This window comes from Haliotis asinina, chromosome 1 (assembly GCF_037392515.1).
Source record: "Haliotis asinina isolate JCU_RB_2024 chromosome 1, JCU_Hal_asi_v2, whole genome shotgun sequence".
Lineage (NCBI taxonomy): Eukaryota > Metazoa > Mollusca > Gastropoda > Lepetellida > Haliotidae > Haliotis > Haliotis asinina.
Window position 1 is genome coordinate 28217856 of NC_090280.1, and position 144179 is coordinate 28362034.

At 40.4% G+C, this 144179-nt stretch overlaps 5 protein-coding genes across 16 annotated transcripts; 2 read left to right on the plus strand and 3 right to left on the minus strand.

Annotated features, from left to right (window-relative positions):
* Positions 1-1608: 1608 nt before the first annotated feature.
* On the plus strand, positions 1609-23535 carry LOC137278110 (trehalase-like). Of its 8 annotated transcripts, none has more exons than XM_067810264.1 (14): positions 1609-1654; positions 7217-7324; positions 9646-9746; positions 10361-10499; positions 10955-11042; positions 11497-11597; positions 12683-12775; positions 13768-14007; positions 15187-15236; positions 16040-16237; positions 16818-17050; positions 20362-20586; positions 21686-21739; positions 22764-23535. In XM_067810264.1, the coding sequence occupies exons 2-14, from the start codon at positions 7218-7220 to the stop codon at positions 22929-22931; spliced, it is 1797 nt and encodes a 598-aa protein (XP_067666365.1). In that variant the 5' UTR covers positions 1609-1654; position 7217; the 3' UTR covers positions 22932-23535. The 8 variants fall into 8 exon arrangements, with proteins under 8 accessions (XP_067666365.1, XP_067666393.1, XP_067666382.1 ...); XM_067810292.1 differs by lacking the exon at positions 1609-1654 and adding an exon at positions 2770-2900; XM_067810281.1 differs by lacking the exon at positions 1609-1654 and adding an exon at positions 2934-3021.
* A 1558-nt stretch (positions 23536-25093) lies between these two features.
* On the minus strand, positions 25094-44395 carry LOC137289938 (epsin-like). 5 transcript variants are annotated; one of them, XM_067820892.1, is made up of 5 exons: positions 44313-44392; positions 34197-34220; positions 27835-28713; positions 27472-27756; positions 25094-25390 (listed from the first exon to the last, which is right to left on the minus strand). In XM_067820892.1, exons 1-5 carry the CDS (start codon positions 44362-44364, stop codon positions 25341-25343), a joined length of 1290 nt encoding a protein of 429 aa, XP_067676993.1. In that variant the 5' UTR covers positions 44365-44392; the 3' UTR covers positions 25094-25340. The 5 variants fall into 5 exon arrangements, with proteins under 5 accessions (XP_067676993.1, XP_067676991.1, XP_067676990.1 ...); XM_067820890.1 differs by having other exon boundaries at positions 27472-27744; positions 27802-28713; XM_067820889.1 differs by having other exon boundaries at positions 27472-27744; positions 27781-28713.
* A 5911-nt stretch (positions 44396-50306) lies between these two features.
* On the minus strand, positions 50307-61871 carry LOC137271239 (putative ankyrin repeat protein RF_0381). The gene is made up of 3 exons (XM_067803984.1): positions 61664-61871; positions 59851-60612; positions 50307-51358 (listed from the first exon to the last, which is right to left on the minus strand). Exons 1-3 carry the CDS (start codon positions 61869-61871, stop codon positions 50307-50309), a joined length of 2022 nt encoding a protein of 673 aa, XP_067660085.1.
* A 6952-nt stretch (positions 61872-68823) lies between these two features.
* On the plus strand, positions 68824-77329 carry LOC137290184 (tetraspanin-18-like). The gene is made up of 7 exons (XM_067820908.1): positions 68824-69003; positions 72402-72644; positions 73219-73293; positions 74348-74455; positions 75326-75523; positions 75960-76043; positions 76433-77329. The coding sequence occupies exons 1-7, from the start codon at positions 68830-68832 to the stop codon at positions 76496-76498; spliced, it is 948 nt and encodes a 315-aa protein (XP_067677009.1). The 5' UTR covers positions 68824-68829; the 3' UTR covers positions 76499-77329.
* Positions 77330-78281: 952 nt separating this feature from the next.
* Positions 78282-109102, minus strand: LOC137290031 (ATP-binding cassette sub-family C member 2-like). The gene is made up of 30 exons (XM_067820896.1): positions 108993-109102; positions 106368-106541; positions 106117-106242; positions 104525-104653; positions 104151-104273; positions 103834-103895; positions 103199-103330; positions 102206-102475; positions 101171-101351; positions 100443-100763; positions 99501-99638; positions 99241-99387; positions 98713-98797; positions 98089-98155; positions 97582-97708; positions 96710-96886; positions 95849-96016; positions 94865-95051; positions 94464-94635; positions 93463-93580; positions 92359-92659; positions 90352-90662; positions 85328-85527; positions 83872-83995; positions 83629-83730; positions 82393-82539; positions 81625-81783; positions 80829-80995; positions 80507-80701; positions 78282-79654 (listed from the first exon to the last, which is right to left on the minus strand). The coding sequence occupies exons 1-30, from the start codon at positions 109023-109025 to the stop codon at positions 79543-79545; spliced, it is 4755 nt and encodes a 1584-aa protein (XP_067676997.1). The 5' UTR covers positions 109026-109102; the 3' UTR covers positions 78282-79542.
* Between the last annotated feature and the right edge of the window lie 35077 nt (positions 109103-144179).

Here is a 144179-nt window from a genome sequence, read left to right on the forward strand (position 1 = left end):
TGTACCACATCTATAATCCAGGTACGTTTTCACCCTACTGGCTGTAGGGTAGCCTAGTGGATAAAGGGTTCTCTTTTCGTGTGTGACAACCTGGATTGGATTTCCCTCATGGTTACAATTTGTGAAGCACATTTCTTGTGTCCCAAACTGAGATATTGCCGGAATATTGATAAAAGTGTCATAAAACCTCACTCAGTCTCTCATCCTTCCCGTACCCTACCTTGCGGTGCATCTAAACTCACCTAAAAATGTTTAAAGACACCGATGCCACAACTATAAAGAACAGCTTTACCACAAGAATACAGTGCCCCAGCACTCCATAAATGTAACATGAAAAACAAAATTAATGTTTTTCAACGGTTACGCCAGATGTAAACTTTAGTTATAGAAGAGTCATACTCAGGATGAATCTGACAATGCAATTACATTCTCAAAATCGATCATTTTGAAAATCGAAAATATTTCAGATTTCTTTCAGGTATAAAATTGCTGTTTGCAAGAAAACGGAAGTTGTTCGTCAGCATCAAAGTTACGATTGAGAGGAGAGAAATGATTATTGTGTTTAATTCTCAAACACAGAAAAAGGTGTGGGTGCTTTGTCATCAAACTTACTCAAGATGTGATGTGTACTGTCGACTTAACTTTATATCTGTGTTTGAGAATTAAACCATGAAAGTCTGTGTAATGTTTTTGTTGTTTTTTCTAAATGTTGTAACCGCAAAATTGAAAAATGGAGTGCAGGATTTGCTTAAATTTGCCGAGGAATTCTGAAAACTTTGCCGCGGAATGTATAAGGCATTGCCTAACCACAGGTATCTACAGAACAGGTATATACCATCTGTAAGAAGTGCTGTATACATCGGTCAAGCGAAGATTTGTTTGCGAGCATGGTTCCAGAGCACAAGAAACAAACAGGGATATGGTCGCTAGCTTGGTTCAGGAGTATAAACTCCGCATATTCTTCCGACAAACATGGGGTGATCTCTCCTTTGGTTTAAGAGTATAAACACTTTACACTACAGACACTCTTAGCTGTATATTTGCTCTCGAATTTAAAACTGTGTACTGTCATCTAGGGCGATAACGAGAGAACTATTTGGTTTCAACTCTTAACACAGACCGTGTATAAATAGTGCGTTATCGTCAGGCAGAGCATCGCACAATGATTAAAGCATAGTTAACACGTCATGTATTGGTAACTGCAATGCTCGTTATAATGGGGAGCGTTGGAGCAGCTTAGAGGTCAATACGCAAGTTCACTCGCCACGCGGAAGGCCCGGGTTCAATTCCTCACATGGGTACAATGTGTGAAGTTTATATTTTCTGTCTCTTGCTTTGACATTGCTGGAATTTTGCTACAAACGGCGTAAAACTAAGCTCACTCACTCACTCATTCTATAACGCTCGGATGCTCTTTCACTCATACTGAGTATTGTACAGAAATGTTTGACATTTAGACTGGACAGGAAATAACATGCAGAGTTCATATTACGTACAGACGCAGTATGTACACTGGGTACGCATTCGTAATTACAGCAGGTTAAAATAAGGCTGACTGTGTCATCACATGGGTTTTGTAACTGCTCATAAATCTGTGATCATGATAGTTAGCGCATTATTCTGCTCTGTGCGATGAGATTGAGTCATTACAAAGGTGGGTGTATCGCTTTTTAACACACACGAGAGGCTGAGTCGAACTTGTTTACCTTCCTACATCAATTCATAACCAATTCTACGTTTCAGACTAAATAACCTTAAGTTGCACCTAACAACACAGCGAGGGGAGATTAAGTCATTTCATAGGTGAGTGTAGCGTTTGTTCACTCCTGGCAGCACAACGGAGGCAAATAGAATCATTACACAGGTGAGTGTAGCCCTTGTTAACCCCCAGCAACACAACGAGGGCAGATAGAATCATTACCCAGGTGAGTGTAGCCTTTGTTCACACACAGCAACACAACGAGGGCAGATAGAATCATTACCCAGGTGAGTGTAGCCTTTGTTCACACCCAGCAACACAACGAGGGCAGATAGAATCATTACCCAGGTGAGTGTAGCGTTTGTTCACACCCAGCAACACAACGAGGGCAGATAGAATCATCACACAGGTGAGTGTAGCCTTTGTTCACCCCCAGCAACACAACGAGGGCAGATAGAATCATTACCCAGGTGAGTGTAGCCTTTGTTCACACCCAGCAACAAAACGAGGGCAGATAGAATCATCACACAGGTGAGTGTAGCGTTTGTTGACACCCAGCAACACAACGAGGGCAGACAGAATCATTACATAGGCGAGTGTAGCGTTGTTCACATCCAGGAACATAGTGAGGGCAGATAGAATCATTACACAGGTGAGTGTAGCCCTTGTTCACCCCCAGCAACACAACGAGGGCAGATAGAATCATTACCCAGGTGAGTGTAGCCTTTGTTCACCCCCAGCAACACAACGAGGGCAGATAGAATCATCACACAGGTGAGTGTAGCCTTTGTTCACACACAGCAACACAACGAGGGCAGATAGAATCATCACACAGGTGAGTGTAGCCTATGTTCACCCCCAGCAACACAACGAGGGCAGATAGAATCATTACACAGGTGAGTGTAGTCCTTGTTGACACTCAGCAACACAACGAGGGCAGATAGAATCATCACACAGGTGAGTGTAGCCTTTGTTCACCCCCAGCAACACAACGAGGGCAGATAGAATCGTTACCCAGGTGAGTGTATCGTTTGTTCACACCCAGCAACACAACGAGGGCAGATAGAATCATTACACAGGTGAGTGTAGCGTTTGTTGACACCCAGCAACACAACGAGGGCAGATAGAATCATTACATAGGCGAGTGTAGCCCTTGTTGACACTCAGCAACACAACGAGGGCAGATAGAATCATCACACAGGTGAGTGTAGCGTTTGTTCACACCCAGCAACACAACGAGGGCAGATAGAATCATTACATAGGCGAGTGTAGCGTTGTTCACATCCAGGAACATAGCGAGGGCAGATAGAATCATTACACAGGTGAGTGTAGCCCTTGTTGACACTCAGCAACACAACAAGGGCAGATAGAATCATCACACAGGTGAGTGTAGCCTTTGTTCACACCCAGCAACACAACGAGAGCAGATAGAATCATTACACAGGTGAGTGTAGCCTTTGTTCACCCCCAGCAACACAACGAGGGCAGATAGATTCATTACACGGGTGAGTGTAGCGTTTGTTGACACCCAGCAACACAACGAGGACAGATAGAATCATTACACAGGTGAGTGTAGCCTTTGTTCACACCCAGCAGCGCTGCGAAGGGAGTCAGAATCACCACACAGGTGAGTGTATCGCTTGTTCACACCCAGCACAGCGAGGGAACAGAATCATTACACAGGTGAACGCTGTGATATGCCAGGTCAACATGCATTTCATAAAACTGCTACATACATATATTGTAGCTATATGTGTATATTTATCTTGTACATATTGTGTATATTGCATTTCCAGTATTTGGATCAGTCAGTTAATTTAACGCGGTCACTGTATTATTAAAGAAGAATGATTGTGTTTCATGAGAGAAAAAAGCGCACAATAGAGTTTGTGGGTCAGTGTCACATACATTGTCGGTCAGTCTTTGACCCACATGTGGTGTCGATTTACTGTCCACACCCAGATTCTACCCCCCACCCCCCCCCCCCCCCACCCCCCAGTACCCCAGTACTGTCTATAGTCAGTAACGTGCGCTGGGCGAAGATAATTCATTTGAAAACAAAATAGACAAGATAATCAAATTACGTCTGTTACTTTGTGAAAGCTCCTTGTGGAACGAGAAAACACTACTGTGATATTGTTGCGAATATGCTGAAAGTGGTGTAAAACCTGCCCTACTTGTATTTTCATCTTTTATGAATATGTTCTCCTTTGTGAATGCACCGTCCTACCGGATAGTGGAAGGTCGTTAGTAAAGGATGTCAAACGTCGACACAGGTGCACCTTGTGCACCGCACTCAGCAATATTCCGGCTATATTGCAGCGGTCTGTAAATACTCGAGTCTGGACCCGACAATCCAGTGATCCACATCATAAGCATCGATGTAAACACTTGGGATGCGATGACATGTGTCACTACAATGTTATGCTGATGAAGACCAGTTTTTATTTAGATCTTCATAGATGTCGCTCCATACAAAGTAGGAAGTCCTAGTTTTCGTTGACATACTGTTAACGCGATAACGCTATGCATATATTGACCAGCGTTGACATAGAATTGAAGTCAACAGATGGACGATTGTAGAATATATATCGCACGACCTATGGCTTAATGCGACTTAACATTATGCGTTGGCGCACTCCTACGATATTACCAGGGTCCCCTGAACTTATCTGTGCAGGTAAAAGCAAACAGATGATGTGGTTATGTCAACATGAGTCATGGTATTTCTTTACACGTTATCCCAAATAATAACATTGCGATGGTCGTGTTTCCCCGCGCTTGAGTCAGTGTATATAGTCTTGACCGAGATTACACATTTTGCCTGGCACAAACTACACAGAGAATTTGCCTCAACACTTGGATTTATATAACGGATATTTTTGCTAACTACTTTTCGTTACTTCTTCTTATGTTGTCCGAGCTGGAGTTAAATGAAACAAAAACATTAAATTTCATGTAAAACGTTGCTTGATTCGGTCTCCTTGATTCCGGGTCTGCGATTCTCGGTGTGGATTTGCTTTTCACGGGCACACTAGAAAGCTGCGACAGTGCGTGGTTCGAATCCTGGTCCGTCACCACAATGAATGATAAAAGCCCAGTACTGTTTAATTATAATACTGAAAATATTAATTACAAGATATCATGCTGAAAGCGCACAATGTGCTCATAATTACCCCGGATAACCCATGTATCTGTTAAGCGCTAGAAGGTTAACAGTCTCACACTTACACTATTTCACCTGGTACCCATTTTCTGCTGGATGAACAGAGGCAGTTTTGATCAAACTGACTTGCCTAAGGTGAGACCACGTGCAATACACGTGCTTCGTTGTGGGACAGAACTGAAGTCCTGGAAACTCTCAGGAGTCAAGCTGCCACACACGGTCACCCACCCAAAGACTCTCCCCGCCCAACTTTGCTTACCCTCAATCGCTTGTGACATGAGCTCTATGCACAGGGCCATGCGCCGTCATATGAATGCACTAACCCTGTTTCAGAAAACGTATTGAATATGTCAAGCAATATCAATATAGTAAGTCCGTATTCTGGTGCAGAAATTCTGCAAATTAATACAAGATGAAGTTCCTAATGTATCCACGTAGACGATACTATCACTCCGTAGAACCCTTGAAGATCCAGGTTAGAACTGATCTTCAGTAATACATGCTTGTCACAGGAGGCGATTGACGGGATCGGGTGGTCAGACTCGCTGAACTGACACGTAACATCATATCACAATTACGTCATTTGATGCCTATGTTGTTGATCACTGGAATGTTTTTTTCCAAATTACAGACCGCCGCCATATAGCTGGAATACTGCTGAGTGCGGCGTAAAACTAAACTCTTTTTTGCATTTTGCATTTCTGAAAGGATTGAAAAGTTGTTTAACTGAAGATGACCAAATTTGCATATCATCAATATCAAAGTTTATTGAACTGATTTATTGAACCGATAGTTTATGCATAAGACTCCGTTAATAAGGATGAGATCTATGGTCAAACAGGTATTAGGCTAACTGCCCCCCGGACAACTGCCCCCCGGACAACTGCCCCCCGGACAGCTGCCCCCGGGATTAATTGCCCCCGGACAACTGCAACACCCCTTCTCCCACCCACCCATCATAACAAAACACACACATAAACTAAATGTTAAATGTTATGATGTTATTTTTATTTATAGCACTATACAATACCACAACACATCATCTTTAGATTCAATACGAGTATCAATTCATTTAAAAGGACAGATTGTGGAATATGGCTCTTAAAAATTCCAAAATATGCATGAAGTCATATACCTCAACATCAAGACAACAAGCTGGGAGGAGGAAGCTTCATCTATGGCTGTTACGCTCTGTGTGAGAATCTGTTGGGGTGTTTCTTAAGTGTCAGTTGTCTTACGTTTAATGTCATTTCTCACTTTAGTCACTACTGCTTCTCTCAAGTCTGGTATATGTGTGTGATCATGCAGACGACCAACTACTTCCCCGTCTTTAACTTTAACCTTAGCCTTACGTGTATAGGGCTATCAATTACATGTATTAGTTGGTGTGTTGTTATTATGGGGGGCACTTGACCCAGGGGGCAATTAGCCTAGGGGGCAGTTGTCCAGGGGGCACAATGGACGGGGGGCAGACAGCCGGGGGGCATTTGGCGGGGTTACTTGTCCGGGGGGGCAGTTAGCCTAGACCCGTCAAACACATTCACCAACTGAATTTAAACGTAGTATGAACCAAATTAGACCCAATATGTATAACAGTGTACAATATATGTAACATTGTACAATAGTATAACACTCTACCATATGTATTACACTGCATATTATGTATAACATTGTACCTTATGTACAGTACAGTAGTATAACACTGTAAAATATGTATAACACTGTACAATATGTATATCACTACAAAATATGTATAACACTGTAAAATAGGTGTAACACTGTACAATACGTATAACACTGTACCTTATGTAGAACAGTACATTAGTATAACACTGTACAATATATAACACAATGTACAGTATGTATAACATTCGTACTCATGCTCAAGTTTCATGCTCTTCCTGTCAGTGACTTTAAATTCAGCGACAAATAACAAAATATAACACATAGTGAGCAGAGTGTAACTATAGGTGTTAGATGTGTTAGGGGTCTGACTTTTTTTATACGTCAGTATGAATGGTATGTTGACATAGTGCGCTGACAATCAATACCTCTGTACAAGGTAGCCCGGAATATTATACCGTCAGTCCCAACGATTTCTGAATAGCATGTGAATGGCGTACTGTCAGTGCTAGTCGCACGCATTTCATTCCGGATTTTAAAGTTTGAATAGAAACGCCTATAGCTTGGGTGTACTTCTCATCTCTTTCAGACTCAAGTAGTGAAAGTGTCCCTCAAAGTGGCTCGTATGTATCGTTGTTCTGCATATCCCAGCCAGGCAGTGAATAAATAGCGATATAACATTACAGTGTAGTCAGTTTATGGGACACTGTGGATGCTACTTCTTCCAGAATGATGACGAGGATGTGGACGTTCCTGACGGTGCCCTCAGTCGTAGCAGTCTTATGCTTGATGCAGCCATCGGCCGGTGATGTCGTCGGCATTCATCCTTGTAACAGGTAATTGATTATCAAACGATGGTAACATAGAAAACAGAACTACTACTACTACTACTACTACTACTACTACTACTACTACTACTACTACTACTACTACTACTACTGCTGCTGCTGCTGCTGCTATACCTACTATTGCTACTACTACTAGTGTTGTTACTGCCACAACCACGTCAATATTGCTACTACTAGTACTTCTACCGATAGAAAATCGGCTACTACAACTGCAACAACAACTACTGCTGCTGCTACGACAATCAACACTTGCTAATACTCCAACTTTGCTGCAGGGTTTACTGAACACAAATCAGCAGCCATTGAAATGCCTGTTTAGAAACTGTTGATTCCTGTTAAGATGATACCTGTTTAGATATTGGTGATTCCTGTGTTTAGATACTGGTGATTCATGTGTTTAGATACTTGTGATTCCTGTGTTTAGATACTGGTGATTCCTGTGTAGATACTGGTGATTCCTGTGTAGATACTGGTGATTCATGTGTAGATACTTGTGATTCCTGTGTTTAGATACTTGTGATTCCTGTGTTTAGATACTGGTGATTCCTGTGTTTAGATACTTGTGATTCCTGTGTTTAGATACTTGTGATTCCTGTTTAGATACTGGTGATTCCTGTGTTTAGATACTGGTGATTCCTGTGTTTAAATACTTGTGATTCCTGTGTTTAGATACTGGTGATTCCTGTGTTTAGATACTGGTGATTCCTGTGTAGATACTGGTGATTCATGTGTAGATACTTGTGATTCCTGTGTTTAGATACTTGTGATTCCTGTGTTTAGATACTTGTGATTCCTGTGTTTAGATACTTGTGAGTCCTGTTTAGATACTTGTGATTCCTGTGTTTAGATACTGGTGATTCCTGTGTAGATACTAGTGATTCCTGTGTAGATACTGGTGATTCCTGTTTAGATACTTGTGATTCCTGTGTTTAGATACTTGTGATTCCTGTGTTTAGATACTGGTGATTCCTGTGTAGATACTGGTGATTCCTGTGTTTAGATACTTGTGATTCCTGTATTTAGATACTGGTGATTCCTGTGTAGATACTAGTGATTCCTGTGTAGATACTGGTGATTCCTGTTTAGATACTGGTGATTCCTGTGTTTAGATACTGGTGATTCCTGTGTTTAGATACTGGTGATTCCTGTGTAGATACTAGTGATTCCTGTGTAGATACTGGTGATTCCTGTTTAGATACTGGTGATTCCTGTGTTTAGATACTGGTGATTCCTGTGTTTAGATACTGGTGATTCCTGTGTTTAGATACTGGTGATTCCTGTGTTTAGATACTGGTGATTCCTGTGTAGATACTTGTGATTCCTGTGTTTAGATACTTGTGATTCCTGTGTTTAGATACTTGTGATTCCTGTGTTTAGATACTTGTGAGTCCTGTGTAGATACTTGTGATTCCTGTGTTTAGATACTGGTGATTCCTGTGTAGATACTAGTGATTCCTGTGTAGATACTGGTGATTCCTGTGTAGATACTTGTGATTCCTGTGTTTAGATACTTGTGATTCCTGTGTTTAGATACTTGTGAGTCCTGTGTTTAGATACTTGTGATTCCTGTGTTTAGATACTTGTGATTCCTGCGTATAGATACTGGTGATTCCTGCGTATAGATACTGGTGATTCCTGTGTTTAGATACTTGTGATTCCTGTAAAGATATTTGTGAGTCCTGTGTTTAGATACTTGTGATTCCTGTGTTTAGATACTGGTGATTCCTGTGTTTAGATACTTGTGATTCCTGTAAAGATATTTGTGAGTCCTGTGTTTAGATACTTGTGATTCCTGTGTTTAGATACTGGTGATTCCTGTGTTTAGATACTTGTGATTCCTGTAAAGATATTTGTGAGTCCTGTGTTTAGATACTTGTGATTCCTGTGTTTAGATACTTGTGATTCCTGTGTAGATACTGGTGATTTCTGTGTAGATGCTGGTGATTCCTGTTTAGATACTGGTGCTTCCTGTGTTTAGATACTTGTGATTCCTGTGTTTAGATACTGGTGATTCCTGTGTTTAGATACTTGTGATTCCTGTAAAGATACTGGTGAGTCCTGCGTATAGATATTGGTGCTTCCTGTGTTTAGATACTTGTGATTCCTGTGTTTAGATACTGGTGATCCCTGTGTTTAGATACTTGTGATTCCTGTATTTAGATACTGGTGATCCCTGTGTTTAGATACTTGTGATTCCTGTATTTAGATACTAGTGATTCCTGCGTATAGATACTGGTGATTCCTGTGTTTAGATACTTGTGATTCCTGTGTTTAGATACTGGTAAGTCCTGCAACTGTTTTTCTTGCAGTCAAATCTACTGCCAGGGCCCACTATTGGACAAGATACAGATGGCACGGATCTACAGAGACTCCAAAACATTCGTGGACATGAACCTGAAAGAAGATCCAGGTATTATGGGTGACGGGATACAATTTAAATGAGAGCATGAGTCTTTGGATTGAGTTGTATTTGGGGCACAGAATGATACGTTAATTCTAATCACTGATATGTAGTAATAATGTATATCTCCGAACCAGTTCAGTATATCTTTTATCTCTCAACCAGTTCAGTAAATCTACTGCCTACCACCTAGTTCAATTTATCTATTACCTCCCAGTTCAGTTGATCTATTACCTCTCAACCAGTTCAGTACATCTATTGTATCCCATGTATACAGCTAGTTCGATACATCTATTATCTCCTAACCAGTTCTGTGTATCTCTTATCTCCAATCTAGGTTAGTATATAGCTAAAATCTCCAAACTTATTTTGGGGGTGGGTGTAGCCTAGTGGTTAAAGCGTTTGTCACGCCGTATCCTCTCACGGGTACAATGTGTGAAGCTCATTTCTGCCGCCTTAGTATTGTTTACAAATTGTTAAATCTGAACTCACACACCCCGAACTTATTGACTTTAATTATTATCTACCAAACGATTCATTGTAACGGTTACCTTTCTGCCTGTTCAGTATGACTACTGTCTCTTGCCGATTTGCAACACTGACCAACATCATTGTTCTTGCAGTTACAGTCTTGCAAGCCTTCGATTCTACGCTGGCAAACGTCCCGTCCAACAAGTCCCAGATCCAGGCGTTTGTAGATCAGTACTTCGAGGGGCCAGGGACAGAATTCGAGGAGTGGACACCCGGGGACTATGTCGAGAAGTACGTGGATATGTTACTGTGTTGAACATGTTGGCGAGCATGGTTTTGTATACATCTGACTATATAGGAGCATGCACCGTGAGGGCTGGTCGATTGAATCAAGGTGGTACTGATTTCTGGTAACAGTGTCTGCTGTATTGGGATTCATACCAAGCAATTCCCAACAACAACACTGCTCTGTAAGCAACAGGCCCGGTTTGGGCGGGGTGAGTTTACTCAAGATAACTGTGGCACTACTTTGCGCCTTTCATAATTATGCCTAGCAGCGACTAGCAGATTGTGAGTGGGGTAGCCTAATGTTGAAAGCATTCACTTGCAGCGCCACAGACCCAGGTTTCCCCGCATGAGTGCAATGTCTTGTCTGGAAAACCATCCTCACCCTCTCACAGATTACAATACATATGCCATCAATACAACATGATACACTCACCTGTATTTCTATTTCCACTCTCTAGCCCTGCCTTCCTGGCGAAAGTTAAAGACAACAACTTGAAGCAGTTCGGCAAGTCCCTGTGTGAGATATGGGAACAGCTGGGCAGGAAGGTAATACCTCACACTCAACAATGCCATCCTGTGATTGGTCACTCATCTAACTTACTTAGATTATTCACGCTTATTCAAAGTTGACCCAGTGTTTTCATGTTCGTTTTCAATTTGTCAAGTCTTTCATGAATACGCCAACAGACTCATCACAGACTGAACAAAGGGGAAGGTTCTAAGGATATGCATCTTCTTTATTGTAATGTAACGTTCGGGTATTGATACCCATAGAACTTTCCTTAGTCTGTGAAGAGTTTGATGGCGTATTCATCACACCAACTTGAAAATGCCATTTAGAGAAGAATTCACAAGTTGTTCAACCAAATCTAATAGGTACGCTGAAACGAACCCCCAAAGTTGAGACGTTAATGCTTTTGTTCACCACAATACAGAACCCTCCCCGTTCTGTTACCGAACAATCAGGGGTTCTGAACATATCCACGCTGTGCCGTTGCAGATCAAGAACGACGTCAGGGACAACCAGGAACGTTACTCTCTGCTGTATGTGGAGAACCCTTTCATCGTCCCCGGTGGCCGCTTCAGGGAGACGTACTACTGGTAGGATGTATGCGTGTGTGTGTGAGTGTGTGCGTGCGCACGTGCGCGTGCGCGTACGTGTGAGTGCACGAGCGCGCGTCTGTTTGTATAGGCGTGCTTGAGGGTGTTTGTGTGTGATCGTCTGTGACAAGGATGTGTGTGTCTGTGTGTGTACATCTGTGAACTGTAAGTGAACGTGTACATATAGTGTGTGAATGTATGAAATGTCAGTGTATGCATGCATGTGTGTATGTGAGTGTGTATGTGTATTTGTATGAATGTGCGTGTGCTAGTAGGTTTGATGATATATTTCGAAGGAGTGTGTATGACCATGTGTACGTATGAGCTTGTGTATGTATCTATGTATGTATGTATGTATGTATGTATGTATGTATGTATGTATGTATGTATGTATGTATGTATGTATGTATGTATGTATGTATGTATGTATGTATGTATGTATGTATGTATGTATGTCATATTGTGTAAATGTGTGTGTGTTATTTTATTTGTTTAATTATTATCACCATTATTTTATTTTATCTATTTTATTGGGTGATGGGGGTACTGGAATTGAGTCCATGTGAAAGAAATGTGTGTTTCATTTATCACGTCAGTGTCATTTTTAGTCATGAATCGTTCTTTCGTTATAAACCTGCTTAACATATAAGCATGTTTCAAATAACGTGTTCTTTTTACCCTTGGCAAACACAGAAAACAATCCTGTGTCTGGTGCCTTGAGTTCTTTGTTATATATAACATCCAGATCATCGGATCAACTTTGTAACTTAGATGTCATTAAAATGCAAACCCATAAACACACCAGAGGATACAAAACACCAGTTTCTGTTTTTGTTGAAAGCCTTGAATATCTAGTACTGTGGTGGGTCGTGTTGTAGGGTACTGTGACCTGGTGATGTCGTGTTAAAGACGACGTGGCACGCTGCTCATCATATTAATCACTGGTATGTCTGAACCAGATACGATTAATCACACCCCGCCGTCACATGACTTGAATATGTCTGAGCTGGTGATAGCAACAGAAGTTAACTGTAGCTTTGAATATGAACAAATTTACATATAATTTACGTGCGTACTGTCACCAGGGACTCGTTGTGGGTGGTGCACGGACTTCTCCGCTGTGAGATGACTCAGACAGTCAGGGGCATGCTGGAGAACTTCTTCTTCATCATTGAAAGGTAGGGATTGCCACGGCAGCTTTGTTGTATACTTCCCATTGAGTTGAGAATAAATATCTACAGCACACTGACCCAGTGACCGTAGCAATAATGGTACTGTTAGCGCATCACCACGATTATCGTGGTCATCATGTTCATCATCACCAGCAACCATCACCCCTATCATCATCATCATCATCGTCAAGTGTATGGGGGTAAATCTTATTAACAGATGGGCAGTTCTGGATTCGATCCTGAAACCTTTTTTGATATGTATAGGAGAAAACACGCTTCCGAGGTTTTGGTAGACAATGTTTTTCTCTGGCATATACACCGACAATGATGGGTAATTACAATGTAAGTGATCGTTTAATAAAGCGTCATAACAATAACTGAAGCACCCCCTATTTCCTTCGTCGCCTAGGTGGACTTGTGGTACAACGTCTGCCTTCTAATCTGAGAATTGCAGTCTCAACCTTCCTAGGGGAAACTTTTGCACTCCGTGCTTAATCTTAAACGATATTTTTCAATTTATTTCAGTTACTCATATGTCAGTTAGGAAGAGATAATTACAAAAAGTAAAACCTGGGAAGAGGTCTTGCTAACGAAAAGTAAAACCTGGGAAGAGGTATTACTAACGAAAAGTAAAACTTGCGAGGAGGTCTTACTTGCAAAACAAAAACCTCAAATGCGATTATTCTGGGAATACAAGAGATGACCTAATACATAGTGAGACGTACACTTCAGGTTCATATTGACAGTCCTGAGTCTATCCAAACATGAATAAATACCCGTTTCACCAGTCAGTGACATGCCTAGTCTTCCCATATCAATTTAAAGCAAGACATGATGAAACTAGTCCACAAATAAGAAAAAATGTTTAGGACCAACCATAGTTAGACCGTCTAGCATAAGCGGCCACTTAACATGTGAGTGTTTTGGCATGAACCTTCCGTCCACATGCTAAACTCACGTGACGAGGAGAGTTGAACATTTACCTTTGCATTCTTCAGACACAGCTTTATTCCCAACGGTTTCCGGGTGTACTACCAGAAGCGGTCCCAGCCGCCCTTGCTGGCGTGGATGGTAGAGAGCTACTATGATGTGAGCAGGGATATGGACGCCCTGGTTCGATCACTGGCTCCCTTGGAGAGGGAGTACCAGTTCTGGATGACCAACAGGAGTGTGGAGGTGCAAGTGAACGGCAAGACTCACACGCTGAACCAATATAACACCGTCACCAACACTCCCAGGTATAGTGAGTGCGTGAGTGCGTGAGTGCGTGAGTGTGATTTTATCCCACTTTTAGTATAATTCCAGCAATTTCACGGCGGGGGACACAGACATGATCGTACACATGTGCATGTGGGCAATCGAACCGGCTTTACAAGCGAACGCTTTACCCACAAACCCACATCGACTATTCAGTATCGAGTCCCAAACTACGTCCAATATTCAGATGTACCTCTGCATCGATGATACGCTAACCTTCAAGTGTTTACATTAGCCTACGTAGAGTTGAACAAATATATGTTAACCCTCTGTTTCTTCCATTAGTCCGCGGGGCGGTAGGGTAGCCTAGTGGTTAAAGCGTTCACTCGTCACGCCGAAGACCCGGGTTCGATTCCACACATGGGTACAATGTGTGAGGCCCATTTTCTGGTGTCCCCCGCCGTGATATCGCTGGAATATTACTAAAAGCGGCGTTAAAACCAAACTCACTCACTCACTTCATTAGTCCTCGAATGTTGAATAAGTGTGCACGAAGCTCGTGTTGTTTTAAACGTGAGTGGTTCTAAACCTTGTTGCAAAGACTCCATCCAGTCTTTATAAAGCATGAATTTCTTGCATCACACAAATGTCGAGTTGCTGTAAATTTGAATGTGTCGTTAGCATGTTCCGTTACTTGTGATAGAGCGTCATAAAACATTTACTATCCTAAAGGCAGTTTCCCAGAAGTGCCTAGGTAGACGAATTTCAAATATTCATAACGTTGTTGATGAGCGGTACAGCATACCAGGCCGAGATTTTAAGATGTTTATACTAGGAAGAAACAAGTCATAGCAGACAAGTACTTATCTGACTTGTGATATACTTTCCCGTGTTTAATAATCTAAAAATTTACATGTACTTATCTTTACATGCCATGTATTTGTGACTTGGGTTTCTGTGAGAGACATGATGCGCTCACTTATTTCCTGATGTAGTGAGTGAGTTTAGTTTCACACCGGGAGACAACAGAAATGGGCTTACCATATTGTGCCCATGTGGGAATCGAACCTGGGTCTTCGGCATGACGAGCGAACACTTTAACCACCAGGCTACACCACGACGTTGTCAGAATCGTAAAATGGATTCTGCTTAAAGTATTCGTTCATTGGTTTGTCGTTCAAATAGTCCAATGTTTCACTTACATTTCCTCCTTTGTTCAGACCAGAGTCCTACGCAGAGGACGTGGAAACAGCAGGGGAGACAACTGAAGGTATGGAAGAGAGACAACTGAATAATAGAACATTCTTTGTTGAGTGCTGATAACGTAAGCAGTTTGGTTGTTAGTTACCTTCTGGCGTATACAACTCCCTTGTTGTACATGGAGTGACAAATAATGGTTTTTCACTCACCGAGACCGCCAAAAGAAAGCAGTTGTTGATAGCCATCACGGCACATAAGTTGTAATGATGGCAAATATTGAAATGAAACGGATGAAATATATATTTGAAATGTGCCCCGGTGGATTTTCCAAATTAAACAAAAGACATTCACCTTTATTTACTTACAGGAAATGACTTAAAGTTCAGCAACTGAAATGACTCGAAAACTATTTTTGCACCCGTCAAACTGTTTATCGGTAGCCAGTAGGCTAAACAACACACGACATTGTGGATGGTATTTGTGGGTTAGTTTATTGATCCTGGACAAGGAAGCTGAACCACTGGCAGCAATTTAGGAAATCAAGCCGTCAAGTTTACAGGTTTACATTATGTTTAAGGATTTATTAAACAAGAAGTTGAAGTGACATAATTGTTCTGATGTTTTACATTTCATTTGATCAGTAAAAGGTATGGACACACGGATTCTCACAAAGGCACACCCAAATTATCTGTCTGATGCCCTAAGACATCCATGAAAAGATGCATTTCTATTCCTGTAATCCGTGGGTGTAGACAGGTGCTTGTAATCACCTGATTATCTGATCCGAGCTCGAAGTTATACAGACAACCATGCTATAGTTAGAATATTGTTGAATTATGAACCAACACTCAGCACCCCGGTTCTGTGTTTCAGAGCAAGCATCCCGTATATACTCGAACATAGCATCAGCTGCTGAGAGTGGCTGGGATTTTAGTAGCCGCTGGTTCTCGCGTGAAGACGAGAGTAACATGAGACTTAACACTACTGTTATCACAGACATTATTCCTGTAGATCTCAATAGCATCCTCTGTCGGAATGAGAAACTGCTGGCGCGCTTCTATAACATTACAGGTAACTTGCTGTCAGTATACCAGATACTCCTGCCTGCCTGTATATTGCATGCTTACTGGGGCGATTGGAATGTACGAAAACCTAATGCTACCACTTTTGAAACATACATGTTTTTCTCTCTCGCTACTTTCAGTATTTTGATGATTAAAATTTTGATATTTTCTCATTACTTCAAATTTCTTTAAAACATTAAATTTGAGTATTTTCTCGTTGCTTGGAATATATTCTACCTACTTTAAGGTAACTTCGCGTTTTTGAAAGAGCTTATTTTTAGCATTTTGAGTGAAATTATTCAAAGCAACGACAAACTAACTGACGAAACGAGAAAATAATCGAAACACCAAGAAAAAGTATTTTAGGCTTTCGCAGAGATGAAATCTTCGAAAGAATTTTTTTTGCAAACGCTTCTTTCTCAAAAGTGACCAGAAGATAAATCAAATATTGATTCTGCTATTGACAGATGTTGTGTATCAAGGATGCTTTGAGAAACTGTCTAGAGTCATCCTGAGCAAGATTCAGAAATGTTTTGTTACTTAGTCTAGTAACCGATTCTAGTCTAATCAACTCTTTACCTGTCCAGGTGACGAAGTGAAATCACGGTACTATTCTGAAAGATATGAACAGCGGAAGGATGCCATTAAAGAAGTGATGTGGAATCAGGAAAAGGGCGTGTGGCAGGATTACTACATTCCTGACCAATCTCTGAGGGACTACTTTTTCCCGTCCAATGTATTTCCCATGTATGCTGATTGCTATGGCACCACCGATGCAGAGCGCGAGATGATGGAGGAGAAAGTCGTGAGTTACCTGCAGGTAGAATTCCGATATCTTAACAATTCGTAGTAATGTCAAGTGAGTGAGTGAGTAAAACTTTAATGTCGCATCCGTAATGTTGCAGCTAAATGAGAACGTGATGCTTATATCTAAATGTCTACAAAGGTAAAACAGAGATCACAGTTCAGCTATACAACAAACCAATTCCACATTAAAATATTATTTTGACTAGCAAATATTAAAACTAGGCTGTAGTCCACTAGTGACCAAAGTTGGGAGCACCTTCCTTGGGAACAATGGGACTTATGCTTCCTACAGGATTCCCAGGAGGATTTACGTCATCTCTGTGGCCCCACTGTGACTGTATGCAAGTCATGCCAGTATTAATTAAAAGATCCAAACTAAACACAAAGAACGTAATCAGACACCCACTGTATTTTGCAATGATAGGTTTTCAACAGTTACATAAAACATGAGTTTTTCGGACCCAAATGATCCCTTGATACATAAAAACGACACAATGATGGCAATCCAAGTTGATCGTGTGCCTATAATTGGTCATTTAAAAGAAAGAAAAACCCACACATACATACAAAACCATGTCTGTACAAGTAAGGCCCTGGAATGTTTAATGTAGGTGAATGGGAACATTTAAAAATGTCAAGAACAATAACTTCCATGTGACTGTATATGAAAGCCAGCACTCTCCTCCTCATACTCATGTGAGACTCCTGATCCTCTGAAGGGTCAGTCTACGACATCCTCGTGTAAAGCAGCTTCCAATTGTCCCTGGTTCTGCACAAGAGCATTCCTTAGCAGCACACGACGACCAAACATGTCCCAGATATGCTCCAAAGGGTTAGGATCGGGATTCATTCAGTTGTGACATATGCCAGAGGGTCCTAACTAGGTTTTTGTGTGTATACAACCGAGGAATTGAATTACAAGTCGATGCAAAACTGCTAAGGATTTCTTTCCATCTCGTCACGTTACAATTATTGAAAACGTCAGTGTCTTCAGTTCGTGCACCATGATGTCATCCGGGGTGAATTACTGAAAGTGTATTTTTTCTTATAGAGGCAACATGACATATAATTCCAGCATTCACAATACATATATAAGCACAATACTCCTCCTCCTCCTATTAAGTTTTTTTAAGCGCTGAGTTAGTCGAAAGTTTATGTTAATGTGGAACTTACAACTATCTCCTCGCTAAGAGAGCTTCGGAAATCTAGGTCCAGTACAATATCTGATCTTCACGGTCCACGGAACTGGGATACAATGACATGTGTGAACCACGTCAGCAAGTCTGATCACCCGATCTCGTTTCTCGCCTCTTACGACAAGCATGGGTTACTGAAGATCAGTTCTAACCTGGATCTTCACTTGGATTTACACGGGTTTGATCAGCTAACGTTTTCAGCAATGTTAGCTGTAGCTTTACTAATGTTTGGTGTTTCTGTGAATAAATGTGGCATAAATACCTTGAGTGAGTGAACTTATGTTCACTCCGCCTTTATACGAGTTTTGAGCCTTGAGCGTTTCTTATACCCAGGTGTCATAGCCTATGGTACGACATTGAACCTTAGGGTGTAGCTGATGTGATATATAAGTTTTGGTATCCCGCTCTCAGAAGTTATTAAACGGGTCACATTGACAGAAAGAGACCCCCCTCACGGCAGTGAAAATGAATAAATTTGAGTATAGAGCAGTAATTAAGTTTTTAGTTCTTGAAGGAAACTCGGCGAAGAACATTGAAGAAAGGCTTTCAGCAGTTTATGGGAAGTATTCCCCTTTATCTGCTACCATCAAACGATGGGTCAATGAATTTAAGCATGTTAGAGAGAGTCTTGAAGATGACCCCCGTCCAGGTTGCCCAACTAGTACTAGTCAGGAAACCATTCACAGAGTGCATAGACTTGTGCTGGAAAATCGTCGAATCACACTCCACGAGTTAGAGGAGACCCCAGGCATTTCACACGGATCCATCGAGACAATTCTTTCTTCATGAACATCTCGCCATGTCTAAGGTGTGCGCCAGATGGGTGCCAAGAATGCTTACATGTGAAATGAAGCAAACAAGGGTCACCATAAGCAACTCCATGCTAACCAGATACAACAAGAATCCAGAAGATTTTCACTTTAGGCTAGTAACCTGTGATGAAACCTGGATCCACCACTATGATCCTGAGAGCAAACAAGAATCCATGGAATGGAAACATGTAACTTATCCCAGGACCAGAAAGTTCAAAGCCTCCAGATCAGTGCAGAAGGTAATGGCGACAGTCTTCTGGGATAGCAAAGGCGTCATCCACATAGATTACTTACCAAAAGGAAGAACAATGAATGGGGAATATTACGCTAAATTGTTGAGGCAAGTGCGACAGTCGGTCAAGGAGAAGCGCCGGGGCAAGATCAGATGTGGTATTCTTCTGCATCAAGACTATGCTCCAGTACACACCTCTCGCGTTGCAGCCGTTGCCGTCCAGGAATGCGGGTACGAAATCTTGCCGCATCCCCCCTACTCTCTAGACCTGGCACCAAGTGATTACCATCTGTTCCCAAATCTTTAGAAACACTTGCGTGGTCGTAGATTTCAGGATGATAATGAGCTTATTGCTGTTACTTGGTTTGAGGACCAAAATGGCGCCTTCTACAGAGATATCATCAGCGACTGGCAGAAAAGATCACAAGGGGACTATGTTGAAAAGTATATGTGGTTCATAGCAATATTTTGTGTTTTTGTATGCAAGGCTCAAAACTTATTGACATCCCCTCGTATTTTTTCTTGCACTATCACGGTAGGTGAAATTAGAAATGGGCTTCACACATTATACCCATATGGGAGAATCGAACCCATGTCTTCGGTGTGACGAGTGAATGCGTTAACCACTAGGCTACCCCATCGCATCCGAAGATACTATGACGAATGGACCGTTTCGCTCATAATTCTGATACAAGTTCTCTGAGCCACATTACGTCATAGACATTAATTGTTATGACGTATAACATGACATATGATAGTATGATAATGAGAAATTTACTCTTACGTGGTTCCATACAGTATATGTCATATATTAAGGATGCTAGTAAAACGTTTGGATTGTTGTTGCCAAAGTCTCTACAATGCAATAATGATTCCTGACATACTAAGGGAAACCAATAAGGGAACAGCATTTCATGGCAGTGTCCTTTTATATATTCCCAGATTTCCTCCCACAGAGCTATTCAAAACTTGTGATGAAAACTGGAATATGTTAAATGAGCACTCACATTGTCAAGTATTTGTTTGTGTCAGCATGTGATAATTATGATAAGGAACATTCTGTTGATAATATTTATCTTTTCAGGCACAAAACGTACTGCGATACGACGGAGGAGTTCCCACCTCTCTATCAAACACAGGCCAACAGTGGGATCTGCCCAATGCGTGGCCGCCATTGCAACATGTGATCATTACATCATTAGCTGAAGGCAGACGCAACCAATCAAAAGCTTTGGCCCTGGAACTCGCCCAGCGTTGGGTTTACACAAACTGGCTTGGCTGGAAAAATACTCAACACATGTTTGAGAAGGTATGAATGTTTTTATCTATAAACAACAAGTTGTCCTTGATTTTGCGATTCAGTATGGAAAGACAAACATTCAACCTTTGGATTCTGTCCCTATACATGATATCTGTAGAGATGGACTGTTAATGACAAGTATATCCTTTATTGAACAGACATTATGTTCACATTGTGACAAGCGGATGGTTCGTGTAGTTTTTAACTAGAACGAACCCCACACACATACACAGAGAGACATACGGACACCCAAGAACCACATAGACAGCCATTTTCCCAATAATGATACTGTCGTTACCTAACCTCAACTTCGACCTCATAGCAGTATGAAATACTCCAAGATACCTCCCTTCTCGCATTACTGGGGAGGCATCACTTTCTCTGTAAAGTTCTTTGAGGATCCAAATGAAGAAGGGGAAAGTACACATTAACAACCAACCAACCAACCAACCAACCAACCAACCAACCAACCAACCAACCAACCAACCAACCAACCAACCAACCAACCAGCAACCAACAATAACCACCAACCATAACAAACCAAAAAGTAACAACAACCAACCGGCAACCAACAACAACAATCATAAAATCATTGCGAATATGCTTCACACGTTGTATCATTGTGGGGAATCAAATCCGGGTCTTCCACGTGTCGAGTACTGGGTTAGCCTACTGCCCCTGGGAGGTGAAGAATACCCCACATATGCTGTACTGAGTACATACCAGGATGCCGCGCTAGCCAAATATCCACATGCCTGTCCGTCAGAAGAAACCGTTATTGACCCTGGCATGATACCAAGCTGCTAAATACCAAGCTGCTAAATACCAAGCTGCTAAATACCAAGCTGCTAAATACCAAGCTGCTAAATACCAAGCTGCTAAATGTTTGTCTAAAGACCTAGCGATGGGAACATCGGAACAGCAGGAAAAAGTAATTGGCTAACAGTGTCTCTCTCTCTCTCTATCTCCTCTCTATCTCTCTCACTCTCTCACAACCACAAAACTACGCGATCACCCTATCAAGCGTTTGAGTTTTGCCCTTACTTTACGGACAATTTACATGTGGTAAGATATCTTAAATAATGAAAAATCTTTCCTCCCTCTACAGTACGACGTGGACAACGTCGGGAGACGCGGAGGGGGAGGTGAATACGACAGTCAGGTACGGCTTTGGTTTTATTCCTTCTGTCGCGACTGGGTATCAGGTAGGATGAGATGTAACTGGGCCTGTGAATGAATGCTCACCAGCCCGGTAACTTGATTAACGGTTGTGCGCACATGAGAACATGAGTGTTCAGTTAATGCTGTACAAAATGGCAAAGTTGTTCTTGTGATGCTGATACTGGATCAGTAACAATGCTGTGGGTTTTAGTTTCCCGTGGCTAATACCGGGGTGATCGTTGACCACTAGGACATAGAAAACATGACCCTGTTTCACAAAGTGGTTTAAGAGCCAAGAAGATTGTAACTCCCATCCTTTAACATAAGCTTACGGTAAGGAACAGGGGCCATGTGGAACAGCTTTGTGGAACAGGGGCCATGTGGAACAGCTTTGTGGAACAGGGGCCAAGCAGCTTTGTGGATTAGGGGCCATATGTATACACATACATATGCAAGTGGACAATATAACCTATATCCCTAGTTTAAATTACTTTCTGTATTTATCTATTTTTGTGCAAAAATGCAATAACTACATACATACAATACGAAACTCTTAAATGGGAATTGACACAGATTGACTGCCAGGTGTTGCATAATATAATTCTGATGATGAATTTAAATGTGTATTAGTATCTTATCATTAATAATAGTCAAATTGTTCTAGACATATTCAGTTACGGCTTCTTGGTAACTCAGAATTAATGTTATCTTGCCAAGGTCGCTTTGACAGTGACGCTTGTTTGAATTTACATTACTGAGTACCTGTGTATATTGAGTAACATACACCCCATGACTGCAGTTGTTTGTGCGTCAGCTATAAACCTCAACGAAGAAGAATATGAATTGTGAAGGACCTAAAATACAGCCCTGTCTTACACCACTGGATGTTTAAAAAACAGCATTTTCGTTCATTATTTCCCTTGCTACATGCATTCACAGAGGCATACATCATTTCTAAGGCAGTGACAGTTTGTGTTAACATTCACTCTACGTGTGTGTATTCCGCATCATCTTCTTTCTTTCAGACCGGGTTTGGTTGGACAAATGGAGTCGTGTTGGACTTACTCAGTCGCCATGGAGATACCTTGACAACAGACACTTCGACGTCTGAAGCTCCAGCAAATATGCCGTCCATGTTCATTTGTGTTTTCCTGTTTGTCCACACAATGTTTGCCGTGGTCTTGTACCGTTGAGTAATTATGGTCTATGTCCAGTGTCACTGTAACCAGAGTATTGATAATCAGTGATCTTGTAGTGATTTAAACCAGCCCCCAATTCTGAATAGATGCATACACTACCCAGGCAGCTTTTACTTCCTCCAAACATACGTGTAATTACATGAATAGCAGCGTGTCAACATCCCCAGTTTGGAATGAGTGAGTGAGTTTGGTGGAGTTTTTGAGCCCCAGTGGATCCCAATGTGTCATCTTGATGTGGAACATCAGATGTTAAAGACACTGTGTAGAAGCTCATGAAGACGACTAAGGTATGAACACCCGGAAACGTGATAAGACGTGAAAGAAGTCTTTCGAGTTTTGATAATGTGTGACGAGATGGAAAGAACAATATTCTGTCACAAGTGTAAGTCGGCATATATGACTCGAAAAATGCAAGTGGGTTTTACGTTTGTACGTTTGTGAGTACTAGTAAGAAACATTTGTGAAGCACACTGATGACCACGTTGTGAATATTTACAAGTGTAACATTACTTTTGTGACATAAGGTAGAGTTGACTGTATCTAAATACCGGCGAATAAAGCAATAAAAAGGTCAGTATTTGTTGCTGACCTGTATATCCATTGTTGTTTCATGAGTGAATGAGTGAGTGAGAGAGTGAGTTGGGTTTTGCGCCGCTTTTAACAATATTCCAGCAATATCACGACGGGAACACTGGAAATGGTCTTCATGAGGAATAGAACCGGACCTTTCGGCGTGACGAGCGAACGCTTTAACCGCTAGGCTACGCCACCGTTCCCATACTCATACTGATTACACTGTAGGTGTTTAGACGAGGAGGAACTATTGGTTCTAACACTGTAACACATACTGAATGACTGAGTGTTTTTGCAACACTATAGAAAAAAACCCCAGCAGGTTCGATGTCCATGGGCAACCATACTTACAATGACACAATCTAATATATATCATAACAGCTATACTGTCGAGACTTGAGAGGGCATCTTACCGCACACGAAGAGAAAGCTACTGAATGCGACGAAGAAAGCCACAATGCAGTAAGAAGCTTGGGAGTTTCTTGGAGTTTCCAGCCCCACAACAAAGCCCATATGAGTTTGTTCAAAAGCATCTCAGTTCACCCAGCAGAAAATGTGGTTTGAAATGAGGTATTTAAAGTCAACCAGAGATGCCATGGGAAGCCAATGTAGTGATTTGAAAATAAACTATCCAAAGATATTTTTATACTTTTAGTTAACGGAGACGTTGAGCGCGATTGTGACGACGAGGCACGACCCCGGCGTCGGGTTTCCTGGCTCTCAGACCAGTCTCTTTCAACTTGACCGGATATCCTCTGAGGTCCAGGCACCCTGGCAGCTGGGCGCTCACTCGTGGCAGTGCGGTCTATGTCCACAACACTTCATGTCGAAAATTCACTGTTCAGACCACACAACAACAAATCAGGATTGTTTGCAGAAACATAGTGTGTAAAAGGCTAAATTGTAATGAAAATGTATGAATTCAGTGGCGACACTTTGTGGGCACAGATACATACCAGTCTACCATGACTGATGACCATGAGTGGTTAATCATTCAGAGGCATACAATCACGTTATATACCTCTTATATTCCAACACAGTATGCATTTTTTTAAAATCTCGACTGGTTTCGTGACCAACTGCACACGTCATTCACTTCGCAAGCCATTACAGTGAGGGCCAGTGAATATGATAGGTGAGGTGAAAGGAGGTTTAACTTCGTACTTGAGAATATTTCGTCCATATGACGACGTGTATGAGTGTATGAGTGGCTGCTTGTAGTATCCCAGGCTTCAGCTGTTTTTAGAGTGCAAGCTCATTGAGATAACATGCCGCAGCATGAATGCCCAGCTCACATGATACAAGTCCATGTTGTACCTCGAATTGATGCCGAGCGCCATGCAGCCAACAAGTACAATATTTTAACATCTTTTGGTATGGCACGGTAGGGGCAGTGAGCATTATGAGAAGATCATGATCATACAGCACTATACACGCTGGCTTTGGGGTTCCTCAGACTTAATATTTAATTGTTTGAAGTACAAGGTTAATGACCATTGAAACTCTTCTGAAGTATGCACTCCTGCTTTGTCCCCCACCCTATCTTAAAAATCTGTATCCACCGCTGATATTTAAGACGCAAAGCCATTTCAAAATTTATTGTTCAGGTAAATCGTACAATTGTACGCGCGGCAAGAACACCGAGTGCTATTTTCCACATCCGGCACCGACATCTGCCTAAAGAGAAAAAATGTCTCCCTGTCTCTCCATCTGCACAGCGCTTCAAGTGCATCTGCTGCTGACTCCACAAGCTCCGCTATTACACCAGGACGAACCCTCGTAATCTCTCACTGAATCTCGTTTACTGAGAGACTTGGAAGAGGCAGATGTCTACTGAGCTACAACGTTCAGACTAGCCTGTGCCGATTGGGAGATCTCCACTGAAAGTCAGAAACACACATGACATAAGACATTCATGACGAACATGAGATTAGCCTTCACACGTTGTACCCATGCGGGTCTTCAGCGTGACGAGCGAACGCTTTAAGTACTACATGCGTATTTTGTAACCTAACACTCCCCCCACTCCCCCCCTCCCCCCCTCTCGTACACACACACACACACACACACACACACACACACACACACACACACACACACACACACACACCACCACCACCACCACCACAATGGCGGAATTGTAAAGAATACCGGAAGATGGTTGTATTTTGGAGCTGAATTAAAATGTGTTACACATTCTAAGGATGTTGGAGCTTCTCCCAGATTAGTTTGATAATAGGCATGTGAGACTTTAGCTATTCCACCTCGAAAAGCAAACTTTTCAGTTCACTGGCTACTGAAGTTGTTTTCAACGCTACCTTTTCATATTGTCCAAACTATTTTCACTCTAAAATAATACCTGTTTAATTATATGGTTCTAAAGATGTTATAAAAGATATAAAGTGATCTTTTCAAGAGCTATCTTTGTGTTTCCAGGCATATTTCTAGTAATGCCATTTTAGGCGATCTAGGCAGAAGTTTTTTATATGTACCTTGCTACAGTCGTTTCATAAGCTATGACTTCATGTGTACAGTTCGAGATATCGTTAGGCCTGTTATGAAATGTTGAAACAGTTGAACAAGGTAAACTTTGTTGTGTTTCACATATTCGTAAGTTATTCTTTGAAACGGGTTTTGTTTATGAATGTGGTATTGTCAAGATGTCCCCATCCATGTTTGCATTGCGATATAAAGATAATGAGTATCAAAATTGCCACTCAAAGATTTCAACGTCATCCATTTTGGATAATTAGAATTCTTTCATAACTCTCGTTGGAGTTTAGAGGTATGTATTAGGGCAGATCCAGTCAAAGGATCTCTTAAGAGGATACTGTAAAGTTTGTTGTGTAATGCGTGAATTCAATGTTCAGTTACTACGTTTTGAACGTTGAAAGACTATAACCAATCGTTATACTCGATGTGTAATTTAGGACGTGTTGAAGATGGATGTCTGTTTACACTCCCACATTAATATAACAATCCCCATGATACATTCACTCAGTAAAGTCAACAGCTATCCATCCATCCACCCATCCATCCATCCATCCATCCATCCATCTATATCGCTGTGCATAGCATAAACAAAACTTTGTTGTGCATCGCATAAATTGAATGTTTAGTTTGTTTAGAAGATCATAACTAATTGTTATGCCCGAGGTGTAGTGCTACATCTGATGAAGATGAATTTCATTTCCCTTATATTATGCCCTTATCATAACACATGCAGAGAACCTTTTGTACAATCAAACTATAACAATCTACCCCATGATACATTTGTCTCGTTAATGTCAACAACATATTGTGTTCACATGAAGAAGATATCACTGTTTCTCAAAAGAAGTGTTTCGTTTTTAGTAGTCTTGCATTGCATACCAGTATATCCTGCGCACTGTATGATGGTGTTTGTATCTTAGCACTAGGGGCCATAAGACCTCAGATGTAAATATACTTGTAACGTGTCACTTGTAGCGTGTCCCTGCCATGATATTGCTGGATTATTGCTAAAACGGCGTAAAACTCAACTCATTCACTGTCTCAATTTAAGTTCCTAAGGCTAAATAGACAAAGTGAAATGTTTCTCGGACATCGGCGCGTCACTTTTATTTGTGAGTGTAACAATTCTTAATTGACATTTAAAAAATGTAATCTTGACTTTGCCACGTCCAGATCATCCATTGTCCACTATAAGAATGAGTGTGTAAGAACGAGTATGACCGAATCTGCAACTCATTAACACGTGCTAAACTTCCCAAGATGTATTTCTATCATAAATTAAAACTACCACCCTCCTCAATGTGCCCGAGAAACATTCATTTTTTTGTATGCAGCCTCATCAGTATGAGGCCACATCAGTATGAGGCCACATCAGTATGAGGCCACATCAGTATGAGGCCACATCAGTATGACCAGTATGATCAGTATGACCTGATTGTGTTGGTTTCAATGACTACAGCAAACTCACCTGGTCCGGGACAGCACATACCAAGCGTCATGGCGGGTGAAACGCCCACTTCCTGGCACTGGAAGGGAAGTAACTGCTCTCTCAAGTCAGATAGCTCTGCTCCAGCCATTTCACTCATCATCATTCCCCTTCCCATCCGACCCATTCTTCCACCACGTCCTCCCATCATTCCCATAAAACCTGCCATTGGATTCGGTGGGCTTCTCATAAACATACCGCCTCCCATACCAAACATTCCACCCATACCACCTCCCATGCCGCCTCCCATACCACCTCCCATGCCGCCTCCCATACCACCTGTCATAACACCTCCCATACCACCCATAGCACCTCCCATACCAGCCATAGCCCCTCCCATACCACCCATAGCACCGCCCATACCACCGATAGCACCACCCATACCACCCATACCACCCATTCCCCCCATTTGACTGTTCATACCACCCATATTTCCACCCATTCCAGCGTTGGGACCCATGTTCTGCGACATGGCGGTGAATGGATTAAGATTGTTGAGGAACTGCAGAATCTGCTGCTGACTCTGTCCCATGAAGCGATTGACGATGAGAGTGTTGGGATGCTTCTTCATATTGACCATTCGACAGGTGTCATTTGCTGCAGCGGTGCATCCACTGGAGAACTGGGCTGCTGCTGCTAGCTTCATCATGCTGGGGGTGTGTTTCATGGCCTCAACGCAGCCGAAGTTGCTCTTGTAGTAGTTCATGAGGTTAGACATAAGTTTCTCCTTTCCTTGGAGTTCCATCTGAGCGAGCGCTGGGTTGACCGTGGGCGCTGGTTGCTGTCGTTGTTGCCTTTGCTGTATTTGATTATACTGCTCGAGTGGTCCCCCAAAACCATTATTGAAATTCATAGGCGTGGAATAAGGATTGAATTGCTGAGGGAATCGACTCGGTTGTCGAGGTTGCATCCTGTTGTATCGCGGCATATTTTGAGGCCATTGACGTTGTTGGAAGGTACCGAAAGGACTTCCACTGGCTCCATTAGAACCTGAAAAGGTACCAGTGGGATTCGATCTGGCCCCAAAAGGACTTGAATTAGGACCGACGGGTCCCGATGGAGGAAACCGGTTGACTAATTGTTGGAAAGCGTTTTTCATCGTTTGAGCATAAGGGATCGGGAGTGTAAAGGGGGTCTGAGAAAATATTTGCTTGTTTGGTTGGGGTCCATTCCTCGAGGACACGGTTCCCTGGGCACCAGCTGCAGGTACTGCTGGAGGGGCTCCTGAAGGGGAAGAATGGTATAACTGGTTATAGGGCCTGTCTCCGTTTGGTTTCAAGGGTGCGATCTGTTTCTTTAATAATACTAAACTATAGGCTGATTGTCTCCGATTGCCTCAAGTATCGTAGTACTATACGTTCACTGAGGTATCATGATAATCACTGATGTATGAGTTCCAATGATTGGCTCCATTGCTACAGAACTGTACGTTTACAAATACATGATTATAATGACTTTTATAGGAGTTTCCTTTGGTAGCCTCAGGGGTCTTAGAACTATAACTTTAGAGCACTGAAATAACCGACACGGTAAACAAGTGAATGATACGGTAACGTCATTCGTCATTCATCTCCAGTGTATGGTTACTCCAGACAAACTTGTTGCAATTGACACCTGTACATCACGGGGTTTTAGTCCACATAGTCAGTGAAATAGTGGTATTAGGATATTCATCATTAATATATGTCGCCACATTTTTAAAACATTATTTGTATTAACACACGTTCTCTATATGTGATCTGACAGTTGTCTAAATTTATCGTTTCATAGTCACCTAACGGCAAAGTCATGAAGACAAAACTCATTCTGTTCTAAGGACACGATGTGGTGTGTTAGGTATCTGTGCCAAACAGCAAGAAATATACTGAGTGGCAAAAGAAGGTATGCTCAGATTTTTTGTGGAACTGAAAAATGGAAACGGCATGATGTTTTGTGTAAGATGTCTGAAAGACTGACAGTGGCAAAGGAACGTCAGACTACACTGATATATTAAAAGAACATTTTGTTAAATTCGAATTTGTTTAACCATCACTCATTCTTGGAAAAGTGTGTAAAAGGTCTCGCTGACTGGTATGTAAAAATATGTTAGGTCAATGACGTCTTGAGTAAGAATTTCATTTGAAACCTCCAAATCCCTACAATATTGAAATGTTAAATGCAAATGTGTTTCACTCGCTGACATTGCCCTCCGGCTGACCGAATTTAAAATATTTGTGGAGATAATGGTAGAACCAGTGACAACTTCAAGAGCAGTAGATCTCGTCATGTAGATGAAATTTGTCCTTTTCTAAGACATTTACTGCCCATGTCTCACATTAGATTGGTCAAGCATTAATTTGCCTTTTTGACAAACACTAACCTTCAGAAAAGCAATTCATTGTCAAGCGGTTAAATAAAGAGTATAAAAGCTGTGGTTATTGAAAACCCTTTAGCATGAACAGTCGATTTCAGACGACACTAAGTCTAGTTCGTTAAGAAAAACAGAAAGGGGCTTATGAGACAACCTTATGACACCAGCATGGCAATCCAATACACAAAATACACACAAAGGCTTTTCATAAACATTTATCCATGTTCACATGCCTATTAATTATTTACTAATGACAACATGCTGTGTAACCCTATTGTGCATGCTAGAATAGCTGTTGCTGCTCAAAAAGGCATCATCCGCCACTCACATTTTATAATCATTAAATGTTGTTACCCGATGTCGCTTCCATTCAGAATCAGAATTATCAGTTTTGACTATCGCTTTTCAGAACCGATAGTAACATGAATGTGTCAGGGATGTTTATTATGCAGCTACAATGTACATAAACGTTTAGGACGTATAAGTGCATCCTGATACAGCTAAGGGATGTAACTCTGTGGTAAGGGATGTAACTCTGCAACTGATGGATGCAACTCTCTAAATAAGGAATGTACCTCTGCAAATGTGTGAGTTTGTTGCTGTTGGAAATATGTATCTGTTCCCATCATCTGTTTACTATCTACTCAATTTGCTTGTGGTAAGGACGAAAATGACGACACTAGAACAACCCTTTTCGTGACCAACTTGTTCTGTCCCGTTAGTTATTCTATTCAGCATTGGTATGTTGTGTTAATTATTGTGTGGATGAGTGTCTTTGTGAATAACATTATCAGGATCTACGGTTCACGTACCCACGACGTCTGGCGTTAATGAACCTTTCCCGTCTGTGGTCGTGTCTCGGAACACAAACAGTCACGTTCGTGATTGGTGATTATTCATGTGCTCGTAAATGTGCGCGTATATGCGCGTGTGTGTGTGGATAAGTGTGCGAATATGTGTGTGTGTGTGCATGCTTGCGTGTATTTCTTCAGTTTTGATAAAAGAAGACACACTTCTCACAAATACATATTAGCTTAATGTTTCACACATTTTATTCACAAAAAATCTCAATAAAGAAATCAAACATTCTTTCTAAACATGACGTTTAGGTGACTCTTGAGTAGAACTTTAATCTGAGTTGTAGCCTGCATATCATCGGGTTGTACTAGTGTTTCCCGTACTGGCTCTTGAAGACCTCTAGTGAATCTATCACACACGCACACACATATCACAAAATAACGTATACGTACATTTTTCATTGCTGCATACACTACACGCTCTTTGGTTTATCAGATGAACTTAGGAAAAGCCACCAGCATTATAGGGAAAACAAATTGTGTTGGACATGATTGCATTAATACCAAACAAACATTTTAGACCATATGGATTCAAAGGGTGTGGTTGAAGGTTATTAATTTATCAAACCAAGCAAGACTTTTCTTGAGCTCTGTTCACATGTGCGCAGTTAAAATGCCCACAGTGCCGATATATAATATATACAAACAGGTTGTAGATGTCCCTGGAAATGTCCCCTGGTTCCGGTGGCGTTCCTGTCAGCGTCAATGGTCATGTTGACCCCTCTACGTATGAACGAGGTCTGATAATACCATCATCTCAAGCTGGGGGTCAAATGACACTGAAACAGAACATAATTCAGGATAAACAGTGAGCCGATCAATCGGAAACTATCAATATACTGCAACAGAATACAACAGAAATAGGCTTCACTCACTGTGTTATCCCTCGCCACGATTTTGCTACAAGGCGTCGTCACTAAACTCACTCACGGCACATATATTGAAATGCACTATATATATTGATATGCGGACAACTGAAATGCTTTCTCCTACATATATTTTGGCTTCAGCTTAAGCGTGAAATATGGAAGGCCCACCACTCTGGAGTATCAACCCCTCACCCCCCTTTAAAAGATGAAGCTCACCTGGTCCGGGGCAGCAGATGCCCATCTGTAGGTTTCCGACTCCGATGTCCTGACACTGGTAGGGAAGGAGCCTCACCCTTGTGTTCTTGATCATATCCAGACGCTCCCCGCTAAACGCTGGACCAGTTCCAAGTCCCTCCGGCCCATTGACCATCCGGAAGATCGCCGGATTCATCTGACCACGAGGGCGCCTTCCGACGAGATAGTCATTAAACATGTTGTAGGGACTAAGCCCTTGAAGTCGAGCTACGTACACTCTCTGCTGCATAGCCGGCATTGCACTCTGGGCAAGAACATTCGTCGCACCTAGCTTGTTGACTGCATAGCGGGAACAAGTGAAATTTGCAACAGGACTGTTAGCACATCCGGCACTCATTGCCATGGACGACATGGTGCCATCGGGAAGCTTCTGGACTGGGTCAATACACCCGTGGTTCTCGTACAGCTTGATGATGTTCTTGAGCAAGGTCCTCTTCCTCTCGTACAGAGTCATTTGCATCATGAGCCTCGAGTTTTGCGTCATTGGACCTCCCATACCCGCAGACCCAGTCCCTCTCATGCTGCTTAGAAAAGATGCCATGCCGCCTGCTGACGATCCAGCCGGCAATGACATTCTTCCCATCGACATTCCTCCGCTGCCCATTTGGGACATTCCTGGCATGGACATACTGCTACTGGGTCCCATTCCCATTGCCATTCCATTGCCAGTCGGCATTCCTTGAAATGACATGCCTCCCATAGGCATTCCTCCATTTGAAATCATTCCTCCCATAGGCATTCCTCCATTTGAAGGCATTCCCCCATTTGTTGAAGGCATTCCTACCATAGACATTCCTCCATTTGAAGGCATTCCTCCCATGGACATTGCCCCGTTTGAAGGCATTCCTCCATTTGTTGAAATCATTCCTCCCATAGGCATTCCTCCATTTGAAGGCATTCCTCCATTTGTTGAAGGCATTCCTCCCATGGACATTCCTCCGTTTGTTGAAGACATTCCTCCATCAGCAGGCATCATTCCCGGTGTACCCATACTCGACACTGGTGGAGTCTGGCTCTGCCCTGACGGGCTGGTACTTCCTGACTGCCTTGCCGTTCGACCTGCCTGCAACTGCGCCGCCAGTCTGAGCTGCTCCAGGTACCGACTAAGACCAGGCATTGGGTTGGTGCTGCCACCTGTCGGAATCAACATATTCCATAGGGCCAGTTCTCATCTGGTTAGTCCGATACCGATAGGGAATATATGGTATTACATCCCAACACTCATACAGTAAGTTAATATCGCATTCTCAGGCATGCTCGCCCAGCGCGTTAGTGAATAGTGTGGAGAATATACGTCAGGGTATATGTTTGCAGAGACAACCATTGGGACCAGGAACAGAGAGATGGTGATGCGCGGATTAAATAATCCACAATATTAGGAGAAAAGAAGACGCGATAAATAGGATGCGCAGAAAGGCGGCTCGGAGGCTATGTGTGGTTATGGAAAGAAGGCAAAGAAAACAGGCATAAGGTGGAGACAGTGTTAGGGAATGTAGGTGGAAGGACACAACGCACGCGTGCAGATAACGAGCAATTCATGCTACAAACCTAATGCACGTGCAAATAGCATGCAAACACACGCAGCGATACATGCGCAGAACGTTATACAAATGATGATATAACATATTGAATATGTATCTGTTTACTGGAAACTTTATATTTTCTATAAGATATACGTCCTACACAGTTTGTGTATTTGAATAAGCTTGAGTTGTGAAAGGACAGTTTAACAATTGCGTTCGAATATGTGAACGACATTCAGTAAACGTCGTAAATATAATTGCCATTTGTAATTAATGTTTTAATACATTTCTGGACCAACGTATATAAACAATATGTTTGGTGTGAAGGGGAATAATTAGAATGTACCCTTGTACATCGATTATCGCGATGCGGTAGTTTGTACATGAATATAGTAGTATCATTGACGTACTGTAGCAGCTTACAACACAAGTATATGTGCAGGTTATACGAAATCGTGAGAGATGCACGCGCATCGCACGTGGAGATTACACGCATCGTTTATAACGGTATCTTCATCACCCTGATGTTTTTTTTATTAAAAAACAGCATTCCTCTTCAATATTGATTGTGTTCATGCTTATAAATTAATACACAACACAACTTATAAACATGATAGTCTTATGAAACAACATGCAATATGTGATTCGGAATGACGTGATTGCCAATAGTTGAATAGCGGTGTGATTTTACGTTTACAAATGATAGCATTGTTATATCTGACGCAAAACCAGTCGTAATCCTGATGCTGCATAATGTAAACATTAAGGTAACGATAATATGTTTTTCTAGGAATAGATTTCATGCCTTACATTCACAGTGTTAGGTGTAATGTGTTAGGTAAGGTTGACTTACCTGAGGATGGAGCATTTTGACCACCTGAAACAGAGAAATCATCATCATCATCATCATCATCATGCCACCTGCCTTCATCATCATCATCATCATGGCACCTGCCTTCATCATCATGATGCCACCTGCCTTCATCATCATCATCATCATCATCATCATCATGCCACCTGCCTTTATCATCATCATCATCATGGCACCTGCCTTCATCATCATCATCATCATCATCATCATCATCATCATCATCATCATTATGCCACCTGCCTTCATCATCACCACCATCATCGTCATCATCATCATCATCATCATCGTGCCACCTGCCTTCATCATGATGCCACCTGCCTTCATCATCATCATGATGTCACCTGCCTTCATCATCATGATGCCACCTGCCTTCATCATCATCATCATCATGCCACTTGCCTTAATCATCATTATGCCACCTGCCTTCATCATCATGCCACCTGCCTTCATCATCATTATGCCACCTGCCTTTATCATCATCATGATGTCACTTGCCTTCATCATCATTATGCCACCTGCCTTCATCATCATCATGATGTCACCTGCCTTCATCATCATTATGCCACCTGCCTTCATCATCATCATGATGTCACCTGCCTTCATCATCATCATGATGTCACCTGCCTTCATCATCATCATTATGCCACCTGCCTTCATCATCATCATGATGTCACCTGCCTTCATCATCATTATGCCACCTGCCTTTATCATCATCATGATGTCACCTGCCTTCATCATCATGATGCCACCTGCCTTCATCATCATCATGATGTCACCTGCCTTCATCATCATGATGCCACCTGCCTTCATCATCATGATGCCACCTGCCTTTATCATCATCATGATGTCACCTGCCTTCATCATCATTATGCCACCTGCCTTTATCATCATCATCATGCCACTTGCCTTCATCATCATTATGCCACCTGCCTTCATCATCATCATGATGTCACCTGCCTTCATCATCATGATGCCACCTGCCTTCATCATCATCATCATCATGCCACTTGCCTTAATCATCATTATGCCACCTGCCTTCATCATCATGCCACCTGCCTTCATCATCATGATGCCACCTGCCTTTATCATCATCATCATCATGCCACTTGCCTTAATCATCATTATGCCACCTGCCTTCATCATCATGCCACCTGCCTTCATCATCATTATGCCACCTGCCTTTATCATCATCACCATCATGCCACCTGCCTTCATCATCATCATCATCATCATCATCGTGCCACCTGCCTTCATCATGATGCCACCTGCCTTCATCATCATCATGATGTCACCTGCCTTCATCACCATGATGCCACCTGCCTCCATCATCATGATGCCACCTGCCTTCATCATCATCATCATCATGCCACTTGCCTTAATCATCATTATGCCACCTGCCTTCATCATCATGCCACCTGCCTTCATCATTATGCCACCTGCCTTTATCATCATCACCATCATGCCACCTGCCTTTATCATCATCATCATCATGCAACTTGCCTTAGTGAACACAACATGGGGAAGCTGAAACACGTCATAACAGCTGCTTCCAGGGGTTCCTACACGAATTATTACAACGGGACGCGCACGTTTGAGAAAGACTGATGTTGATGTTCGTTCGGAACAGAAAGTGATACGATGTAATTGTCAGGAAGCAATAAAAACTCTCGAGACAACAACATTTCTGTGAAGGAGACGTAGAGGTATTTAAAGTAAAATTATAACTAATTTACATAGATATGTGCTTTTTGCGTCAGTCACATTCACAAAGATGTCATGAAGCATCATGTAATGGAATCTCTTTTAAAAAGGAAGAAGCAAAAAATGTCATTTAAAAATATGCAAAATGAAGGTTATTAAGCACCTTTTTTAAACGAAAAAAGCTATAAATTTTGGAGAGCATCAGTGTTGCCACCATAATGATAAAGCGTGTCCTGTGATGTTGCTGTCGGATGGCGCTGTCAGCCGTCACGGATAAGACGTATGTGACAGAATACGTCTGTCCTGTCACGAGGACTTCATTGTCACGTCCATCAGGTCGAGGTCATTCAATGTCACAGCTGGTCCCAGTGTCACGATTCGGGCTTTTTAAAATACTTCCCACGTTACTCTCGCAATAAACATTTAAATTCGGCTTAGGCAATGAAACAGCTTTCCTAGACGTCCAGCCGACGTGATGCTGTACTTCATCATTTACGGCGTAGTTTTGCTAATCCAACAGCTTAACGACAACACCCAAAACATGGATGCATTTGTAATAATGTTGAAATGACTGAATATCACACGTATGGACCCTATATCGGTCTTACGGTCAGGCAACACCTGGCGTCAATGACGTCATTTCCAAGGGACATAATCCACGATGGGTTTATTGTGGACATAGAACACTCGATTATTGTTGAAAATCTGAATCGATATAGCGCAATTATAAATCAGTTACCTCCGATATCTGCACTGTTTTGACTATAAAACTACTGTGCTTGACAAACACTATTAATGATGAGAAAGTGCTGGACAAGACGGGTAATTGTGAGGAAAACTTGCCCTTTTAATGAACATGTATATACAAATACTCATGACAGTATTTAGCCTAGTGGTTTCATCATTCTCAAGGATCGGCTTTGAATCCATAAGTTGGTGCAATGCATGATGTCATTGTTTATTGTCATCGTGGATTTCGCTGAATGCTGCTTAAGCGACGCAAACTCATTGTTGATCATGAACGTATTATCAAGACATGAATGCTGGCAACCCATTGTTAAAACCGTCACGGCATCAGTGGCCTTCATTTTGAACTGTAATAAATCTGCAAACATTTTGAATGTCATAACACGTTTTTGGATAAAGACCGAGAAATAGCAGTTACCTTTCTCCCTATTGCCCTAAAAACACGTCCTGCAGCTAAAGCTAAAATGCGTCCGCTTGGTAACTAGAGCATTTAAGGAATTTCTTATCCCACTTTCGTTACACAATTGCCCAGTTGTCCGTACACATGTAAGTATATTAAAATCTGTGTTGAACAACATTATTACAAAGCTGCTTAGATGTAGCCGTTAGCGTGCCGTTACAACGTAATATACAGGAGACCCTGCCTCAGCTCAACTCACATCGTGCAGGGCTGTCTCCGGTACTCAAGCCTTTTTAATTTATGACAGTCATAAAAATGTATTAAACATTTTCAGAGCGCTGCGCTTGACATATTTCATGCTTCAGTAAAAGCATTTCATATAGACTGTTGTCCATATATCAGTATTATGTATAGTATACTGGATAAAATATAGACATCATTATTCAAAATTTCAAACTTTATATATGTCCCTAACTATTTTTGGCCAGTATATATTGCAATTTTTATGGGATATGTGAGCGAATTTAGTTTAACGCCGATTTTAATAATAATCCAACAATATCACGGCGGGTGACAGCAGATATTGGTTTAACACAACTTACCCATGTGGGGAATCGAACCCGACCTTCAACGAGCAAGGGTTTAACCAATTATGTACCTCACCGGCCCTAATTTCCTTGGATTAGATCCATTGCAAACATGTAAGTAAGCGTTTCAAACATTTCATCAAGAGCAGGATCAGCTATCATGGAAAATAACAAGTAAGATGGCTTCAATTCGTTATTATGCCAAGGTCCATTCAGTATGTTTCATAAATATTTCTAAACAGACAAATGAATGGCTGTGATCTCTACCATATCGGGTTTTCCTAATCTGTTAATTTCAGTTTTGGGCATTGTAAACCCAACTATGTCAAAGTAGAACTTCACAAAGCAGTTTCTTTCTACTTTAGTTGCATTGTCTTTAAACAATGTTTCTGTCAAATATTGTAATACTGCAGATACGATGTTCATTAATGCAAAGGTTTTCTCGCTTATCTTAGTAATTTCCTCATGTTTTTGGAAACATTTCCCCGTTTGAAACAAACAAACAAACAAACAAACAAACAAACAAACAAACAAACAAACAAACGGCCTCCACAAGACCAGGCACACAACTTACTTAATTTTGCTTCAGTATAGTGAAAGCAACGCTACAATTACCACAAACTATGTTAAAGTGCCGTAACTGCGTATATAACTTAACGCTGAAACAGCTTAGGACAATGGGGGAGAGATAACAGATTCCATCCTACCCTAACACGCGGGTGACGACAGGCTTAGGGCCAAGGTTGTTTTGGAAAAACGCCAGCTAGGAGATAGTACAGAAAGTACTGTTATTTATCACACAACACATTCCTTTTTATGTGTATTACATCAAGTAAATGTTTGTAAACCTGTTTGTAAAAATAACCCCTTATGAACTCGTAAAGGTACTCCCCTGACAGAAAAGTGCCAAGTGGGATAGGAGGTGATGTATAACACGGAGAAAAAAGCACTTGGATTTTCCGGTGACAAATCTCCTGCCCAGGTAATGTAAATATGACGACATTGTATATCATATTAATATCTACTCTGACCCGGGAAACACATAACGATCGTGATGGTCGCTCAGACATCATAGCGCCTCTCAAGTGTGTTTTGGTGACATACTACAAAGGTGTTAACAGGTTAACTCAGCTTCAGATGCACTTACATGGGAGGTAAACTTTAATGTTGGGGGTAAACTTTTATGTTGGAGGTAAACTTTAATGTAGGGGGTAAACTTTTAAGTTGGGCGTAAACTTTTATGTTGGAGGTAAACTTTTATGTTGAGGGTAAACTTTAATGTGGGAGGTGAACTTTAATGTCGGAGGTGAACTTTATGTTGGAGGCAAACGTTTATGTTGGAGGTAAACTTTAATGTGGGAGGTAAACTTTAATGTGGGAGGTGAACTTTATGTTGGAGGTAAACTTTTATGTTGGAGGAAAACTTTAATTTGGGAGGTAAACTTTAATGTGGGAGGTGAGCTTTAATGTGGGAGGTGAACTTTATGTTGGAGATAAACTTTTATGTTGGAGGTAAACTTTAATGTGGGATGTGAACTTTAATGTGGAATGTGAACTTTAATGTGGAATGTGGGAGGTAAACTTTAATGTGGAATGTGGGAGGTAAACTTTAATGTGGAATGTGGGAGGTGAACTTAAATTTGGGAGGTAAACTTTAATGTGGGAGGTGAACTTTAATGTGGGAGGTAAACTTTAATGTGGGAGGTAAAACTTTAATGTGGGAGGTGAACTTTATGTTGGAGGTAAACTTTTATGTTGGAGGTAAACTTTAATGTGGGAGGTGAACTTTAATGTGGGAGGTGAACTTTAATGTGGGAGGTGAACTTTAATGTGGGAGGTGAACTTTATGTTGGAGGTAAACTTTTATGTTGGAGGTAAACGTTAATGTGGGAGGTAAACTTTAATGTGGGAGGTGAACTTTAATGTGGGAGGTAAACTTTAATGTGGGAGGTGAACTTTAATGTGGGAGGTAAACTTTAATGTGGGAGGTGAACTTTATGTTGGAGGTAAACTTTTATGTTGGAGGTAAACGTTAATGTGGGAGGTAAACTTTTATGTTGGAGGTAAACTTTAATGTGGGAGGTAAACTTTAATGTGGGAGGTAAACTTTAATGTGGGAGGTAAACTGTTCATGCAAGATGTAATTGTAAATGTGGAGGTAGCCTTTGATATGGGAGGTAACATTTTGACGTAGGTGGCAGTCTTTTATGTACGAGGTAAACGTTTGTATAGGAGGTAAACATTTTCAAATGCCGGATAAACCTTTATGTAGGAGATATGTCTTTACGTAGAAGGGGAACTTGTGTGTAGGAGGTAAAATTTAATATAGCAGGTATTTTTTCATGTGTCTACCAAATCCTAAAGAAAATACTCCAGCAACGGTTTGTAAAAGACTGAGTCTTGATCAGACCAATTCTACTTCGGATCTTCACACGGCTTTCCGTGCGTGTGTGTGGGTCCGCTGACGATCTGGCGGAGCAGTCTGGCAAAACTAGTTCGGTGAAACGTGTTTGATGAATTTACATGAAGGTTTGTGTGACGTTGACTAATTTCCTCCCGCACACGTTTTGCTGTGTATGTAACTATACATAGCTACAAAGCCTGTTTCATCAGGAGCCAGATCACAGCAGCGTGCTCACGCGCTGACATTCTACCTATTTACTTCTTTACAACACAAGTATCATCACTCATGTCCCGCAGAATGAGCTCGAGTTGTTTACGCCGCTCTTTGACACATTCCATTTATGTAACGGTCTGTAAATAAGGGAGCAGGGACCAGAGAGTCCTAAGATTAATTTCAAGGTCACCGTCAAGTTCAGGTAGCACAAGCCTAACCTATTCAGCGAGTTGTATCAGTAGATTAACAAAGTCCACAAACATTAACTGCAGGGCAGACGGAAGTGTACACATAAGAAAACGCGTTTTATTTAAGAAAATATACAAAAAATATAAACATGCAGTAAATTACGATTTTGATGCATGAATCAGATATTAAGTGAGTGAGTACGTATAGTTTTACGAAGTTTCATGTAACACACGGCGGGGGATGCCAGATATGCGCTACCCACATTACACCATGTGGAGACTCAACCACGATTTTGGGGCGTGGGAAGGAACGCTCTCACCACTAGGCTGATCCACCTCCCTGTATAATGTGGAAGGACCATTACTAGAATTTATGGCATATATTGTACAAACTATTGACACGTCCATAAGAATTGGTCACGTGTCTGATTTATTTACGACGGATACACTCATTGACACAATCCAATTAATTGACTTGTTTTCGTCGGACAATTAATGATGTGGTCTTATTTTCAGTCCAGATTAGTGGTACATGTGGTCTGATATTCTAGCGTATATTGTCCGAGAACTTCTGCGTATGCGTTGTCGCACTCACAGCAGATTTTGTAGGTAACACATTTAGGCTCTTGATTGTTTTTTTCCTGTCATAGTCTTTCAGTGGTATTTAGTGGTGTGCACTAGTCCTAACTGCATTGTGTGGAACAATTACAAACCACGGTCCTGATCACAAAAACCTTCTTAGCACTACGTCATGCGCAACCTATGACAAAATACAGTCACAAACAGTCGTAAAGTTACGAAGGCTTTGTGGATCGGGACCCATGACTTCACCTCATCTCTGCTGACACAAGCCGTAGTAAACAGAGACAAGACACCTTATCCCATCTGCCATGAATGATATGATGAACCAACGGGTCACCCCATCTATGTTCTGTAATGAAATTTACCAGAAGTATACTTTGTACCCATCTACATATAGTGAGTGAGTAAGCGACTTTGGTTTTGCGCCCCTATTTAGCAATATTACAGTGGGGGACACCCGAAATTTGGCTTTACACATAGTACTTGTGTGGGGAATCGAACTCGGGGCTTAAGTGTGATGAGCAAACTCTTTAACCACTAGGCCACTGATTATCAATTTCAGGCAAGTCGTAAGGGATAATAAGTCTTTTATTGCATCAAAAAGCAGCTCTGTATCATATAGACCACAATACCGTAGAACATGCGTGACACCGTGTGCGTTGAATGGCATAACAGATGAACTAAAGGAATAAAAAGAATCAGCTTTCCCCAAACTTTATGGCATCACAGATTAACTGAGAAATATGAAAGAAAGAGCCTTCCCAAACTTTTTGCTATCACAGATTAAATGTTCTGTAGATGAACTAAGGTGACATGAAAGAATCGCATGGCCTCATTCTTTATTGCACAGCTGATTAACTATAGCAGAATGAAAAAAATGATTTTCTTTTCTTTCATCGCCACAACAGATTGACTATAGTCTCATGAAAGAGTTGGGTGGTGCTATGGCGGATTAACTACATGTATAGTAACATGAAAGAAGTTTAAGTTAAAGACATAAATAGGGTCCTTATCATTACCTCAGCTTTCAAAAGCACATACTGTCATGCACCATGTATAAACGTCACAGGATGACAATGATTATCTGCATGAGGTGTTGCAGGTACACGACAGTGATAGACACCTTTCTCGCCGTTTAGCCTCAGGTGAACAATTGATCATCAGATAATCCTTAGTGATTATTTACATAACACCTGTTGCAAGGGATTCACATTATGACAAATCTGAAAGATCCGTTTTCCCGCGTGAGCCCGCATCTCATTGTGAACTACCTGAAGGAAGTTCAGTTTGACTGCTTGTATGATAAACTTCTGAATGCGAATAACTAATTTCTGGATTTTGAATTTGGTGCTGTGGCATTTTCTGCTTCTAAATGAAAATGTAATTAACAAAACTCTTTTGGACCATGAACTTAACAGCGTATATAATTGTACATGCAAACTCGCTCATGTTAGTACAGGGCGGGAATAAGGCCGATGTGACATAAAGCCCACCTCAGCTCAACCTTCAGGGATATAAAAGACTTGACCATTTGAACAAAAACAAACCACAAATCTCAGATATGGTGTCAAAATCATGACAAACACAACACTAGCTCACAATATGAACTACAAATAAGGATGTTTTAATAAAACTGGTAAAATAATACGGCTTTGTGGATAACATCTTGTATATTTCACACAGGGACGACTTGGTTTGGATTCTTACGTGGCGTTCAAGCTCTCCATAAAGTCGAATGCTTTATTGATGATTTACCAACTTCTAGAATGTTGATTAAACAAACATAAAATTGCTTTTTAATATTATAATCCGTGAAAAAACAATACTCATGTAAGGTTGTGTTGGTTTAAATGCTTCTATCAACACAATGAGAAATGACCTTTTATGTCTATAGAAAAAACAAGTTTGATTTATTTATTTATTTTTTTATTATTTTTTTTTTATTTTTCCATTTTTACTTTGATACACAAGTCCATTTATGATGAGTACATTCTGTGGGTTTGTAATTAAGGAAAAGAGAAGATACATAATATAACATGCAAAAGTTAGGGCATCATTCAGAAAACAGACCATGGCAGATAGACCAAAATTTATAAAAGTGATCAATTTTTGAACATATCGCAGCTGAATATTTTGTTAGTTCATAATATTTTTTAAGTTCCAGTTGTAAAAACCGAAAAGTTGGCATCTGTTTGGATGTTTTACAGTCGAAGATAATCTTTTTGAATAGAATAAGAATTATGTTGATTGGGTCATTTTTCTGGTCGAATCCAAGCAGAATTTGTTTTTTAGTGAACTTTAAATTTGCCTCGAGGTTATTGTTGAGCCAGTTTTGAAGATTTCGCCACATGTGACTAACCTTGCTACAGTCGTAAAATAAATGTGTTATTGTCTCTATAGAAGCCGAACAATAGCTACACAGGTTATTGTCAACATATTGCATCTTATAGAGTCTATTTTTTGTTGGTAAAATATGATGCAAGAGTTTGTATTGAAACCATTGCAGAGCGGTATCTTCAGAACAACGGAAGGGGATATGGTTGTATTGTTGCCAATAGTTTGTATCAATATTTTTCTCTAGAATTCTATTCCATTTTACGCAATGTTGATTTTTTATTGATTTTGTTTCCAGTTTGATTTATAGTGGATTAAATGAAAATCAGATGGCTTACAATTACCTTCTAGAATGCTGATGTTAGGAATTAGCATTTAGAAGTTAGTTGCGTTTGAATCTAAGGACAGTACCACCCCACCAAAGAAAACAAACAAAAAACCCCACCAAAACAAAAGAAAAACAAACAAAAAACAAACAACAAAAAACCCCAAAACAAAACACCCCCCAAACAAAACAAAACAAAAACCCAAAAAAAAAAAAAAAAAAAAAATGTCTTTGGAGTCTCTTTCGTGAAAAAGAGTATTTATTTGCAATGGATTCGATGAAAGTCAAATGGCTTAAAACGAAGTTCTTGAATGCCGTTTAAACAATTAAAAACGATTTTGATCTTAAACCTATGAATATAGGAAAAAACCACTAAATCACGTATTGGTTTTTCAAGCTTCTAATACCAAAATGAAATAGAGCATTCTCTGCTTATGAATTCTGTTTCTTAAAAAAACCCACTTGGTTTCAGCAGAACGATTTTAGATTAAAAAAATAAAATGGCTGAAAATTATTAAACATAAACCCTGTGGATATGGGTGCAGAACACAGAAGAAGAGAACTGCTGAGACACTGATACTCCGAGATGGTCTATGAAAAAGAAGAAGGCAACTTACAAACACAGGAGATGGCAGCAAGAATGAGGAGGGTTGCATGTGAGGGCCCCATGGTGCTGAGATTCCAGTCTGGATCGTTTCCCCAAGACCAGTTATATATACAGCAGCTTGATGGACACCTGTCAGGAATGATAGCTCACCAGGTATGACATCCTGCCTTACAAAGTCGCCTTAATGGCAAACTCACTGATGTCAAGGAGGGCATACATGTTTCATGGGGAAGATTAATCTCTGGCCACGGTCTAACTGGATCTCGTTATTTTGGTCTGTGCAGTAGGTCGACCACAACATTTTGGTCAGCGTATATTAATGTGAATTAGGAGGTACGTGTCACCGGACCATTTGACTTTCTATGGTCGTAAATAACACCCATGCTTTGACTCCCATCCATGCAGGGACATGATAAAGTGACACGGTTTAAGCTGGATAAACTTGTTAGATAAACGTGTGGTAAATTATTTTGATACAATTCTTCAGTCAGTCAGAATAACATGTTTTTTTGGTGTTTATTTCGTAGTTTTGAACACAACTAATGTTTGATTGTTAAATAGTCTCTGGGTGTCGATTTCCGAAAATTACAAAACACTCTTTGTAAAATCATCCGAAATAGATGAGCTTACATGAGAGCAACTAGTGTCATTTTTACCCGTTGACATTTCACGTAAGTCAAACTGTACGTTTCTGATGCAAGATATAGTATGAAAATGAGATGTACTCTCCATAGGTTTGCGCACATGATGTATTTTATGTAAAATGTCATCTACCCATTGCTCGTTTATCCTGACTGATGTACAAAATAATGTATGGATTTTCTTTTACTTTTTTCATGCTTGTACTCTTGTTCACTACTTCCACGTTCATTCACAGCTTTGATAGCTAATTGCACAATCGCTATGGCAAATGCATCTTACCGTCTAAACAACGATGTAAGTACTATTTACCACCCATTGTTGATTGTGAAGTAAATTGTGACTTGTTTCTAATCTGTTAATAATATACAACGTTTTGTTATTTTTACCGGTAAAATGATATTTTGGATGGTGACTAGGGCCAAATGATAAGGCCTAGCTGAAAGAAAAAAACAACATTATTTAACAACAAAAAAACCCAACCCAAACGTCATTTTAATAACTTCTAATAACTTCATGCTAAATGTTGTCATATCTGCATCCTGCAAGCTCAACGGTTATTCTGTACATATGTCATGAGAATTTTTAACGAACGGGGCTATGTGAACATGTTTCTTTAACTTGCGGGCTTTCTCAAACAGATATCGGGTGATCGTGTACCGCGACACTATTTCGCTATAGATGTGTTAGTGCTGCTGTACAGTTTGTTTTGTTTGCGTGTTTGTTGTTTAACGCCACGCTTACACACGTAATATTCCAGCTTTATGAATAATCGAATCTGGGCCAGACAATCCAGTGGTCAAACAACATCATGAGTATCGATCTACGCACTTGGGACACAACAGCAGGTGTCAATCAAGTCAGCAAGCCTGACAACTCAATCCCGTTAGTCGACTCTTAGCCATAGGTTCTGAACAAGCATGGGCTCTGATCACGAGCAGATCATAACAGAACTTACACTACTCTTTATCGTACATTGTGACTTAATCAGAATGTAGTTTCAAGGTTTGGAAAGAATATAATAATACCGCCTCATTTAGTGAAACCCCTACTCACCCAAACACTCACACACATAGATATCTGTAAATATTTTTGCATGAATGTTTCCACAAGTTCGTAAATAATTTGAAACCTCACTCACTCACATTGATATGCAGTGTTGTAAAATATTCAGTGTTCTGACCCTGGGCGATAAACAAGATTAAAATATTGTGCTGGTCGCGAAATGTGTCTGCTTAAGTTTATTCACTTTAAAGGGGCGGTTGGATAGACTACATCTAGTGGTTAAAGCTTTTATTCGAGAAGCCGAAGACCAGGGTTTGGCACATGGGTACAATGGGTGTATGCCATTTCCTGGGCCCCTGCCTTGATATTGCTTGAGTATAGGTAAAGGCGATGGAAAAGCTGAAACTCACTAATTGTTCCATGACACTGAAGCACTACAGCTAACGGGGTTATGTGGTCCGGCTCCTGACATAATTGACACATGTCATCGTATCTCATTTCCGCATATCGATGGTCCTGTTGTTGATCTTTGGAGTGTCAGGTCCTGCCTCGATCACTGACAGATTGCCACGATATAACTGGAACATTGCTGAGTACGGCGTAAAACTAAACTCACTCGCTCACTCACTGAAACAGCAAGTGAAACACGTCTCTAGCAAAATCATTCTCCTCTCCAGCTTCCTTTCAACCCGAACGATCCGGATTCATACATTGTTCGCCAACGTAATGTGTCAGGGATGATTCATTAACCCCTTTCTTTGGAGGGCCGATATATAAGTGTTTGTAAATTACAATGTTTGACTTGGCTTTGATAGATGCATGCTGCTTCAACGTAGGTGTACGCGTCACCTGCGTTGTCAGTAACAGCTAAAGAACACGTGTCCACGTCAGCTGAGTTGTAGAGTGTCAACAACTGGGTAGATAGATAGATAGAAGGAGCAGGGTCATGAGTTCAAACAACAGCGGTTACAGGACACCGAGGAAGTGAATAAACATGCAAAAGAGGGAGCCGATCCGCAAAACGTTCATAGCACTGTGCCATTCGTCAGCTTATGATAAATGATCATAAATGGGTTACAGAAATGAAACTGATTATAAACTGATTGACAGACAGATTTATTGAATATAAATCTGTTTGAGAGGCTTTCTAGAAGCTGTAAAAACAGGAATCACAAGTCCTTAGGGATGATCATCCTCTTTATTGTACACTAGCGGCGTTTCGGTATAGGTTCATACACCGTTCAAAAGTATGAGTAAGGAGCTGATAATCCAGAAAGACTTGTCGCAGCGTTACGAACGCTTTTTGGATCGGGACAGAGATGGACAATATGGCTTCTTTTGAAAATATTGAGCTGTTATCAGAGGTGATAGTGTGGTGTTTCATAAAAGCAACGTGTGCTCTGCCATGTTCAATCAGATAATTTAAAAGAAACGGTTTGCTGTTTGCTTTGAACGAACACCAGGCCGGGGTAAATGTTACACAGTTGTACTTCTGTGCTCAGTTGAACAACATATTTTAGTTTCGAGACATTATCAGATGCTGATGTCTGAATTTCGATTTTTGTGAATATTGCTTTGTCATCATTTTTTTCTGGTTTATTTATATGAAGACGTGCTATTGCCTGGTGCGTCATTTTTCGGCTTTTGTCCCGCATTATTCTCCTGTTTTTGCAAATACACACACTGTAACGTGAACATGTATTAAAAACCGTGCAACTGTATTAGCTAAAAGACAAGCATAAGAACCAGAAAGGTGAAGATGTCGGAAGATATTAGACATTGCTAACATCATCCACCAGTGTGGCATCACTAATTACTTTTAATCCGATTTTAGCAATATTTCAGCAATATCTCGGCGGGGGACACCGGAAATGGACTTCAAACATGGAACCTATGTGGGGAATCGAACCCAGTCTTCGGCAACCACTTTAACCGCTTAACCCACAAGGCTATCCCACTGCCGCTACACCACTATCGAAATTTGTACTCGAGTTTGTTTTAATCCCCTTTTAGCAATATTCCAGCAGAGGACACCAGAAATGGGCTTCCCAATTTGTACCCATGTGGGAAATCGAACCCAGGTCTTCGGCGTGACGAGCGAACACTTTAACTACTAGGCTACACCACTGCCCCAAATCGTCTCGTAACAAGTGTAATAAGTATCGCTTTGACTCAGCCGACTATGTACATCAGCACATGTAGTCGTGACAGACATGAATGTTGTTCGTGATTCCGGTGACCTGGTAGGATTTGACTTCTCCATGATGGACGTACCTGCAACTCTGACGTCGCGGCTGTAAATTCAGCCTGTCCAGGCGTTCTACATTTCATATCTGTAAAAATATGAACGAATTACATGCGTGAAACTGTTTCAGAAAATTGATCTATTCACCTTATGAAAGGGACATCGTTCACATATAATGTTTTATGAGAATAACATTCTATCAGAATAATGCTTTATCAGAATAATGTTCTATCAGAATAATGTTTTGGGAGCTTTATTTTCCTTATCGTTATTGTTTCTTTATTGAAACTATTGTTGGGCCGTCATAATGCATGGTTTCATAAATTACCATTATCCATAAAAACACCCCAACTTGATCAGCCTCTTGAAGTACAACAGAACGGCTATTAATTTTCTTAATTCCTGTTTCTCCCTGCTGATACAACCAAATCTGTCTTACTCCGTTGGAAGTATTTAGTGGCATTATCTCGATAGTATCCATAACTTTATCCAGATATTTGTCTCTTATTTGAGGTTAAACCTAATTTTGTTTCCACAGAGTCGACCCGTGAAGGTCCCGGGGTAGAATAGGCCTTCAGCAACCCATGCTTGCCATAAAAGGCGACCATATTTGTCGTAAGGGGCGATTAACGGGATCGGGTGGTCAGGCTAGCTGACTTGGTTGACACATGTCATCGGTTCCCAATCGCGCAGATCGTTGCTCGGGTTGTTTGTCAGTGGATTGTCTGGCCCAGCCTCAATTATTTACAGACCACCGCCATATGGCTGGAATATTACTGAGTGCGGCGTAAAACTAAACTCACTCACTCACTTCCTCACACTAAAGAGTCGATTAGATCCACAGGTCTTGTTGAGTTGAAAGAGACACACTTCTCAGAAGCTTCCAAATGTTCCATAAATCTCAGTCGTCTATAAAGTCACATATATCAACTTTGAAGTGTTTAATGTTTTTTGTTGAAGTTGATGTAAATTTCAGACTCGTTTTAATATTAAGTGATTTCCGTATCCGTTTATTTTCGCGTGGAGAGATTTATTATGTCTAGATCAATTGGAAAGATTTATTATCCGGATCACAAGGTGAGATTATGTCTGGATCAATTGTTTCACTGACGATGTATGTACTGTCTCTACTTGTATCGGTAACAGTTTATACTTTGTTCAGTTCCTTCATTTCCATGAGGAGAGTTTCAGTTACTGTTCTGTTGCCGTATATATGGACCGTAGGTCTTACTAGTCTACTTCCGGAAATAGATTTCCGATGACTTGCATGTCTTCAAGAACCTGTTATGGTTCCAAATCGCGCGTCCGCAAAATATATCTTCACTAGGCTGGACCAAGTGTTAAATGCTTGGATGTGTTGCCAGATGTTCATGTAACATGGTACATGTGTGTTTGCTGCTCGGTGAAGATCATAGTTTCCTGAGTCAAACAACGTGTGTCGAGTATGATTAGCCAGGACATGCGCCTTGAAGCAGCCCCCTACCATTGCCGTAAAACAGCAATTCCTAAGAAAAGTGAGTCTCACTAGTACGTGTTGTTTATATACTGTCCATCAAACCTCTGTCAGAACATTAGAGCGAAACGTTTACAACCTTCCAGTCACGTTGGTTGTATTCATTGCACGACAAATTCAGGTCATTCGAGGAAAGTGAATATCACGACCTGAGTACAAAAAACCCCAACATTTCAACCGCTATGGAGATGAATATAATACACATAACTGTCTTCTCATAACCATCATACAGCGCATTTTGTTTTGAGGTGAAACTACATGACCATATAGGTTTGCTTCTTGTTTAATGCAGCAGTCAGCAATATACCAGCTGTATGGGGATGGGCTACAAGTAGCAAGCGATCAACGGCATGGGAATCCATCTACGCACATGGTATACAATGACATGAGTCGACCAAGTCAGCGAGTCTGACCACCAGATCCCGTCAGTTTCCTCGTACAAACAAAAATTAGTCACGGGTTATTCACTAACTTTCGACATCAGAAGCAAGAGAAGAATATATGATAATTAACATATCGATTAACAAAGAAGCATGGTACAATAGATAACAGGGACTGAATAATCATTGTTTATCTCCACTGATGGTAAAATGTGAGGGTACTTATCGACCACCATGTGATATGAGAAAGTCATACACCCGACTGTTCCTGAATCGTTTTGCAATCATAGCTGCCGTTTCCCCTCTCTTGGTCTTGGCGTTAATGTCCAGAAGGTCCTTGGAAAGAACAAACTTCACCATCTCAAGGTTTCCAGATTTACAGAGTAGGTGAAGGCTATTTTTGCCGCTTTTTGTTTTCATTGCCATGTTCCCTCCTTTTCTTACGATAAATTTAAACATTTGTCCGTGCCCAAGTTGGGCCGTGATCATCAGTGGTGTCACCTTGTCCTTTCGGCTGCTGTTAATGTCCACAAGATCCTGTGAGATAATATACTCAACCATCTCCAAATGTCCTCCACAGCAAGCCATATGGAGGACGTTGGAACCTGATCCTGTCTCCAGAGATACATCACACCCTTTACTCATAAGTATGTCAAATATTTCTCTGTTTCCCAGTCTTGCTGCCACCATGACTGATGTGAGTCCAGAACTTGGTCTACTATCTATGCTCACCTTGCCTATTGACAGTACATATTTCACCATCTCTACATGCCCCCCAGCACATGCGTAATGGAGGATGTTCTTACCATTTTTATCTCCCAATGACAGATCAGCTCCTTCACTAACAAGAACGGCGAACACATCTCTATAACCTCTGGTTGCTGCCAAGATCACAGGTGTCCTCCCGCACTTCCCTCTACTGTTGATGTCCACCATCTTCTGTGATAGAATATACTTAACTATCGCCACATGTCCTCCACATGTTGCCATATGGAGAATGTTGTTGCCGTCATTGGCAACAAGTGACCCTTTACCTCCTTTGTTGATAAGCAGCTTAACCACGTCCATGTGTCCGGCACACGCTGCCGTCATCAGTGGTGTCCGTCCTCTCCCGTCCCTTCTGTTGATGTCCATCTGTCCCCCAGACAAGGTGCGTCCCACCATGTTCAAGTCCCCCTCCCTGCAAGCATCATGGAGCTGGTCGTCAGCCGACCCCCACTTCTGGCTACATGGTTGATATTTTATGTGTCGTTGAGGAGTGACCAGTTTTCCATCTGAATGAATGAAGACAAATACACAGAAAGAATAACCATATGTTTATATAACAATTTGCGTTGGAGGTTTGTGATAGATGGAATAGCGTGGCTTCCGCCCAAGTCGCGAGAGAATCGCGAGAATGTTGATGGGTATGGCGACCGATAAAAACTACTTGCACTTACTGAAAACTGTGTTGTAGATGCTAACACAGAATCAGCCCTTTCGAGCGTCATCATTTAGTGATCTGCTCATAGTTTTTTTTACCAGCTTTAGTGATCGATAGTTTTCTATAATTTAAAATAACTGAAATGATGAGATTGAAATGAATTTACGAAATTTGAGAACACTATTGCAATGTGGACATGAAAAAAGTGATGTCGAATTCCCAAAATTCTAAAAGATCATATTTTGTAAAAAAAATCATATTTCAAATACATACTGGACAAAATAAGTTAAGCATATTAGTATTTTTATGACTGATATTTTATCAGTATTTCAAGGAATAAATACATTTTATTCATTATTTCAAATTTTACAAATGTCCCTAACTATTTTTGTCCAGTATGTTAAAAAGCCAGAAAAATAACTTAAAAGTTTATAAAAAAAATAATTCTTTAATTAGACTATAATTCTGCCACTAAAGTGGCACTGCTAGGCTTTCATAATGTCGAGGAATCCAAATGCATCACCAAAAGAATGGGATATTTACCTGCAACACAAACTGATTTTCCAGATAGTGCCACTACACATCGGTACATCAAACTGCAAGGCTTGCTTAAACAAGGGCTGATCGGAACCTTTGGTGAAAAGTACAAAGGCTGTATGATTATAATGAGTGTGTCCTTAGTGATTTGGGTATTGTAAACCTGTGGGTATATTAAAACAGTTCAACGGAAATTATTGAGGAAATTTATGCTACCTAATACTGATGATACATTTCAATATAGGTATTACGTTATGTAGTAAGATTCTCAGTATGGGAGGTAACTCATGTAGATTTGAAATGAACCTTACTGCAACAAGAGTTATCTCCCCTGGTGGCTACCCTAGTTGATATGACCGATAGCAGATGAGAAAAAGAGCTGGTTCTAGATGATTTTGACGGAGAAGTGACAAATGCAAAAGAAGTAGCTGGTAGACATGCCATGTTAGACTGGGCAGAAGACAAGGTCAGGGAGGATGGGGACGTACAAGATAATGAATCACCGGCGACTTGGTCGCATTGTGTGTAGGGGACACTGGAACGCAGATGAACAACAGAGGAAGTATGAAACCCTGAGACGAGAATTACAAAGAGGTAAATGGGTAAAAAAAAGCATGAAATTACCTCACCACTGATGAAATATCCACAAAAAGGAAGCAGCGAAAATCACGATAGAGATAATGTTTTGTTGTCTGATCAGTTCTGTCTGGCTTTTACCGAACTGTGTCACATTTCACATTTTGGACAAGAGATACCATTAAACGTATCAACCCAAAATATAGCCCGAAAATTCACATGTTGGGTGGGATCATCACATGGAATTATGAGATTATGTATTTTCCCTGGAAATTTGACGAAGGAACAAAATGTTGACATCTAAGATGAATACCCCCATCCAACGGCCCAAAATCTGTATGAAGAAAACTGGATTTTCCTGCGTGATACCCCATTATGGGTTATACAAATCAGTGGTTGCCAGATGAAAAGTTTTAGATTGGTCCAGCTACGGACAAGATCTTTTTGAGAGTATGTAGAGACTAATGAAAGACAGAACAAAGCCAAAAGGACTATTAAATTTGTAGGCTTTGAAGAGTGAAATGTTCGAGCTCTGGAGTACGATTTCCTACAAATTTTGAATGGCTGTGCACCTAGGCACATTCATTGTATTGCATTGGAAGGAGCTCTCCCCTTGTGCTGAAAAGACACTTAGACTGTAAGAAAATCATATTTTAACATGTTCATTTAGTAAAATTCTATAGCTTATATAGAATGTCATGTACTAGATATTTGTCGGGACAACTTTCTCAGTAACTTATGGAAATTTTGTGTACGAAGACGATGTCTCATGTGTGTCTTAACAGGTACGGTCTGGATACATCCAAATTTTATGCAAGAGGTTTATATATGAATACATATTGTTTGTGTATGTTTTAACACCCTCGTCTATATGCAGGGCGAAGCTACCATTCATAAAATACTCGGGCTCAAAAAGGTGTAGGTGCTAAAAGGGTTGCTCAAATCCTCAAATCTATCTATATATAGCTTTAAATGTCAACCTTATACAATAAAACGGCTTGCTTCGCTCCTGATGTGGTACCTATATATGTCGAGAGTATTTTTCATATATTTATGTTGATGTTACGAAAACATCTACTGTATGCACATGGTAACATATTGTAAAACCAAACATGAGTGTGTTTCTTTTTTGTGTAACTCCGCATTCTGCAATGTTCCAGAGTTTTGATTTGGGCTGTGCTGACCCGTCGTTCAGCCTGCCCCTTAAGGCAAGCACTGGAATTCTGATGACCAGGTCCATCTCACAGGTCACATATATTTACAATTCTTATAATATGGGTGTTAAATGTACACAGGACAGACTGTGTCTAAACATGCACGCGAGAAAACACTGCACAATCATAATGCTATATTGAAATTAACTTTGCTTCTATAAGGAAGCTATGCCCACTGACATAATTCAACTCCATTTAATTATTAATAGTACCTATAATATTCATAGAAAAACATGTGCTTAACTTACGTCAGCATGATTCATTCGATGAAATGTGTATCCAGCCTTCTTCTTCTTCTTCTTGATATTCCTTGGTTCAGTGGTGAGTAGATGACAAGTTAGATGTTCCAAGCCGTATTCAAAACTCAAACAGCCACCCATTGCAAGACATTTTAACTGGCACAACTTAAAACCAATGTCCCTAATTCTGACGGAATGGTATTTCGAGGCACTTTTTTGAAAAAAGCTGCATTTTATCTTCCTTGACGTTGACAGTGAAATATATGTTGCTAATGCCAAAAGCATGGTCCCTCTGTCTGCTAGACTCTTCATTATGAAGTGATGCTAGAGAAGCACAGCGTCCAAATGTCCACACTCTTCCTGTGCAAGCTAGGAAACACTCACTATAACTATAGTCAGTTTATCTGTAACAGCGTGTCCCCCACGTGTTGTCAGTGCCAATTCTCCAGAAGAAGTGGATACGACATGCACTGATTCATTCTATACTGTACCTCTAAAATATTCATTGCTCGTTGTGAAAATAGCAAAGAACTGTCACATCAATTAAATGATAAGGTCAAGTCAGTAGTTTGCAGAATGATAATAAATAATGTATGTATACATACAAGTAGGTAGCTGTCCATTGATAACATTCATAAGTTGTATGATTCCCAGGGAGTTGAGACTGAGAATACTATGTGCCGTTGAGACTGACATCCAGTGATTGAGGGTAAAACAGCTGCTGCGCTGGATATATGACAAGTGTTGGTATGATAATTATTCCTTTCGCTGCTCAGGGTCAGTAACTTCTCACCCGCAATCGCCAAAATGTGATTCTTAGACAAAATATTAACATGAAATGCACACTGTGTAATGACTTTAAAGAGACTGCACAACACCTTGTCGGCCTTGGTACAACCAGCATATCTTAAAAGACATGATGGCATGGCTCGATGATTCTACTACCATCATCACCATACCTGCGACTTTGACCCCAAGGTCTAGCCATGGAACGACTCTGAAAATGTACAGCCATGGAAAATGATGCTTTTAAACTTCTCTGGAATAGGCCCACATACAGTCTCGATCAACAAACCGATCTTGTGCTACTTTTATAAAGCTAATGAATTTATTTATATCACTGAATTTTCTGTACCTTTTGACGGTACCGTGGTTAGCAAGATGCAGGAAGAGATCTCGCTGGCATCCCAAGTACACTGTCGACGGGCTCCCCATTGTTTTCGATGCCTTTGGTGTGGTACCTCTTGCCTGTTTGGTCCAGATCCGGAGATTGTCGGTTTATCCGCCGGGAGCACAGCCCTTCTGACACTCTGGGTAATGCAGAAGGCTGTAGTGTTGAGGAATACATATTATCCGAAACTCTCTTGGTGGGTTCGACTTGGCAGCATTTCCTGGGAAGTCCCATTCACTGTCTTGGTTGGTAGACTACCAGTTGTCCGACTTTCATTTTTGTGGAAGTCGCGGTGGCTGAGCGGGCTAGGCGGCGGCTGGCTTTGTGTGCTGGCGATTAGATGCCTGACTCTGAGGGTACGGGTTCGAATCCCGGATGGGACTCAACCAAAAAAGTACTAGAATTTGTACTTTACTAAAGTGAAATCCCAAATATGACATATTTTGCAAGCGGTCACTGTTAATAATGTATTGGGAGCTGACACTTGTGTGATCATTCATTCTAAAACAAGCTCATTCAGTAAACAGGAAGGTAGGCAGTCATTGTAATAAGCGATTGTAGTTTCAAATTGCTTTTATGCAATTTAATATCTAAGTATGATTTGAGCGGACTTCTTCCTCAAACACACAAAATATTTCTTGCATAGTTTGCTTTATGTAGTTTATGATGCATTTCAAAATAGGGATTACGAGGCTAGAACATAACAAACCAATTTGCTTGAAGTTGACGGATATAATGTAGAAAAACAAACCATAAAAACAGTTGCATTTATATCATTGTCGTAGTGAGGCTCACTACATTCTGATATCTCCTCGTAAATATGTAAATATTTTTCAACAGGGGAAGTTCAGTCGGGTATTGACATTGCTGGTTCAATGACACATTTTGGTGATCACATCTACAGCACTATCGATCTACTGTTTATCACCCACGCATGCAAACGTGTGGTGTCACGACATCATTGTGTAAACAGGGGTATGGCACTGTCAGTTTGAAAGGCGTCATATCTTCTAAAGATTAAGTATGTTGTATATTGGAAGTCATCTGATATTTTACAGACGGGCATGCTAAACAACAAATACAACAAAACCCCTTGCTTGATAAGCAACCTCAGTGTTCAAGGTCATCATTTCTAAAACCCTTAAATGTGTAAGACCATATCAACTTACAAGTAACACATATACACCTGGAAAAAAAGTATTGTAACACCAGAATCAAATGCCACATTAACCACACGTGCTACAACTGAATACATGCACCTTGTTCTGAAAAGCGAGTTTGCGCCGTTGATCATTACATCTTGTTACCATCACACCAAGGCACTGAAGCCGACAAAAACTAATGAAATGGGTCCAAATGCTAAATGATGACAGATAATTGGTATGAGAAGTGCTGGATTGTCTCTTAGACTGATTGCTATCCAAGCTGTCATCATCCTTCCACAATCAGTAGGTTGGTACGAAAGCTTCAGCAAACAGGAGATATAATGGACAGACAACGGTCACTATGACCTTGGTGCACATCTGCCAGAGAAGACGCAGTTCTTATGAGATATGTACACTGTAATCCATTTGCTACAAGTACGGTGTTCAAAAGGGACTGGTTACCCAAATGGCAATTTTGACATAGGACGGTCAGAAACCCATTGAAACCTGTGGAATATCGTGCCAATAAGACAACCCCTGTTAACAGATGGACACAAAGCCACATGTTTAGCTTGGATCAGAGCAGGCCGTGATTGGAACCAGCTGACATCCTGAAGAATGGTTCACTGGTCTAATGAAAGTCGTTTCCTTCTGTACATGGTCAGTGAGCATGTGTATGGGATCGTAGAAACACGACATATGCAAGAAAAAAAACTCTTCTGGAGCAGGTTACATTTGGTGATGGGTCGATTACGGTGTGGGGTTGTCTGTCTTAGGACTGTAAGCTTGAGCTTGTCACTGTGAGGGGTAATCTTACTGGCCAAAGATATCAGAGGGAGATCCTGGACGGGGTTGTTGTCCAACACTTGACAATCACCCTATTCTCACAAGGCCAGTGTACATGCATGACAACACTAAACTCCCACAGAAGTCGGGCAGTGGCGGATTACTTGCACCAGGAAGCAATCACAAAATGAACATGACCACCACCAAGTCCAGATCTCAATCAAAGTGAGCATGTTTGGGAATTCTATTACGCTGTGTGCGTGAGAAGGTCCCACCGGTACAGAAACTTGCCGAGTTGGAACTTACTCTCCACCAGGAGTGGAACAGACTACCTCGCAGACAGATACAGCATCTGGTGCACTCTGTTAGAGAGCGTCTTGAATAGGCCGTCCTGGCAGGGGGTGGATACACTGGATACTGACATTATCACCTGTTTCAGTAACTTTCTTTCATGTCCTAGGATGGGGTATGCATAACACGTGTGTGAACTCATGTACTGTCTTACTATCTCCATACTTTTCTAGTGTACGTTTTACCTCATCTTACACCAGTATTTGTAACAGTAAATAAACAATTGAAGTAAAAGTCAATCGAGCATGAATGTCAATTCTATTCAAATGTACACTCGTTACACAATGCATTCCGTTTGCATCAACTGGCAACATTGGGTTTCCATACTACCAGGTAAAATGTCATTTCACATAAACAAATAAGGTGTTGCAATACTTTTTTCCAGGTGTATATGTTATAGCCATGTTCTGTTTGATTTCCACGCTCTACTGTATACAACAAAGGATCTAAAAAGCGACAATTCATGTTCGTTTCGTTTTCATGCATACATTTAATGTACACAATTTGCTGTCTGTAAGCCAAAGTCACGGGAGGGCATGAAATTAGCATTTGTACAACTGTATTGTACAACGTTGTTTATGATTTGTAATTGCTGTCACCTAAACGACTCTGGTGTAGGAATGTGTGTGTACACGTGTGTGCTTAATGTCTGTTGTAACTGATATTCCACTCTATACAGAACCTACCTGAATGGAACATTCTCCTAAATACCGCTGTCTGTTGGTTGGTGTTTTGGTTGGTTAATGTTGCAGTCGACAAAATTAGTTCAGAAACGAGGAAATGTGTTATAGTCTCTTTCCGTATCTGATACCTCTTTGATGCAATGTGAAACCTGGCGTTAAAGATATATATGCAGTGTCTCCATACGGTAACGCCTGCTCCTAATGACATCTTATTAGATCGATTCAATACTAACGGAAACTTAATTGAAGGATTGGGAAAAATACTCGAAAGTTTTGGAAAGAAACTTGAAGAAACTCAGAGGAAAGAATAAATGCTCGTAATTTAAAGTTTTTTTAAAAAAAATTTTTAAAGTTTTTTTAGAAAATATTCAAAGCAACGAGAAAATAAAAGAAGACACGAAAAAAGTTGAGATATTTAGAAAATGCTTCCATGCACCTACAAAATAATCGAATCAAGGTGGAATGTGTCTGAAAACATATTTTGTGCTAAAAACTGGCATTATTACGTTTTCATGCATTTGTTGTACGAAATTCAAAGAATCTCGACATAAGGTCTACACTTCAATCGTTTCACTTTGGTATTTGGTAATAAGGCACCTCACTGTTTGACAGCCAGACAAGCAGATTGTACGATAATGTTTTCTTTCTCTGATGAAAGTTCTGTCTATTTTTTCCCGAACTGTGTGAAACTTTGGGCAAAATATACCGCGAAACATATCTACCAACACCCAAACAGCCGAAAATTTCACATGTGGGGTTAGATATCATCGCCGTTGTGTATTTTCACAATAATGTGACAAAGAAAGAACATGTTGACCCTTAAACGACAACCACTTTCCAACGGTCCGAACAGCCGAAAATCCACATTATGATTCACCCTTCTGCCTCTCTGCTTCTTTCCCCTGCTGTCTCTCGCTCTCTCCCTCCCCTTTCTCGTCTCTCTCTCTTTCTCTTCATAGTGTGTTGCACATAAAAGCAGGCATATTGTTTGCTGGAGCATGAGCAGTATATTCCAGCTGTATGGCGCCGGTATGTAGAAAGTCGACCAGGCAATCCAGTGATCAACCTAGTGAGTATCAATGTACTGAATTGTCATACGATGTTTCCAACAAGTCAGCGAGCTTAGCCACCCAATCCTGTTAGTTGCCTCTCACAAGCATCTTCAAGGGTTATTCCACTAACTACCGTCATCATCAGAAGAGAACAGAATCTATGATATTTGTCATGACGATTAACGAAGAAGGATGATGCTATTATAGATAACAGGGACTGAATGTTCATTGTTATCATGTTTATCTCCACTAATGATAGAATATGGCAAATAAGAGAGTAATGGTTCACGTGAGGGTACCTATCCACCACCACGTGATATGAGAAAGTCATACACCCGACTGTTCCTGAATCGTTTTGCAATCATAGCTGCCGTTTCCCCCCTCTTGGTCTTGGCGTTAATGTCCAGAAGGTCCTTGGAAAGAACAAACTTCACCATCTCAAAGTTTCCAGATTTACAGAGTAGGTGAAGGCTATTTTTGCCGCTTTTTGTTTTCATTGCCATGTTCCCTCCTTTACTTACGATAAATTTAAACATTTTTCCATGCCCCAGTATTGCTGAGATCATCAGTGACGTTTTCTTATCCAAACGCCTGCTGTTGATGTCCACAAGATCCTGTGAGATAATGTACTCAACCATCTCCAAATGTCCTCCACAGCAAGCCATATGGAGGATGTTGGAACCTGATCCTGTCTCCAGAGACACATCACACCCTTCACTCATAAGTATGTCAAATATTTCTCTGTTTCCCAGAACAGCTGCCACCATGACTGGTGTGAGACCGGAATATGCTCTACTATCTATGCTCATCTTGCCCAGTGAAAGAACATATTTTATCATCTCTACATGCCCTCCAGCACATGCGTAATGGAGGGAGTTCTTACCATTTTTATCTCCCAATGACAGATCAGCTCCTTCACTAACAAGAGGAGCCAGCATATCTTTATGACCTCTGGCTACTGCCATCATCACGGGCGTCCTCCCGTACTTCCCTCTACTGTTGATGTCCACCATCTTCTGTGATAGGATATACTTAACTATCGCCACATGTCCTCCACATGTTGCCATATGGAGAATGTTGTTGCCGTCATTGGCAACAAGTGACCCTTTACCTCCTTTGTTGATAAGCAGCTTAACCACGTCCATGTGTCCGGCACACGCTGCCGTCATCAGTGGTGTCCGTCCTCTCCCGTCCCTTCTGTTGATGTCCATCTGTCCCCTTGACAAGGTGCGTCCCACCATGTTCATGTCCCCCTCCCTGCAAGCATCATGGAGCTGGTCGTCAGTCGACCCCCACTCCTGGCCACATGGCTGATCTGGTATATATCGTTGAGGAGTGACCAGTTTTCCATCTGTGAATGAATGAATAAATGAAATGACAATTACACGCTCCCATTAGGAAATGCATAGTCATGCATTTGAGAATATTGGACTCATGTAACTGTAGCCACAACAATACAAATATGAAATTTCCTTCCAAAACGTCATCTTTCTTGAAGGCGGCAATTTTAATCTCCTAGTCCTTGTCTTTCTGAATACTGACCAAAACGTCACACACAAATCATACAATATATACATGGAAAAGCATGCGGCATCCATCCTTATAAAAAGGCAAATGGTATGTTTAATTTTCTCATTAATTTTGGCCTGAACAAAAAAAATCGGACCAAGACTGAGTGCCAATCGAAACATTACCATAGATCGCTTTGAAGATCTGGGTTTGCAGTATGCAGTTGCCCGACATTTCAGCGTTGATCAGAGCACCCTATCACGCTTTGGGATAGTTTCCTTCAGGCCAGTTCCGTCTGAGAAGCGACTGTCCAAGAGGTAGCACCCAAATGCAGGAACACTACATCCAGGCAACTCATTTGCATCATTGTCTTGCCACAGCCTCAGAAATTGTACAGCGCATGCTGGTTGTAGAAGAAATTCCGTGGAGATTGGACCATGAGGTCAATTGTCGCCCTTGTTTTCAGAGACTTCTATCAGTGCCATTGCTTGGGGTGGTGTCGTAGAGTCCGCAACGGCAATCTTAGACACTGGAGTTGAGTCTGGTTCAGTGATGAAGCATCATGTCTTCTTCACCAGTGGGAAGGAAGACAGAGTGTTTACCGTCGCAGAAAATGCCCCTAATTGCTTTGGAGCGGTGGGTACAGTGTCATGATGGCGATGTCAAGTTACCAGATCTGATTTAGTGGTGGTCTAGGAGAATTTAACAGCAAATCGGTACTTCCATACACCGATATGAAGTCCATACATGTGAGACGCTTCCGATAATGGACCAACAGAGGTAGTTGTTCTGGCATGGCAACGCTACTTCATATACAGTACGCGTCACGTCGTCTAACGCCAAATGTCTTGCCACGGCCGTCCCGATCACCAGATCTAAACACGATATAATACCTATGGGATGATCTCGATCCACGTGTACATCAATATCAAAACTCGCCTCAAACACTCCCATTACTGGCCATTGCATTGCAGCAAGTGTGGGTAAGAATTCTAACATGGTGCCGAGTGCCGAGTGCCGAGTGCCGAGTGCCGAGTGCCGAGTGCCGAGTTGTAATTGCTGGTGATGGTGGCCATACGAATTATTGACTTTGACACCCATCTTTTGGTCTCAAGTAAACAGAACCCCAACAATAAAGGCAGTTGTGCTGGCGAACTCTGTCTATAGACAGGTGCATTCTCACCGTTATATTATTGAGCAACATGAAACGTTTGCTCAGGTAACAAAATGCATTCCTCTAAGAATGCCATTGGCTTATCCGTTTATATTCTAGGAGTGTAGAAACAATAGCCACACGTCCATGTGGCAAGTTGCTTTTGAGGTTTGTGATGGAAGAAATTCTTTGATAGCTTGGCATCATCCCATGAAAATGGATCATTGATCATGATAGTGATCACTGGATTGCCTTATGCAGACCATTTGTTGACAGACCACTTTAATATGGTCTGAATGCTGATAGGAAGAAGATTCATGGCCTTGAGAATTTTGGTCGAGTCACTGGTATGAAGGTCAATATTGATAAGACTAAGGTTATTGTGTTCAGACATAGTGGGCCCCTTAGTATGAAAAGTGGTTTCTTTTTGGGCAAAAGCTGGAAGTTGTTTCATACTACAGGTATTTGGGTATCGTGTTTACTCCTAGGTTAGTGTGGACTAAAGCTCACACTACTCTTGCATCACAAGCCAATAAAGCCGTTATGGCTATCTTTAGATTCCAAAAACGTGTAGGTTTTCTGTCATGTGCAGATCTTTTTAGAATATTTGATGCTATGGTAAAACCGATTCTCTGCTACGGTTCAGAAATTTGGGGTGTTACCCACTGTAAAATCATCGTACAAATACAGATAAAAACATGTAAATATTTCTTAAAAGTTGGTAAAAATACTTGCAACAACATGGCACTAGGTGAATGTGGCAGATTCCCACTTCAGCTTACTTATATGTCAAGGGCAGTTAAATATTGGTGTAGACTTTTAACTCTCCCAAGTTGTAGGTTGCCCCACCAGTGTTATTTAATGCTAAAGTCACTAGATGAATCTGGACGAACGACTTGGGCATCTCATATCAAGAATATATCATATAGACTTGGGTTTGGCTTTGTCTGGATTGCACAGGATATTGGTAATATTGATGTCTTCATGTCTGTTTTTAAACAAAGACTATCTGATAATCTTTCACAAGACTGGTTCTCATCGCTACATAATACAACCAAGTGTTCTAATTATATACTCTTTAAGTCCACCTTGAATGTCGAATCTTATCTCTCTATAGATATTGCCCCATATTTTAGAAATTCTTTAACAAAATTTAGATGCGGCAAATATAAACTTTGTTCTGAGACTGGCAGATACAACAATATCCCTTATGATTAAAGATTCTGTCGCTTTTGCTATCAAAAGAATTTGTATGTAATTGAAGATGAAATACATGTTTTACTTTATTGTAAAGCCTACCTAGACATAAGAAAAAAGTTTCTGGATAAATACTTGAAACACCCTATATCACAACACAGTTTTATAAACATTATGACTTCAAAAAATATAGATGTTATAAAAAACTTATTCCTATTTTTATATAATGTTGGGAAAATAAGAGATTCTGATGTATTTAGATAAACGCATGTAAATTCTAATTATACCTATGTTTGTATTTTGGGCCACTGGCCTATTACTGAATAAAATGTCTGTCTGTCTGTCTGAATGCTGATAGGTATCGCGACCGGTAAACGTTCTGAAAACTGTGTGGTTTATGATAACAGACCATGAATCATTTTGGCAAATACCGGGTGACGTCACAGAATCAATCCTTTCGAGTGACATCACTGGATTTAGTGATCCTCTTATAGCATATTTACCAATAATTTGCGCTAAATTTCAAGATTAATATATGCTTGGCCTGATATAAATACTTGAAATTTTGAGAAAACGAAAGAGTTTATGACTGAAACATCAAATTTCGAGTGTCTAAATATACATGACATTTTGTAAAAGAATTAATATTAACACAATATTAACAAACTACTAAGAGAACGAAAAAAGATCCATGGAAAATACTTGAATTCTTCTATCTATGCTTTAATTTCAAGGAATGCGAACAATTGTCATAAACACCATAAAAGGTGACATATTTACCTGTAACACAAACTGCTTTTCCATATAGTGACACAATACATCGGTACTTGAAACTGCAAGCCTTGGTTAAACAAGGACTGGATGGAACCTACGGTGAGAAGTACATAAACTGCATAGTCATAATGTGTGAATACTCCGTAATTTGGGTATTGTAAACGGGTATCTCGGTATACTGTTTTCGCCGAAATTATTGAGAAAATCCGTTTCCTGATAATGGAGTATTCAAATCGATGTTACATTCTGTAGTAATTACTCAGTATGGGAGGCAACTCTTATAGGCTTAAGAATGAGCATTACTACACCAAGAGTTACTCTCCACTGATGTAGCAGAATAGACAAGAACTGTTTTAGATGAGTTTGAAAGGGATGTGATCAATGCAGAATAGTTAGCTGATAGACAAGACATTCGTGTATGTGCAATATAGGCAATTTAGTCGGATCTCACGTGATTTGCACAGATTGTGAGAAGTGGAACACTGAAAAGGGCTGAGAATATTAGAAATGAGATGATTAACAGAGGACGTACACAGGTATGCAATGAAACCCCTAGACAAGAATTATTAAGATTCAAGTGGGTGAAAAAGCGCTAAATTCCCTCAGGATTGATCAGAGATACACAAAAGGAGGGCCGATAAGCTGGTCTCACGAAAATCAAGATTGTAACAACGTTTTTATTTGTGTCTGGCCCTTTCCCAACAGTGTGATTTGGACAAAAGATTTCAAGATACCATGAAACCTATCTACCAACGCCCAAAACGTAGCCCCAAATTTTGAGAAATATTGAGACATGTTGAGAAAATGTGGGGCTAAGGAATACAGATTGTAAACCAAAAGTTACTGTGTTCGGTAATCTGATTGGTTGAAAAATATGATTAAATGGTATTAGATTCCCTGAAACTGAAAGACTATTCACCGCGTATTGACACGTAAACAATTGTTTTGTTGTGTCATCAACAGTGGTGACGTCATTTAAATCATATTGTGACGTAAAGTTAGAATGACGTCACAAATGAGCAACTTCAGATGCTACCATGAGAACCAGCTGAAACGGCCAGCTGATGACACTTCACTGCTGTGTCCGTATTCGATGTAAACGAGTGCAGACACTAAAACCCCTTTGGTTTACTTTTGTGTTTACAATGTCGATAAACATCATGTGTTTGCCAATTTCCGGGTGTTATTGAGTATTTGAAGCTGGAGGTTTCAAATTAAATATTTCCGTGCTTCAAATACTCAATAACACCCGGAAATTGGCCAACACATGATGTTTATCTCCTAATTAAACCTCAAAATACTGAGGATATGAAGAAGTGGTCGAATACTGGGATACGCTGTCTCAGGAATTTATATAAACTGTACTTGTCAGCGCACCAAGGGCATTCAGTCGTGTGTTACACTGCATGGAGGTCGTTTTCTCTTGAGACAAGCATAGGCTGCTGAAAATCAAGTCTACCCCGGACCTTCAAGAGTCACATATATGTACAATATTACTATATTATGGGTGTTCAATGAAAGCAGCACAAACTGTGCATGCGAAAAAAGTAACATTGAAAATTCACAATGCTGTATTGAGATGAAATTGTGTTTTAAAAACAAAGATGTGCCCATTAACAATTACGTATAATTCCCATACAAGAACGCGTAATCACTTACGTCAGCATGATTCATTCGATGAAATGTGTATCCAGCCTTCTTCTTCTTCTTCTTGATATTCCTTGGTTCAGTGGTGAGTAGATGACAAGTTAGATGTTCCAAGCCGTATTCAAAACTCAAACAGCCACCCATTGCAAGACATTTTAACTGGCACAACTTAAAACCAATGTCCCTAATTCTGACGGAATGGTATTTCGAGGCACTTTTTTCAAAAAAGCTGCATTTTATCTTCCTTGACGTTGACAGTGAAATATATGTTGCTAATGCCAGAAGCATGGTCCCTCTGTCTGCTAGACTCTTCATTATGAAGTGATGCTAGAGAAGCACAGCGTCCAAATGTCCACACTCTTCCTGTGCAAGCTAGGAAACACTCACTATAACTATAGTCAGTTTATCTGTAACAGCGTGTCCCCCACGTGTTGTCAGTGCCAATTCTCCAGAAGAAGTGGATACGACATGCACTGATTCATTCTATACTGTACCTCTAAAATATTCATTGCTCGTTGTGAAAATAGCAAAGAACTGTCACATCAATCAAATGATAAGATCAAGTCAGTACATATGTGAGACCATTCAAACCGCCTTTGTTATATATTTGCGCACAATGATTGCGACAGACAAAATGTTCTCCAAGAAATCAAGACTTCATGACTTAAACTGTCAAATATTTTTCTTTCATGCCGAATCATGTGCCATTTTTGGTAACGCTGAGCAGGTTCTTTCTGCGAAGGGCGCTTTAAAATTATGACTTAAATGCCTTTGAAGAAATAAACAATGACCTAGTACAGCGCTCAAAACGTGTAATGGTAGATATGTGGAGGACATATTGACGATGTGTACTTTAGATGTTATGCCGTGAAAAATCTAAAGCAAGCATGTTGAATCAAAGACGCTGCCACAGCCATGGGTACAAGACATGATGACAGCAAATTTACGCCATTCACAATTTCGCGAACACTTGGTAAGAAAACTACTTGAAAACTACACATGGTGTGATATAGGCAGAATTGTAGGTGTATACACCCACCTACCTGCGACTCTGCCTTCCTAGAGTAAGTGAGTGAGTGAATGAGTGGGTATGATTTTACGCAGGTGTATTCCATCGCGCCCTGCAGCCCCAGAAATTGATTCCACTCAATACAAAGGACAAACTAGAATATTATACATGTGGACTACTGAAATCAAGGTGGACACCAGGGGCTCCTTTCACGAAACAACCTTTACTAAGGTGAACCTTTCGTCCCATTCTTTAACATTGTACTAAGGTTACCTTAGTGGCTTTCGAATCACCTTAGTGCTTTGTCAAAAGAGACCCAGGTGTTGAAGAACCATCTAGTTATACAATTTATAATAGGTGGGGGTAACGTAGTGGTTAAAGCGTTCGCTCGTCATGGTGAAGTCCCGGGTTCAATTCCCCGCATGGGTACAATGTGTGAACATCTTTTGTGGTGTTCCCCGCCGTGATATTGCTGGAATATTTTTAAAGGTGGCGTAAAACCATACTCACTCACTGATGTTTGTGTGACGTTTTTGTTTTCGTTTTGGTTTTCGTTTTGTGATGGGTACGAGGTGAGGTAACTAAACGCTTTTGTAAACGACAAAATATGTTGAGGAATCCTGAACACTGTCATGCGTAGATCGTTGCTCATTCTGTTGATCACTGGATTGTCTGGTCCAGACGTGATTCAAATACACGCAGATGCCTGCGTTTACATGACGGTACACGTGTTTTCATATTTGTGGGTTCTCGTTTTTTTCTTGCCGGTTTGCTTTTGAGATTTTACGTGCGCTTCCCGACAGATTAGGTAACGTAATTACTACATTCATTCTGTGATTGTTGAGATAATTCCGCGAGGCTGAATCTGGTAACAGGTTGTGTATTTATTTATACGTGAGCGACAATACAAACATTGGTTTATAGACAGACAACATGTCAGTGTCACACGACGGGGTGAGTGAGTGGCTATGTTTTTACGCCGCTTTTAACAATATACCAGTAATTTAACCAGAAATGGGCTTCACAGACTCCACCCACGTGGGGAATCGAAACCGGGTCTTCAGGTTCAGGACCACCAGGCTACCCCACCGCCCCTCACACGACGAGGACGTTCACTTCGTGAAGTAGACAATAAGAGGTAGATTTCAAATTGAGCTCTGTCAAATACAGTGGTATATTCTGTTTCTCCAAATTACAGTATCCGAGTCAATACTTAGTGAAGGGAATACTCAGTATACTAAAGTATACAAAGAACTATATACCTGGGGTTTAAGGGAATATCGAGTATGCGAAAGTATATAAAGAACTACATACCTGGGGTTGAAGGGAATATTGAGTATACGAAACTATAAGGAAATACTGAGTATAGTGTAGTAAGCAACGAAGTACATGCATAGGGTTTAGGAAATACTGACTATCCTAAAGTATTCAAAGTGCTACATGTATGGGGTTTAAGGAAATACTGACTATACTAAAATATACAAAGAACTGCATACTTGGAGTTTTAGGGAATACTGGGTTGTCAAGTGATGAAGTGAGACTGTCGGTGGCTGTAAATCCCTGATCAGGATAATGTATGGAGACAGTATTAACTTCGATACACAGGCTTGAACACTTAGCATTACAAATTACCGAAAGAGGGCCATGAATTATGACCGGGAACACACCACCGGGAATTACATTCAAGACATTTGTCCCGTTTGTTTAAAAACCCTAGGGCACTCAGGTAGCCTAACTGTTCAAGCGCTTGCTCGTCACTCCGAAGACCTGGGTACGATTCCAACACGGGTATAGTGTTTGAAGTCCACTTTTGGTGTCCCCTGTCGTGATATAGCTGGAATACTGTTTAACACCATGCAGTTTTTACATGGATTCATTGTAAACATTGACAGGGACGCTAACGCTAACGCTAACGCTAACGCTGGGATAGATACATGTATAGTACATTGAACACGAACGCTTATAACCAGGAAAGGAAATAACGTTTTGGCAAGCTACACCCGTGTTTGAGTTACTTTGTCTCACTGAATGCCCCAGTAACTCATGTATAGATCTACCACATGTAGTTTATATAATAGTTATTCTCTGGTATACCGTATACATATATATACATTGTTGATTGTCTGTTACTGCGTGACGAGTGTTGCAACAGCTCTTTCACTGCTGAGTAATTCTAACTATACAATTGTTAACTGTTTACGTGGAACAGCTTTACCTCCAAACTATCGTATAGAAACACACACGCCACAGGTATTCAGATATCAGGTGACTTGTTATTTATGTCAGCTTTATTAACAGATTTGTATAAGACCTCCGCAGACTACATACCGTTACTCATACCCGTGTCTGCTGGACCATCTCATACATTCACCGATCAACGTATCTGCTTAAGGATGGGGTTCATCTCAAGTACCGGAAAATGTGTGCTTATTTTACTGAATATCGCCGTCACGGTATGTGTGTACTACCTTCTCGTAACTCGTGTGTTCAATATTTATCCCTTACCACTAAACGCAAAAACGTACTCTCGTCATTAAACTGTCCCCCAATCAAGTTCCGGACAGACATCAAAGTTCTTTAACTTCTATTAATAACACATGTAGAAGCTCTTTGCAGAACAAAACTTCAAGGATAACCACTTCTTTATGTTATTGTCAATAAAGTTTTGTTCTAGATTGAACTTCCCTGCTTCAAAAATGCAACTCAAAGACAGTCGTGTGTTATTCAGATAACACAAGCTAATAATATGTCCAATCTTCGAAACTTTTCTAGAGATGATAACATTTGCTTCTTATGGAAGTATTATATGTAAGGTGTTAATGAATAATGGAAATTTAGTAAACGTTGGTTTGAACAATGTTTAACTTATTCGTCAAATTGTATTCCAGGTTTAGTTAAAAATGGACTTGCCAAGTCTTATTCCTTACATGAATGCCAAGAGTTAGGCATGATATTGTTGACAGTTGTTTATACCGGTTTTTCACCTCACTCACTCATCCAATTTTGCGCATTGGGGTAGCCGAGTGGTTAAAACGTTTGCTCGTCACGTCACGCCAGATTCGATCCCCCGCATTGATACATCGTGTGAAGCCCACTTCAATTGCTGCAATTATGCTGAGAAACAAAGTAACACTAAACTCACTGAACTTCAAACAGGAAAGTATTTATGTTTAGAATTACGGGTCTCAATAGCAAGAAAACAATCCGTCGGTAAAGTAGGAAAATGTTCCACTTTCTTGAGCACAAATTCAATTCCTCATGGTATTAAGTTCCCGCTCTAACGGACATCCTCCGAGTGAGACATTGCACTACCAATCTCACTCAGCAATCTAACCCACTCCAGCCACGAAAAGAGCGTTTCACTAAATACACCACTTTGTAAAAGACACAATTTGTTGGGTATAATAAACGGCAAAACAAACGTTTTAATCGTGCATACTCGTCGGCAAAGGGTAGCAAATGGTACGTTTCGGATTACATTTCACAAGTCACGAGTACAAATAGTCAGCTATTTAATCCACTCAGCCACCAAAATAATGTTGAGTCAGATATACCACTTTCTGAACGATGTTGCTTGTTAATATAACGGTTAAAGAATAAGTTGATATCACATCTTTCGATATTACAAAACCTGAACGAAAGTTCAATTTCATATGCAATATTGTCTGGGTGTGATTGCTAGAAGATACAGGCTACAGGCCACCAGCAACCACCCGCAGCTGTGGATTTACAAGTCGACACATAGGACCCACTGTTAGAGGGACACCTGCACTACTTCAACCCTCTGAAAGAGATGAGCGTGCCACCGAGAGTTGATTCGAATTTGTATCGCATACTTTATGCTACAATAAAACATACCACGAAGAAAGGGATTAATTTGGAATGAAAGGTGTGCCAGCAGATAACACCGACGCTGAGCCATTCAGTTGCTACTCACCAAGCTTGAAGCGTGACGGTGTAACGGTCCCCACTGGTTACACATAGAGCTATTTATTGTCACGGTCGTGCGTCAACACTTCACCGTATTCATTTCATGTGTCATAAAATACACCAAACACACCCTAGGGTCTATATTCAGAGAAAGCTTGTTCACTATATGTTGTGTCCTGTTATTTGTTATTGAATTTATGGCCATTGAGAGAACAGGAAGCACATAAACCACTGAGGTTTAGCATGAGTGAGTAATTTTGACTGATCTCCGCTTTAAACAGTTCACCTGTAAGTAATATATTACCATATGTTATTTAAAGATGAGGGGACACCAAAAGTATTTTAGAAGTTATAGATATGGTAAATAGTGCTCGCAGTAACAGTCGTATCAAAGGCAGTATTTTTGTTAAATAGTAGCAGAGAAAGTACTCTGTAGTAGAAAGAATACTGATACCTACCTACCTACCTACCTACCTACCTACCTACCTACCTACATACATACATACCTACCTACCTACCTACCTACCTACCTACCTACCTACCTACATACATACAACATCTATGCTTAAAATAGCCAACAGTGAAGATATAAGGTTCTAAAGGTTTAAGCAACGAGTATCCAAATGTTTTCGTGTCTTTCGTTACTGTAGAATGAACCTAGCTTGAAATTCATTTAGATAAGAGCCGTTTCACTTCGAACTATCTGCTCTTGCCAATCAAATCTAAATCCATAGACGTCTAATATTTGTTTTTTGCTAGATGCTCTGCTCTTACAACCATTACTTTCCATTTGTACAGTCAAGTATATGTTATAACATTTCTTTACATAACGCTCATTTGACCTTTTTAACATTTACACTTTTAATTACCTTTTAATAGACCCTTGGATGGTAAAGATATAAAATGGATATCTTCCACATTCGCCTCCCACTACATGCGCTGAAAAAACAGGATTTAATTACTAGAAAGTGCTACACGTACAACTTCTATTTCGTTAACAACATTCAATCTCCATATTTCGCCACCGTAAAATGATACTGGACAAACTTTGGTGTCGAAGACAAAGTACTACTACACCTGCTTCACTATATAATATTATGTGGACCAGAACGACTACTACTACTACTACTGCTGCTGCTGCTGCTACTACTACTACTACAGCTACCACTACGAGGACGACTACTACTACTACCACTACCACTAGTGCTACTACAGTCTAAGTAAACTTATCCTCAGTGCTTTTCGTTACACTCCACTACTGAGTCTAACAAAACCTAATGGGAGGTCGCGTCAGGTAACCTTTGAGATTGACCAATCAGAACACAGCTGCATCTTACCAAATCGCGAAAGTGTACATTCGCACATACCTTTGGAACATTTCATCTCGAAAAGGTTCGTACCCGAACGATTCTGAACGCTATTTAGCATACGCTCGCTTCCGGGTGATGCACATGGCGTGCGCACAGCCATGGCAACGGTGAGTAAACAATCGTGTTTTTGGCAATATTCAAGGACGTTATCTTGCAGAAATATACGCTAATGGTAACAATGTCAACAGAAACCCTAAAGCGTATATACTGCAGGTCAAACAACTGTGTTATATGCGGATTTTTGTTTGTGGAGAGATCTGTGTCAGTGACCTGCATATTTTGAAAGTCCCTCCGATCCCTAAATAGTAGCCGTTGTCTGATTGGTTAAATCTAGTTAACCGTCTCGCGTTTGATTGGACGGTCATTGGTCGCTGAAAGATCTTCCACTAGGTTTTGTTAGACTCAGTGGTGGAGTGTATCGAAATACACTGAGGCTAAGTTTACTTAGACTGACGACTACTACTACTACAGTTACTATTATTGCATTGTACTGTCACTAGTGGTGGTAGTAAGTGGTATCGGGGATGACAGCATGATCGTTTTTGTTACAGATTGTTGCCGTGTTGTTGCTGATCTTCGGGGCAGTCCTCAAGTTTAACCCTGGCTTGCTGTTGCGATATATTTATCCAGCTGTTCAATCAGTTACCGCCTTCAACACCTCCACAAACGTCAGCACCGTCCCAGTCATCAGTAACATCGGACTGGCTCTCCTTGTCCTCGGCGCTATTCTGTTCGTCATCTCATTCTTCGGCTGCTATGGCGCATGTTGCACCAACAGGATCTTCCTCATTATCGTAAGGCTTTTTTTAGAGTAACTTTGGATTTAAAACCGATGTCCCTTAAACATTCATACATATACTGAGATGTTGAAAAAATGGTTTTGTATAAAATGTACACTACTGCAAAGAAATGTGTCAGAAAATAACAATAAATCTGGTTTTGGATCTGTTGCCGAAAACCTATAACACTGCAAAAACATGACCGGCGACCGAATTGAAGTACGTCCGGGAATGGTACTCTCTATGACTGTAACACATTATTTTTTACACGAGGATCTTATAATGGGTGGAGACGCAACGAAAGGGGTGGTCGGGTAGTCTAGTGGCTTAAGCGTTCGCCCTACAATTACAGGCGATTTGTTGTACAGGATAGAAGACATTAAGTAACATATTATCGTAATATCGTCCGCACATGCAGAGTTAAATTTTGTAGCATACAAACACTCAAAACCAAACTGTAAAATGGCATTCCTTGAAAAAAATGAATGCTCAATTAAAAGTGTTGAACCGTTATCGCAAACGTCGATAAAAAGGAATATGAACGCTGTCGTAAGTGAGTAAGATGTTCGGTTTACGTTCTCTTTAACAGTTCTGTATCCTGATGATCATCATGTGTATTGTCGTTGCTGCACTGGCTGGAGTCCTCTTTGTCAGAGATTCGCCTGTAAGTAACAGGATAATGTACATAAAGAAGCAAGACTCGTCCGTAATAATAGGATGATGTACCGATAGTAGCATGACTTGTCTGTAAACCATAGAGTGACGTAGCAACATTAGCAAGACTCGACCGTAAGTAATAGAATGATATACCCATAGAAGACAGACCCGTCCGTAGCTATGAGGGTTATGTACCCATAGGAGGAAGACCCGTCCGTAGCTATGAGGGTTATGTACCCACAGAAGCAAGACCCGTCCGTAGCTTAGGGGGTTATGCACCCATAAAAGCAAGACCCGTCCGTAGCTAAGAGGGTGATATACCCATAGAAGCAAGACCCGCAACTAGGTGTTTGCACGTATTCATGTGGCCACCATAAGGTCATCTACCAACGGATTCGTGGGCTCTTGTAAGGGCACAGGGTTGTGTACTGCACACTAGGGGTTATGACAACACCGAAAGAGTCTGCACACAAAGCTGACTCCAAGGTTTTTAATCCCGGTCACAGGTGGGCTCGATCCTGGTACTTTAAGGGGAAGTTCTGTCTACTGGTTAATGAGGTTCTTGTGAGACATATACAAGTTGGTATTCAAGTATAAGACAAAATCATGAATGTCAACTTCTTGTTTATTGTACACATAATGTTTTCTGGGCTATTCCTTGCACTTTCGTCGTCACCTGACGACGTGGCACGGAATAACCCAGAAATGTCGTGTATGTGATACAGAAGTTGACATCTATAATATGTTGTCTCAAAGAGGTTAATGGTTCACTTCAAAGGAATCTATTCACAACACAACTTTCATGCAGTGTTCCTGTATTTCCATCAACGGACAGTCATATTTAAACAAAAGAAAGTATTCCAGCCAACGATCATTAATAAACACATAAGGCGTAAACTCTGCACCCCAAACTGACCTCTTTAGGTGACTCGATCACCTGTGCCTCTGGTCTGCAGGTAATATAGGGGTCGACGGAGATACCTATATCTTCCTTAAGGTTGTTTAAGTGTTTCAGTGTGGACATATATCTGTATGTGACGCCAACCACTCTAATATTGCAGCTCAACACTGAAGGGAAGAAAGCATTACAGACACAAATCTACAGTGATTACAAAGGACCACTCAGTGACGATACGTTCTCAGTGATGATGGATTTAGCAGCATTCTCTGTGAGTCACACTACGACATTGTATCTATAGTCTTGTGTATATTTTGTAGCAGAAGCAGAGAACTGACTTGTCCTCATAATCCTTATCCGTAAGAATTCCATGCAAGAGTTTTGGCAACAATTTAAGACAACTAATCTAATCAGGTACTTCCACAATAATAATTATTCTTGACAGCTGCGTAGAGGGTTGCTCATTATGTCTGTCACCGGACTGCCCGGTCTAGGTTTGATGAAGTAAACAGAGCCGAGTTCCAGCTGGAATATGGTTGAGCCAGCCATGAGATGACAAACGATCAAAGACACATTGATAGAGCACCACTCATGCTCTGATCCGTTTTCCCATTCAGGGCCCTTATTCTCGAAACGTTCGTAGCCCTAAGAATTCGTAACATTGATGGTACCCAATGTGTTACGAATAGGCCTAAGAAGTTTGCAGGGCTGCGAACGTTCGAGAATAGCTAGCCAGATTCACTACTGGAAAAACTCTGATTTCCAAGTGTTTGAGTTAAGAAACAAAGGCGTGAGCCATTACTCGCAAAACGACTCAACATCCAGGACTCTTTCATTTCGGCCCTGCCACGTCCAGTATGAAAGGATGAATTAAACCGTTTGAAACAAGCATCACAGGCACATTTCACGGCAAAGTCAAGGCATTTTTAGCAGACTCTGTGTGTGGTGGATCGTCGGGACATGCTAACCATTTCACGATCATTTGCTGTCAACATGTATCTTCAGTGTTCCATTTATACATTTTTCACCTCTCTTTTGCTGTTAACGAATAACAAATCTGTTTCTGGAAAATGGCCCTGAATAGCCTTTCACTGAAATGGTCAATAATTAATGAGTATTAGAAGTCGTTGTTATGTTTCAGCTCCAGTGCTGTGCCGCCACTGGGCCTACTGACTTCAACCCAAGTGCCTCCTGGAGAGCCTACAACCACAACGGTATTTCAACAACGATCGATGTATCGCCTTCCTGTTGTAAGAACAGTGTTTTGGATAGCGACACAACACTCGAGTGCGCGAAGAAACAAGCGGGAACTTTCGATTCGACCAGGACTAATACTCAGGTATTTATTAAAAGTTGGACTTTATTCTTTTGCTCGAAACATAACCGAAAACGAAGAGGAAACAAAACATGTGGTTTTTGTGGCATATGTAACCAAAGGCTTACATTTCATTTGTAAGCCGTACATGCTTTAGAATGAAAATCTAATAAGCCCACGCCTTGCCTATCGAACTCCCATTAATTTAGTTTGCACGCACGTCCGTCGAACTAGAGTTAGCCATCTCCTGCAGCGCATGTCCCAGTCCTGCTAAGTAGCGTTAGCGTTCCTCTCCTACAGCCTCTGGCCCAGCCCCGCTACGCTAACGAGAGTTAGCAGCTCCTGTTGCAGCGCCTGTCCCAGTCCGCATCACTACAGTTGCCATTCCCTTTCTCTACATGTGTTAGCAGTTCCCGTGTTTACTGAGTTGATGATGGAACACATTATTTTAACACCCCAGGGCTGCTATGACAGGATCCACGACCTGGTCGAAGCGAACAAGGGGTATGTCATCCTCGGGTTCGCCCTGGTTCTTCTCCTTATGGTGAGTGAAAGTGATGAAATGACTGATTATCACAAGTTAAGGCTACAATGTTAAGTGGTCAGATCGTTGCATGTTCATCAGGCATGTTCAGTCAGTTCTGCTGAAAGTGTTTTTGAAATTGTACCTCTTCGTTCTAATTTGAATGCCTTCTTTAATAGGCCACTGACCCTTTGCACCTCCGTTATAAGAGATATGCAGACCATGGAAGAAACAGGTGACAGTCGATATTAGTGCTGGCGTTCTGTTGATGGTGTTACTGTCAGGCTTCACCAGTTTCGTCCGCGTCTCTTTAGTATCAACATGATGACTACTACTACTATAAATTATTTGTTGCTTTTTCGATAAATAATCTGTCAACTCAACTTTAGACATTTTGTCATCTGTTTCAGGTGCTGGAAATTGTGTTTGCAATCATTCTCATCAGAAAGGAAAGCAAAGAGTCGATGGTCGTGTAATATAACCAGCTGTTGACTCCGTTAGTGTGCAGGAAAGGTCATTGTCTCCAGTGCTGCGATATGCTGTTTATACTTAAGTGTCAGACTTCACTGTAGTACATCTAACGTTCTCCATAATGTAGACATGTTATGCTGATTGCCTAGTTCACCATAATCGTCCCATTTTAACTCTTTGAGCGTTACATGATGTTACACGAACCTATTGTTGCATAATATTTATCATGACGTCATCTATTTATAATGACGACTCGTGATGTTTTGGTAACGTCACTGCAACATCCTCTTGTCTGATCTGAGGTTTCATTCTGTGTTTTGGTAACGTCACTGCAACATCCTCTTGTCTGATCTGAGGTTTCATTCTGTGTTTTGTTCTGTGGAAGGCATATGTCTTGTTACAGTTTCAAAGAAAAATGTGTGATAAATACACAGATATAGCCTAGGTGACTGTCCTCCTCGAAACTTGTTTATCATTCACAAAATATTTTGTCTTTCGCAGCTTAATTTGACTAACCAGAATAGTCATCAATATAAATGTATATAATTCATTCTGCAAAATGAGAGTATTGCACCACGAATATATCCACAGATTTCCACAGCGAAATAATCGGCATGTACAGATTCTCAATGAGCGAAGGAGGCCGATGTAAGCCTTCAACATATATCAGAAGGATAGTAATATTCTTCGTTTACCTAGCTTAGCAAAAATAATGTAATCTTTTCTAGTAAAGATTACATCACATCACTCTCCCCTCCCCCAGATGTTTTATTGTAATGTGTTATGTATACAATGTAAATCTTTATTAATTTTAAACACATTAAATATATTAATGTTACACCATGGTGTTCGACGTCTGTTATCCTTGTATTTAAGGTATTTTCCACAAATATTATTATTATTATTATTATATCGGCTTACAACTTCCAACTTATCATTTCGACATTCATTTTGAAATACTCTAAACAGTGAAGTATGTTGTAAAAGGTCTGCCGTCATACTGTCATACAGACACTGTGCCTGATACAATGGGACTTCTAACTTAAGTCACTCACTCAGTGCAACCTGAGATCCATCTTTGACACGTTTGACATTTGGTTTTAAAAGCAGTAGGTATACCTTTGCTGTGGTTGTAATGAAATGCCATATAAATCACCTCTTGAAAATGTGCTACACGAGATTTCAGGTGTATACACAACATAGCCTGTATTTTGATGTTAGAATAGGAGGATCTCTCAGTATGGCCATTGGATGAGTTAGTTTAGTGTTACGCCACATTCAGCAATATTCCAATTATATGGCGGCGGTGGTAGTTTATATAATCGATTTTGGACCAGACAAGACAGTGATCAACAAGATGGATCTGCGCAATTGGGATACGATGACACATGTCAGGCAGCCGGATACCGATAGGTGTTTACATGCTTGCATTGCAAACATGAATGCCCAGGGCCACCTCAGTGCAGAAGTGTGATCTAGGTGACATAATGAAACATTTAGATTGTGATTCTTATTTGAAAACATGAGATTCTCCCTATTTCATATGTTTGTATCGTTGCAGCTTCTTGAAGAACGTCCTCATCCTCACTGCCATTCTCATACATAATTATATGTTTTTCTGATCTAAACTTCCTTTACACTTTAACCGTGAAGGTCAAGCATAAATTCGTCACACACATACGCGTATTTGAACACATGAACTTGCATACGAAGATTAATGGGATTACGAGAGAATTGTATATTTGCTTTACATAAGCAAGCCACCCAGTAGCAACTCAATGGTCGTTATTCAAAAGGATCAAGGAGTGACTGTTTTTAATCAGTATTTAACATCACAAACAATAACATTTCGATAAATCTCATGCCAAATCTATGATTGTCTTGCTTTCCAATCATATGACTTTTCCGCCTTAATACTGCTGGAATTTTGGTAAAAGAGGCGCAAACCAGCTCACTCATTCACTCATAATGCTTTAAATTGGTGAAATGTAGATTGTCGGAGAAGCAAATAAGCACCTTGATTTTCTACATTACAGAGCCAGTAACGCTCTCGTAAGCATTTATTTCATTTATCGGTGTGCTGTGCTGATTGTTGAAAAGAAATGGTCGTGAAAATAATGGATATTTCATTCTAATCAGCGGCATTTCCTTTCTGTTCAAACGCATTGACTTTATCCTCTCAGGTGAACACCAACATGACAAAATGGTCTTTAGTAGATCGTGAGAACATGTTCCCAACATTAATTACATACCTTTCATTTGATGTTATTTGCCAACTGCCAAACACGCCAACCCATAGGTCGTTAACATAGGCATCAGATGTGTTGAGCATGTATTTCGACATCCACTTGTCACCTATCAGAGACTGATCATAATGCGATTATAGAGGAGACACAGTACTACGATGGAACTAGGGACAGATGTGAGTTTGTATGAATCGTATGTGATCGACATCTTTTCTCACGTGGGCCTTTGGAAATCATGATCTCTGCGTCTTAACATATGAAGATTGTGTCTGAGAACATATCGAGCCAGAATTTCCTGTTCCTTTTCATGAAGGGTGGATCAGTAGAGAATATTTGTCATCCATGCTGCCATAATACTGTTAGTTATACTGTGTTTTGAAAGTCACATTCCACCTAAGGTAAATGGCATTTGTACAGCCAGTGTACAACCAGTGCAGAGTGTTATTGACTGATTTGACAGTCATACGGTTTGTACACCCTGCCATAGCCGCCTACATGGTTTAGTTTGCTTTGACTATTGACCAATCAGAACTCGAGAAATTTATCTTAAAGATGATAAATGATATTAATGGGCGTGAACAAATTTTGAAATAGATATGCCATATTCATGTATAGACGAGGTTTTCAGTATTAATGCATTTATCCCTAAATGTCAAGAACGAAAGAGCACCGGGAGATTTGAAATGTTCTGATATCTTCCTCTGAGAATCAGGGGAAACAAAACATTCTCTCCACTTCCTAATTTCGTGAAGATACGTCGATGGCAGACAGACTTCCCATGCTCACGATGTCGCTAAAGGTCATCAGACAATGTTTGCGTCCTTTGCCAGAGAGTAGAAGTTGGAGTCTGGGTCTGCCAGGAGAGAAGTAGGACTGGCGAACTCCACGATCTCTCCTGCTGAGAGCACCAAGATCCTGACGGAAGACAACATTTGAACGTATGAATGTTTAACATTCAACGTGTAACATTTAACAAATCAAAACAGAAACTGCCCATCAGGATTCTTGGTGTAAATTGTAATAATTGACATCCGGTTAATACAATGTCCATTAAGCAGCTATAGTGATCTCACACCGACCTGCGATAGCTTTGTGCTGTTGTAATTAGCCACGTATACTCCAGGATAGAGTTCATCCTGTGAGCTATAGTGATGCCTCACTCACCTATCATAGTCCAGGACAGTGCTCAGCCTGTGAGCTATAGTGATGACCCACTCACCTATCATAGTCCAGGATAGTGTTCAGCCTGTGGGCTATAGTGATGACCCACTCACCTATCATAGTTCAGGACAGTGTTCAATCTGTGAGCTATAGTGATGACCCACTCACCTATCATAGTCCAGGATAGTGTTCAACCTGTGAGTTATAGTGATGACCCACTCACCTATCATAGTCCAGGACAGTGTTCAGCCTGTGAGCTATAGTGATGACCCACTCACCTATCATAGTCCACGATAGTGTTCAGCCTGTGAGCTATAGTGATGACCCACTCACCTATCATAGTCTAGGAAACTATTCAGCCTGTGAGCTATAGTGATGACCCACTCACCTATCATAGTCCAGGATAGTGTTCAGCCTGTGAGCTATAGTGATGACCCACTCACCTATCATAGTTCAGGACAGTGTTCAACCTGTGAGGTATAGTGATGACCCACTCACCTATCATAGTCCAGGATAGTGTTCAGCCTGTGAGCTATAGTGATGACCACTCACCTATCATAGTCCAGGATAGTGTTCAGCCTGTGAGCTATAGTGATGACCACTCACCTATCATAGTCCAGGATAGTGTTCAGCCTGTGAGCTATAGTGATGACTGTGCAGTCACTGAAGGCGGTCCTGATAGTGCTCTGAATGAGATCATCCGTCTCCATGTCAACAGCTGCTGTGGCTTCATCCAGTATCAACACTTTCGTCCTCCTCAGCAGACTCCGAGCTAAACAGACCAGCTGCCGCTGTCCTACACTGGAATACAGCACTTCGGTGACTCTGTTGTCAGACGCTATTTACTTGGTAAGAAAAACCAAACTACTTGAATAACATTCAAAGCGGCTTGAAACTCACTCACTAACATACTGACGCATTTACTAACCTGAGATTGTGCCCACCCTCCTCACACTCGTGGAGTAGGCCCTCGTTCAACCCCGACACAAAGCCCTTGAGGTGAGCCCTCTCCAGAGCCAGCCACAGATCCTCGTCACTGTGCTTCTCAAACGGGTCCAGGTTCAGACGAAGAGTTCCGGAAAACAACATTGGATCCTGGTGAATGAGACCACTTCTGCATTGCGTCTTCTTCACATGGATATATCTTAGTATAACAACCCTTCTTTTATGTATCTACAAGCCTCGTAAGCAGTGACAAAACAGGATGGTGGTCAGACTCGCTGACTTGGCCGCGTACATTGATGGTTAGCCAATGGGTTTCCTGGTCCAGACCGGATTATTCGCATATCGCCGCCATATAGCTGTATATTGCATCAAACACAAACCTTTGTTCATATCATGCGAACAAGCAGAGGTTGCTATATGTGGTAAGCCATCAGAGTGACTGAGTGAGTCGGGTTTCATACTATATGGCTGACCAAATTGCTGACTGCGAGCGTTAAACAAACAAACAAACAAAACAAAAAAAAAACAATTAAAAGACTGAATACCAAGCTGTTCGTATGTGGGAACCTAATTTATATTTGGTATTGGCCTTATCTATCTTGAATCATTTTTCAACTAGGAGGTTGTTTCATGATTCTGTGCAAATAGCCCATTTCTGGTGGCCCGTGATGTTGCTGGGATAAGCGATGTTAAACCATACTGTGGAAATACCCATCCAGACATGTATCAGAACGACATTCAGGCTAAATCATGTTTAGTCAACTGCAGTGTCTGTATACCTGTGGTAGAATAGTGAGTCTGGACCTCAGATCGTGCAGTCCTATGTCAGCAATATCGAGACCATCTATCAGAATACGCCCTTCAGCTGCCTCCAGGATCCGAAACAAAGCCAAAGTCAAAGACGACTTCCCTGCACCGGTTCTCCCCACCACGCCGATCTGCGACCAGAGAAATATCACATGGTTTTTGTTTGTTGTTTAACACCTCACTCAAAAATAGTCCAGTTATATGACGACTGTCTGTAATTGAGTTTGGACCAGACAGTCCAGTGATCAACAATGTGAACATCAATCACGGAGTTGGGAAACGATGCCGTGTGTCATCCAAGTCAGCCGTCCTGAACACCCAATATCGTTAGGTGCCTCCACTCACGACAAGCATCGGTTGGTGATTCATACCCCACGTATAGAACAAATGTAACTTAAGAGACAAACAACAACAAAAACAATAACCATAACAACAACAACAAAAAAAACCCCAAAACAACCCAAAACCCCCAACCCCCAAAATAAACAAAACAAAACAACAAAAACAAAACAAAGACAAATACCCCCCCCCCCCCTCCAAACAACCTTAAGCACAACAAAACACAATACAAAGCACAAAAGACAAAAAAGGAAACGAAAAAAAACCCAAAACAAAAAAAACAAAACAAACAAAAACAAAACAAAACTAAACTAAACCAAACAAAACCAATACAATACAAAAAAATAATAAAACAACAAAACCATATACACAACAAACAAAATATGTAGATTGTCCTGTACCTTCTCCCCAGGCTTGATGTCACAACTTATTCCCTTCAGGACCAGATCAAGCTCAGGACGGTAGCGGATCTTCAGATTGTCAAACTTGATATGACCTTTCTCCGGCCACCCCGGCGATGGTCTCTTGCCTTGCACCACCCAGGGGGCCTGCAAAGTAGTGTTGGGTTTGATTTCAAGATATTATTTCAAAAGAAAAAACAAAACAAAAAAAACCCCCAAAAAACAAAAACAACTAACTAAAAAAAAAAAAACCCAACAAAAACAACTCGGATTGATAAACAAGCGAGAAAAGCCAACAGCACTGTCTGCTTTGCATTTAGACGGTTTCCTGTCATGTGAGTTGTACTCGTGCGTGGTGAACGCGTTTGCTGATCTTAGGTGAAGGTTTGAATTCTGTTTCACGTGAATCCTTTCCATGAGACTATAACCACTCCTTTAGATGGCTAGAAACATCGAATTCCGAAAATTCGAATCGAGTCTCCGAAAAATAACTGTTCTTGATACAAACAACAATCAAAACAAACCGTTTACAAAGATTCTAGGTCATGTTACTCTCTGCTGGCAAACTGGACTACTGTGTTACTGAAAATCTATAATATATTTCTGTATGAAAATCTGTATAAAGATGCCATTTATTGATTATTTATAGATCTTGCCTGGCCATTTATTGATTTCATAATTGGCTTTTGTACGAATCAATTTCTGGCCTCAAAATCATAGTATATGCCCAGGGGCACCTTCCACGAAGCAATTTTTTGCTAAGCTTAACCTTAACTACGGTTACCCTAGGGAGTTACGAACCCATTGATAATTTGTGAAAGGAAGCCCTGGATCAGAATTAATAGAAAGCTGAAGTTTTGAATTAAAAACACGAGGTTTTAATCGACCTTGCTGCTGTGGTAGCCTTGTCGTTAAAGCGTTCGATCGTGACTCCAAAGACCCCGTTCGATGTCCCACTTAGGTACAATGTGTGTAGACCATTTCTGGTGTAAACCGAGACGTTACTGAAAGCATCGTAAAACTAAACCCACTCACTAACTCTTGCGTCTGTGTATTAGTCCAGGTATATTTTCTTAAAAGAAATAACGAATTACAATGGATCTTTGCGGCAGTAACTGTGTTTGCAGAATGTAGTGTTAAGTTAAATTACATTCTGCAAACATTTCCTAGGTCAAATGTAGTAGGTCCGCCCACCTCCTATAACAAAGGTGGTCTGTACTACGAATCCGCTATTACCTCTGTCGGCAGTGACGTGTACTGTGCCATCCTCTCCACAGACACCACGTGCGTCTCCAACTCCGTCGTCATGATCACCATCATGATCAGATAGCCTGTCACCTTGAAACCACAACATGTATTAAGAATTTAAAACTTATACAGTACAAACTACATACTTACAATTTATGCAATGCACTTTCGATGACATGTTACTTCAAATATACCGTGAACGAATTTGCTCCAGGAGTGGATTATCATTACCAGTAAAGCATACGTGATGGACAGACCGACCACCCCCGGGGAAATGTGGTGGCTGACCACGCCCAACAGTGTAGCGCTGAACACCACCAGACACCCCAGGCCATCTAGACGCATCTTCATCCATCTGGCAACAGAAACAGTCCAGTTGCAAAGAAATGAAATCCAGAAGCAACAGAAAAAAATCCAAAACTCCAAACAAACATTCGGAGAAAACAACGCCTTGCTATCCCAGGCTGTGACTGCTAACAATAACAGAATCACTGGTGACAAAGAAGAGGAAAACTCATCATAACAAAATGTAGAAGCAGCAGGACAACCCGGAAAACCCAAACAAATAGACGAACATGCTGAAGCATGTAACTCCTTGTCATCCTAGTCTTTGACTACTCACAGTGACATCACGATATTTATCGGCAATATAAATATTACCGATGTGACGGTAAATAATAACTCAATAACTCACAGTAACAGATCCACTGGTCACTGAGATGCCAAAATGACATGCATGTCATGTACGGTGCGTTTTAACGTTTTGTCTTCGGCAAACATTGCTCCACATGTTGGGACTCAGCATGGACTGGCTCGTATCAACTACTTTCCTAAAATTGTTCCCATGTCAAATTTCCTTTTCGAAAGAGCATACCTTCAAGCTTCGAAGGGAGACAGCATGGTTCAATGGTTGTATGAATACAACCATAGGGATATACCATAAAAGGAATAGGGCCAGAGGAATGTAAGGGATAGGAGAAGAGAGAGGAAGATGTATGATCAAACACTGATTTGGTTTGTACCCATGTTTATGAGTAGGGCCCCATGTTTCTGCGAACTTGGTCTTGTCCCCCGAAATGATTTTTTTCTATGTTGTGTGTATATTTTATTAAAAGCAGTAACCGGGTAAACATAGGGTTTGTCTTATTGTAATGATAATTTTGAATATAACGCTTGGTTATTGTAAAATGCATTTCTCCAGGATTTTCATATTTGGAGAACCCTGAAGGAAATCAGTACCTTAAGCGACGTATCCGCCAATACCATAACAAAATCTAGAAGAAGCAGCAGAAGAAAACAACACGTGCAGGCATATCTGCTTATCTGACGGTGTATATACTCTGGTCAGCAAAACATATTCCGCAGTTTGCCATCTCAGGTTGATCACCTCGAGTGATAAAACGACTGTCTCTAAGACGTGACTTCAAAGCAAGGTAATCAAAGCAATCAAACAGTCTCTTTATCATGAATGGAGATTTATAGATGTGAACCTATGTAATATGAGGAAGGCATCGTTTCGGTATATTCGTAATCTTTCTGAGAATCTCTGCCAAAAGCTGCGCGAGTCCGACTATATCATGGGCATGTGTTTATGAATTACTACCTAGTGATGACATCAGCTCATCCCAACCTGTACATGGAATCTAAGTATTAACAGTCATACTGATATCTTATACAGCAATATTACCTATGTGTGGTCACAGCACCGTAGTAGAAGATGTTGTGTTCGTTCACTCTGCTTAAGGAGCTGTTGAAGAAGCGGTCCTGCGCCCTGTAGGCACGAACAGAGGAAGCTCCGTTGATGGTTTCGGTGAAATGAGAGAAGACCGGTGACTTGGATGCTGAGAAATATCGCCGTAGTTGTCGAGATGTGGGAGTGTACATCCGCTGTGGAATAGACGTTCATGTCCACAGTTGTGTCAAAGAAGTGATATGATAGCATACCTCGCGAAAAGGCAAACCAGTTTTGGGTGCTATTGCTTCAATATCGCTAAAAGCAGCGTCAAACTAAATCGACTTATTACACTCACTGTAAAGATAATATTCACGACCCGTATAAGGATGAACCACATCATCACAATATTCCCTACATATATGAAGATGAACCACATCGTCACAATATTCCCTACCTGTATGAAGATGAACCACATCGTCACAATATTCCCTACCTGTATGAAGATGAACCACATCGTCACTATATTCCCTACCTGTATCAAGATGAACCACATCGTCACAATATTCCCTACCTGTATGAAGATGAACCACATCATCACTATATTCCCTACCTGTATGAAGATGAACCACATCATCACAATATTCCCTACCTGTATGAAGATGAACCACATCGTCACAATATTCCATACCTGTATCAAGATGAACCACATCGTCACAATATTCCCTACCTGTATGAAGATGAACCACATCATCACTATATTCCCTACCTGTATGAAGATGAACCATATCATCACAATATTCCATACCTGTATGAAGATGAACCACATCGTCACAATATTCCCTACCTGTATGAAGATGAACCACATCGTCACAATATTCCATACCTGTATGAAGATGAACCACATCATCACAATATTCCCTACCTGTATGAAGATGAACCACATCGTCACAATATTCCCTACCTGTATGAAGATGAACCACATCATCACAATATTCCCTACCTGTATGAAGATGAACCATATCATCACAATATTCCCTACCTGTATGAAGATGAACCACATCATCACAATATTCCCTACCTGTATGAAGATGAACCATATCATCACAATATTCCCTACCTGTATGAAGATGAACCATATCATCACAATATTCCCTACCTGTATGAAGATGAACCACATCATCACAATATTCCCTACCTGTATGAAGATGAACCACATCGTCACAATATTCCATACCTGTATGAAGATGAACCACATCATCACAATATTCCCTACCTGTATGAAGATGAACCACATCGTCACAATATTCCCTACCTGTATGAAGATGAACCACATCATCACAATATTCCCTACCTGTATGAAGATGAACCACATCATCACAATATTCCCTACCTGTATGAAGATGAACCACATCGTCACAATATTCCCTACCTGTATGAAGATGAACCATATCATCACAATATTCCATACCTGTATGAAGATGAACCATATCATCACAATATTCCCTACCTGTATGAAGATGAACCACATCATCACAATATTCCCTACCTGTATGAAGATGAACCACATCATCACAATATTCCCTACCTGTATGAAGATGAGCCACATCATCACAATATTCCCTACCTGTATGAACATGAACCACATCATCACAATATTCCCTATCTGTATGAAGATGAACTACATCATCACAATATTCCCTACCTGTATGAAGATGAACCACATCATCACTATATTCCCTACCTGTATGAAGATGAATCACATCATCACAATATTCCCTACCTGTATGAAGATGAACCACATCATCACAATTTTCCCTACCTGTATGAAGATGAGCCACATCAACACAATATTCCCTACCTGTATGAAGATGAACCACACCATCACAATATTCCCTACCTGTATGAAGATGACCCACATCATCACAATATTCCCTACCTGTATGAAGATGAACCACACCATCACAATATATTCCTTACCTGTATGAAGATGAACCACATCATCACAATATTCCATACCTGTATGAAGATGAACCACATCATCACTATATTCCCTACCTGTATGAAGATGAACCACATCAACACAATGTTCCCTACCTGTATGAAGATGAACCACATCATCACAATATTCCCTACCTGTATGAAGATGAACCACATCATCACTATATTCCCTACCTGTATGAAGATGAACCACATCATCACTATATTCCCTACCTGTATGAAGATGAACCACATCAACACAATATTCCCTACCTGTATGAAGATGAACCACATCATCACTATATTCCCTACCTGTATGAAGATGAACCACATCAACACAATATTCCCTACCTGTATGAAGATGAACCACATCGTCACAATATTCCCTACCTATATGAAGATGAACCACATCATCACAATATTCCCTACCTGTATGAAGATGAACCACATCATCACAATATTCCCTACCTGTATGAAGATGAACCACATCATCACTATATTCCCTACCTGTATGAAGATGAACCACATCATCACAATATTCCCTACCTGTATGAAGATGAACCACATCATCACAATATTCCCTACCTGTATGAAGATGAACCACATCATCACTATATTCCCTACCTGTATGAAGATGAACCACATCATCACAATATTCCCTACCTGTATGAAGATGAACCACATCATCACAATATTCCCTACCTGCATGAAGATGAACCACACCATCACAATATATTCCCTACCTGCATGAAGATGAACCACATCATCACAATATTCCCTACCTGTATGAAGATGAACCACATCATCACTATATTCCCTACCTGTATGAAGATGAACCACATCAACACAATATTCCCTACCTGTATGAAGATAAACCACATCATCACTATATTCCCTACCTGTATGAAGATGAACCACATCATCACAATATTCCCTACCTGTATGAAGATGAACCACATCATCACTATATTCCCTACCTGTATGAAGATGAACCACATCAACACAATATTCCCTACCTGTATGAAGATGAACCACATCGTCACAATATTCCCTACCTATATGAAGATAAACCACATCAACACAATATTCCCTACCTGTATGAAGATGAACCACATCGTCACAATATTCCCTACCTGTATGAAGATGAACCACATCTTCACAATATTCCCTACCTGTATGAAGATGAACCACATCATCACAATATTCCCTACCTATATGAAGATGAACCACATCAACACAATATTCCCTACCTGTATGAAGATGAACCACATCATCACAATATTCCCTACCTGTATGAAGATGAACCACACCATCACAATATATTCCCTACCTGTATGAAGATGAACCACATCATCACAATATTCCCTACCTGTATGAAGATGAACCACATCATCACAATATTCCATACCTGTATGAAGATGAACCACATCATCACAATATTCCCTACCTGTATGAAGATGAACCACATCATCACAATATTCCCTACCTGTATGAAGATGAACCACATCATCACAATATTCCCTACCTGTATGAAGATGAACCACATCATCACAATATTCCCTACCTGTATGAAGATGAACCACATCATCACTATATTCCCTACCTGTATGAAGATGAACCACATCATCACTATATTCCCTACCTGTATGAAGATGAACCACATCATCACAATATTCCCTACCTGTATGAAGATGAACCACATCATCACAATATTCCCTACCTGGATGAAGATGAACCACACCATCACAATATATTCCCTGCCTGCATGAAGATGAACCACATCATCACAATATTCCCTACCTGTATGAAGATGAACCACATCATCACTATATTCCCTACCTGTATGAAGATGAACCACATCAACACAATATTCCCTACCTGTATGAAGATAAACCACATCATCACTATATTCCCTACCTGTATGAAGATGAACCACATCATCACAATATTCCCTACCTGTATGAAGATGAACCACATCATCACTATATTCCCTACCTGTATGAAGATGAACCACATCAACACAATATTCCCTACCTGTATGAAGATGAACCACATCGTCACAATATTCCCTACCTATATGAAGATGAACCACATCAACACAATATTCCCTACCTGTATGAAGATGAACCACATCGTCACAATATTCCCTACCTGTATGAAGATGAACCACATCATCACAATATTCCCTACCTGTATGAAGATGAACCACATCATCACAATATTCCCTACCTATATGAAGATGAACCACATCAACACAATATTCCCTACCTGTATGAAGATGAACCACATCAACACAATATTCCCTACCTGTATGAAGATGAACCACACCATCACAATATATTCCCTACCTGTATGAAGATGAACCACATCAACACAATATTCCCTACCTGTATGAAGATGAACCACATCATCACAATATTCCATACCTGTATGAAGATGAACCACATCATCACAATATTCCCTACCTGTATGAAGATGAACCACATCATCACAATATTCCATACCTGTATGAAGATGAACCACATCATCACTATATTCCCTACCTGTATGAAGATGAACCACATCAACACAATATTCCCTACCTGTATGAAGATGAACCACATCGTCACAATATTCCCTACCTGTATGAAGATGAACCACATCATCACAATATTCCCTACCTGTATGAAGATGAACCACATCATCACAATATTCCCTACCTGTGTGAAGATGAACCACATCGTCACAATATTCCCTACCTGTATGAAGATGATCATCACAATATTCCCTACCTGTATGAAGATGATCATCACAATATTCCCTACCTGTATGAAGATGAACCACATCATCACAATATTCCCTACCTGTATGAAGATGATCATCACAATATTCCCTACCTGTATGAAGATGAACCACATCATCACAATATTCCCTACCTGTATGAAGATGATCATCACAATATTCCCTACCTGTATGAAGATGAACCACATCATCACAATATTCCCTACCTGTATGAAGATGATCATCACAATATTCCCTACCTGTATGAAGATGAACCACATCATCACAATATTCCCTACCTGTATGAAGATGAAGCATACAATGACGGGGACGGCAACAGCAAGGAACATCGGCGTGCTGTAGGAAATCACAACAAGGATGCTGATTAGATAGAAGATTAGTTCCAACCAAAACCGCAGCACTCGGGGAAGATGACCATCAACGACGTCAACGTCTTTTGTAAAACGATTCAGGATTCGTCCAGTTGGTGTTGTGTCGAAGAAGCTCATTGGCTGCTTGATGATGTTGTCAAGAAGGTTTCTATGTGTTACCTTTGCAGCGTCAACCATCCTTGTGTAAACAAGTAGTGTGTTGAGCATCACGATCACCGCTGAAACACAGAGTTCACTATAACTGGAACGCGTATCGATGCCACGAAACGTTAACCGTATCTGCAGTTTATCATGTTCTATACATCTTGCATATTCTATACACATATACAGCGGACACACACAGACACAGACACAGACACAGACAGACAGACAGACAGACACACAAATACATACATGTGCGTGCGTGCGTGTGTGCGTGCGTGTGTGTGTGTGTGTGTGTGTGTATTTTCAGCTCACTCACTCACTTGATGCCCCATGGTTAATAAGCTCTAACAAATAGTTTCCTTACACCAGTCACTGTAACATTGCATATGCTGGACATGTTTGCAGAGCTCCAAAGTATCTAAATAACGTCTTTCTTCGGACAATCTATTTTAACTTTTGACTCAAAACCGAAAGTTAATACTTTCACCGGCTAGAAATCAAGACACAATGCATTTTTCTATTCTCCAAGTAGCGTCTAATGAACTTTTAAGAATTACAGTCACCCGAATATGTTTTAATTTAACAACTCTCCTATTGTTACGTGGGTGTGTTTTTTTCTGATTTGCATATTGATTGTTTAGGTGATAGTTATCAGTGTGTCACAAAGCTTTGAGTTTTAAATTTGAGTTTTGGGTCACATATCGTATCATATGTGTATAATGGCAATAGCATTTAGCAGGTCCTCATGTTTTTAGCAGGCCTTCTTGTAAGCGCTACCTTTTAGCTGCCCTTGGTAATCTATTGTTTACTTCCTGTTCGCGAACGTTCTGACTAAATGGCGATACAGACACGCTGTGCTCAAATGCTCGCAACACTGTACCAGTATATATAAAGGTTGCTTCTTGTGTTGACGGACACAGACACGGACTACATTCATCCAGCCTACTTTCAACGTCTATATGCCAACAACATCATCTACATTCAAGATTCAAGATTGACACTCCGGGCCTGACTGCTCTCTTATTGGAAACAAACTCCATTTAGTATATCAGGTCTCACCGTAATACCAAGATTCTGGTAAGTTAAATATTTTATATTTGTGACCCATTACCTTAGACTTGTGACTCAACTGCATTGTACTAGAAATCTGTATTAGTAATTCATTGTAACGTGCTCATTGTTTGCTCAGTATATTATTGAATATTTTAGACTTGTCTGTGGTATATGGTGTTGGTTCAAAGGGGATCTCCTATACGTTTTGTCACAACAATTTATTAACTGTAACAAAATATGGAGATTTGGATTTGCTACCAGGTGGTCATATTCCGTGGAATAACATCTCCAGGAAAACTGACTAGTGCGACCATCTTCAGTCAGACTATCGTGCTCACCACCCAATTGTGACTGCTCTTGTTAAAGTCCTAAATTATCTACGACTTGACTTATTCTAGACGTTGGGTAGATGACGGATGAGGACTATTTTATGGATATACAACTTCTTTATCTGTTGCCTTCACAGAATAAACTTGTACATCCATGAACTAGTCCTCATATTTTATTTACGACTTGGTCTTGACAACAGCAGTCTAGGTATCGTAACACTCCTTGATTTAAGTTCGGCTTTTGAAACAATTGCTCATGATATGCTCCTCCATCATCTCAGGGTGATTTTCATGTTCACTGCACGGCTCTCTGCAGTCTCAAGTACTATCAACAATCAAATCTTAATCCAGTGGTTATGGTCTGATGGTGATCCACAACTCTACCCACCTTGAGTAAATGCAATTGCACAATACACTCCCAAGTAGTAGTAGGACAACGACTGAAGTTTGTCCTTATCTGCGCTGTCCACAGTCACATTGAACAGGGTTCCCGTCGTGTTTATTTTATTCGTGTAGTTCCCGGTCTGGAGATGGACTATCGTCTTCAGCCTTGGGTCCTCGGTCCAGTGACTGAGCCATACGTTGGACATAGCCCAGGCGATGTTGTACATGACATACAAAACTATAATTCCAGCTGCAGACACCCAGCCAATAACAGAGAAGTAGGATTTCAATATTGAATACTTCACCTAAAACAAACATATAATTGTATTACTGGACATGGATACTTCATCCAAAGATAACCGTATGAATACACTCCTAAAACATCGGGTTTTATCGCCTTTCCAACTCTCTTTTTTATATTTCGGTTTCTCTCCCTATCGGTCTCTCATCTAATTTTATGGCTTTCTCAACCCAAGTTATCGCTTGCTCATGTTTGTGTCCCGCTTTCCCGCTGTATTGCTCTCTCATCTGTTTTATCGATTTATCTCCTCTTGTTTTGTTTTACAGCTGCAAGAAGGCGATAAAACGAGACGAGAAAACAATACTTACATATCTCATCTAATGTTATCGCTTTCTCGTCACCTTTTCTCGGTTTCTCATCTCGTGTTAACGCTTTCTCGACTCGCGTTATCCATTTCTCGCCTCTTGCAATCACGTTGTCGTTACAGAAGGAAAGAAAGCGATAATATGTTCAATTATGGGCGCGATAATACGATGTTCCTTCGCGGCCAACATATCTTCTTCTATACAGGAGGCCATTGTGTCTAATCCTCAAATCAGATCCTCCCAAGCTGATATGAAACACTATTGTTATTCAGTGAAGTTTTAATGGATATTTTTCGTAGTACATGTAACCGTGCTTGTAGGCATCAGGAATATCAGAATGAATGAATAAATGAATGAATGAATATTCAATAATTGTCCAGCTATTCGGCATGAACCAGCAATTATGAATTCCAACATATGCTCATATACAACAGTACTCTCGGGATAACCTGAAAGACAATTTAAAAGATGAAGGGTATGAGGCAAAGATGCATCTACGTACATTGCCCGACTCTGTATATTCATCCTCAATTAGTTTGTACTCTTCTCCACCAGTCGCCTCTTCTGCTACATACACTTCCGGGTTCAGATCACAGTCCATGTTACCACTTGCCACTGACCTAGAACACAGAGTAACTATGTCTGCTTCCATTTATGGACGGTGATGCCATATGTCAATGACTGGTTAAGAATAATTGTACCAACAACTATCAAATTATCAAATGACATTTTGTATTGGTTTTGGACTTTTGTCAGCCATGGAATATCACACATTCCCTTAAAATATATGTTCTTTTTATGACATTTTATGGCCAGCACTATAAAGCGCAGGCCACTGGGGTAGCCCAGTACTTAAAGCGTTCGTTCGTCACGCCGAAGATCCAGGCTCGATTCTCAACATGGGTAGAATGTGTGAAGCTGGTGTCCACTGCCATGACATTGCCTGAATATTGCTGATAAAAACCGCGTTAAATTAAACTGAAGCATTCAAAGTGTTCTCAAACAGTATCCGTGACGATCCGGGTTAGAACTGATCTTCAGGAACCCATGTCTGTCGTAAGAGGCAACTAACGGGATCGGGCAGTCAGGCCCACTAACCTGGTTGACACATCTCGTGTAACATTTGGGTAGATAGATGCTCATGATGTCGATCACTGGATTATGTACAGACAGTCACAATGCAGGTGGAATATTGCTGCGTACAACGATCAACATCAAACGGACTTAAAAGACAGAACTCGTTACGTTAAAGGGCCTGTTGTTTATCACGGTACTGAGGAGTATTTCAGCGTTGTGCCATGATGGTACACTGTTCAGTCTGAACCAGGCATACCAGTGGCTGACATTATGAGCATTCATTTGCACAATGACATGCCACAACGACGTCTGACTACACCTTTACTCGCCTCCTCCTGCGGGTTGTTGAAGATCAGTTTTGATTGTGCTCTGCTGATGAAATCATCCGGAAAGAACAGACTGATATTTTGTATTAGCGTTAAATACCACATAGATCCGAAAATATTCTCCTTGTGATGTCTGTGTCTGAGAGTTGTCTCGGATTCTGATGACAATTGACGAAGTAACTGTGGACTGTGGAGATAATCCGAAAGCTTCGACGGCGAGAGACTGGGCGACGAAAGAGTGTTCTTTGACAGGGTGCTACGGATTTCTTGCACTGAAATTGTTTAGATTATAAATTGTAAGATTATATCATTATACACTAATTTCAAATTTTAGTTCTTTATAACGATATTTGATTTTACTTTCGAGTCAAGTGTTTAACACGTGGCAAGGGCTAAAAACCCGTTTGCAAAGGAACCGTATCAGATTTCATCTTTTTAGACTGGAAAATGTCTTTCCGCTCGTATTATATACATGAGACTCGTAGACTTTATTTTGCTTACAATCTTCATCCTCCAGGTTGTCATGGTTCCCTTCCTGTAAATATGTCTTTAGGAACTGCGCAAATGGTCCGTCATGATCAAGAAGGTCTTCATACGATCCAACCTCGGTTATCTCCCCTTGATCCATCACTACAATGACGTCGACCATAGGTAGCCAGTGAACGCCATGAGTCACAAGTACTCGGGTCTGAAAGAAGAGCCAACAGTTTAACTATAAGTAAATACACTATATGTCAGTGATAACAAACTCAAATGGATAACTAACCTTAGTCTGATACAGGAATATAACATAAAGAAATATACAGAACAACTACATGTCCTGGTCTTGTCTGCCACTGGCCATTTTTGGTGGAAAAACATCGACGTTGGCATCTGCATCAACGAGCTTTCGTTGCAACTGTTCGTCCGTATCGTGATTAGAACGATGTTAATGTGATAACCCGAGCTGCCCTAATTTGTCACCCATTGGACACAATTATCTGGAATGAAATGGAGCGACGGTAACGACGCCATCCGAAGCTTCCGGAAAGGCTGCACGAACTCCAGCAACTTCTACCCCGGATATGGAATGACCTTCCCGTAGACGTTCAATAAGTCATTGTTGTTAGTAGCCTGGGTCTGGATTTTCGAAGCTGTCTTAGCGCTCAGATAGTCGTAAGTTAATTTTAATGTATGGCACTTGCGACAATCTTAGCGCCAAGAGAGCTTCGAGAATCTAGGCCCTGGCCAGCACCGGATAGACACACTCGCTGCTAACCGCGTGAACAGGTAAACCCCTTCGTGTAATGTGGCATATCTGCCCCCTGACTCTCTGAAGGGTTTAAAGCAACTTCCAGTTCCTGCACAGGAGGATACTTTTGTTTCACAGGACGACCAACCATGTCAGAGAAATGGGCCAGTGGGTTAGGATTATGGCTCATTCACCTTTGAGATATGTACGGGTGTGTTTTTTTGTGTGGATATGTGTAGAATTTGGCCCCTCACCTTTTCTTTCAGCACCCCCTGGCGTCCTATAACATGACGGAAGATGTGCTTGCCAACATGGGAGTCCACAGCGCTAAGAGGATCATCCAACAGATATATGTCTTTGTTACTGTATACAGCTCGGGCAAGTGACACACGCTGCTTCTGTCCTCCACTCAGGTTGATGCCCTGTAAACGATATTAATAGTAGCACTAGCATTTCTAAAACAGCAGTCGGCGCAGTTAGGGACCCTAATGCAAAAAAGTATTAATGTACTATCGTCATCAGATGCATTGTTCTCCTATGTCAGTGTTCATCTTTTTTTTTTACCATGATTACAGTAGCTTCGTTGCTCCTGTATCTGTTCCCACAGCGACTGAGTACGGCGGGTGTCTGCTTGTTACCCTTTTCCTATGCCTGTGTCTACTATGAGTACGACAGGAGTCCATTACGTGTTTCCCGTATCTATGTCTACATTGACTACGACAGATGCAAGTGCCTGCTTGTTTCATATCTCTGTCTACACTGACCACGTCAGATGTCCATTGGCTACGTGTTTTTTTATACATATGTCACGGTGGCAATATGAAAGACGTTCAATGGTTACGTGTTACCCATATCTGTGTCTACTGGGACCATACCAGATGTTAACTGACTACATGTTTCCTGTATCTGTGTCTACTGCGATCACGTCAGATGTTCACTGGCAACGTGTTTCCCATATCTATGTTTAGCGTTACTACGCCAGGGTGCATTGGTGTCTACATTGAGCAGGTGTCTTGAAGTAGTATTTAATGTCTGTGTCTACTGCAAGCATGACATGTGTTCATTAATTCCCCTTTGTATATCAGTGTCAGTCATGACCAAGACAGGTGTCCTACCTTTTCGCCTATCTCTGTGTTGGCTCCACCAGGGAGTGTCTCCAGGTCCGACTCCAGGGCACATGCTTTTATAACATCCAGATACCGTTTTTCGTCCGGTTCAGAACCGAAGACAATGTTAGCTTTGAGGGACAAGTTTTGTATCCAGGCCTCCTGTGGCACGTACGCCACATTTTTCTGAAAACAAACATAAGATCGAATCATAGACATCAACAGAACAAGAGTTCAATCGAGTGTCCATATTAGCAACACTGGACAGTCTTCAGAACCATATCCAGGCCACTCCCCCTTGCTTGTAAGCAGAATTTCCCTCTTGATATATTACTGAATGTACTGTTCCACACCAGCCCAACTAATTAATCTAATTATTACTCGCCCGTTGAAGATACTGCAGTGTAATATTTTCACTTCAGTATTACGCTAGTGTAATACCGCTTGACGTATGACGTCAAAATGGTTCAAAGTTGTGACGTCACAATGCTAATGTTGATGTCGCGATTTTACTAGACCTTGCTTGACTGAGAGTCCTCACACTGTAGGAAATTTCGCCACAGTTTCTGCCAATTTATGTTGGCGAGTAATAAACAGAATACTAAACTCGCTTCCGTGAAATACCATTTTCATTAAACTCGTTAAAGATTTAGTATCAAACTCGCTTTCGCTCGTCTGATACCAAATCATTAACTCGTTTAATAAAAATGGTATTACACGGAAGGTCGTTTAGTATCCTCTATATATTACAAGGGTGTTAATCGCGTGGACATATTGTGATGGTGTTAATATAGGATGTGTGAATTGGTACCAAAATAGTCGTTTTAATCAATGTCAGTGATCCTATGAACATCACAAGTACCAGGTGGGTCAGTACTCACTTTCATGGCCGCATGGCCCTTCAGCTTTCGCATCTCCCCCAGCATCGCCGACAGCAGCGACGACTTGCCTGCCCCAACTGATCCCACAATGGCCACTAGCTGGCCAAAAGGCACAGACAAGTTGATGCTGAAATAAGTCACAATACGGTGATTCACGTTAAGTTCAATATGTCAATCAGGACTTTCAATCTGTATTGTCCAATGAAAGTCTGCATTGGTATGACAATTGCATAGATCGGTGGCTATGCTGTTGTGCTGTTGATCATTGGACTGTGTCACTCCAGACTCGATTATTTCCAGACCGCCGCCAAATAGTTAGAATACTGCGGCCACCCAGTCATCGGTATGACTGTGGTATACAGGTACACTTGTTGTCGTGAACATTGTGGCTACTCTGTGTATTGTCTTGCACACTGGTTGCAAACAATCGTTGGGACGCGCATTATCTCCATACACACTGATTTCTATCGATCTCCAAGTTCAAAATCATTTCATTCCAGTACTTACTTTTTCAAGGTGAACTCTGAGTCTAGATTCCATGTGAAGGTAGCTCTGTCAATACTGATTGCAATTCCTGAATAAGAATTATGAATACATCATATTAATTATGGCTTTCCAATTTTAGAAGCATCATCAAAATACATATAAATTTTCAGCTGTTTACTGAAAGGACCGTAACTAAAGATTGTTATCAAATACTGAGATCAAAACAAGAAAACATATCCAAGTTGTTTGCAGGTCATTTTCATTGGAGACGTCACAGGTTCAACTTGATTCCGACCTTGACAATGCGGTAAGAACGAAGGCGAATTGATAATATGAATTAAATGTGAACCTACGAGAACCGAGCAATGCCTACAGGAGCATGGTATTCACAGTTTGGACAGCAGTCGGAATGGATGTGCGTACACTCGTGTGCATGTCTGCAAGCGAGCTGAGCCAGGTATTTTGATTAGTGAACATGTTCGTTACAAGTGTACACACAAGGCGAAAGTACATAAAGTCTCATACGACAGTAGAAAGGCGTCACTCCATGAAAGACAGGTTTGACCTTGACCACGGAATGGTGAAGGTGACAGGTATGAAATAACGTGCGGAAACCCCTTCCTGTTCCCTACTCAGATACTCGACCTTCCGCGGTGATGGCGGACACGGTACTTGGCTCCAGGTCCTCCTCAGCAAGATATTTGTTCAGACGCTTTGTTGACAGACTTGCCTGAAACCGAGGCGACACGCTTGCTTCAATACGGTAGATGGCCGTATCACTATGGTTATCAAGTCAGGAAAATATTCTAGCGGTCGTTACACTTTACGGTTTGTGAAGTTATGTTGTTCCATCGCTTTCACAATAGAAGTAGAAGACAAAAGTCTTTCCACATCCCGTCTCCAATGTCTTTGATAACAGATCGGCCATTTAACTTTTTGGATATAGGGGTTGTGAGAATGTTTGGGGTATTTATTGATACATCATACTATTTCTAAGGATTAGGTACGCAAATTAAAACAATATTTGAGTTAATTGGAGAGGAGTAGACCGGAGTAGAGAGGACTCAGAGGACAGGAACGGAGTTGATTCTAGCGGAATTAAATCCTTAGACCCCAATGAGAATGTCCTAACTGCAAAGTTCTAAATTTGAGTAACACATCTACAAAAGCTACCTGTGCTAGAGTGGAGATACACATGGGCAGCATGTTCATAGCTCCCCTCAAGTAGTTGAAGAGAGCGACAGAGACGAAAGCTGTTTCGGAGCTCATGAACGCAGTGGGAGATGTCATAATGTACGTTACAAAGCTGGCAATCGTTATCTGAAAAACACAGAATACATCGTTCTATCTACCTCGCCAGCATGGTCTATTACTAAACCATTTATAATGGGAAGGTTAAATGTGTGGAATGCACAGTATAGAGAGTGACATACCAGTGTTGGGAAGCCGATCCACAGGAAGACGAGCAGAACCTCAAACAGTGCTATTTTCATGACGACTTTCATCTCCTTGTCCCTGATAGCCATGATCTTGTCTCTAAATGATCCTTCCCAGGCGTAGAGTTTCAGCACCTTAACAGCAACGACAACAACGGTCTTGGAATAATGTCACCCTTGAAGATTCGGGTAAGAATTCGTCATTTACGACCCCAGTGGAGTGTCAACCAATCCATTTGGAAGAAAATATATCATTGTTTGTCGTAAGAGGCACCTAAAAGGATCGGATTGTCAGGCTCGCTGACACAAGGTTGACACATGTCATCGTATCCCAAATGCGTTGTCAGCGTAGTCGTCAAAGTGAACAATCCCTGTGGTGAACTGGCTGGACCATAACAAGTGATAATTGCAACGCAAAGAAATCGCACATTAACAACCTAACAGATTCGTTTTGAATTTACCATCAATGGTATGAGAAAAGGATATTATTGGTAACATCCTGATATCTTTAACATCTGTCTGTTGTGGTATGTTATATCAATATTTTTGCATCGGAGATGTCTTCAAGTGTGCATTGCGCATATTAATCAATAGGTTTTCAAGAAAATGTCATTGCGTAAATCATTTATCCCAACCACAATCCATTTTGGAGAAAACATAGCATTGCATAAATCGATTAATGCAACTACAATCCGTTTGGAAAGACATTGTTTGAAACATTCAACGCAACCCCCTTGATACAGATACTGCCTACTGGCCACCTGATGAAGAAGAACCAAGCATACGCTCACAAACGTCGTGTCATTCACAATAAAGAAGTTGACATCCATAAATACTGCTTTTCTTTTTCCCAGTAGAACGTTGGCAAATCCATCTTGAAGAACATATAACATTGTTTCAATCATTCAGCACAAACTATTACAACAGGGCGTTATATACCTTGATTCCGTTCAGTAGTTCTCCCATGTTCTTCAGCCTCGCGTCCTTGTGCTTGAGCTGATGGTTGAACAGGTCTCGGTGGTACATGGACAGTTTGTACTGGAAGGGGGCCAACACCAGCATGATGACCACCCCGGTCAGGAAGGCGAGCCCCAGGACCTGGTACAGCTGGTAGAAGCAGATGATGAAGATGATTGGAGCTGACCACACAATCCACATCTGCATGACGGCTTGCTCCACCCTCTGGACGTCCACGGACATCAGATTCACGATCTCACCCGTCGTGTACTTCTTCCGAGACTCGTTATTCATGGTCAGGGCCTGGTGAAAAACTCCACATCTTACACTGACATCAGAGATATTACTTAGTAACATCAACGGGTTCAAAGAATGTTCGATGTTCATTTCATCATCTTGGAACTTTCTATGGTTCTATTTTTGTACCATTTGTCCATATGTATATATTTATCAATATTATACAGGAGAAATATCTTGTTTCATAACAAACAGAGAAGGAGGAAGTTCTATGAGTGTACAATTTCTTTATTACTCTCGGTGCTAACAACGCTATGAAGCAAGAGTTAGTGATGTAGAATACTGTGCAGCAGCTGGACTGAAACGTCGCTCAAACTAATAACAAAGAAAGTGTACATTCATAGGACACTAAATGCCACCCAAAGGCATTTTTGACAATAGTTAAATCACCGATTCCAAAGCCCCATCTTCACCTTCTTGTAGACTGCCGACATGAGACCAGTCCTGACACCAAGGGCGACGTTCTCGGCAGTGAAGAAGCTCCTGGTCTGCAGCAGTGACAGCATGGCGCTGATACATACGAAGGCAATGACGATGCCATAACCTTGCCACGCCGGTTCCGACTCCTTATTCTCCACGTAGTACATTAGTCGCCTGCAAGACAGCCAAAACACTCATCCGTAACTACTCGGGTCATTCCGGAAACCTTCTTGCAGGTTACGGAAAGAGGCGAGTAGTTACGAATGCCAAAACACTCCTGGGAAATGGTTCAACTGGTCTTTGGATGTCAGTGTGGATAATCGTAATCGCTATTGCTTGGACTTGAACTGAACATGTGCAGATTCCCGTGAAGATACGGTTTAACATTTGTCTGCAGTAACCCATGTTTGTCATAAGAGGTGACTAACGGGATCGGGTGGTCAGACTCGATTATTTACAAACATCCGCCATGTGGATGACGCATGTCAACGTATCCCAGCAACGTAGATCTATGACCATGCAGTCGATCACTGGATCGTCTTGTCCAGACTCGATTGTTCACAACCAACCGCTATATACTCGCATATTCCTGAGTGCGGCGTTAACAAACAAACAAACAAACAAACAAACAAAGATCATATGGTAACAGACGATCCTTTTTAGTCAGTCCCATCTTCAATTTTTGGCTTACTAAAGGGATTAGGAACTATACAGTGCAATGTTAACAGCAAGTGTTCATGAGGTCGTACTCCATAAGAATTTGCGGAATCGCCCTTTTCAAGAGGCTGGCATTCTTGAATGAGCTGAAAACATTCATTAGATGGACGTTTAATGACAATCTGACATGTACGTACTGATTAGAAATACTATATTAAACATTCTGACGAAATAGTTTTTCCCCCAAATTAGATTCCCGTAATCGCAATGGTAGATCGTAATTCTCTAGTACAAATCACACATTCAGAACGCATTTATTTACTGTTATGATCATGTTTGATCAATGGTTGCCGTTATTTATTATGACGTACTTCAACAGGTAGGGATTTAGAACCAGGAACAGCTCAGACGAGATCCTGAACAAATGTGACTTCATCAGTTTACAACCATGAGTCCTGAACAATGTGCGTAGTAGGGAAGGCCTGTGAGCTCGTTTCTCCGGTATTCCTGTATTTGCTCCCTCTTTGACTATCAGATCGGGGAGAGTTTTCTTTCTTCTTTGTGACAGGTCAACGTCTTCGGAAAACTCAAGAAGATTCTGTCTTTCTCGAGGAAGATGTCTTGACAATGCACTATCCAGTCTGCAAAGAGGGTTTAACAGAAATATCTACTGGTTGTTTGAAGTTTGACATGTCAACATTGGGTGAGAAAATATTTCAAATGTGAAGCCTTAATGTAGGTCAAGTCTCAGAGGCCTTACTCTGGTTAAGGTAAGGACAACACGGGGGACAAGGAAAACCGTTGTGGTTCCTGGTTAAATCTTTCACCTTGCTACATGCGGTGGAACATAGCATGCACGTCTTGGTTAGAGCTTACGCTTACATGGACGCATCTTGTGTCTCACTGCTGGACCACTAACTTAGAAAATGAGGACATTCCTTTGTAGCTGCCTCCAATATAGCTGACTTATGGCAAGACTAGTTAAAACGGGGACGTACGTAGTCGATCTATGATGGACCATATGATGGTACACTTGCAGTCCAGTGTATGAAACTTCGAAAAATACCAAGAAGCCCACATGGCTGATAACTGAAAAGTGTTGCTGGCCCTGTTAACATGTAACCAGCCCTGTATTAAAAATAGAAACTGCGACATAAGGTCTTAAAATAATGTTATTCATGAATTACCTGTAATGAGGTCAACGTAAACATGTGCATAGCAAATTTCAATCCTCGGATAGAAATCAGACACAGATACGTACGGACCTACTTTCGATCTCTGGGTTACAAATAAGGCATAGATACATAAGAGCCAACCTTCGATCTCTGTTTTACAAAACAAGAAACAGATATGTGGCAGAATACCTTGCAGCTCTCTGCCGCTCCCGTTGCCATGTGTCCAGGAAATGAGGTACGGTGGCTTCACTCTTCAGTAATGGAGGAAGGTCGTACACATCATCATTTTGAAGAGGTCTTTTCCAACCTTTCCACATTGTGCTGCAACATGCACTATCTGCCAGTTATTGTATCGATAAAGAATAAAGAACAAAACAATAAACCATAACATAATGCTAACGCGGTGTAACACTGGAATAAATAACATTATGGGAGAGCAAACTTAAAAATCACACAGGTAATTGACAAGGGTGTAATATGTACATCATTAAGTGAGTGAGTTCCAGTAATATCAGGATAATATTGATTGATGTCGGGTATCGAACACGAACTTCAACGTGACGAGCGACCAATTCAACAACTTGTCTATCTCTCCGCCCCTGTACAACATTGAGAGGAAGCTGGTTATTTATTAACTTGCTGTCTGTTGTGTTAATCAAGTGAATATGCCTTTAATACATCTGTGACATGGGCAGTGACCACACACACACACACACACACACACACACACACACACACACACACACACATATATATATATATATACATACATATATACACATGTCGAGAGGAGGCTGTCAACAAATGATAGACTGTGAACGCACCTGAAGGTCCATGAGAAGAGGAGTCTGTTTAAGAAGGACGCCCTGAGAGCAGGACAGGGAATCTGAAAGCATGGCTCTATGTTATATAATACACTGTAGGCAGTTTCAGTCAGGGTGCTGGTTCACCTCCTTGACTGACAGTGAACGACTGCATATGAAGTGTTCATATGCCTGATCTACAGGGTTAACGTTACCGTTGATACTGTTACGTTGGTGAGTATAAGTCATGCGGTGGTATAACACCTGTCCCTCACCCGTTGATACTGTTACGTTAGTGAGTATATGAGTCATACAGTGGTATAACACCTGTCCCTCACCCGTGTGGACACTTTGTCAACGACGTGGTCGGTGTTGTCGGCAAAGGAGCACAGGACTATCTGCAGAAGCAGGAAGCCGTAGTGGAGGTAGAAGAGAGACACTTCCACCGTACCTCTGCCTTGCTGCATGAAAGTATGGGGACAGTCAGTGACTAGATCATTTAAGGAATTATATTGAAATGTTTTAAACAAAAGAAAGTGACAAAACTGATTGGTTTAAAAGTCACACAGATCATGCACGAGCCAGTAGATTTTGAATTTCGATACGGATACGGATGATGCGCGATAGTCTTGTATGAGAGTGTGTAAAATGAGGTGACGTCACGCAAGACACGTGACATCTAGCAGATAAAGATAACATATCACATACGTACCCATTGTAAAATGAGTGAGTAGAACGGAATGACGTCACACAAGATATGCAGCAGCCAGAATATGTAGAGAGGACACGAACTTGAGACACCTCGTCGTCTTGACAACACGGTTAATGTGATGCTGAGAATCTGATGGACAGATACATGACAATTACAAAAATAGACGGTTTAAATACATAACTGTACAACACAGTCATGCTGTGAACTATAGCTGTAAAGAACCACTGCGTTTTGTCCGTTATGACCATGGTCAGTTTTGTCACACCTGGTCCTGGCCAGAAGGCCATTCCGTTCTATTCGTCAGTTTTGTAATATGCAAGTTGGTTATAAACGTAATGTACTGGATTGGTATAAAGTTGTGCTTTTGTTGATAATAATGTCTCATTAATCAACTTTCAGTTGGGTCACAACAGTTGGTTGGGGTTTGAACTTGCATCTTGAACTTAGGCTATGTAACTTCACCTGTTAGGACTAAGTTACCTACCCTTTGTTCAGGATGCGGTTAATAGTGAGGGAATTCCAGTAATTTCTAAATGATCGTAGTGTGTCACAGTGTTTGCTAGACTGTTGCTGTGATGTACGGTGCTACTATTCATCCGTCTGTAAACATCGATGTTTTAAGTGGCCTCGTCTTCATTCACCTTTTACAGCTGTCCACAATCTTCAATCAGAGTATCCTGGTTTATTCAATTTGTGGGTGTGGGTGTAAAAAGGAGACTAACAAGCCTTTTATCTCAGGAATGTGTGAACCGTAACTGTATACTTAACAATGGGGAAATCTCTTACCAGCACTATCTCAGTGCGAGCAAAGTGATAATGAACACAGAACGTCTGGTTATGTTCGTTAGAAATCGGTGTTGGGTTTGACCCGTCGGAATTATTCTGTATTTACTAGGTTCTGTATATATATATATATATGTGCATGTATGTATGTATGTATGTGTGTGTGTGTGTGTGTGTGTGTGTATGTATGTATGTATGTATGTGTGTGTGTGTGTGTGTATGTATGTATATATATATATATATCCACACACACACATACATACATACATACATACACACACACACACACACACACACACACACACACACACACACACACACACACACACATATATATATATATATATATATATATATATATATATATATATATATACACACACATATATATATATATCCACACACACACATACATACATACATACATACATACATACACACACACACACACATATATATATATCCACACACACACACACACACACAGAGAACCTAGTAAATACAGAATAATTCCATGTAGAAATATATTCCATGTATACATACATACATACATACATACATACATACATACATACATACATACATACATACATACATACATACATACATACATACATACATACATACATACATACATACATACATACATACATACATACATACATACATACATACATATAGGTTCATATGGTAGGAATCAAACACGGGTCTTCGGGACGAGCGAACGCTTTCACCACTAGGCTACCCTGCCGCAACGATGTAAAAACAAATGACGTTCAAACTGAAACGGCATCGACAGTCATACTTACATAGGTTGCTAACTTCAACATAGCAGCTGAGTAGAAAGATGTAGTGATGTCGTGAAGACCTGTTTCTCCCGATATAGCCCTGATGACGTCACCGATGACGCAGATCGTCATTCCAGCAATAAGTACCTGTGTCATATTGACGTGTTACATTGGTTAAAATAAATTATGTCACACATTATATATTTGTAATCATCAGTTATCTTAAATATCGAAAGAAGTTTTCACAAACGAAAGGTTTATCAACTACTCACAAGTTTTGCTATTGTAATTTTTGTAAGATGCAGGCGTTCCGTGAGAGACATGAGGTGCCCGAGGAAGACTGGGAGAGTCAGCCACAGCCAGCCACAGGGCACCCACACCAGCACAGTATGATGAAAGCATGGCGGGAACTCTGGCCATGTGTTGTTCAACAACAGGTCCACGTCCTGGAATATAGAATAAAATACTGAAGGGTGGGGGGCTATTATATGATAGACTGAAACCACGTAGCACCCACGCCTACACCGTGTCATGACCACCGTGTCGGGACCACGTTCAGCGGCAGATCCACGTCCTGGAATATAGACTAGGAGCAACACTGCGACCACAACAACAGAGTCACGCCTTGGAACAGATCGGACTTAGTCTCAAATAGACTCTGTTCTGAACAAAGAGTGACCTGTGAAGGTTCATCGTATACAACGTGTGCAATGCTTCTCCTCTCCCATCTGCAGATCACTCAGTGCCTTCAGGCCACAGCTAGGGATCCGCGTTCATTTAAAGTCATGTTCCGATTACATTTCATTTAACTGACTTGCAACAACGTTTTCCAGGGTACGTTTCTACATGTTTCGAGAGACTACATAACTAAGGCATAAAGCTGGATATACAAACACATACCCCCATATAAAGTTGTGCTTATGTAAAAGACTGGACTGTTATTTTTCGACATTCAATTTGTACCATGGAACACAATTTGCTGCGCTCATAGATTTGTGATATTTCCCAATAGGGAACATGTATTTTATGATATTTGCCCCCGGGGTACATATTGCTCCAGGGATTAGTTACCATGAGGTAAATAGTTCCATGTAAACTAGGCTTTATGCCGTATTCAACTACTCGTTTTGTATAGATATGTTTGATGCAATATTCATCAAGAAACAGTAAACTTTCTCATCCTTAAACAGCACCGTGAGTTACCATATCAAGATGACTGATATATTATTTGATTTTCTCTGATCTTTAGCACTGAATAAATTCCGTACTCACAACGTGGTTGTCACAATCTGTGATACAAGTGGAGGATCACATTCTGTTGCATGCAGCAAATGTATGTTATTCTATGCCGGTAGAAGACATGCACATTTGTATGCGAGACCATATTCACAGAGATCTTCCTTGCGGAGATGTCGTCACGTGTGCACCACGGGTTTAGAGAATGACACTTCCTGTCCTCACAAAACTGTGGTCTCAGTGGAATTCGTCATAAGCAATAGTAAAGGAACCATGTGTGGGAAGTATACGTGACTACTGATCATGTAATGATGTCTTGAGGAATAGACACTTCCATCGTTTAAGGAATATAGAAACGGAGAATAAGCACGACCACTAATCATGAAATATTTTTTTTGAGAATTCACACGTGTACTACCCCTGGAGGACACACAGGTGTACTGTTGATGTCATCATGTCGTGGATAATGCAGACTGATGAACGAGAATACACACATCTACTGATCTTTGAAAGTATCCCTGTCTCTCAGTTGTGGATAATACACACATCTACTGATCTTTGAAAGTATCCCTGTCTCTCAGTTGTGGATAATACACACATCTACTGATCTTTGAAAGTATCCCTGTCTCTCAGTTGTGGATAATACACACATCTACTGATCTTTGAAAGTATCCCTGTCTCTTAGTTGTGGATAATACACACATCTACTGATCTTTGAAAGTACCCCTGTCTCTCAGTTGTGGATAATACACACATCTACTGATCTTTGAAAGTATCCCTGTCTCTCAGTTGTGGATAATACACACATCTACTGATCTTTGAAAGTATCCCTGTCTCTCAGTTGTGGATAATACACACATCTACTGATCTTTGAAAGTATCCCTGTCTCTTAGTTGTGGATAATACACACATCTACTGATCTTTGAAAGTATCCCTGTCTCTCAGTTGTGGATAATACACACATCTACTGATCTTTGAAAGTACCCCTGTCTCTCAGTTGTGGATAATACACACATCTACTGATCTTTGGAAGTATCCCTGTCTCTCAGTTGTGGATAATACACACATCTACTGATCTTTGAAAGTATCCCTGTCTCTTAGTTGTGGATAATACACACATCTACTGATCTTTGAAAGTATCCCTGTCTCTTAGTTGTGGATAATACACACATGTACTGATCTTTGAAAGTACCCCTGTCTCTTAGTTGTGGATAATACACACATCTACTGATCTTTGAAAGTATCCCTGTCTCTTAGTTGTGGATAATACACACATCTACTGATCTTTGAAAGTATCCCTGTCTCTTAGTTGTGGATAATACAGACGTCTATTGACCTTGGAGATTACACACATGTACTGCTCCTGGATAATACACACGTCTACTGATCTTAGAGAATACACATTCCTACTGATCTTGGAGAATACACAGTTCTATTAATCTTGGAGAAAACAGATTTCTACTGATCGTGGAAAATACACACATCTACTGGTCGTGGCGAATACTCATTTCTACCGAACTGGGAGAAAACACACGTCTATTGATCTTCCAGAATACCCATGTACACTGATCTTGAAGAATACACATGCCCACTGGTCTTGGAGAACACACCCGTCTACTGATCGTGGAGACGTAAAGTCACTATAATCACAGACCACTTACCAATATCAAAGATTCCCCACAGAAGCCGGTCATCGTGTAGTATTTACTTGACCAAGTGAGTGGAAGTTATAGTCAAAGTTGTTTCGTCATATCATTGTGTAATCTCTCCTTGAGGACATCCACGTGGGCAGTATACCTGGGAAAATGATAAGACAAGGATAGTGTGTTTGTGTGTTGAAGAGTTGGGTGAACGTCATTGGGTGACTGCGTGTGAATGCTTTAGTTGGTGAATGCTTACACCTCCCTCCCTCCCTCCCTCTCTCTCTCTCTCTCTCTCTTTCTTTGTGTCTATGCGTGAAGTACATAGCTATCCATGTAAACAAGGAATGCACATACATTGTATGCTGTATTCTATCTCGATTCATTATCAGTCTGAAGTATCAGTCTGAAGCGTACGATGTAAGCATGACTGCACGTACATTCTGTCTTATATCTCCATACATTATCAGTCCGAAATATCTGTTTCATGACTCACTGTAAAAGATGACACCTTTATTCTATTGTTATCACGGTCAGTTAACGATTGTTATGTTTCAAGGCCACACGACTCCCGGCCTATTTCTGACCAACATACTGTCGCTCATTCACCACCAATTCCGCAATGTTCTGTCTCCTGTGGTTAATATGTCGACGCGTTTATTGTTTACCCATTTGGATTTGAAACACTTATACATTTTCCCGTAAATTAGGTACAGTTAGGTAAAAGGAATGTGTGCATTGTTTTGTTTATGAGAGATTAATTTCTGTTGTTGGTACAATTTGTCAAAACTATTTCTTGTTCAACAACGCTGGTCTGCAAGAAGCATTGACGTTATTGTAGAGAGATTACAATGGTGATGATTGCCGTACACATATACTGCAGTCGAGTTTGCGGCTGCTATATTACGTCACCCAATCTTAAAATGATTTCATTGAGAAATACATGAATGACCCCGAAAAAGTCAGAGTAAAACATCAAAGAGATATGAAATATAAGCTCAGCGTTAAAGAAAGATCAAAGATGATTAGTTACATATACATATAATATTATTGCTTTGAAACTCGTAAGGGCTTATAAAGATATTAACGAAAACTGTAGGAAGGCGCACATATAATCTCCAAAACAAGGCCGAAGGATCGTCAGCAGTACACTCAAATGGAGCCATGAGAGCCGTATACAAACGCACGTACGTGTGTTTGAATCTCTCATCGTCATCATCGTTATACTTATTAAAAACGTCACTTTATGCAGCACAATTCATGACGGGTACGAGTCTCGTTGGAGGTTAAGAGAAAGGGTCGAGTGGTGACGGATGTGTCGCTGTTTGGAATCTTTGGTGTAGGTGGGTGGTTTGAATCCAACGATCTGTGCGTGGCGTGGTTACAGCTGGACGGCCATTCGGGGAAGGTCTGCAACGACAGCGTTAGGTTGATAACGTCTTCACAGGCGGCATATGGTGTTCCTGTGCACGCAAAACATCTCTGCAACGTTAGGCTTTGGTGTTTCAGTCTGAAGCATTTTTCATGGCTCGCCATCTTTCATTTTCAGTGAAACGGGGTATAAAGAAATAAAAGCAAATTTGTGTTTTGCGGATCGTCGACGTCTGAACAATGACGTGCATGACAACGAGACACTTTTTAAAGGGCACGTTTCATGTCTTTTCCATACGGACTATATGAAAACACGAGAGACGAGTGCATATAAAAACACTGACAGGGTCTTGTCCGGGTTGTGGATTAAGTATATTATTAAGGATATTAAAATGCGTTGTGATAACAATTCTCATTTATATAAGCAAATGTGTTGATCGCACTAACCTTTGCCATAATATATATGTATATATGGAACGCTTTTTTATAGGAGCAGAACAACATGAAACATTCTCCTAGCCAACACATCTCCTGTTTGTTTTTGAAAGAGAACCAGTGAGTTGTTTTGTAGCCATAATGAGGTATTTGTAGTTCCACACACCTGCTCCCAACCCACCATGGAATACCACCAAGGACGAAGCGTAGTGGAATCCGATTATATCATTTTAAGAAACAACCTTTATTAAAGTAAACCTAAACTTGCACTAAGCTAACCTTAGTGACTTATTACAACCTTGGTATCTGTGAAACGAGGCCCATTGCTGCAGAGTGCTATACAGATAACATGGGATATATGACAGTAGCAAACTTAATTCAGTGTGTGAATGACTCTATGTACTACTACTAACAGTCACCGTTTGGCCACTGAACCGGACCGTAAGAGATTTGTAATTGGATGAAAATTATGTAAGATGTTTCATCACGTTTACCACCATCCAGTCATCAGAACAATTTTAAGTATTTAGTGTTGCCATTCAGCATGACTTATGTGTGATTTGTTCAAGTTAGGTGCGAACCTAGCATGTGTTTCGCTTCCTCTGTTTCCTCTGTGTGTGTATGTGTGTGTGTGTGTGTGTGTGTTTGAGTGAGTGAGTGGTGGGGGATTGCACGGTGGGTGAGAGTACTGTATACTGTTGAGACTGATAATACGATTTGACGCTGAGACTGACATCCAGTAAGAGAGGGAAACACATGCTAGCTCCTTGACCAAGCACTAGTTGCATGGACACGTGCGCTTTAAAAATATCCCATTATAATAATATATAGTTTTCCTTAGTTGTTGCCGTTGAGACTTTTATGTGCGCTTCTGTCGATAATGATATTGGTTATTTGAACGTTGACTATTACATAGCATGGATAGGGGAGGTGTAGTCCGTCTATCGGTCGGTCAACAGAATGTGTATGGGTAGCATAAAGGTGTAACTGATACAGGTTACCGTATAACATTTGCATGAATCGATTTGTCGATCCAGGCCCGTGTATTAACACATCAAAGGGGCTTTAATACTGCCGACAAATAAACACCTAACTGTGATAGTCAATTCGCTTTTGTTATATTGTAACTTGATATTATACATACAGTGGATGCTGAGATCTAGAAACACTCTGATAAAATCTACATTCCTACTCAATACATGGGCGTATGCGATTTGGATCATTTGTCTGTGTCTTAAGTAGGATGTCGCTCAGTAACGGTCATCGTGTGCAATAGAGAATTATCGAAAATGATCTTGAGCTAATACTCGTCACCACACTAAATGTCAATCCTTGTTATCAGGTATAACTATCCAAGGTATAGCTTGAAAGATTTTTATAAAAAAAACTATATGCATTTAATCAACACAGCAATCATCTACATGTACCTCAAGCATGGTTCGTTGGCCTCCAGTTTTGAACAATGCCATGGCGTCAGGGTTCCTCTGTGATGTTGCGTTCTACATGCGGCGAGGGCGGGTAGCAAGCCCGTGTTTGAAAGTAGATTTTGGATCTATTTTACTCAATTTAAAAAGGAAAGGAAGCGTTCATAATGTCCACAAATATCGAGGTATTTCACTTATGGACATTTGTGGCAAAGTTTTTACACAAATTCTGAATAACAGCTTAAAAGCCTTGTAGAATTAAATGATAAATACCCAGAGTGTCAAGCTGGCTCTCGGAAGGGATATTCCACGGTTGATAACATGTTTATTCTTCAGTTTCTAGTACAGAAGTACTTATCTAAATCAAGAGGAAGGTTTTATTGTCTATTTGTCGATTTTCAAAAGGCTTTTTTTAGTCTGTCACCAGGGATCTTTTGTAGCATGTCCTGTATTCACACGATATTCATGGTAAAATTTTGACCATCATTAAGGATATGTACTCAAAATAAAATATCAAGGAGCAATATCACAGATTATTTCAACTGTTTCAGTGGTGTTCGACAGGAATGCATTTTAAGTCCTGTCTTATTTTCATTGTTTCAGAAACCAGCTGGAAAATGATATACAGCACTTCGGTGGTTGGGGGATCTTTGTTCGTGAAGATCTATTAGAGTTCTTTATACTTCTCTACGCTGATGATTTGTGTATTTTTGCAGATTCCTTTCTCGAGTTACAAAAGAAAATAGACGTTTTACATACGTTTTGTAACAAATGGGGCTTAAGAGTGAATTTACATAAGACTGAAATATTGGTATTTCGAAAAGGCGGTAAATTAAGGAAATATGAAAAATGGAAACTGGACGATGTTCCTATCTAAATGTCAAGCTACTATTGTTATCTTGGTATCATCTTTTCAAATAGATTGTGTTGGTCCAAAGCTGTACAAACATTAGTCCATAAAGCTACCAAAGCTGTCGTTTCCATTCGTCAACTACGTTATAAACTTCTTAACATTTCTCCTAAGGTTTTGTATAAAATGTTTGATTTACAAATCAAACCAATAATTCTGCATGGTTCAGAGATATGGGGTGTTCGCCAATGGTTGCTTCTTGAACGCTTTCAAGCTAAATTTTGTAAATTTGTTTTGGGTGTTGGCTCCAAATCTACCAATGTTGCTGTGCTGGGCGAATGTGGCCGTTATGGTATATATGTAGATACATATGTCAGATGTATAAGATACTGGCGCAAACTTCTAAACATGTCTCAAACCAGGTACCCCCAACAGTGTTACAACATGTTAGTAGGTTTAGATGCAGCTGGTAGAGAAAGTTGGGTTACACATATTAAGCATTTGTTGTATTCTCTAGGTTTTGGAATAGTGTGGCAATGACAAGGTGTTGGTGATGTGGATTGCTTTATGTTTGAATTTACCCGTAGGGTTAAAGGTTGTTATACACAAACATGGTATTCTGAGGTGTCAAACTGTTCCAAACTAAAGTTTTCTGCAGAGTTCAAAGTGTCACTCTTTCCTGAGCTATACCTAAGCAGTTTACGTTAAGAATACGCACGCATGCTTACCTTGTTTAGAACTGGAGAACTCGATATTATGCAAAATACAGGCAGAAGGCAGGGCATGGACAAAAACATACGTTTTTGCCCACTCTGTAGTTTAAATGCTATTGAAAATGAAATTCATTTTATTTTTGCTTGTCCTGTCTATCATGATATACGTCTTCAATATTTTCCTTATTTACACGTGCGTACTATTAATCACAGAGAGACTCTTGTAAGAATGTCACAGTCCTCTGATAGCTCACTGTTGAAATACCCGGCAAATTTTGTCAAAGACGCTGTCGGTCTACGATCGTCATACCTTTAAAATTTATGAAATGCAGCACCGATTGTAAATATTTAATATTTGAATGTAATATGTATGTGGGCCTGAGGTCTTATTACTGAAATAAATAAAAGAAATGAAAGAGTGATTCATTTTATGTCAACTGCATAATGATTAGAGAAAAGGTGTACCTGCAATATATACCATCACATTGCGAAAACATGAGAGTTTTAGATCGAAACTGTCGTCGTTTTTGTTTATTGGGAATAATGAAGAGTGAGTGAGTTGATTTTTAACGTCACCTCGGCAATATTCCAGCCATATCGTGGCGAGAACAGTGAACACTGACTATATGTATACTATGAAAACCTGTCAACGAAGGACAGTAAAACAACTAGAATATCACCATTGAGTTAAAACTGGTATCACTATTTCGACAATACAATATGAAAACGGACTGTAGATCGCCAACAACTGAAGGTAGATCACCATACTAGGGACCATGGGGACTTACAGTACCTCTGCTACCTACATGGTCCCTAGTTGGATTTACTTCAGAATAATGAAGCTGATTCGTCAATGTATTAAGAACCAGCCTAATCATAAGATTACAAATAACACCTCAAAAGAAATTGTAAGTATGACGCTTACACAAGCTTCAGTGCCATTCCTGGCTTTTTCCTTGAACATATAAAGCTTTTGTAAAATTCGAGTTACCCTTGCTCGAGACATTTCCTGTAAGCAAGTGTATTGTATATCATATAATTGCTCCCGTCCAGTGCTGATCTAGTAAGTAACCTTCAATGGGTTCACATGGGGAACATTTAACAATTTTGTCATTATGTTGAATTTGGTGTCATTGAATAATAAGTGATGATATATACTGAGTCAAAAACAATTAAGAAACTTCAGAAAATGTAATTTTTAAAAACAATCAATAACATTTCTCTGATGATGCATCTATGTATCCGAAATGGGATCCCTATCTTTCGACTCTAGCAAAACCCACTCAAAGATATACATTCGTCGTGCAAATGACGTTTGTGCCAAAATAGGTTTTGCACGTGCAGTCGATCACGTGATCTTCGCATCGAAGCTTTCTTCATTTGCACGTGTTTGCACTGGCCTCAATAATTAAAACAAAAACCACTTTTAAACCACAGTTCTGACGGTGCTTTAAATGTCACGTTTGTCAAATGTTCAACGTGAACGTGCCGTTGGCATGTTGCGTGCGGGAGGATCAGTTATTGACGTCGCAAGAGCAATGGGATGCAGCCGTCGTACTGTGTATGACTTGCAAGGTCGTCTACAACAAACTGGCACCACTTCTGATTGGCCAAGGTCGGGTCGTCCACGTGTGACGTTACAAGCAGAAGACCGTCAAATCGTCCTACGTCACCCACACGAACCAGGGCTGACATGTTTAGAGGTCGACTGTCCTCAAAGACAATTCGAAATCGGTTGCGGGCTGTCAATCTCCATTCTCGACGTGCATATTGTGACTTGACATTCTGTATACCCATGTTTTGGAACGGCGGTGTAGCCTAATAAAACTGATTGTGGCACTGTCAGTGTGTCGAGTACATCACACAGAAATAATAACAATTTAACCATCTTACCATCTGTTCTTCTTTTATAGTGCCCTGAAGAAAGAATGTAAAGTTTCTTTTTTGACTCAGTATACACATATTTTATGTGCGTGTGCGTGTGCGTGTGCGTGTGCGTGTGCGTGTGCGTGCATGTATGTATACTGTATGTATATAACATGTGTAGTTTAGGTAGTTACCTGGCGACCAAAAACTAGGCTTTAGAGCAACACTCACTCACTGGAAGCGATAATTCTAACCGGCTACTTCTTATAGCTATGTGTACACATCATGTGTAATCTCTTTTACCTGTATGTATATAACATGTATTTAGAGCAACAGTGAATGGGGTTGGGGAAGATCTATAAAGTGTCATGCTGTCTAGACACTAAAATGAGTGAGTGAGTTAATATTTAACGTCACATCGGCAATGTCGCAGCCATATCGTGACGAGAACATATATGACAAAAAAGAATACATATGGAAAATATGAAGAACCTGTCTACGAAGGACAGTAAAACCACTAGATTATCACAGTTAATATTAAAACTAGCGTGGAAACTTAAAAAATGATAGTATCACTATTTGGACAGTACAATATAAAAACAGGCTATAGATCGCCAACAACAAAGGGTAGATCACCATACCAGGGACCATGGGGACTTACAGTACCTCTGCTACCTGCATGGTCCCTGGCTGGATTTAGACCATCCCTTCAGCTGTTGGCGACTGTATGCAAGATTAGCCACAAATTAAAATGACACATAGTCTACGATTAAAAAAGTGGAAGATTCAATCTGACTTAAACCGTTTTGGGACTTACGTATCCTCTCAGGAGGACAATAATTTTACGGTACTTCAACCCCCTTCGAGGATACAGCCACTAACAATCTTAGCTGCTAATTAAACTTCCAATCATAAAATACTTATTTATTTACATGTCAGTCAATAAATTCAATTCTTATAAAAATGCAATAATTAGATGAGAACGTACGTTACAGAAAAGGTCCTTCATAGTTCTTGATTTAAAATAATTGTCCCTTGTGATGGAATATTCAACACAGTCAAGTAAGACATGCTTGACCGTGATGATTTCATCACAAGGGATGCAGAACGGAGGAGCCTCACCTTTCAAAAGATATTCATGCGTATACCTAGTGTGGCCAATACGACATCGTCGTAGTATGACCTCTTCAAATCGGGACCGACAACCCAAGTAGGTGTAACCAACATATGGTTTTATTGCATGTAATTTATTGATACCTACTTGGGTGTCCCACTTCTTCTGCATCAGATCACGGATGTAAGATCTAATTGTAGCTTATTAGATAGTATAGGGAATATGAAGTGGTGTCACAGATTTGTGTAGCGCTGCCTTAGCAGCAAGGTCAGCCAAAGTGTTACCTGAGATTCCAACATGGCTGGGTAACCAACAGAAGACGATGTCGTATTGGCCAGTCGCAAGATAGTTATAAAGTTCAATAATTTCTATTAAAAGTGGATGTTTACATGCTAGGTGTTTAACAGCCTGAAGGCAAGAAAGAGAGTCTGAATAGATTATGTACTGTTTATGTTTAGGGTGTCTTTGGATATATTTAAGAGCTGTTAATATGGCGTTAGCTTCTGCTGTAAAAATAGAACTATTATCTGGTAATCTAGACGATATTGTTCTGGATCCAATGACAGTGGCACAAGCCACTGCGCCACCGTCCTTGGACCCATCTGTAAATAAGGATTTATAATTGCTATATTTATGTTTCAATTGATTATATTCTTGTTTGTATTGTAATTCATTAGTGTCTGATTTTTTAAAGGTAGTTAATGTTAGGTCGACTTGTGGCCTAACCAACTGCCAAGGAGGAGAAGAAAGAAGACGGGAAGGAGCTATGTTTTCCAGCTCAATGCCAGCCGAAGAAAGAAAGGGTTTAATTCTGTGCCCGAGAGGTGGAACAAGAGAAGACTTTTTGTTGTACAAGTCCTCGTAGAGAGGATTGAAAACACAGTTATAAGCAGGGTTAGATTCGTTAGAGTATAGCTTTGTTATATATTGTAAAGATAATTTTATACGGCGTTGTGTAAGAGATGGTTCATCGGCTTCAACATACAGACTGTCAACAGTAGAGGTTCTAAAGGACCCAAGACAAAGTCTTAGACCTTGATGATGAACAGAATCTAATAATTTTAAGTTGCTGTTGCAGGCTCCACCATATACGATGGAGCCATAATCAAGTTTAGAATGGACAAGTGATCGATATAGATGGAGGAGGGTAGCTTGATCACCTCCCCATTTTGAATTTGATACCACTTTCAACAAATCAAGGGCTTTCAGGCATTTAGTTTTCAGAGATCTAATATGAGGCAGAAACGTTAGGTGTGAGTCAAAAATTGATTCCACGAACTTGGCCTCCTTGACAACTTTAATGGGAGTGCCATCTAGAGATAGTTCAGGGTCTTTATGTGGTTTATATTTACGACAAAAATGTATGCAATTAGTTTTGGATTTAGACAAGACACCATTTATTTATTTTGTTTAAACACAACTGCAACTGCCGCTCTATGGTATTCATATTTTTACCACGACAAGAAATATTAAAATCATCCACAAATAACGAACCATCAATAGAATCATTTAAAACTTTCGATAAACTATTTATCTTTATACTAAAGAGTGTGACAGACAAAATACTGCCTTGTGGAACACCCTGATCCTGATTGTAATGATCAGACAGGGTAGAGCCCACTCGGACTTTAAATTGTCTATCATTTAAAAAGTTTGCTATGAATTGCGGCAAACGACCTCGCAAACCGAAGTCATGTAAGTCTCTTAAAATACCATATTTCCAGGTTGTGTCATATGCTTTTTCTAAATAAAAAAAAGATAGACACAGCGTGTTGTTTTTTAATTAGTGCGTTTTTAACAAATGATTCTAAACGCACTAGGTGATCGACAGTACTTCTATTTTTACGGAAACCACATTGTATATCAGTGATAAGGTTATTAGTTTCCAAGTACCAAACAAGTCGATTATTTATCATGCGTTCCATGGTCTTGCAAACACAGCTAGTTAGTGAAATAGGTCGATAATTGGACGGATCGGTATGATCACGTCCAGGTTTAGGTATTGGTACTACTATAGCATCACGCCATGAAGACGGAAATTTACCGGAAGTCCAAATATCGTCAAAAATAGATAAGAGTGCCTCTAAACAGGACTCTGGTAAGTGCTTCTGGAGCTGATAATGGATGTTATCAGCTCCTGTAGCAGTGTCATGAGCTTGATCAAGAGCAGTATGGAGTTCATGAATAGAAAATGTTTCATTATAATCTTCCCCATTATCTGAGTTGAAATTAATACTTCTTTTTTCTTGTTGTCTTTGATACTGTTGGAATTTAGGTACATAATTTGAAGAGGAAGATTGTTTAGCAAGGGTTTCACCCAGTTTATTAGGAATATCTGATTTATCAGTAAGCAATTGGTTTCCATGTCTAAGATGATGGACAGTAGATTTAGTACCTTTACCCTTAATTTTCTGGACCATGTTCCATACCTTGGACATGGGTGTCCGAGAATTTATTTTGGATACATAATTTTGCCAAGATTGGCGTTTGTTCTGTTTAAAAGTACGCCGTGCTTTAGCATTTAAAATTTTAAATTTATTTAAATTATGAACCATAGGATGGCGACGGAAATAACGTTCTGCCTTTTTCCTTGCCTTCCTAGCTTGTTTGCATTCATCACTGAACCATGGTTTTCGGATATGTGGAACTGCAGAGGACTTTGGTATACATTCATCAGCTATGGAGTTCAGTTCATCAGAAAAGCATTTAATAGCATCTGGAACGTCAATAAAAAGTTCAGGTTTAAGTTTTTCAGCACACAGTGTTTCATATAAAGCCCAGTTAGCCTTTTTAAAATTCCTTGATGATGGAGGAACATCAGATGGAGTTACAGATTTTAGTATAGTAGGAAAATGGTCACTTCCACAGAGGTCATCGTGGACTGACCATTCGAATTCATTTAATAGTTCTGAATTTGTGACTGACAAGTCGAGAGCAGAATAAGTTCCTGTACCAGGATGTAAATATGTATTGGAGCCATCATTATAAATACATAAATCATTATCTGAACAAAATCCCTCCAGTACTTTACCTTTACCATATATTGTTGCACTACCCCAGAGTGGGTTGTGTCCATTTAAATCTCCCATAATAATGCAGGGCTTTGGGAGTTGATCATATAGAGCTTGAAGATCGAGTTTGTGAAACGTTGAAGACGGAGAAACATACAGAGAACACAATGTGAACGCAACGTGCAAAGTTAGTCGCACTGCAACAGCCTGAAGATTAGTAGTAAGTGTAACTGGGCTATGGATAACGTTCTGTTTAACTAGAATGGAAGACCCTCCAGTGGCCCTGTCACCCTTAGGCGAAAAACAATGGTATGCACTGAACGAACGTAGGTTAAGAACATCTGTCTCTTTCAAATATGTCTCCTGCAGACAAAACGCTGAGGGTGATAAATCTTGGATTAAAAGTTGTAATTCATGGAAATTATTCCTTAGTCCCCTACAGTTCCATTGTATAATAGGATTATGATAATCTATCGCTTGGGAGGATTTATTGGGGATCTTCCCCGTACCGTTTTGGCGGGCGACAAGCTGTGTGCCCTGGAGCGGACGTTTTCAGTCACGTCCATGTCCTGACCCTTTGGGGGCTCTACCACTAAGTTTTTCAAAGAATCTGGCTTTGTACCTTTGCCTTTAGAGAGTTGTTTAGACTTTGTAGGCTGAGATGATGCGTTAAGATCAGAGGATGTTTCACATTGGCTTTGAGATGTACTAGGAACTGATTCTGTTGTTTGGGTAGATATTGCAGGTGAGAATATCAGAGGAGATTCCGTTTTAACCCAGGTCAGGTTTGTCTGACAGCATACAGATGACGTTGTTGTTTTAGCGGTTACTGCTTCTGACGATGTTCTGGTGATAGAAGCATAGCTCTCCTTATGTTCTGAGCTTTGAACTAGCTTTCTAGCTTCCGCAAAACTAACGTTTTGAGTGAATTTTATCCTATTTATCTCCATTTGATGTTTCCAAACAGGACAACTTTTAGAGTAGGAGGAGTGGTCACCCGCACAGTTTGTACATTTTTTAACATTACTGTCACAATCTTCTGTTGTATGTGTCTTTTCGCCACAGTGAGCACATACAACAGACAATGTGCAAGTATTGACGCCATGACCGAACTTTTGACATTTAAAACACCGCTAAGGGTTTGGAATGTACATGTCCACATTGATGTTACAATAACCTGCTTTAAGAGATTTTGGAGCAGTTGGTGAGGAAAAGGAGAACAGGTAAGTATTGGTGTTAGTTACAACATCATTCTTCCGGATTGTGAAACGTTTTACATTGAGTACACCCTGATCTTTCATCTCAGAGATGATGTCAAGCTCTGTCATAACCGCAAACAATCGGTCACGATCTCTGATGATTCCCTTGCTCGTATTGAGTGTTTTATGAGCCGTAACCGTGACTGGAACGCCGACAAACAATTCTGTGCTCATAAGGTTTGTGGCTTGTTGCCTTTTCCCATATTCAACCAACAAAGCACGGGAACGCAAACGTCTAATATTCTTGACATCACCTGCAAGGCCCTGTATACCCTTGGATATGGCAAAAGGGTTCAACTTTATTGGAGTCTTGTCAACAGTTTCAATTACAAGAAATCGTGGCCAGTATTCAATGGACGTGGGCAGTCTTTGATCAGTATCAATTGGATCAGTGTCTAGTTGTCGTTTGGTTTTTTTAGGAGGGTTTTCATAAGCCATGGTTAATTTCCAATAGTTCGTCATCCGAGCTCCCCACCCACCACGGAGTATCACAAGGACAATGCTAAAAACAAGTGGGTCTCCAACTTGCAGCACCAAGGATACTCGGATGATATACTCCAGCAGAAGAGTTATTAATAACACATCTACCACATTGGCCCATGAGCCACCGCCTTCTGGCATAAGACTCTAGGCAAAGTGCAAAACATCATACATCAAAATCATAAACATGTTTAGAGAATAATTCTGCCAAGACCACAAGTAACATATTTTCCAAATAGATTAGTGTATTGACAAAAAATAAGTCCATACACAGGGCTTGGCGTGACCAGCCGATTGATAGAATCGGGCCGATTCTACCACCCGTCTAGGTGAAGTAAGGGCCAAAGTGGTGTGTTGGGCAAATGGAACGCAGTTAAAGGCCATCATCCCTCAACCACCAGGATCCCGTCCTCCACCGACACGGGACGCAACCCACGGCAAACAGGTTGCCCAATTTAGTCGCCTCTTACGACAAGCAATGGGGTGCTGTGAACACATTCTGTCCCGGGTCCACACGGGAGAAGAGCACTTAGCGTTACCCAGCACCCACCACGAGGAGGTGGCTCTTCATGGGTGCCTAGACACTAAAAATTCCTTATGACATCAAACACATCGAAACACCATTTACCAATATATCAACAGTAGAATTTTCATTGAAGTTAACTCGTAAAGCACACCTAATTACACTACCTGTATCAACGAATATGATGACCATATAGAGTAGTTAGAGATTGCAATGCTTGCCGTAAAATGCGACTATGCTTGTCGTAAGAGGCGAATAACGGGATTGGGTGGTAAGGCTAGCTGACTTACTTGACACATCATCGTTTCACAATTCCGCAGGTTGATGGTTACACTGTTGATCACTGGTTTGTCTGGTCCAGACTTTTAAAGGCCGCCGCCATATAGCTGCAAGTGCGGCGTAAAACTCAACTCACTCGCTCACTCACTTAAAGACTGTAAAACAGCTTCATGCAAAACAAAAAAAAACAAAACGTTAAATCCTTATCAAGCTATATCCGCCTTTCTTCATTGAACACAGGATTTTGCAGATCGCCGTGAACTAGATTTGTGATTCTAGAGGGTCATCAAAATCGGCATAAGAAATCAGCTCATTCCTAACATGAAATATTGACCACAGCTCTTAATACCCGTGTAAAGAACCTTCTTTTAGTAACAGCGGGTATCTTAGGCATTAATGTCATGCCTATTTGATGAGGGTTGTGAACCAGGTTTGTAATATATTCGGGGACAAAACTGTCCAGTCCCTGAACTAAACAGAACGTATACACGCCAATGTCTTCAGATATTAACAATACAGACTTCTGATTCCAAGTTCATTTGCCTCTCGACTCTCCTTGTAAGCCATCTTCGAAAAGGCACAACCCCTGTTGCTATAGTAACAGGACGTGAACTATGCATAGAAGGAATAACCATTTATCACTACTGCTGTGTTACGAAAACGATGATAAATGGTAACTTCTATACAAATAGCAAAGAAACTGAAGAGGCTATGATAGACGCTTATGGCGATGTTTATAACTAAAGGCAGCCAGATGAGACAAAAATAAAGAAAGGAAGTTGCAGATATGATGGGTAAACCCATGTGGCCAAGAAACGTTTCAAGAAAGGAGGTAATACGCTCATCACTGCATACCGCAACAACAAAACAAAACTTTTGTTGTTGATTTAAAAAAAAAATATGTTACAACCATTTGCCCTTATACACCTCTTCGGTGAAAGCAAGCTAGAGTACATCAAGGAAGACTTCTTCTGAAAAGGAATGAAGACGCTAATGATAGATTGTGTCTCATGTCGATGCCCATAACTAACAGCAGCAGGTTACAAATTGCCACGTCTCCCTACAGTGCTCGGTATGTCAGTATCACAGTTCCCGAATCTGTACATCAACTAGCAAAAGTGAGTGACAGTTTATAGCTACAGCGGCAGTATTTCCGCCATATCGTGACTCAACTAGCTGAAACAGATAATGGTAAACAGTAATGCACACTGCCAGTGCTATGATGAAGTACTGGAATCAGAGGGTTGCCAGTTACAAACGTAAAAAGGCCGTTCAAAAGGGAAAAACTTGAAAAGAGTTTCGTGGCTGATATTAACAACCCTCGTTGGGCTAATAAGTCAGTGGAAAATGACCTTGGCATACCTGGTATACTTTAATGTAAATTTAAAACAGTTGTGAGTCTAATATATTTACTTCCAGGTAGTATCAGCTGAAAATATTGATATTGATATGGATTAACGAGATGCTAACAATATCTAATACACTCATGGCACTTTAGTAACTATTTCTTTTGTACATGAAATGAATACTTTAGGAGACAGAGGAACATTTTGCATTTGCGGTTCTGAGAAACACAATGAAAGAGTCTTTCTGGAAAAAATATCAATAGCAAGGAATATGAGGTTGGTAATGATATATTGTGTCAATGCCGGTATACAGTATTACAGTGTTTTCACAAAAGTATCATTTAAACAGTATGTTATCCAAAATATGTCATCAGTTAGCTAAAACAGATATTTGGAACGGCAAAGTCCATATTTTTATCAAATGACGTGATTTGATGTTAACTTTAAAATTCTTTTCTTTCAGTTTTACAAAGCTTTTGGACTTGATGAATTGTAAGATTGCTGGAAAGGGAAAACTGCACATCAGTAGCTTTGAGGAATTATTTTGTTTCGGAAACGGAACCTGAGCTACTGTCAGAAAATTTGGATACTAACATTCCTTGTCCAAGCCTTGTCCAATAATGGCAAATCTGCTCACACCAGTTGCATTTATTCTCATGTGTCAACGCACAGTTTCTTTTGAGTTTAGGTCTGATTACTTCGAAGGGGCTGTGATTAAAGAAAGGGCAGCCATCCTATGGAGTACAGATGATGTGTCTAGTAAGCTGATGTGCACAAGGCTGTGTCTTGCTGAACCCAGATGTGCTAGTTTTGGTTTTGTTGATGGTTCTTGTCGATTATTTAGGCCTGGCCCATTGAAGGCGATGGGAAAACATGGATTCACTGCATACTATTCGAAAGAACGTAAGTATCATGGTTGATATGATCAATTACGTCATTTAAGATGAACCGGTACACACCACAAATAATTCATGACCTTTATATTGGAATCTATGCGGGGCCTGTTGTCATATTCTGTAATGCCCGGAAATCAGTTTTAGTCCTTTTGGAGGATTTGTTAGGAAAGTAGATTTCGGTTTACCCAACTGAGTGATGTGTTATGTATCACTGGCCATCCCGGTGCTTTGGAACGCTCAAGATTGTGGTCACTCATCCAAGATATGCCTGTAGCAGTACCAGAGGTACCAAAGCTAGGTACTTAGAAAAATGAGACGTAGAACCTGATACTAAAGATGCGACAGGCAAACAAGTGTTAATTGAAAAGATATACAACAAACAAATTGACGGGTCCCTCTGTGCTATTTCACGCGTTAATTGACCTGTTTACAACGAACAGCTGATCCAAATCCACTCGCGTGTCATCTCACGTGTCACCAATTAGCTTGTGAAAACAAACAGGCTTCCTCACATGGGATCATGTCTCACATGTCTGTCTTTGATAATGTTAATGATTGTATGCAAGCTCTGGAATCTATTCAAATGTCTGCTCGTGTTCAAACTAAAATTACCGATTTTGTTAAAGATGCATAATAAAATACATGATCGATGATGAAATGAATGATCCATGACAATTAAATGTTCGTTGGTTGTCTTATTTTATTTTCTGTGTGAACATGATCTTGTCTGAAACCACTGGCATGGTGACGATTCTTGGTAATTTCCAAATATTCACGAACATTCCTGAATCGCTTAGAACGAACTTCGCTTACAACGAACTGAAAACAACAGTCCCTTTGAATTCGTTATAAACGAATATTACTGTATAGATAACGTCAGATAGTTTTATTTGAAAAGGTATATAGATAACGTCAAATAAACATGTAGCAAAGTAGCAAAGCACTTTGCATGAAGTTTGATGTCAAGTTTCACGGGTAAACTAAGTCACGTTTTGCGTGCTTTTTTGAGGTAGGAAGTTCACCTACCTGATATTGAAAATTGAAGAATGGTTGATTATTCTCATGGCTCTGAATGACTTGAGAAAAACGTTAATTTCAACATAGGCATAGTATAGCCAGGATACGCAGAAGACTGGAATGGTCCGAAATGAACTGGTACGGTAATCTCCCCTGGACGCAAAACCAGCTCAAATGTGAGACGTTCTATTAAATATTTGCGGCATTGTCCTCTATTATTTGATTGTCATGCACGAGTCCCGCGTGAAAAGATAACATTTGCAATTCGTGCTGTTACTTCCCATTTTTCACATAATCAGTTTTGACTGCTTCCTTCCGTCTACCGCTTTAAAATCTTTTTTTTACAAACATCAACAGCACCTCCATACAATTTCTTGTTCTATCATTTTGTCCTCGCATGTTTTAGTCGTACATTGCTTTTATGGGCATGAGGCTAACTTTAACATGTTTAATATTCATGTTGATAATGTATTTTGCTGTTGTCAATCTTAATGTTAACTCTGCATTGTAATAGTGTCAATAAAATGTTTTGGACACAAGTTGTCATTGTTAGGAGCAATCTGACAGGTCAGCGATACAGGAGTAACACGACTGGGCCTCGTGATGCCACACCTAATTACAATTCCTGTCTAAATTTCTCCCGTGGTAAGACGGATTTCCTGAGACAGCAGAACATCCCGACACTCCCCAGGCCAGATGCTTTCTCCGACTTGGATTAAATGGAGCGACGTTTTCGTTAAGCAGAGAATCACCTTCCAACGTTAGCTGAATGTTGGTATAACATGAAATAATGCACAGTTACTTTATTATAGTAGTATATGTTCCTCGTGATTCACGATGAGATGTTCAGTTTCATCAGCCAGAATATCATTGTCAAAATGTCGGATTTCAGGTTAAATTGAAATAGTTTGGGGGTTTCTGTTCCAGGATCTGCTGGCATGCATCGACTTTGTGAAAACGACAAGCACTGCTACGGCAAGGGTTCCCTGTGTTTCAGAGGAAGGTGCACTTGTGACCAAGAATACACCTACAACACATCGGAACAAGCTTGCGTGGGAAGTGCGTAATGTGTGATAGCATGCGTGTAAACGCACGTCTTGCATTCGGACGAATTAATACTTACTCAAGGGTCGAGTGTCTATGATTGTATATCTGTCTGAGATTAAGTGTACCATATTGGTTCCTGGGGGTTCTGAGGCTCTTAGAAGATGGCTAATACAAGTATTGTATGTTGGTGCCTATGACAATACTTGCATGTTGCTGTCTATGACAATACTTGTGTTCATATGATTGCGTTCTCGTGGAAGTGAAATGGCTCACCAAGTGGGGACTTAAAAAGAGCGTTACAATTTTGAAGATTCTGGTTGGGATGCATGTTATAATGGGCAATGAATGTATACTGGTTCGTGGAATCGGTTGCTAGTCTCGAATGTTTATGCATTGTGTAGATCTGTTGCATGTAATTAGTAAACTGTACACTGAAAGTATCTTGTATCTTGCACGTTAGCCCCTCGCTCCCTCAGTTTTACAACAGATACATCAATAAAGTGAGTACATGGTTGGGGGTTGGGTTAGGGTCATGAGTCCTGAAAAATTAACGTCGTTATAACAATTAATTGTTCTTCAGTACCCGAAGGTGCACAATTACCAGGTGTTCATTACATGTTACAGAACCTGGTGGGATGTATCAGCCTTGTGCAGCTGATGACCAATGCCACATCAACGGTTCTGTATGCTTCAACGGACGGTGCATGTGTACCCCTGGTCTCAGGTACCACAAGGCGGAGCAAGCATGCGTCAGGAGTGAGTAATTAGTAGTAAAGAAACCTATGATAGTGTGCCTTGTTTGTTCATCAATAGACGTGGTTTAAAATAGCTACATGTCATTTGAGGTGCCATGACATTCCATTCTAGGAAATGAACATTATGGGCGACGAGATGGTCGAAATAGGCAGATGGCTGACTCTTGGGCTGGCAATTAGCTGCCCGATTATGAGAGTGGCATCCCCCAAAGAACTTGAATCTGTACTTTTCTGAGGACGCGCAATGCCAAATTTGCAATAATAATTGTGCATTTCTGTAACACAATTCCAATACATAATCATGCCCAAAGCGAAAAGTCTGAATATTAGTATCCCGGATAACTGAGTGAGCGAGTTAACGTCACATCGGCAATATTTCAGCCATATTGTAACAAGAACATTTAACCCATTAAGCCTGAGAGTCACTTCACTGCTCAACAGCTGGAACCCCGTGCGGATTGCCTGGCGTGTTGTGGCGCGACTAATAAGGGATATTCACGCCTGATATCCCTGGCAGGTTTCAGAGATTACAGGAAACTGTCTCGACATACGAGCAAGTCCTGATTGTTTAATTGTTTAATTGTGTTGTAAAGATATATGTTGAAAGAAAGCAGGTGTGAATACATATATAAGTAACTTTTCACGTAATTTGATTGCACTAGTGAGTGAGTGAGTGAGTTAATATTTAACGTCACATCGGCAATATCGCAGCCATATCGTGACGAGAACATATATGACAAAAAATAATACATATGGATATTATGAAGAACCTGTCTACGAAGGACAGTAAAACCACTAGATTATCACAGTTAGTATTAAAACTAGCGTGGAAACTTAAAAAATGATAGTATCACTATTTGAACAGTACAATATAAAAACAGGCTATAGATCGCCAACAACAAAGGGTAGATCACCATACCAGGGACCATGGGGACTTACAGTACCTCTGCTACACGCATGATCCCTGGCTGGATTTACACCATCCCCTCAGCTGTTGGCGACTGTATGCAAGATTAGCCACAAATTAAAATGACACATATTCTACGATTAAAAAAAGTGGAAGATTCAATGTGACTTAAACCGTTTGGGGACTTACGTACCCTCTCAGGAGGACAATAATTTTACGGTACTTCAACCCCCTTCGAGGATACAGCCACTAACAATCTTAGCTGCTAATTGAACTTCCAATCATAAAATACTTATTTATTTACATGTCAGTCAATATATTCAATTCTTTTAAAAATGCAATAATTATATGAGAACGTACGTTACTAAAAAGGTCCTTCATAGTTCTTGATTTAAAATAATTGTCCCTTGTGATGGAATATTCAACACAGTCAAGTAAGACATGCTTGACCGTGATGATTTCATCACAAGGGATGCAGAACGGAGGAGCCTCACCTTTCAAAAGATATTCATGCGTATACCTAGTGTGGCCAATACGACATCGTCGTAGTATGACCTCTTCAAATCTGGACCGACAACCCAAGTAGGTGTAACCAATATATGGTTTTATTGCATGTAATTTATTGATACCTACTTGGGTGTCCCACTTCTTCTGCATCAGATCACGGATGTAAGATCTAATTTTAGCTTTATAATCAGTATAGGGAATATGAAGTGGTGTCGCAGATTTCTTGAGCGCTGCCTTAGCAGCAAGGTCAGCCAAAGTGTTACCAGAGATTCCAACGTGGCTGGGTAACCAACAGAAGACGATGTCGTATTGGCCAGTCGCAAGATAGTTATAAAGTTCAATAATTTCTATTAAAAGTGGATGTTTACATGCTAGATGTTTAATAGCCTGAAGGCAAGAAAGAGAGTCTGAATAGATTATGTACTGTTTATGTTTAGGATGTCTTTGAATATATTTAAGAGCTGTTAGTATGGCGTTAGCTTCTGCTGTAAAAATAGAGGTATTATCTGGTAATCTAGAAGATATTGTTCTGGATCCAATGACAGTGGCACAAGCCACTGCGCCACCGTCCTTGGACCCATCTGTAAATAAGGATTTATAATTGCTATATTTATGATTCAATTGATGATATTCTTGTTTGTATTGTAATTCATTAGTTTCTGATTTTTTAAATGTAGTTAATGTTAGGTCGACTTGTGGCCTAACCATCTGCCAAGGAGGAGAAGAAAGAAGACGGGAAGGAGCTATGTTTTCCAGCTCAATGCCAGCCGATGAAAGAAAGGGTTTAATTCTGTGCCCGAGAGGTGGAACAAGAGAAGACTTTTTGTTGTACAAGTCCTCGTAGAGAGGATTGAAAACACAGTTATATGCAGGGTTTGATTCGTTAGAGTATAGCTTTGTTATATATTGTAAAGATAATTTTATACGGCGTTGTGTAAGAGATGGTTCATCGGCTTCAACATACAGACTGTCAACAGGAGAGGTTCTAAAGGACCCAAGACAAAGTCTTAGACCTTGATGATGAACAGAATCTAATAATTTTAAGTTGCTGTTGCAGGCTCCACCATATACGATGGAGCCATAATCAAGTTTAGAACGGACAAGTGATCGATATAGATGGAGGAGGGTAGCTTGATCACCTCCCCATTTTGAATTTGATACCACTTTCAACAAATCAAGTGCTTTCAGGCATTTAGTTTTCAGAGATTTAATATGAGGCAGAAACGTTAGGTGTGAGTCAAAAATTAATCCCAAGAACTTGGCCTCCTTGACAACTTTAATGGGAGTGCCATCTAGAAATAGTTCAGGGTCTTTATGTGGTTTATATTTACGACAAAAATGTATGCAATTAGTTTTCGATTTGGAAAATTTAAAGCCGTTTTCAAGACACCATTTATCCACTTTGTTTAAGCACAACTGCAACTGCCGCTCTATGGTATGCATATTTTTACCACGACAAGAAATATTAAAATCATCCACAAATAACGATCCATCAATTGAATCGTTTAAAACTTTCGATGAACTGTTGATCTTGATGCTAAAAAGAGTGACAGATAAAATACTGCCTTGTGGAACACCCTGATCCTGATTGTAATGATCAGACAGGGTAGAACCCACGCGGACCTGAAATTGTCTATCATTTAAAAAGTTGGCTATGAATTGCGGCAAACGACCTCGCAAACCGAAGTCATGTAAGTCTCTTAAAATACCATGTTTCCAAGTTGTGTCATATGCTTTTTCTAAATCAAAAAAGATAGACACGGCGTGTTGTTTTTTAATTAGTGCGTTTTTAACAAATGACTCCAAAGGCACTAGGTGATCGACAGTACTTCTATTTTTACGGAAACCACATTGTATATCAGTGATAAGGTTATTAGTTTCCAAGTACCAAACAAGTCGATTATTTATCATGCGTTCCATGGTCTTGCAAACACAGCTAGTCAGTGAAATAGGTCGATAATTAGACGGATCAGTATGATCACGTCCAGGTTTAGGTATTGGTACTACTATAGCGTCACGCCATGAAGACGGAAATTTACCTGAAGTCCAAATATCGTCAAAAATAGATAAGAGTGCCTCCAAACAGGACTCTGGTAAGTGCTTCAGGAGCTGATAATGGATGTTATCAGCTCCAGTAGCAGTGTCATGAGCTTGATCAAGAGCAGTATGGAGTTCATGAATAGAAAATGTTTCATTATAATCTTCCCCATTATCTGAGTTGAAATTAATACTTCTTTTTTCTTGTTGTCTTTGATACGTTTGGAATTTACATAATTAGAAGAGGAAGAGTGTTTAGCGAGGGTTTCACCCAGTTTATTAGCAATATCTGATTTATCAGTAAGCAATTGGTTTCCATGTCTAAGATGATGGACACTAGATTTAGTACCTTTACCCTTAATTTTCTGGACCATGTTCCATACCTTGGACATGGGTGTCCGAGAATTTATTTTGGATACATAATTTTGCCAAGATTGGCGTTTGTTCTGTTTAAAAGTACGCCGTGCTTTAGCATTTAAAATTTTAAATTTATTTAAATTATGAACCATAGGATGGCGACGGAAATAATGTTCTGCTTTTTTCCTTGCCTTCCTAGCTTGTTTGCATTCATCACTGAACCATGGTTTCCGTATATGTGGAACTGCAGAGGAATTTGGTATACATTCATCAGCTATGGAGTTCAGTTCATCAGAAAAGCATTTAATAGCATCTGGAACGTCAATAAAAAGTTCAGGTTTAAGTTCTTCAGCACACAGTGTTTCATATAAAGCCCAGTTAGCCTTTTTAAAATTCCGCCTTGATGATGGAGGAACATCAGATGGAGTTACAGATTTTAGTATAGTAGGAAAATGGTCACTTCCACAGAGGTCATTGTGGACTGACCATTCGAATTCATTTAGTAGTTCTGAATTTGTGACTGACAAGTCGAGAGCAGAATAAGTTCCTGTACCAGGATGTAAATATGTATTGGAGCCATCATTATAAATACATAAATCATTATCTGAACAAAATTCCTCCAGTACTTTACCTTTACCATTAATTGTTGCACTACCCCAGAGTGGGTTGTGTCCATTTAAATCTCCCATAATAATGCAGGGTTTTGGGAGTTGATCATATAGAGCTTGAAGATCGAGTTTGTGAAACGTTGAAGACGGAGAAACATACAGAGAACATAATGTAAACGCAACGTGCAAAGTTAATCGCACTGCAACAGCCTGAAGATTAGTAGTAAGTGTAACTGGGCTATGGATAACGTTCTGTTTAACTAGAATGGAAGACCCTCCAGTGGCCCTGTCACCCTTAGGCGAAAAACAATGGTATGCACTGAACGAACGTAGGTTAAGAACATCTGTCTCTTTCAAATATGTCTCCTGCAGACAAAACGCTGAGGGTGCTAAATCTTGGATTAAAAGTTGTAATTCATGGAAATTATTCCTTAGTCCCCTACAGTTCCATTGTATAATAGGATTATGATAATCTATCGTTTGGGAGGATTTATTGGGGATCTTCCCCGTACCTTTTTGGCGGGCGACAAGCTGTGTGCCCTGGAGCGGACGTTTTCAGTCACGTCCATGTCCTCAAGGGATCCATATTTGTTGTATAAATTGATTTTATTGTCTGACCCTTTGGGTGCTCTACCACTAAGTTTTTTCAAAGAATCTGGCTTTGTACCTTTGCCTTTAGAGAGTTGTTTAGACTTTGTAGGCTGAGATGATGCGTTAAGATCAGAGGATGTTTCACATTGGCTTTGAGATGTACTAGGAACTGATTCTGTTGTTTGGGTCGATATTGCAGGTGAGAATATCAGAGGAGATTCCGTTTTAACCCAGGTCAGGTTTGTCTGACAGCATACAGATGACGTTGTTGTTTTAGCGGTTACTGTTTCTGACGATGTTCTGGTGATAGAAGCATAGCTTTCCTTATGCTCTGAGCTTTGAACTAGCTTTTTAGCTTCCGCAAAACTAACGTTTTGAGTGAATTTTATCCTATTTATCTCCATTTGATGTTTCCAAACAGGACAACTTTTAGAGTAGGAGGAGTGGTCACCCGCACAGTTTGTACATTTTTTAACATTACTGTCACAATCTTCTGTTGTATGTGTCTTTTCGCCACAGTGAGCACATACAACAGACAATGTGCAAGTATTGACGCCATGACCGAACTTTTGACATTTAAAACACCGCAAAGGGTTTGGAATGTACATGTCCACATTGATGTTACAATAACCTGCTTTAAGAGATTTTGGAGCAGTTGGTGAGGAAAAGGAGAACAGGTAAGTATTGGTGTTAGTTACAACATCATTCTTCCGGATTGTGAAACGTTTTACATTGAGTACACCCTGATCTTTCATCTCAGAGATGATGTCAAGCTCTGTCATATCCGCAAACAATCGGTCACGATCTCTGATGATTCCCTTGCTCGTATTGAGTGTTTTATGAGCCGTAACCGTGACTGGAACGCCGACAAACAATTCTGTGTTCATAAGGTTTGTGGCTTGTTGCCTTTTCCCACATTCAACCAACAAAGCACCGGAACGCAAACGTCTAATATTCTTGACATCACCTGCAAGGCCCTGTATACCCTTGGATATGGCAAAAGGGTTCAACTTTAATGGAGTCTTGTCAACAGTTTCAATTACAAGAAATCGTGGCCAGTATTCAATTGACGTGGGCAGTCTTTGATCAGTTTCAATTGGATCAGTGTCTAGTTGTCGTTTGGTTTTTTTAGGAGGGTTTTCATAAGCCATGGTTAATTTCCAATAGTTCGTCATCCGAGCTCCCCACCCACCACGGAGTATCACAAGGACAATGCTAAAAACAAGTGGGTCTCCAACTTGCAGCACCAAGGATACTCGGATGATATACTCCAGCAGAAGAGTTATTAATAACACATCTACCAGATTGGCCCATGAGCCACCGCCTTCTGGCATAAGACTCTAGGCAAAGTGCAAAACATCATACATCAAAATCATAAACATGTTTAGAGACCAATTCTGCCAAGACCAAAAGTGACACATTTTCCAAAAAGATTAGTGTATTGACAAAAACTTAAGTCCATACACAGGGCTTGGCGTGACCAGCCGATTGATAGAATCGGGCCGATTCTACCACCCGTCTAGGTGAAGTAAGGGCCAAAGTGGTGTGTTGGGCAAATGGAACGCAGTTTAAAGCCCATCTGCCCTCAACCACCAGGATCCCGTCCTCCACCGACACGGGACGCAACCCACGGCAAACAGGTTGCCCAATTTAGTCGCCTCTTACGACAAGCAATGGGGTGCTGTGGACACATTCTGTCCCGGGTCCACACGGGAGAAGAGCACTTAGCGTTACCCAGCACCCACCACGGGGAGGTGGCTCTTCATGGGTGCCTGATTGCACTATCTCTTGTAGACATTTGGTGGCGTGTATGTATTCTTTGTATGCAAGACATGTGACATACTTAAACAAATTGTCCCTCTCATATTGTGTGACGTTAAATTGTACAAAACATCTATGTCAATGGCAGTAAAGAAGAATTTACTTACATAATCTTCAATGACAGAAGCATTTTCGCTGACACATTGCTAGTATATACAGAATATTTCAAGGAAAGTACTAATACGCTAGTCTGTGACTTACATGGAGCAGATTCAGTTTGTCACTTTGGTTCATCTAGATATAAAGCAGAAAACATACATTGTATGTATGTATGTATGTATGTATGTATGTATGTATGTATGTATGTATGTATGTATGTATGTATGTATGTATGTATGTATGTATGTATGTATGTATGTATGTATGTATGTATGTATGTATGTATGTATGTATAAGACAGAGGGTAATGGGATGGGGCGTCATCAAAGTTCCCGAATAGAACGTTTGGCATCTCAACTGTTCAATATAGTGACTGATTTGTTATCTATGGCCAATTGTATGATGAGATAGGTGATGGGGCGTGGGCTAAATTATTACCCCGGATAACCAAATCCAACCACTGAGTAGATAAAGTATTTAGCCCACACTAGTAGTATATCAAACATAATGGCTTGCTGAACATTTAAATATAATCTGCACATTGTTACGAATGAATATCCTAATTGACATACATGTTCAAAGTAATATCGAATTCAAAAAGTGACACGATACTGATTTATTATGAAGTATACACTTGCAGTTGAATCTCCCCAAATGTTTATGAAGATGGGCATGCCTATATTTATTTTGAATGCAAACGAGGTTCAGGAGATTGATAATGGTCGTGACTGCATAAAACAGGTTGTCCAATGATATAACAGCACATTAGTTTGTTTTACACTTGTCACGGGACAAAACTTTCAGCAGAGGCGTAACTGGACATGCATTCTGCCAGAGGCTGTTCAAATATCTCATTACTGTTGTCTGATTGAATGATTATACGCATGAGTATCAATTCCGTGACTGATGTATTATCCTGCTTTTATTGACGACGGATCAATAGAGACTTGATACACATGATAATTACGCTGGATCAGATAATTACAGAGATCAAATACAAACACAATTCTTAAGTAAATTGCTTTGAAAGATCACATTTCAAGTCAACATGAAACTTTCAACAGCTTGAACAAAATTTGAATGGTTTATGTGTAATTTATATATAATGAGTCGATGCAAGAGTTATCATTTGATATTCGATTATGTAACATTATCAACTTTAGAATTATGAGAAATCAATAGTGAATGAATTAGGTCTAAATTAGTAACTTAGTTTATTTCAAATCTATACGAACATGGGTGTAATACAGCATTGCTAGTTACGTCTACGATTCATTATATAAATTATTACAACGTAAATTCAAAGTATTCCACTCTGAATGCTTTGTACGTCCTTGTCATTTCCTTGTTTTATATTTATCAGGTAGTATTTGCATTTAGAAGAAGGTTTAATAACGTTAAGTCAATCAATGTGCAAAAATAGTATTTTGGTATTCACTTCCAATGACGAGTAACAAACACTTACCTCCTGTAACAACATCTTATGATCCCTTTTCTCGCAGACATGTGTTCATTTACCTGAATAAGCCCATGATATTGCTAGCAGTTGTTATCAAAACACTTTAATATGTCTTCTGATTAACACAAAAGGTAAACTGTCTCGTAGGAGAAGCTAATCTTTGATCAGTACTACTAAATTGATTGAAATAATTGGTACATTACGAACGTAAAACGCACATGTGAGTCTGAATGGGAGGTACTTTCTGCTGACGAACATGTGCGGTTCTCGATGAATAAGCGATGCTTTGTATTACCGCTCATACGCGGCTTTCGCTGTGGGAGAAGTTAATTAATTTGCCGCACATACACGTCTCTCCGGCTTAATGAGTTAATTAATTGTGTTACATGGCAAGTTATGGTCAACTATAAAAACCTGTCATCGACGGACAGTAAAACCGACTGGAATATCACAATATCAATCGTATCTATCATATATCTCTGTAACGAAACTTCAAATTAGGTCAATATAATAACAGCTGTAGGTTAATAGCCACGTGACTTATCCTACCGGGTATCCATTTCCTGCTGGGTGAACAGAGGCACTTTGGAACAAGCTCACTTGTTTAAGATGAGACCACATGTATCACATATGTTGCGTTGTAGGGCAGGGCTGAAATCGCAGAAACTCACATGTCATATGGTACACTTAGTTTTACTACATCAAGCTGACTGCCTTTCGGCACTTCTGAATCCACTTTTCAACAAATCCTTAGATACATTACTGTTTCCAGATGAGTGGAATGTAAGCCTGATATTTCTAATATTCAAGACTGGGTCTACTCTTGACCGCAATAGCTATAGAGGAATTTTGCTGCTTAATGTGGCGGGAAAAACATTCACATCTGTGCTGGAAACCAGATTACGAACATGGGCTGAGTGAGTGAGTGAGTGAGTTAATATTTAACGTCACATCGGCGATATCTCAGCCATATCGTGACGAGAACATTTAATACTGAAATGAAGTATATACAGTGTTCCCAGAAAATATTGAGAAAATCTTTGTTTTTTTCTAATGATGCTAAGATTGGAAAAGGGGCTTTCACCATGCACTAAGCATACTAAATAAGGGAGACAACTCTTGAAGGCTTAGAAGGCAGCTCATTACGTCAAGAGTTATCTCCCTTGTCTTAGCAGACGGCTTCCTGTGTTGACATGGCAGAATTTACAGCAAGAGAGAAAAGAAAGCTCATTCTAGATGATTTTGAAAGGGGTGAGGCTGATGCTAAAGTGTTAGCTTGTAGACATGGTATTCCTCTGTCTACAGTATACAGAACTTTGAAGAATATTCAAACAGGAACCGGGATAGAGCACAAAGCAGGGGCAGGTCGGCCTAGGAAATTCAGTGTTGTGGATCGCCGAAGACTTGGGCAGATTGTGAGTAGGGGCAAATTGAAAAGTGTTGAGAACATCAGAAATGAAATGATTAGCAGAGGAAGTCCTCAGGTATGCAATGAAACAGTTAGGCAGGAATTACAGAGACTTAATTGGGTGAAAAAACGTGGAATTCCCTCGCCGTTGATGAAAGATGCACAAAAGGAAAAACGTTTAAACTGGTGTCGGGCTCATGAAAATCAAGATTGGGATAATGTTTTCTTTTCGGATGAAAGTTCTGTTTGGCTTTTCCCTAATTGTGTGAAAATTTGGACCAAAGATACTGTCAAACCTATCTACCAGCGACCAAAACATAGCCCGAAGTTTCACATGTGGGGTGGCATATCGGCTCGCGGAGTGACGCCATTGTGTGTTTTCACGGGAAACTTGACAAAAGAAAGATACGTTGACATTCTAAATGGTCACCCTCTTCCGACAGCACAAACATTGTATGAAGATGATTGGATTTTCCAGCATGATAATGACCCAAAACACACTGCGCGCTACACAAAACAGTGGTTGTCGGGCGACAATGTTCAAGTTTTAGACTGGCCCAGTTACAGCCCAGACCTAAACCCAATTGAGAATGTGTGGGGAGTCATGAAGGACAGAATAAACCAAAAGGGACTGAGAAATATTGAAGATATGAAGGCCGAGGTGGTCCAATATTGGGATACCCTGTCACACGATTACCTACAAACTTTGATGGGTAGTGTGCCTAGGCGTATTCAGGCATGCATTGCTGAGCGAGGAGGTCTAACAAAGTACTAAAACAAGAATGAGACTGTAAAAGGATGATGTTTTAACATGTTTATGTAAGTAAAACGCCAGAAGTTAATAAACGTAATGAGTTACATGACGCAACATGATTCTCAATAATTTCTGGGAATACTATACATCTATTATAAAACCTGTCAACGAAGGACAGTAAAACAACTAGAATATCACAGATGGGAATATAAAACTAGTAACTATACCTAAAACAATTTATCTATAGAGGACAATACAAGATAAAAATGGGCTATAGATTGAAAGTAGATCACCATACTAGGGACCATGGGGACTTACAGTACATTTGCTACCTGCATGGACCCTAGCTGGATTTACATCATCCCCTCAGCCGTCAGCAATTTGGGAAATCTAGCCATGCAAATAAAACGACACTTATGCTACGATTAAAAACGTGAAAGTTTGAATTTACTTTGAATGTTTGTGGACTTACGTACCCTCTCAGGGGGACAATAGTTTTACAGTACTTCAACCCCCTTTGAGGATACAGCCACTAACAAGCACAGTTACCAATTTAAACTTCCAATAATAAAATATTTATCTATTTACAATTCTGTCAATAAATCTAATTCTTTTAAAAATGCAATGATTAAATGAGAGCTTGTGTTATTAAAAAGATCCTTCAGAGTTCGTGAATGAAAATACTGATCCCTTGTGATGGAATACTCAACACAGTCAAGCAGGATATGCTCTGACTGTGATTCTTCCATCACAAGGGATACAAAACGGAGGATCCTCACCTGTAAGCAAATATTTATGTGTATATCTTGTGTGGCCAATACGGCATCGTCGCATGATGACCTCCTCAAATCTGGACTTACAACCCAAGTAGGTGTAGCCAATATACGGTTTTATTTCATGTAATTTATTGATACCTACTTGAGTGTCCCACTTCTTCTGCATCAGATCACGGATATACGTTCTAATGCTTGCTTTGTAATCTGAATATGGAAGAAGAAGCGGTGTCACAGATTTGTTGAGTGCTGCCTTGGCAGCAAGATCAGCCATCACATTCCCAGAAATACCTACGTGACTGGGTAACCAACAAAAGACGATGTCGTATTGGCCAGTGGCAAGAGTATTATGCAGTTCAAAAATTTCAATTAAAAGTGGATGTTTACAAGAAATATTTTTAATAGCCTGAAGGTAAGAAAGAGAGTCGGAATATATTATATACTGTTTACGTTTCGGGTGTCTTTGAATACATTTGAGAGCTGTTAATATGGCGTTAGCTTCTGCTGTAAAAATAGAACTATTATCTGGTAATCTAGAAGATATTGTTCTGGATCCAATGACAGTGGCGCAAGCAACTGCACCACCGTCCTTGGACCCATCTGTAAATAAGGATTTGTAATTGCTATATGTATGTTTCAATTGATTATATTCTTGTTTATACCGTAATTCATTCGTTTCTGATTTTTTAAATGTGGTTAATGTTAGGTCAACATGTGGTCTAACCAACAACCAAGGGGGAGAGGAAAGAAGACGGAAAGGCGCTATATTGTCCAGCTCAATACCAGCAGCAGCAATAAACGGCTTTATTCTGAGCCCAAGAGGTGGAACAAGAGAAGACTTTTTGCTATACAAATCCTCATAAAGAGGATTGAAGACACAGTTATATGCCGGGTTAGATTCGTTAGAGTATAGTTTTGTGATATATTGTAAAGATAATTTAATACGGCGTTGTGCAAGAGATGGTTCATCGGCCTCAACGTGAAGACTGTCAACAGGTGAAGTTCTGAAGGACCCAAGACAAAGTCTTAGACCTTGGTGATGGACAGGATCAAGAAGTTTAAGATTGCTTTTGCAGGCTCCACCATAGACGACGGAGCCATAATCAAGTTTAGAACGAACGAGTGATCGATATAGATGGAGAAGGGTAGCTTGATCGCCTCCCCATTTTGAATTTGAAACCACTTTCAACAAGTCAAGTGCTTTCAGGCATTTAGTTCTAAGAGATTTAATATGTGGTAAAAAAGTTAAATGTGAATCAAAGATTAGACCCACGAATTTGGCTTGCTTCACAACTTTAATGGGCGTCCCATCTAGAGACAGTTCAGGGTCTTTATGGGGTTTGTATTTACGACAAAACTGTATGCAGTTAGTTTTCGATTTAGAAAATTTAAAGCCGTTTTCAAGACACCATTTATTTATTTTGTTTAAACACAACTGCAATTGCCGTTCAATGGTATGCATATTTTTACCACGACAAGAAATATTAAAATCATCCACGAATAACGATCCATCAATTGAATCGTTTAAAACTTTTGATGAACATCTTGATGCTAAAAAGAGTGACAGATAAAATACTGCCTTGTGGAACACCCTGATCCTGATTGTAATGATCAGACAGGGTAGAACCCACACGGACCTGGAATTGTCTGTCATTTAAAAAGTTGGCAAAGTCATGTAAATCCCTCAAAATACCATGTTTCCAGGTTGTGTCATATGCTTTTTCAAGATCGAAAAAGATAGACACAGCATGTTGTTTATTAATTAGTGCGTTTTTCACAAATGATTCCAGTCGCACTAAGTGATCGACAGTACTTCTGTTTTTACGGAAATCACACTGTATATCTGTGATAAGATTATTTGTTTCCAAGTACCAAACAAGTCGATTATTTATCATGCGTTCCATGGTCTTGCAAACACAGCTAGTTAGTGAAATAGGTCGATAATTGGACGGATCCGTATGATCACGTCCAGGTTTAGGTATTGGTACTACTATGGCGTCACGCCATGAGGGAGGAAAGTTACCCGATGTCCAAATATCATCAAAAATATTGAGAAGAGTTTCTAGGCAGGATTCCGGTAAGTGCTTCAGGAGTTGATAATGTATGTTATGACATGAGCTTGATCAAGAGCAGTATGGAGTTCATGAATAGAAAACGTTTCATTATAATCTTCCCCATTATCAGAATTGAAATTAATAGTTTTCTTTTCTTGTTGTTTTTGATATTGCTGGAATTTTGGAACATAATTTGAAGAGGAAGAGTGTTTAGCAAGGGTTTCACCTAGTTTATTAGCAATATCTGATTTTTCAGTAAGCAATTGATCTCCATGTTTAAGATGATGGACAGTAGATTTAGTACCTTTACCTTTGATTTTCTGGACCATGTTCCATACCTTGGACATGGGTGTCCGAGAATTTATTTTGGACACATAATTTTGCCAAGATTGGCGTTTGTGTTGTTTAAAAGTACGCCGTGCTTTAGCATTTAAAAGTTTAAATTTATTTAAATTATGCACCATAGGATGGCGACGGAAGTAATGTTCTGCTTTTTTCCTTGCCTTCCTAGCTTGTTTGCACTCATCGTTGAACCATGGTTTTCTTATGTGTGGAACTACAGAGGAATTTGGTATACACTCATCAGCTATGGAATTCAGTGCATCAGAAAAAGATTTAATAGCACCAGGAACGTCAATAAAACGTTCGGGTTTAAGTTTTTCAGCACACAGTGTTTCATATAAAGCCCAGTTAGCCTTTTTAATATTCCGTCTTGATGATGGAGGAACACCAGATGGAGTTACAGCTTTTAATATAGTAGGAAAATGGTCACTTCCACAGAGGTCATCGTGGACTGACCATTCGAATTCATTTAATAGTTCAGAATTTGTCAATGACAAGTCGAGAGCAGAATAGGTCCCTGTATCAGGGTGTAAATATGTGTTGGAACCATCATTATAAATACATAAATCATTGTCAGAACAAAAGTCCTCCAACAATTTACCTCTAGTGTTTGTATTTACACTACTCCAGAGTGGGTTGTGTCCATTTAAATCTCCCATTATAATATTATACAGGGCTTCGGGAGCTGATCATATAGAGCTTGAAGATCGGTTTTGGCAAAAGCTGAAGATGGTGAAATATAAAGAGAGCATAGCGTAAACGCTATATGTAAAATAATTCTCACAGCAACAGCCTGCATATTAGTATGAAGTGAAACAGGGCTTTGAATAACGTTTTGTCTGACTAGAATGGATGACCCGCCAGTGGCTCTATCACCCGGAGGTGAAAAAGTATGATATGCATTAAAATGACGAAGGTCAAATGTATCTGTTTGTTTTAAATATGTCTCTTGGAGACATATCGCCGAAGGTGTAAAATCTTGGACTAATAGCTGTAATTCATGTAAATTAGTCCCCAATCCTCTGCAGTACCACTGTACAATATTATTCGAATAAACTATCTTTTGGGAGGATTTATTGGGGATCTACCCCGCACTCTTTTGGAGGGCGACAAGCTATGTGCCCTAGAATGGACGTTTTCAGAAATGTCCATGTCTTCAAGAGACCCATATTTATTGAACAACTGAATTTTGTTCTGTGATCCTTTAGGAGCTCTGCCACTTTGTTGTTTTGAAGCATCAGGCTTTGGCTTCGGTTTACTTTTTACCGTTTGCTGACTATCAGCTGTCGACTGAGACTTTGAGTGTGACTGAAATGATGGTTTGTTATCAGAAGAAGACTTTGGTGTACTAGGAAGTGATTCCTCAGTCTGAGATGACATAGTAGGGGATAAAAGCTGTGGAGAATCGCAATTGACCCAAGTCAAGGTAGTTTGGCAGGTTGTAGATGATTTTGTTATTTTAGATCTGGACTCAGATGGTGGTTTTGCGACTGTAGCATAGCTTTCTGTAAGGTCAGATCTCTTCACCAGTTTTTTTGCTTCAGGAAAAGAGATGTTTTGAGTATACTTTATTCTGTTTATTTCCATTTGCTCTTTCCAGATTGGACACTGTTTCAAAGAAGAAGAATGGTCGCCTGAGCAGTTGGTGCATTTTATAAAGTCACTGTCACAATCTTCTGTTGTGTGTGTCTTCTCACCACAGTGAGCACACACAACAGACAATGTGCAGGTAGATACACCGTGTGCATATTTCTGGCATTTAAAACACCTGAGCGGGTTGGGGATGTATGTATCAACCTGAATATTACAGTAGCCTGCCTTCACTGATTTGGGTGCATTTGGAGAGGAAAAAGTAAACAGATATGTATTGGTTTTGATGGTTTCGTTGTTTCTCCGGGTTGAAAAGAGCTTGACGTAGAGTACACCTTGATCCTTCATTTCAGATCCTATATCAAGGTCCGACATATCAACGAACAATCGATCCCGATCTCTCACGATACCTTTACTTGTGTTCAAGGTTTTATGCGGAGAGACTGTGACCGGAATGCCCACGAAAGATTTAATATTCATCAAGTTGGTTCATTGCTGTCTTTTTCCGCATTCAATTAACAGCGCACCCGAACGTAAGCGTCCAATGTTGTTAACGTCCCCAGCAATACCTTGAATACCCTTCGATACTGCGAATGGGTTCAGCTTTAATGGTGTCTTGTCGGGAGTCTCAATAACAAGGAAACGTGGCCAATACTCAGTCGATAGAGACGGTCTGTGGTCGGTATCAACAGGATCAATTTCAAGTGGACGTTTTGTTTTTTTGGGGGGGTATGTTATAAGCCATGGTTGGTGTCATATGGTTCATCATCCGAGCTCCCCACCCACCACGGAGTATCACAAGGACAATGCTAAAGCAAGCGGGCCTCCAGCTTGCAGCACCAAGGATACCCGGATGATATACTCCAGTAGAAGAATTATAAATAATTAGTCTACCAGATTGGCCAATGAGCCATCGCCTTCTGGCACAAGACTCTAGGCAAAGTTCATATAATCATAATTTGGATAATTCACAATCGAAAAAGTTACAGATCACAAGTAGTGCCAAGACTAAAATTCACAACAATTCAAAATCAAATTTGTGCAATGACATAGTCCATGCACAGGGCTTGGCATGACCAGCCGATTGGTTGAATCGGGCCAATTCAACCACCCGTCTAGGTGAAGTAAGGGCCGAAGTGGTGTGTTGGGCAAATTGAACGCAGTTAAAAGCCCAACTGCCCTCAACCACCAGGATCCCGTCCTCCACCGACACGGGACGCAACCCACGGCAAACTGGTTGCCCAATTTAGTCGCCTCTTACGACAAGCAATGGGGTGCTGTGAACACATTCTGTCCCGGGTCCACACGGGAGAAGAGCACTTAGCGTTACCCAGCACCCACCACGAGGAGGTGGCTCTTCATCGGTGCCAACATGGGCTGATTTAAAAGAAATTCTCTTTGAAGCTCAAGCTGGCTTTCGTCCAGACATTGATAATATCTTCACCCTTCAAGCTTTATGTTCAAAATACCTTTGTAAAAATTAGGTCGTTTCTACTATTTATTTACAAAAAGCGT

Excerpts from the sequence above, each read along its gene's own strand:
- LOC137278110 (XM_067810264.1), top strand. The coding sequence starts at position 7,218 with ATGATGACGAGGATGTGGACGTTCCTGACGGTGCCCTCAGTCGTAGCA. Across the intron at positions 7,325-9,645 it reads GGCATTCATCCTTGTAACAG|TCAAATCTACTGCCAGGGCC; the intron begins GTAATTGATTAT and ends TTTTTCTTGCAG. Across the intron at positions 21,740-22,763 it reads GAGGTGAATACGACAGTCAG|ACCGGGTTTGGTTGGACAAA; the intron begins GTACGGCTTTGG and ends TCTTTCTTTCAG.
- LOC137289938 (XM_067820888.1), bottom strand. The coding sequence starts at position 44,364 with ATGGGGCCCTCACATGCAACCCTCCTCATTCTTGCTGCCATCTCCTGT. Across the intron at positions 34,221-44,312 it reads TGCTGCCATCTCCTGTGTTT|GTGGTCAAAATGCTCCATCC; the intron begins GTAAGTTGCCTT and ends TCTCTGTTTCAG. Across the intron at positions 25,391-27,471 it reads TATGTGCTGTCCCGGACCAG|TGGAGATCTCCCAATCGGCA; the intron begins GTGAGTTTGCTG and ends TCTGACTTTCAG.
- LOC137271239 (XM_067803984.1), bottom strand. The coding sequence starts at position 61,871 with ATGGGTGTCAAAGTCAATAATTCGTATGGCCACCATCACCAGCAATTA. Across the intron at positions 60,613-61,663 it reads GGATCGAGATCATCCCATAG|ATGGAAAACTGGTCACTCCT; the intron begins GTATTATATCGT and ends ATTCATTCACAG. Across the intron at positions 51,359-59,850 it reads TGTGGACATCAACAGCAGGC|ATGGAAAACTGGTCACTCCT; the intron begins GTTTGGATAAGA and ends TCATTCATTCAG.
- LOC137290184 (XM_067820908.1), top strand. The coding sequence starts at position 68,830 with ATGTCAGCTTTATTAACAGATTTGTATAAGACCTCCGCAGACTACATA. Across the intron at positions 72,645-73,218 it reads ACAGGATCTTCCTCATTATC|TTCTGTATCCTGATGATCAT; the intron begins GTAAGGCTTTTT and ends TCTCTTTAACAG. Across the intron at positions 75,524-75,959 it reads CGACCAGGACTAATACTCAG|GGCTGCTATGACAGGATCCA; the intron begins GTATTTATTAAA and ends TTAACACCCCAG.
- LOC137290031 (XM_067820896.1), bottom strand. The coding sequence starts at position 109,025 with ATGACCGGCTTCTGTGGGGAATCTTTGATATTG. Across the intron at positions 106,542-108,992 it reads GTGGGGAATCTTTGATATTG|GACGTGGACCTGTTGTTGAA; the intron begins GTAAGTGGTCTG and ends TCTATATTCCAG. Across the intron at positions 81,784-82,392 it reads ACATCAAGCCTGGGGAGAAG|ATCGGCGTGGTGGGGAGAAC; the intron begins GTACAGGACAAT and ends CTCTGGTCGCAG.